The sequence below is a fragment of the Simochromis diagramma genome, unplaced genomic scaffold, assembly GCF_900408965.1.
Source record: "Simochromis diagramma unplaced genomic scaffold, fSimDia1.1 OVJJ01000766.1, whole genome shotgun sequence".
NCBI lineage: Eukaryota > Metazoa > Chordata > Actinopteri > Cichliformes > Cichlidae > Simochromis > Simochromis diagramma.
The window spans coordinates 190530-333305 of record NW_024386828.1 but is presented as its reverse complement, the minus strand read 5'-3'; the positions used below and the strand labels follow the sequence as shown (position 1 = coordinate 333305).

Below are 142776 nucleotides of genomic sequence, written 5' to 3'. Positions count from 1 at the left end.
CCTGATTTCAGCTTTTTTTCTTTACTTCACTGTCTCTCTCTCTCTCTCTCCGCTCTTTCTCTTTCAGACTTGTCGTATTCCTTGTGGTTTATTCCCCTTATCCTGGGTCCACCCGCCTGGTCTGTTCGGTTGTTTTTTCATCCTTTCCTAAGCTGTCTATTCCCCGTCCTTGCCCCTGTTCGATCGCCGGCGACTTTCTCTCCCCCGCTTCCCCTTCGTCTCTTTTTCGGTTTTACTCCCTCTCTCCCTGCTAACAGTCACTCCCAGTCCCCCTTTGCTCCGTATCTCTACCGGAGGCCGTTATCGTTTTGGGGGCGTTGGTGTTCATTCTATTTCCGTTCGTTCGGTTCCCTTTATTTCCGCTGCGTAGGCGCCTTCTCCTTTCGTTGCCTGGTGTGCGTTCTTTCCTTTCGCGGTGTTCCCTTCTTGGTCTTCCACTGTCGTTGACCTCTGGTCTCCTCTCGTCCGCCACTTTTTGTCGTTCCGGGATTTCTGTGTTCGTCCTGTGGTCCATCTCTTTTCCCGTCCCCTTTATTTCGGGTTGTCGCGTTTGGTCTGGTTATTTCCTGACTTCTTATTTTCTCTCTTCTTCGTGTTTTTTGCTCCTCTCCTCCTTTACTCGGTCTAGGGGTTTTCGGTGCCTGTACTCCTCCATACGGTTTTGTCTTCTTTCCCGCTTCTCTTCTTACCGTTCCCTCTGTTTCGTCTTGCTCCCTTTTTCTGTGGTCTTTAAGCGGTCCTTGCCCTCCATTTCCTTTTTCTCTATTGAATGCCGTCCTTTCTATCAACCCACACCCCGGCAGGTTTCGCCCCTCACTACGTGCCACCGTCTAGTACCTCTTTGAGTCAGCCTGGCTCCCTCTGCCCTTGCTGCATCCTTATCTATCCCGTCCCTCTTTTCAGTCCACTTGCCAACCTCTCGTTTCGTGGCCCCCGCCTCTCCCTGCTTTTTCTGTCCCTTCTGTTTTCCTTCTCATTCTGCTCTCACCCCCCGTTCTCTGGATTTTATTTATTCCTCCTTTGAGCTACTTCTACTCCCAGTGTGTCTGGGCTCCTCCGCATCTCTCTGCTTGTGTTCTCCTCGACCCGTTATTAGTTCGTCCTTTTTTCCTCCTCCCACTAAATGCCGCGCGCCCGGGCGTCTCCGCTATCGTGTTCTCTCGGTTCTTGATCTCTCCGTTACTGCTTCGTTTCAGCAGCCCCGGCCCGAGTCCCGCGTCTGGGTGTATCCCCTTTCGATTCTGTGTCGCTGTGATCTACACCCCTCTTCTCTCTGCTTTCAGTTCTTGCCTTTTTTCCCTTGGGTCCCCCCCCCTCTTCTTTCGCGCTCCTTGTACTACTCCCCCTCCCCTCTCACATACCAATTGTCGCCGCCTGGCTCTGGTCCCTTTGCTGTGTTGGTCCCTGTTCATCATCGTCTCATTCCCTTCCTTCTCTCCCCGACCTTTTACCCTTCCTCTTCATACCATTTTTCCCCCCTGGACGACGCCTGTGTTCTATCCCCCCGAATCCTCACCTTCGCCGTGTCTCTGCCCTTTCTTCTCAGTCCCTCGTGCTCTCTGGTTCCCATTTCTCCTCTCGCTGCTCTTTTTATCTCTCCTATGTTTTCAGTCCTCTTGATTCTCCCGGTTATGTCCCCGTCTCTTCCTGCGACCGAGTTCTGCTTGTCTTCCCTTTCTCGCTTCCTCTCCATCTCTCTTTCTTTTCCCGGTCTTTTCTTCTTCGGTTTTTATCTTTATCTTCGATGGCGCTCGCCAGTCCTGCTGTTGTGTGTATGTCCGTTTCGCTCTCTTCCCCGATATGCTCGTGCTTGTGCTCTGGTGGCCTGTCCTCTCCTGCCGCCCCCGGTCTTTATCTCTTTGACACACCTTGCTTCCTTTTTTATAGTCTGGAGCTCCATGCTTGCGGTTCTACGGTACGTCATCTCTCCTGCCTTCTCGTCCATCTACTTCCTTTACCTTCTTTTCTTACGTCCCCGCGTGTCCGTTCTCGATTACTTTCTGATCCAGTATTTTTTGTATGCTGTTCAGTCGCCCTGCGGCGGTTCGTCCTTTTCGCGTCCAAGTCCCATTCGATACCCCTCCGCGTCTCTCGATGCCCTCCGCCTGGTCGTGGGTCACCCGGGCGTCTTCCTCCTGTTCGCCTGCGGTTTTGCCTGTCCTTCACTTATCCTCGGGGCCGTCCTCCATTGCCGTTCCATTACTGCCTCGTCGCACATCCTTTTGTTTTCTCCCGTTGGTCTCAATAAAAGTGTCATATCCTTTCATAGTATTATGTGCTTTTCTCCTCAGGGCGCTTACTGTTACATTTTCCCAATAGTTCCAGTCCTTCGGTACCTTCGGATGTACCTTCTTTCCATCTCAGCCCACCCAAGCGTCAAAAAACGGGTATAAACCGGATAACACATCGAATAAGTACGAGAAGCTCTATTGTTTCACCCACAGTTGTCATTTTCTGATCCCTACGAGGCTATCTTCAGTAATAGCCCAGTTCATGTGGTCATTGAACATGGAAAGCGTATATAGATTCCGAAACAGTTTTACCCATGATCTAATCCAGAGGTGCGTAGACGTTCCGGATGTCTTCTTTAATACACCCTTGGACAAATCCATATTCTCGTTCAAGTCGGATGTGGATAAATGCTACTGGGATGGGTGACCATGCAGAGAATTACTGATTATTGGAGAGGCGAAGGTCGTCCGAACGGTTGCACCTGTTGACAGAATCCCCCCAGATGCCCCTCCGCTTGGATCATATGGTAGGCGACGACAGAATCCGCTAGATGCAGGATACGTCTACAGCAGGAATAGGGGGGGGCTATGTCATCGAAGGATAAAGGGGGTGTCCCAGCGATGAGTTGCACAAATCGCACCACAGGAAGGGGAAAATCTATCCACTCGAAAGACGGCAATCCAGGAAAGGGGTCCCGATCCAGGCCGGCGGGAAGCCATCCTGTTACCCTCCATTAGAGCTCACGTGTCCTGCCTCCGCCGGCAAGTCCGTGCGCTCTTTTCCGCGGCCCCCCTGTGTTCCTCTCCGCTTTAACAGGTCCCCCTTGTTTTCTGTGGTCGTGACTTTGGTGTTGTCTCCTGTCAGGTTCTGTGGGCTCCTTGTGCCTTTTTTTCACTTGTTGTTTTCTTCTCTGCTTGGTTGTCTCGTTCTGGGGCTGATCCTTCGTTGGCTGTCGGTTTCTCGTTTGTTGTTCCGTTCTTTCTCGTTCTGGCGTTTTCTGGTTTTCTGGGTGCCTTCGTGTTTTTCCCCCTTCTTCCTACTTTTCCCCTTCGTGGCGGTTCCTTTTTGCTTGTTGTGTTTTTCATTGAGTCCTTCTTCGTTTTTTCCTTTTCGGATTCCATCTGCCTTGTTGGGTCTTTTGTTTACGGTTCGACGGTTCCGCTGTCGTCTCTACCTCCTCTTACCTCGTGTCGCTTCCCTTCTTCTTATTTTCTTCCTCTTCTCCCCTATGTTTGTTCTTCTGTTTGGTTCGCGTCTCTTTGACTTTTGTTCCTATTGTACTGTCGTTTCTTCGTCCGGACCCGAGCTCTTTTATTTCAGGTGTCTCCGTTCTTACTCTTGCGCCCTTACAGCGACGTTTTCTTCTCTGGTGTCTTGAGTGTTCTTTCTGTCCTTGTTGTCCGTGTTTGGCCTGTGTCACTTTTTTCCCTACTTGTTGGCCTGGGTCGTTAGGCCTTTGCTGGTTTGTTGTCAACCTGTTTTACTTCTATGGTCTGTAACCAGTTTATCCATGTGTACCTCATGTCTTGTCTCTGTCGTTTCATCATCTCTATCCTTATCTTACTGCTTGTCTTTCTCCTGTCTGGGTCTTGTCGTCTTGTTCACATGGAGTTGACCGTTTCACCCCGCTGCGTCATCTCTGTTAATGCATTTTTCTTTTTCTCTGCTGTCCTTCGTCCTGGGTTCTTTCGCGCCCCGTATCTGTTTTTTCTAGACATGGCAAGCTGTTTCACAATTGATAATTCAGTTATTATTATTATTATTATTATTAATTCCATGTTTCAGTATTTTGTCCCACAGCTGGTTCAATAAAAGGATTTTCAAATGCTGAAGCTTCTCTCATCTTTTTGTTTGAGCTCATGTACACTGACCCACACTAAAATGTTTCTAGAGTAGAGATATGAATCTAAGAAATTAGAAGCAGAGAAACACAAATCTTGAGCTATATTTGTTCTCTTTCCCCCAAATCTGTTGCATGCTTCTGAGCCACTCACAAAATGCTCCTAATGAGCCTGCAAGCAGCAACGTACCATTCAGCACCCATTTGATTAAGTTTTGGTTTTTATCAGATGTGAAAAGCACTGAGTGTGTTTCAGGTAAATATGCACTTTTTTCATTTTAATTCAGGTTAGGTTATTGTCCTTCATTGCTCAAAAATTTAAAGTCACACTTTTTGATCAGAGTGTAGCCTCAAGTCATTGAAATGTCTGGGATATTGATGTGGTCGGTGCATTAGCATAGCGGGTTGTTGATGAAATGAACAACAGGAGCAGCAGAGGGACAACAATGGTTATACTTGTGGAGTCCACTCACAATTTCCCCTTGTCATCTTTTCTGACTGTTTTCGCCTAGTTTTAAATTTTGCTAGTGTCAGTGTCACTGCTGGTAACATGAGGGGATACTTAGATTCTACATAGGACACAGCTGCTGCTCATTGGCCTCATTTACTACCTGGGCCCAGTCAGCAATCACCTCTCTGAGGTCATATAAGCTGGGGGTGAACTGGATGTGGGAGGGTGGTTTTCTCTGGTGTCTCAGCTTTGTGTTCTTGGTGTGTGAGTATCCTGCCTGAAGTGTGATGTTGTGGAAGCAGTGTAGCTGCTTTATGTGAGTAGTGTGGGCTTGTGGGCCTCAGCAGCAGTAAAGCTAGCTTTTTCTAGTGATAGGGTGAGCTTGTGGGCCCCTGGAATTTCCTCTTTGTGGTGTGGAGTTTTTTGTTCGGTTGTTGTGTTCTTTATTGTTGCAACTAGTGATGGTGGGATGAAGCCTCGTAATGAACTGGAGCTTTCCATCCAATTGGTCGACTCATGGTTCGAAGCATTGTGATGATTCATTTGCTCTACTGCGCCATCAAGTGGACAATTCAAGTGAAACATGCTCTGTGATTATAATGTGATGTGTAAACCTCTAAACTCAAATTGTTTTTGTGGTTATTTATCCCGAATATTGTCTCAGTATGTGTTGGGAGAAAACCCTGCAAAAACCCAGGAGGAATAAAGACACAATGAGACAAAGTTATGAGACAAAGAATGCTGTTTGTTGATTACAGTTCAGCGTTTAACACAATAGTGCCCTGCAGACTGTTCACAAAGCTGAGGGATCTGGGACTTAACAGCCATCTGTGTGCATGGGTGTTGGACTTCCTCACTGGCAGAACTCAGGTGGTGAGGGTGGGCAGGTGCTTCTCCAACAGCATCACCATCAACACAGGAGCACCTCAGGGATGTGTCCTCTCGCCACTGCTCTACTCCCTCTACACTTCAGACTGTGTGGCCACCCATGGCTCCAACACCATTGTGAAGTTTGCTGACGACACAGTGGTGTTGGGTGCCATCTCCAACAACGATGAGGCGGCCTACATGGATGAAGTGAAGAATCTGGCATCGTGGTGCCAGGACAACCACCTCCAGCTGAACGTCAGCAAGACCAAGGAGCTGGTGGTGGACTTCAGAAGGGGTCAGCACAGAGACTACAAGCCCATCATCATCAATGGAGCTCCAGTGGAGAGGGTGCAGTCCTTCAAGTATCTTGGTGTCCACATCTCCTCAGACCTGACATGGTCTGCCCACATTCAGGTCCAGACCAAAAAGGCTAGGCAGCGCCTGTATCACCTACGACAACTGAGGAAGTTCAGGGTCTCTCCAAAGATCCTCAGGATTTTCTATACAGGCGCTGTGGAGAGCATCCTCACACAGAACATGACATCGTGGTTTGGGAACAGCTGTGTGAAGGACCAAAAAGCTCTCCAGAGAGTGATCCGTACAGCAGAACGCTGCTGCAGGATTGCTCTCCCCCCGCTTCAGCACACCTACACCAGGAGATGCCGGACTAGAGCAGCGCAGATACTGAAGGACCCGTCCCATCCTGGCAACAAACTGTTCCAACTTCTGCAATCTGGTAGAAGGTTCCGCATCTTCCGGGCAAGGACAGAGAGACTCAAGAGGAGCTTCTATCCCCAAGCCATCCGTGCCCTAAACACACACACCCGCCCTCTCACATCATCTATAATTGACTGAGACAGGACTCTCTTCCAGACACTAAACCAAGGCACAATGTACATTTCAAATTCCTTTAATTTTAAATATGTTTATATTGTCTCCTGTAAAATAGTCAGATGTCTATTCATATTAATGTACAGAATTCACCTGCTTGCTGCTACTACTGCACATTCACCCAGTGTATATACTATGTGTATGTATGTATGTGTGTGTGTGTGTATATGTGTATATATATATATATATATATATATATATATATATATATATATATATATATATATATATATATATATATATATATATATATATATATATATATATATATATATATATATATATATACCAGCAGCTGGATAGCGTAGTGGTTAGACTACACGCCTTTGGAACCCAGGATCGCAAGTTCCATTCCTGCCTGGGGCGTCTGTATCCAGTAAGGGTCCTAAGGCTAGACCCCCTATGCTAAGCGAGCCTACCGCAGACATGAGCGAGACAGATAGATATGAAGGCATGCCGGCTCGGACGTCGCCCGGATCAACAAGGTCCGCGTCAGGTGTTGAGGAACCAGGGCACCCTGACGAAAAGTGGGCTACTGGAACAAGAAGGCATCGGTGGGCAAGAGACGAAAACAGGGCGTTGTTGGAATGCTACTACGCAAGTAACCCCGGCGGAAGGGGCTACATGAATAGGATGAGGGACCTATGGATTCTTCGATACCCAACATCCACAATGACGGCGAAACAACTAGTAGCTCAGTGTTCCAACATTCGAAAGAAGGGACTGCTCTCACAGCTAGAGATTGACGAGGTACAACACAAATGCTACGGCAAGGAGGAGTCAGGACGCCAGGTCAGGGGGGAGATATCATCACCCCCACCCGAGATTGGGTACATAGCCCCAAGTACGATAGGAGAAGGATCGTTGAGTGCGAGAGGAACTGACCTGAAAAATAGGATAATGGCCAAGCTTGAAACCTGGATCCCCCGTAGCCGGTTACCAAGATTACGTGAAGTACCCTCAGAAGGTCTGCTAAATGATGTTAATGCAGCACTACGGACGATACCTACAACCACGATTACCGACACTAACAAGCTGATCTACAATACGGCAGCAGTGATCAGTGAGATGCTTGGCTACAAGTTGAATAGCCACAAGGGGCAGTACCCTCCATGGAGAAGGAGGCTAGAGGGCAAGATCAAAGTAGCACGGAGGGAGGTTAGCCAACTAACGGAGTTGCAGAAAGGTGCGACAAAGAAGGTGCATAAGAAATACAGCAAGCTGTCCATACCTGAGGCCTTGGAAACTGCCAAGCAAAGACTCACAGCCTTGGCCAGCCGCTTGAGGAGGTACACCAGAGAGATAGAAGGCAGGAGAATAAACCAGCTGTTCTCCACAGAACCAGCAAAGGTGTACTCTCAGTGGCAAGGGAACAATAATAAGAGAACAGCACCACCAAGGCTGGAGACGGAGCAATACTGGAAGAGCATATGGGAGAAGGACGCAACCCATAACGGCAATGCTCAGTGGCTAGTGGATCTGAGGGCAGACCACAGCGACCTCCCTGAACAGGGTCCAGTAACCATCACAGTGGCAGATATCCAAGAAAGGGTTTCCAGTATGAAGAGTTGGACAGCACCAGGGCCCGACATGGTTCACGCCTACTGGCTAAAGAAGCTGACTGCACTCCATGAGCGTCTGGCAGCACAAATGAACCAGCTGCTAGTTAACGAGAGACACCCGGAATGGCTAACCGAAGGTCGGACGGTCCTGATCCTCAAGGACCCCAAGAAGGGACCGGTCCCCTCCAACTACCGACCAATAACCTGCCTCAGTACCACATGGAAGCTCCTGTCAGGCATCATATCGGCTAAGATGAACAGGCACATGGGTCAATACATGAGTGGGACACAGAAAGGAATTGGCAAGAATACCAGAGGCGCAAAACACCAGCTACTGGTAGACAGAACAGTCAGCCGAGACTGCAAGACCAGACTGACCAACCTGTGCACTGCCTGGATTGATTACAAGAAGGCCTATGACTCAATGCCCCACAGCTGGATACTGGAATGCCTAGAATTGTACAAGATCAATGGGACCCTAAGAGCCTTCATCAGGAACTCAATGGGGATGTGGCGTACAACACTAGAGGCCAACTCCAAGCCCATAGCACAAGTCACCATCAAGTGCGGGATCTACCAAGGAGATGCTCTGTCCCCACTGCTCTTCTGCATAGGCCTGAACCCCCTCAGTGAGATCATTAACAAGACTGGCTACGGATACCGACTACGGAATGGAGCAGTTGTCAGCCACCTCCTGTACATGGATGACATCAAGCTGTATGCCAAGAGTGAACGAGACATCGATTCACTGATCCACACTACCAGGCTATACAGCAATGACATTGGAATGTCGTTCGGACTGGAGAAGTGTAGTCGGATGGTAACAAAGAGAGGGAAGGTAGTCAGAACTGAGGGGATTGAACTACCAGAAGGCAACATTGCAGACATAGAGGACAGTTACAAGTACCTGGGGATCCCGCAGGCAAATGGGAACCATGAAGAGGCCGCTAGAAAGGCTGCAACCACCAAGTACCTGCAGAGGGTCAGGCAAGTCCTGAGGAGTCAGCTGAATGGTAAGAACAAGATCCGGGCCATCAACACCTACGCCCTGCCCGTGATCAGGTTCCCTGCTGGGGTAATAGGCTGGCCAAAGGAGGAGATAGAAGCCACTGACATAAAGACAAGAAAGCTCCTTACCATGCATGGAGGGTTTCACCCCAAGTCCTGCACCCTGAGGCTGTACGCTAAGCGGAAGGAAGGGGGCCGGGGACTGGTGAGTGTCAGCACCACAGTCCAGGATGAGACAACGAACATCCAAGAATACATTGGGAAGATGGCCCCAACTGACCGAGTGCTCAGTGAATACCTCAGGCAGCAGAAACCCAAGAAAGAGGAGGGAGACGAGGAACCATCATGGAAGGACAGGCCCCTGCACGGTATGTACCACCGGCAGATAGAGGAGGTGGCTGATATCCAGAAATCCTACCAGTGGCTGGACAAAGCTGGACTGAAAGACAGCACAGAGGCACTAATCATGGCAGCACAAGAACAAGCTCTGAGTACAAGAGCCATAGAGGCTGGGGTCTATCACACCAGGCAAGACCCCAGGTGCAGGCTGTGTAAAGATGCCCCAGAGACAATCCAGCACATAACAGCAGGGTGCAAGATGCTAGCAGGCAAGGCATACATGGAACGCCATAACCAAGTGGCCGGCATAGTGTACAGGAACATCTGTGCCGAGTATAACCTGGAAGTCCCGAGGTCAAAATGGGAGATGCCCCCAAGGGTGGTGGAGAATGACCGAGCTAAGATCCTGTGGGACTTCCAAATACAGACGGACAAAATGGTGGTGGCTAACCAACCGGACATAGTGGTGGTAGACAAACAGAAGAAGACGGCCGTAGTGATCGATGTAGCGGTTCCAAATGACAGCAATATCAGGAAGAAGGAACACGAGAAGCTGGAGAAATACCAAGGGCTCAGAGAAGAGCTCGAGAGGATGTGGAGGGTGAAGGTAACGGTGGTCCCCGTGGTAATCGGAGCACTAGGTGCGGTGACTCCCAAGCTAGGCGAGTGGCTCCAGCAGATCCCGGGAACAACATCGGAGATCTCTGTCCAGAAGAGCGCAGTCCTGGGAACAGCTAAGATACTGCGCAGGACCCTCAAGCTCCCAGGCCTCTGGTAGAGGACCCGAGCTTGAAGGATAAACCGCCCGCAGGGGCGTGCTGGGTGTTTTTGTTTTATATATGTATATATATATACATATATATGTATATGTGTTCTTCCTCTACACCCCCCCCCCCCCCCCCAATTTTTGCACATGTCGTGGAGCGTGTCAGCCTACATTTCACTGTGTGTTATACTTGTATAACTATGCATGTGACAAATACAGAACCTTGAACCTTGAAGTTACTTTCTGTGCTAAACGTGTACACGGGTGAGCTGCTGAGAACAACCCACGCCATGGACAGTGGCTTGGCATTCTTTATAGGCACAGATCACAGAGACAGTGAGAACAGGTTAAGAAAATAATAAACAGATAAAATAAAACAACTCCATATATGGTGCTAGTCTAGTCAGCAGAGAGCTAGGAAAGATAAAACAATCTGAAACAATATGTCCTTGCTGGGAAAGTGAAAAAGACACTTCTACTAAACTAATCTAAACACAGACAAAGGGCATCTTTGTACATTTAAAAGAAGGTAAAAAAACACAGAATCATTTTTCCTCTAACAGTATGTTTGATCCAAAAGAGAAAGTGGAAACTATCGGGTCAGTTTTGGTATGATTGTGTAACTGTTAGGGCTGTTATCATCACTGATTTGTAGAATCGATTTGAATCGGGGAAATTTTGCCTCAGACAGTCAGAAATATTATAATTATATTATAATTCACATCATGCATCAGTACATTTTTTTTTTTTTTTTATATCTATAAAAAAGCTGAAACTTGCGAGACTTTATCAAAGGTGTAAGCATCACAGCAGATGCCTTTGTGTCAAAGTAACTGAGGATAAAACACAAAAAACATGAAGCTGATTTTCTTGGCCTGGGATTTTATAAAAATATTCTGCAGTGGATCAAAAACGAAAGAAAACCATTAATCAACATATGAACATTACCTGATGCTGCTGAAGTGAAGCAAAGTTACAGATGTTTTATTAGCGACACAGCTGAGCGTTTTGCATAATTTTAAAAAGGTAAAATTTGATCAGTAGCCTATTGAACAGTAGAAAGCGACCGACAGCGCTGTAAACAGCGGCAGACTTGTGCGTAACAAGCAAGCGAATAACCCAGAAAACAGATTTTTAGATGGGGAAACTGTTCTTGAAGTACTGTGTGAGAGAGAGCTGTGCATGAAGTGGGATTTTTATTGTGGTGGAAGCAAAACAGCAAAAGTCAGAGGGAATTCATGATGATGTTTATGTGAAGCGTAGTTTGAACCAGCAGCAAAAGAAGATCCAGTCAGTATTGTTTGGAGAGAGATAAAACCTGCAGCTTCAGAATCGGCGCAAAAAGGGCGTAAACACAAAGCGTGGACCCGCCGAAACACCAGCGTCAGCGAGCTGTCGGCTTTCAGCCCCGACCGTGTCCGTGCCGTCGGGTGAGAAAGGTGACATGTCACTGATTCTGATCCGCGGGTCCGCGCTTTGTGTTTACGTCTTTGTGCAGAATCCGTGTTCCTGCTCTCATTTACTGTTTTAGCTGTTTGGTGGTTGTTGAAATGTAGTGAGGTTTAGCGTGAGATTCTGGCTTTTCGGGCAAAATAAATTTATAATCGATATCACGTTAACCAAGCTACAATCGATTGTAATCGATAATCAAAACCAACCCCTAGTAACTGCGTAATACATCTGGATAATGACACAAACTAATGTGTGTGGTGCTTCACTTTTTAATAAACTAAAAAGACAGAAATCAGATTATAGGATGTTGTTTATTTATATTATGGTGGTTATCATTCGTGATATTTATCCGGTCGTTAAGTGATGACGTGACGAATCCTACTTCCGGGCCTAAACTAGTCTGCGTTTAATATGGCTTTTTTGTGTTGTTAACATGTTTAATATTTTGTATTTTCTTCTATTTAATCTCAAAAAGCTCCTAAAACAGTCAGTGATCACTGTTGACCTCCCTCGGCTTTTATTACCGCTAATCATTTATTTAAGCTCAGTTTTTAAAACCTTAGGATGTAACTACAGCCCAGCCCATGCAGCAGTATATGAATGACTAACCTCATATTGTGGATGGATTATCTCAGTTGTTCTCCTGGCTGAAGTTTGGTCCTTTTACAGCATCCTGCCATGCGATTACATTTGTTCCTGACCACCGAGAACACTCACGGTAACTTTTATCGAGTGGAAAAAAAGTTAGCTTGTTTATATTATGCTAACATAGCTGTGTCGCTAGCGGTCACGTAGCACATCATTATATACCAGCTAGCCCAACTTCAGTAACCCTACAAACGTCACTGCTGTTTAGTTTTCTGTCTTCATTTATGTTGGAAGTGATAGCAGAGCTGTACGTTTGAATTTGTTTCCAAAACCCCACAGTCAGGACATGCTATATTGTATTTAGATAGAAGCTAGCGAGCTAACTTCCTGCTAACTTCTAACTCCATTAAATGTCATAAATTCCATTTTCATGGATGCCTGGATGTTAAACTCAATTGTTACACCTGGTAGAGCAGAACGCTGATCATTTTATTAAAGATGAAAGACTTTAGACAGTTTTTCAACTCTCAGTAATGCCATAGTGATCGTTTGATATATGGACCTGCAGCGGAGTTTAGGTCCAGACACGGCTAGTGACGTCAGACTTAACGATCGGATTACTGTGTGCATACTTTATTAGAAGAGATGAGATTTAAAAAAAAAAAAAAAAAAATCTCTTCCTTGCTGGTTCCATCGAACAAGAAATGCTCATGTAACACGTACGTAATCAAATTCCACAACACAACGTGATGGGGGAAACAGCTGTGTTTTGCTGCCCATTTTATTTCGAATAGTTCAAAGTTTGCTTGGTTTTATGCTGGTGCATATCTGAGTATCAGATGGTGCCACAGGTCAGACTCCAGCAGTTCTTTCAGGAAACAGCAGACAGAGGAAACATGCACCACAGACGCTGATACTGCAATGCTTTAAAAAAGCATATGTTTGAGGTAAGATTTCATTTTCTGTACTGACACAATCCTAGCTCAAAGGGAAGGCAAGGCAAGGCAAGGCAAGTTTATTTGTATAGCACAATTCAACAACAAGGTTATTCAAAGTGCTTTACAGAGACATTAGAAACAAGAACAAATAAAAAGCATGATTTAAAATTGATTAAAACAAGCAAATAAACTAACTAACTAATTAACAAACAAACAAACAAACAACAGTATATAAAATCAAAACAGATAAAATCAGAACAGTAGATAAAATCAGTAGTTAAATGTAAGTTTTGAAATTTAAGCTTAAAGTGTGGATTTGGTGCTTTATTCAAATGCAGCTGAGAACAGGTGAGTCTTCAACCTGGATTTAAATAAACTGAGTGTTTCAGCTGATCTGAGGCTTTCTGGGAGTTTGTTCCAGATATAAGGAGCATAAAAGCTGAATGCAGCTTCTCCGTGTCTGGTTCTGACTCTGGGAACTGATAAAAGACCAGATCCAGATGACCTGAGGGATCTGGATGGTTCATACTGGGTCAGGAGGTCATTGATGTATTTTGGTCCTAAACCATTCAGAGCTTTATAGGCCAGCATCAGAACTTTAAAGTCTATCCTCTGACGGACAGGCAGCCAGTGTAAGGACCTCAGAGCTGGACTGATGTGGTCCACTTTTTTGGTCTTAGTGAGGACTCGAGCAGCAGAGTTCTGAATGAGCTGTAGTTGTCTGACTGATTTTTTTAGGTAGACCTGTAAGGGAGTAAGGGAAGAGCAAAATAAGACCACATGACTGATATGAAACAAAACTGTCTTTAATAATGCAGCAGTTTTATTAGTCAGTCTATTTCAGTGTGATGAAGAATGTGTTCATAGCATTTCTCTCAAGATCACATTCAGGGCTTTTCACTGATGTGTGTAGCTGCTGTCCAATGAGTTTCAGTGAGTTAAACACTCCCCACAAGCATCTGTATGAAGACTGTGGAGGAAGTCAGTGAATGTTCTCCTGAGCAGTGTTGGGCAAGTTGTTCTGCTCTCTCTCTCTCTCGCTTTCTCTCTCCCCACCCCCAGTGTTGCCAACTCCTCAGTAAGGAAAATCGCTATTGGTTGTCCTAGAAGTCGCTAAATGACGTCATAGCCTAATTTGCATAATTGATCATGCTAATCTAATAGCTGGGTTTCATTTGACGTAGACGTGACGTCGACGTAAAGCGCGAAATTTGACTGGAGGGCGGAAGTGAAAAAGATCAGCGCAAAATCACAGACAGACAGTACGCAAAATGCCTTTGTCCTGTTGTGTTTACGGATGCTCCAGTAGGTCGACCCGAGAAACTGATAAACGGTATTTTAGGGTACCAAAAATAGCCCAACGAAGAGGAGAAAAATGGAAAATTCTAACCGAAAAACGTAGGAAAAAATGGATTTTAAATTTACGTTTACAGTCGGGAGGAGCAGAGTCTGCCAATGCCCGTGTCTGCAGCGACCACTTCGTCAGAGGTAATGTTATGTTTGCAAACGAACTTATTAGCATTATGTTGTCGTTAAATTCTCGTTTACTTAGTGCTTTTAAGTTAGTAGTCTAATATTGACTTGATTGGGACTATAGGCTGCCCAAGTGCTTTGGATGACGAAGAGTCGGAGGACTGGGCTCCGACGGTCAATCTCGGCTACGAACGAAAACCCAGATCGGAATCAGTTCTCAAACGAGATAAAAGAATGAAGCTTAATTAAGCTTGCAATTACCCAAGTCTTCAGAGGTGTCTCGTTAGACCTCTGAGAATGGTTTACCTTGAAACAAACAACTGTCACTCTAACGAAGTCCTAAGGATTTGGCATGTTTGTTGACGTTAAAGCCGCTAACGCTAACTGTTAGCGTGTTTAAGATAAAGCAATATAAGAACAAACACTCACCCTTGCAAACACCAAACTGTATCCATCACGGAGACGTTTTGTTCCAAGGTTGTGGACCCACCCGCTGACAAAAAAATTGTACGCCTCCAGACTCTTGAAAGCTTTCATTTGCTGCCTAGTGTAGTAAGAAGTCTGGAGGACCAAGTAGTTGGTGATATCCACAGCGTCGATAGTAGGCAAATCCTTTACTTCTGTGGTGTATTCGGACATTTTCAAAGAATACGGATCACGTCCGATATATTTTTTAACTATCTGTTTATATCTCTCCCGAGAAACGGGGTCTAAAGTTGCACAATAGCTGCTCTCCTGACTCTCCACAGTGTCCTCCATGTTTACTTCCGCCCTCCACTCAAAAATCGCGCTGCCTCCGCACGTCATCAGAACCACGTGACTGCAACCCAAGTATTGTAACCTCTGTTGTTGGAGAGAGAAATACCATCGTGGAAGAGACAAAGTGAGTAAAAGAACGTCCTAAATGCATTTAGAGTTTATTTAGAACTACAAATTAAATTTCTTTTAGCAATTGTTTTTTTTTTGTTTTTTTTTTTTAAATGTCACAATGCTATGGAAGCCCGTTTCCGCCACTAAAAAAAAAAAAAAAAAAAGGATCCATAACTCGAAATTTCGAGATATTTTCTCGAAATTTTGAGAAAAGCAACTCGAAATTTCGAGTTAGCGCTGCCAATCAGTAATCTACGTGAATGACGTCATTTCCATGTTACCCGGAAGCTGAAGCCCTCAACTACAAATGCTACAGCTAAGCTACCGGTATTACATCCAGTCGTGAATGCACAGATTGCTGAGTGTTTTCAGCCTGGCTTCACAAATGATGAAATCCCTGTGTTATTAGCTGAATCACATGGTGTTACTATCAGCAAACATACTTTAATTTGTTGGGATCCGTTTTTGAGTGCGCGGTCCTGCGCCATATGCTTCCGGGTAACAAGAAAGCGACCTCATTCACGTATATTTTTGATTGGCAGAGCTAACTCGAAATTTCGAGTTATATTTCTCGAAATTTCGAGATAATAACTCGAAATTTCGAGTTATGGATACTAGCTTTTTTTTTTTTTTTTGTGGCGGAAACGGGCTTCCATACAATTCCAACCCTGCTCCTTTATCCAGGCTTGGACCGGCAAGTGACCCGAAATAGGCACTCTGGTGGAGTTACTGTGTGTGGGGGTGTGTGGGTGTAAACCTTGTGATCCACAAAACAGCTTAAGAGTAAAAGAAGAACTGACTGCGTTACAGCACCTGCTGCTTGTTGAGAGTAAAAGCAATACGCGCTTTCACGTCCTTTTTTTTTTTTTTTTTTTTTTTTAAAGCGACTTTCTTTAGGAAAAAAAGACGCTAAGGGGTCTGAAAACTGCAACACTGCCCACCCCTCTCTGGTATTTGTGAGCGCCTTCTCTCTCCCCACCCCCCTCTCTCCGGTATTTGCGAGCGCCTTCTCTCTCCCCACCCCCCTCTCTCTGGTATTTGCGAGCGCCTTCTCTCTCCCCACCCCCCTCTCTCTGGTATTTGCGAGCGCCTTCTCTCTCCCCACCCCCCTCGCTCTCCGGTATTTGCGAGCGCCTTCTCTCTCCCCACCCCCCTCTCTCTGGTATGCGAGCGCCTTCTCACTCCCCCACCCCCCTCGCTCTGGTATGTGCGAGCGCCTTCTCTCCCCCACCCCCCCTCTCGGTATTTGCGAGCCTTCTCTCTCGCCCACCGACCCCCTCTCTCCGGTATTTGGCGAGCGCATCTCTCGCCTCCACCCCCCTCTCTCTGGTAATTTGCGAGCGCACTTCCTGCTCTCCCCCCACCGCCTCTCTCTGGTATTTGCGAACGCCTTCTCCCCCCACCCCCCTCTCTCTGGTATTTGCGAGCGCCTTCTCTCTCCCCACCCCTCTCTCTGGTATTTTGTGAGCGCCTTCTCTCTCTCCCCCCCCCCTCAAAACGGTTGCAAATATTCATACCTGGGCGGGATTAAGAAATTCGATGATGCGTAAGGCAACTGGCATGGGACTTCTTAATCCCGCCCAGACCTCAGTTGTGGTGTGTGTGTGTGTGTGTGTGTGGGGTGTGTGTGTGTGTGTGTGTGTGTGTGTGTGTGTGTATAGATAGATAGATAGATAGATAGATAGCTGATGAGCCTCACAGTGCATTTGGACAATTCGCGCGAAGCTGGTAGGGACCGATTGGACTGCAGCTTCGCTTCAGTCAGCAAACGGAACTTTTGATCATCTTTAATGTCCCTGAACAACTTCTATTTTAAGGACTGTTTCCCACTGGAGTTTCTCCTTTGATCAGCTTGGACTTCTGTACAGTGTAAGCGGGTGTTTCCAGCTACCAGCTGCATGTTAGTGTAGATTACACTGAATTTTAATCACATACTGGCGGATGTGAAAAAGCTAATTTTCTTTCGCTATGGGCTTTAATTCTGTGCTCGGGTTTCGTCTTAATCATACCTGTTCAAGGTAAACCGATGTTTTACTTAAACTCTGCTTTCAGCTGAAAGCAAACTTTCGCACGCGTAAAACGTCGTGATTCCCCGACCCTATTCGGTTAAGTTTTGGGACTTTGGCTGTATCCCAATTCAGGGTCTGCAGCCTTAACGGACCTCAAGGGCCGCGTACTCAAAGACCGCTAAGGCCGGAAGTGCGAGGCTTGTGAAATGGGACGGTCTAGCCTCTATAGCGCTGCCCAGGTTGCCTAGCAACCATGATCCTGACAGCTGGAAACGTGTCATACAGCTTTGTTTAACAGAAATGAAAGAGAAAATCTTTTGTTCATTTGTTTGTTTCTTTCTACACGAGCTTTGATCATTCTCTGTAAGATTAAGCTCAGCTATTGAACGGCGTATATTTTAAAGTAAAGGCTTTAAAACCAAGTTAGTACAAACGTCACTAATGTCACATAACTTTGCTGATGTTCTTCGTTATTAAACATTTGCACATAAATAAGTGACATAATATTCAGTACTTAAAGTTTACTCTTTGGCCGCCCCTCATCCGCTGTTTTTGCTTAAAAAAAAAAAAAAAAAAAAAAAATTATCCACACCCACCGCCGCGCTATGCATTCTGGGATATGTTGGGCCACATCCTTAAAATTCAGGGAAATGAATGGGCTGACGTAATCGGCCTTAAAATGCGGCCTGTAAGGCTGCAGACCCTGAATTGGGATACAGCCCTTATATACCTAAAACACAGGTATGATCGTTTGCTCGGACAGGAAAAAGTTAAATATTTCGTGATACTATGACTGTCATGTCTGCAAGTTCATGTTTAAGGAGTGGGTGAAATAATCGCTGGTATGTCACAGCAGGTTGGTCCAGAGTTAAACTATTCTCACCTATGCTGCAAAATATTACCCACACCTTTAACTTTTACTAGCAGCCCATGCACTTTGAGTATAAGAAGTCTGTGTCACGATTTGTCATGTTAATACATATAACATAATACATATAACCATTCAGTGGTCATTTTTAATGAATAAAATTTATGATTTTATGTGATTTATGGTTTTCACTACCCTTAAAAATCATTGTCTGGAAATAAATCTGCAAACATGAAATCTGCACAAATTATTTCTGGACAACAGCTGATGTTTTAAAACTGACATTCTTATTTCCTTCAATCTGAAGATCTTTGTTTTTTGTTCGGAAGTAAGAAAAATGACAGATGTGCCTTGTAGTGTGGATTGTGCGTTGACAAATTTGTGTTCTGGTATCTCAGAATGGTTTACACCTCAGGGCGATTTGTAGTGATCTTATGCACGGAGTCCATAAATCACCTGTGTTTGTAGCTTGTTAGTTTAGCTGAAGAACAAATAATGCAGTCTCTACCTACAAGGTGATCAGACGGAGCGTCTGGTTTGACTCAGTATCATACTGCCTCTGTCTCAGATTTGTTTCCTGCTCAGTTCCAGCAGACTCTCATAATCATGAACAAACTGAACTAAAGTATTATAAATTATTGATGCATGCCTGAGCCTTCACTGCTGTTCTGGTAACACTTCTGTCCTACAGGTAAATCTCTTTACTGACGTCACTGGATTCAACCAAATTTCAGTCATTAATTTATGGTTTTCATGCTAATGTGATGTTTACCAGAGCTCAAGAAGTCAACTCCTCTTGCAAACACAATTGGTAAAATATTCACTGCCAGAAATCCATGATGATGTTTCCATGTAGCAGAGGATCAGTCGGTCTCCTACACCCAATTACATTTAAGGAAAAAGCAGGTTTTAATCCAGCAACATTTGATTTTGCCAGATTTGACAACAGTTTCATGTTCAGAATAAATAAAAACATATATCATGGTATGTGTGGATTTCTAAAGCATGTTCCTGTAAATTATCTCTGTATGCTGCTCACTGACGTTCTTACTGTCTTATATTTTTCTGATTTCAGTTTAGTTTTCAATAAATCAGAGATATTAGCTGTCGCTCAGGTTTCCCCTCGCATTCTTAGATCTAGTAGATTTCTGTTGGTGTAGTTGTTGCTCTCAGCCACCTGCTAACATTAGTAGCTGGTCAGCATCGTAGCTGCTGAACTAAATTTTATTCGTCATGTCGTTTTACAATCAAAGTGTCAATATAAACTGAGCAGCATGTCTGTGTTGAGACGTAACAGTTATCTTTTTGTCTGCAGCCTGAATGTGATGATGATGATGATGATGATGAGGAAGAAGAGCTGGTTCCCCACAGACTGTTAACAAGATGACAACATGGATTTCATGCCTTTCTTCATGGTCCCACTGTGGACTTTAATGCTCCACTTGGGTTCAGTTAGAGGTAAATAATGTGTTTCTATTACCGACTCTACTTTTAGTTTGTCTTTTTTTAACTGATGCTAAAATTGATTGTAGGTATTGAGCCAGTTTTTGTATGTTGACATCTTTCCAATGTGACAGTGTTTTTAATTTTTGATGATTTTAAAAATGGAGATGGCATTTCCAGTTAGAGCAGGTTTGTTGAGACTCTGGATAAGAAAACACTGAATGTGGAGACAAATAGTCCAAAGAAATAAAGGCTAGGGAAATTTTCCTGAAGACTATTTAAAGAAATGACAAAACTGCCTAGGAGTTCAGGCTGTGTTTAAGAACAAAGGTGGTCATAACAAATACTGACTTTCTAGTTCATTAGTAAGTAAGTAAAACTTTATTTATATAGCACCTTTCAAGGTAAAATCACAAAGTGCTTCACAGAAGCTAAAACCTAAAAATAAAAACCAACCAAAAGCAAGTTTAAAAAGATGAGTTTTTAGCTGTTTTTTAAAAGCGACCACAGAGTCCACAGATCTCAGGCTCAAAGGGAGAGAGTTCCACAATCTGGGGGCCACAGTTCCAAAAGCTTTGTCGCCTTTTGTTTTCAGCCTCGTGTGTTGGACAGCAAGCAAGCCCTGGTCACATGACCTCAGGGACCTGCTGGGAATGTATGGATGTAAAAGTTCACTTATATATGTTGGTGCTTGTCCATGGACTTAAACTGGATTCTGAATTTAACGGGGAGCCAGTGCAGCTGAATCAGCAGGGGTGTGACATGGGAATACTTGGTCAGAAGCTTTGCAGCAGCGTTCTGAACAACTTGCAGACGCTCCAAAGAGGCTTTACATAAACAAGTAAACAAAGAATTACAATAGTCCAGACGAGATGAAACAAATGCATGAATGACAATTTCTAATTCGGAGCGCGACTCAGCAATATTTCTCAAGTGATAAAAACAGGAGCGAACCAAAGATTTTACATGGGCATCCAAAGTCAGAGCTGAGTCGATACTAACACAAAGGCTCCTGATAGACGGTTTGGCAAATGTAGCAAGTGGACCCAAGTTTTCCATAACACTAGGTACAAAATTTTTAGGAGCACAAACAAGAACTTCAGTCTTCTCCTCATTTAGCTGAGGTAAGTTTCCAGTTAGTATTGTACAGACTCTGTATTTATCTTATTTACTGTATTTCCATGAATGTTAGCAGACATTTCAATAAATCACTGCATCATTTCACATTTTCCTACAAAGAATGCAATGAAGGACGGCTCAATAGTTCCACGGCTTTATATTCACAGTTTATTTCTCAAACTATTTTTTTTTTTTTTTTTTTTTAACAAGTAAAATAACGTTCTCCATGTGGAGTGCTTTGAGGTAAATCCAGCACTGTTATGGACATTTTATAAATATAAAATGACAGCAGTCTTTTACATTTATATTTCTAGTTGAATTTTGTTTTATACATTAGTTTACACATTTTAAAAGATGGTGGTGAGATGTATGTTTGGAGACGTGTCATTGACAAAAAGACTGGAGGCCGAGCTGAAGCTTGAACACAAAATGTTGGAAATGTTTGGATTAAATCATCTGTAGGTGGAACAAGGATGGCCAGAGTAAAACGTGGAGTTATACTGTTGGCTGTTGTTCTACTAGTATCTCAGAATGGTTACTGTGTTTGGACATTGCTTCATATGGAGTTATTTCTATGTAACAAACACCTTGATTAAAATTTTAAGCTTGGGTTACTTTAGCTGTAAAAATGAAGAAAAGACTTCAGTATAATTCATCACCTTTACAGGTGTCCCACACAACAACTCCTGTGACTGTAATACTGTGATATTTTACATTAGTCCGTACTACTGGCTATGGATTCCTCTCAGGTCATTAGTATTTGGTGTTATTTTGAACAAGTTCTGAATGTTGTGGACCAAATATTTGTTTTCTGCTTTGAACATTGTCAACCGTCTTTAAATTTAAGAATATGACATTTAATTATGGAAAAGTAGATTTGATAATTCTTTTGAGTTGGTTTTATTTATGATCCTCGTTGTTCTTTTTTGCAGAATGTATATTGGATGGTGTGTTTACATTTACACAGTATATCATATACAGAAGTATAATAGAACAATAAGGAGTATATAATAATGTTTGATTTCAGAGATTTTAACTTTACAGAGCGTTGTGAGAGACTTTGAAATTTTGCCTTTTAACTTACTTAAAATGTGGAATCCAGGATAGTTTGTGCTTACTCAAGAAACATAATTTCAGATACTGTAATTCAATGTTATTTATTGTCAGTTTACTATTGGTAGAATATATGTCAGTAATGTACAATATGGACAGAAACATGTCAGGGGGGAAAAAAACAAGTTGTCTAAAGTTGTGAGTGTGTCTGCTCCTCTCTGTCTCCTCAACAGGATCATTTGTAGTGGATGTGACACAGAGCTCCTATCAGGCAGAGGAGAACCACAACATCACACTGGAGTGGACGTTCCCTACCAAACCAGACACGCCCATCTCAGCACTGAACATCCTCTGTAGCCTGAATAATGACTTAACTCTGTATTTTCTTCGTGATGGTGTCGAGTTCTCAGAGGTTCAGGACAAAAGGTTTTCAGGACGAGTCCAGAGTGACAAAGACGCCCTCAGAGAAGGACGAATCAGACTCCAGCTGTCCAGACTCAGGACTGAGGACTCGGGTCTGTACCTGTGTGAGGTGGACACAGGTTATGGCCACGGCTACAACAGCTGCAGACTCACCGTCTCTGGTAAGAGGATTCATTTATACACATGTGATCACTGTGATCTTAAACCAGAAATTGAGATAAGAATGTACTTATTAATCTAACATGAAACAAAAATAATTTTTCTCTTTTCACAGCTGTTACGAGTATTTATTTATTTTTCCTTGTACACACATATTTCCATTTTATATACATGCATAGTTGTGTTCAAATTTTTCATCTTCAATGACTTTAAAACAAGAGTTGGGCACAAGTTTGAGTCATTGTGCAGTTTGTTTACTGAAGATCCAAAAAACTCAAAGATCATCAGTTTGATCTGTGGGGAAAAGAGCAGCGTGCTGTTGTGGGACTGCAAGTTTGTGCCATCACCATGTGAGCTGCTTAAAATGTGACGATAATTTAAAGGAAATTCACGTTGACATATTTTTGGACATTAGCACCAACTTGAACATTTCAATGTTATTCTGTGGTTCAAAACTCAAATGTCAGCATTCTGGTTCTTGCGTCTTTATTCTTGTACCTATTATGACTCAACTGATTTTTGTGGTTTTCTAGATGCAAAATTTGCTAAAACCTCAACAACGACACTGCTGCTTTTCCCAACTCCAGATCCTGAGGACGTGACTCAGAGACATGGTGAGAAGACAGTCCAACTTTTCTCTGCATCATTCTTCTTTGGGTTGTGTATTTGTGGTGAGCTCTTTTTTCTTTTTCTTTTTTTTCTACATCAGCAGGTCGATCCTGGGTCCCTGTGGTGATTGTTGTCATCACCATAACATTAGTTTTGGCTCTCGCTGGTTTTGCTGCATATTTCTCTCCACATCTTGCAGAAACATAAAGTAAGAAACAAACAAACACAAACATGTTGTTGCTTCTTGCACCGTCAGACTGACTCATTACTCTACTTCTTTCAGCAGAAGCATCCAGAGGATGATGAGACACAAAAACAACCACTATCAGTGTAGCTGCTGTACTCAAAGGAGCGTTGGTCTTAATGGAGCTGAGAGAGATTTATCTTTCCTGAATCTTCACATTTATGTTGGATTCAAACCATCAACCACAGGGAGACACTCGGGCCCAGCAGCACTGAGATCATCATAAGGTCACTCCTACAAAAGGATGTGAGATTGACTTGAACTTTGACCCCAGCTGAAGATTCGAGCCTCGTCCAGCTTATTTATCGAGCTCATTTTCAGACAAACAAAGTGACGTACAAGAAAACCCAGAGTGGAAGATCAGAGGATCTAAACAGGAAATATTTCTTACAGACGTCTTCAGTCAGAGTTGCTGCTGTCAGACTCTGGAGGATCTGCTTGGAAACATCAAGCAGTGAAACTGATGGATTTCCTCCTTCAGTACAAAACTGTGACGTTCAGCCTGGAGAAGAAACACTCCTCTGCCTCACTGTCAGCGTGTTTAATGAATTTACTTACTGTTTGTTTGTTTGTTAGTTAAAGGTGAACTTAAACCTTTCAGTGAGACCTCAAAGTGTCTCTGAGGGACTAATTAAAGGGTTACAATCTTCCCTGATCATCACTGTGCTGGGCTGACATAGATCATTCCCAAACAAGCAGTCTTTTCCATTCCATTTGCATTCATTACAGATGGAAGTGGATATTTCCAGCACAGTTCATGTGGAAAGTTCGGGGGGAGTCACCTGAAAATTGTGTTGGTGACACAGAAGACTGGAAAAGCACCAACAAGTTTTAAAGTAATAGAAAGAGAATTTATGGAGCTCATAAGGAGAACTCCTTTGTTTTACTGACCTCACTGTATGAAAGCAGACTTTGTTACCACAGCTGATGAGCTCTGATTGTTTTTTGTTTTCTTTCATCTTTAATGTCTGAGAGAACCTGAGCTATAAGCTGATTACTTTAAACACCCTTCGTTAATCATCTGCTGCACTTTATAAACATCCAAAACAAGGTGCTTTACATTTTACATCTGGATTTTTAAAGCTACAAATAATTCATTAAGTTTAATGTTAAACTTCCTGCTGGTCAGGACTCGATGTTCAGTCTGTAAAGTTTAGTCTGATTTGTGATCGTGTTTTCAGTTTAGTGCTGAGAGTTGCGAGTGTAAAAGTGTCCAACGGTTTTATTTATTAATTTTTGTTAAATCTTTGGTTTATTTTTAAGTATTAAAGTTTTACATTTACAGTGTCTTCACTGTGTTGCTGAACAGACAAACAGGAACTTTAATGCTCCATGTTCATTATGTGTCACTGTAATTAAGTAGAGATGTCTTTTACTACCGAATGTAAGATAGAAGATGTAAGAAATTATAAAATGAAATGAGAGATGATAAAAGCTTCACTTGTTTTACTGGAGATGAAATGCTGATGTTCACCTTAATTTTGACTCATCTTTTCAGTGCAATACCAGAGCTGGACACTAGAGGCCACCGTCTGATTTCTGTTTTAAAGCAGTAAACGTTGTCACTGATTTGTTCCACACATGAGTGTGAGTCTACGCTTCCTACGTACAAACACGTCTCTGCAGCCTCTGTGACTGCTGCAGTCAGTGGGAGTTATTGTTAATGTCCTGCAGGCCTGTAGGGGGCGACAAACAGACTTTAAAAGTAGCTACAGCCCTCGAGGCCTGGAGTTCGACACCCCTGAGCTACAGTGATCAACTTCCTTTTAAAGTGTTTTGAATGAGTGTTTTGTCCACCACCATCAACAGATACAGCAGTCCCCTGTCAATCACAAGTTAAGCCTACCGTAAAGCAGGCCTGTCCTCATGTTCTTTACTCTGATGGGACCATCGTTACCAACTGAAGGTCATGTTGTATCAAATGCTCCTTTTATCTGTTGCTCATGAGGAAAATAAATTACCAGACAAACTAATTCAAAAAAAAAAAAATTACAGAGAAAATGACTCTTCTCTCTTTTTTAGAGTCGAGTCCTCAGGATCTAAAGTTTGGAGAGATCTTGGATGAAGTGATGTCTCTGTCATTGTGGTTTGATATAAACTCAGTGACAGAGATTTAATTTTGACAGTCTTGAATTTTCGTTCACATTCATAAACATTAAAACAAATCTTCTCACTCGGCTCCACAGCTTCAGGATAATACAGGATGGATCTGTATTAGGTTTGTTTACAGGTGGAGCTGCAGAAACCTATTTGCTGCTTTTTTCTAGACTTGGGCATCACAGTTTGATCAGAGTGTAACTCTGACTTGTTGAGATATTAGCATTACTTCTGTTACAGTCTTATTTTATATTCATGTAGCACAATGAGTACTGTATTTCCATATTACATTATTAGCCACTGTTAGTAGCCAATCACATTAGATATCTGAGCATCCCTGACTCACTCACCTGTTGCCGTGCACATCCAGCTCTTCGGTCACCTGACGTCCCAGCTGTCACTGGTAGGACTTGCCTACATGTAGCTGCTGCCTCAGCCTGAATTGGCTACACTTTTGTTGATTGGTGCCACTCATGTTTTGTAAAGATCATTTCCAGATTATTTCCCTGAAGCCTTCCATCGACTGCTGACATATTTTTATTTTGTGCCGTACCTTTATTATTTTACTTGGTGGTAAACAAGTGTGTTTGCAAATTTGGCGACACTGTTTGTTCAGCATTGTTTTTTTACAATCTTACCCTTACATCCATTATTGTATTTTTGCTATAAATGCTAATTGTATGATACATTGCAGGAAGTCGGGGCCGAGCGAGCAGCTGATAACTTTATAGCGAGGCCGCCGCTGCTTCTCTGGGCTACGTTTACAGAATATTCCTCTTTGCCTTGTGTTCATTTTACTTTTGCCTTTTTCTTTGTGCTTCTTGCTTTGTTTGGCCTTCTCACTGGAAGTTGGAAGTTTTAGAATAGCAGTTGAGCCTTACATGCAATATATGGAAGCCTGTTAATGTATTAAATTATTAAGTTAGATTCAGTGAAGCTATCTGCTCTAAACTGAAGGAATATTTTTTTGTCGTTTGTTCATTTGCTTTCTGAATGTTTTGATTTGTAGATTCTCTTTTGTGTGACACCACTGAAGACTGAAGGAGGCCCTTTTTCTAGCTGCAGATCACCAGTGTGTTTCTGCAGTACAGTTAACCACAGAGGGTGCATTTGTTTTGGAGTTTAATTACTTTAACAACTTGTGTTTCTTTTATTCAGAAGCTGAAGGCCAAAAGTGGAGGTGCCTGTGTGCCTTGGTGGTGGGACCATCTGTGCGCAGTGCTTATTTATGCACTCTTGGTTTGAGTGTGTGAAGATGAGCTGCATGTATGAGTTGGTGATCTTTCTGGACCTTCTCATCTGGTAATCCACAGCTCGGAATTGTGCATGTACAATCAATTCATTGGTTCACTTATTTCGTATTTTAAACAGCTGTCAAAATGTTTATTTTACACTGAACCACGTCTGTCTCAAGTATAACTGACCTGTGCACCTTCTTCATAATTAACAACGTCTCAACTCAGTATTCTGTGGTTGAAATTCCCAGGGTGACACTGTCAGGTTTTCATTGAATTGTAAAAGTTTTGAGCTCCTAATTGTCGCACCGCCATTTGAATGTGTGAGTGTGACATCACAGCAAACATAATGATGGCATTTGGAGAGAAATTGTATTAGAAGTAAAACACTCAAGGGAGAAAAAGGTCTGCTTCAATCTTTTTGGGGGGAGTGGGGGTGTTTCTGCAGTGGGCTTAACTACAGAGGGCGTATTTGAGTGTTTTCATGTTTTGGAAATATTAATAACTTTTCTTTTCTTTTTTTCTTTTCTTCTTTTCTTTTTTTTTTTTAGAAGTCTTAGGTGGAGGTGGCTGGGTGTCTTTGATTATGGGACCTTCTTCCACATTCCATTTTTATTACTTTTATCATTAGTAGTGGTATTATTAACCAAATGGTTCAGGTTCAGAAACCCAAGTGAAATGAAATGCTGAGCACAGTTTCTCATGGCTCAGAAGAATTTCTATTCAAGAAAAACATGTTGAAATTTGTAGCAGCAAATATAGAGACAGCCATCCTGAAATGCTACTGGTAGGTTTTTGTGCAGTTTTTTCTTTTATTGTTATTAATTAAATTTTCTTTAATTATAATTTGCACAGGACATAAACGTCCAGCATTTTTCACCAGCAATAAAACACCTTTGAGGAGTTTCCTCCACCAAAGCTTTTGTTTTATGTCAAATACAGCTTTTCTCCAATGCATTTATATTTGCTGTGTCAAAAACAAAAGGGGAATAGATTTAATAATACTAGTGACTCAGTGGTTAGTAAGTGCATCAAAGCAAGAAGGTCCTTCAGAGAGATAAAGAGTGATGACATTTAACTTTAAAATTGTTTCAGCAAATGACACAGAAAGCAGCGGCCTCGATCATCTACATCAACAAGATGAAACATGTGCTGCTGTAACATTTTCATTCCTGATGAACACAAACTCTTTTCCAGTCTCACTGACCCTCACACAGTCATACAGCATGTTTACTACTAACCTGCTGACTGTGCAGAGCTTTTCCTCTCAATCTGTTACTGTCAGTCTGTGTTGTGTTTGTAAACTCTTTATATTGTTATAGTTTTACAGTTTTATGTTCTTTGTCTCGCTGCTGTCAACTTTAATGTTCTTGTCTGTGATTGGTCAGATGCTGCCAGCTACACCTTGTCATGGTTCGAATTTGAGGAGAAGACAAACGGCTGCATGGTCTCAGTAGGTGTCAGAATAGGTGATTTTATTATACATATGTACATATGGGGAAGATGAGCAGCACAAGCCTCTAAGCGCTGATCTCCCACCGAACAACCACGTCCCAAGGTTTTTATTACACTGATAACGTCACACAGTCAGACCTTACTGGCAATGATAACAGTTCCTCGCACTCAAAAAGTTCCCCTTATATGGACATCAACTGCTACTTTAGAGAAAAACAAGTGTGTATTACATTGTGCACTTTGTGATAGTGTAGCTCTCAGAGAGACTGTCCTAAGACGACCTTTCTGTTCTTATTAAGTGTGTGTGTGTTGTTACAGGCCGGCGTACGTGCAGAACTGAACGCAGAACTAAGGCAGGGTCCAACAGGACCCACAGACTTCTGAGTGGTTACAGAACTGTGAAACAGCTTTAAGCAAATAACAAGAATAGTACAGAACAACAGTAGACTAATTAAAGTACTGATAATCTGTGTAGATTTATATTCTAGTCAAAATAACCTAGATGTGATTCAAAGATTATTCTGTCAACTGGTTCAACAATGGTAAATGATTAATGGTTGATACTTCTGCTTATAACTGTGATCATAAGAATACAAAATAAAATATCTCCTGGTCACATTCCTCCTCACACCATGATGTGTCTCCAAACCAAACAAACACGTTATGACACTTATCAACCCCAACACCTCCGTTGTTTTCCAATTGTCCCACAACCCAGCTGTTCTTTTAGCTTCAGACTCGAGTTTCAGCCTGTCACGCTTCAGGCCTCCTTGCCACCTCCTCTTGGAGTGAAGAAACGCCCTCGGATTCTTCTTTCTCCGAGATCACAGGACACAGAACTATTACTTCCGGAGCTTGACACGCTCCCTCCATCCTTCCGGTTTTCATGTTCCAATACTGCTGAAGGTTTTCAGGCAGGCCAGGTTACACCTCTCCATCCCCTGGAAGCTCAGTAGCACAGCTCTCGGTGCCAGTTTCCTTCATGTAAATGTGTTTGCAGCTACACTGACATCAGTGACCAGCTTAATGTCACTTCTCATCAGGAAGTGTAACTCTGACTTGAGTCTCAGTGCTGTTTCTGTTCTCTGTGTTTTTTCAGTGTTTGGGTTTTTGCTTGTATGGTTTAAATAAGTGAATTTTCCTAAAATTCAGACATGATGACAGCCTAACATTGACCATCACTGCAGGCAGGAGGAGATTATTGCTGCAGTCTAACTACAGTTTTTTGAGGATGATGTTTGTCAGAAAATCCACTTCTGCTTCACTGACTCAGACTGACACACTTTTTAAATTGAATCAAATGTGTTCTGGTTTTCAGAGACAATAATAATAAAAAAAACATTATCAAAGATGAATCATTCAAAGTCTAAGATCAATATGTTTTATATTCAGACATTCACACCAAGAATCTGTTTTTATCAACACAAACTAACAAGCAGAACTCTTTAACTGATAACTTAACAAGCAGTGAAAACTAAAATAAAACTATCACATTTCTCAGGACTGAAGAAATGTAGACTCCACTCAGTCTCACATTCAAACCGCTTGAATCCCGGTTGCAGTAATGTGGGTGGAGCAGTTCAACAACAAACTGCAGGTTGGTGCCAGAGTCAAAGCTCCGTCCTACAGTCATTATGTTCTTGTACTGATCTGTGTCGTGTCCTTAAACTCGCTCTTCTGCTTTCAAGGTAAACAGCTTTTATTTAGAATCACTCTCAGTCACATTAGCAGCTGTGTAGATTATAGACTATCACAGCTGAGCAACTAGATTTAATCACATGTTGGTGAATTAATTAAATTCACTGTGAACATTTCTTCTTTGCTGTTTGATGTGTCAGTGACGACAGCTGTCAGCGAATCACTTAAACGGAGCTAAAAGGAGCTGAAAACTGTTGCCTGATGTTTCTCAGGCAAGTTCTGCACTTTTAGGAGCAACTTAATTCTGTTTAACACTGACAGTGAATTTTATTTTCAAAAATATTTCTAGAAATTTGAGGTTTACATCTGTGTGTTGAGATTTCATGGAGTGATTAACTGTCTGCAGGCTGATTGTGAAGAGGAGACGTGTACTGACTTCAGGCTTCAGACTGTGGGCTCGTTCTCGTCCATCATCTGAGCAGTCATCATGGACTGGTTTCACTCTGTTTCTCTGTGGAATTTTATTCTCAGCTTGGATTTTGTTAAAGGTTATTTGTTAAATAACTATAATTAACTGATGAGTAGGTTTTAAGTATTGATTCAGTTTTATGTGTTGAATATTTCCAGTGTGACGTTTTTAATGCTCACATGTAATTTATAAAGCATTTATTTCTTTAGTTAAAAAAAGCATAGCAAGTTTCCCGTGACGACGTGTAGAGACACTTTAACTTCCTTTAACTAAAGACCTCAGCAATCATGCATGTAAGAGGAAACAGTGAACTCCATCAGCATGCACATAAGTGGAAGTGAAAATCCTGATCAAACCATAAACAGTAGTTTCCATTTTCATGTCCACAGTGAAGAGTTCTGCTTTGTTTCTCCAGCAGCACAATCCTGAAACAGTTTCAGAGTCTCTGTGTTTCCAAACTGAGCAGATAAATGTTTACAGTAACATCTGTGTTATTAGTTGATGTTGAGCTCCATCTGCAGGAGGGACACAGTTAAAATGTCATCAGTGTTTAGTTTCTCTCACATTTATCATGGAGCAGATCTCAGTGGGAGTGGATGTTTGCTGTGGATGTTTACAGGCTGAAATAAATAAAATAAAAATAATAAAATAAAATAAAAAAATCTGATTTGTGGTTAGAAACACTTCGAGTGGGCAGTAAGACTGAATTGAAAGCTGAGCTCATAAGATCCACCTGAGCAGCCATTTTTTTTGTGTGTTTTAACTGTTAATGTTTAGTTAATACTGATCATTATGGTAGTTATAAGGATTTGTTATGATACAGCAGTGAGGATAGAGTTTAAAATCTCTCTCTATATAAATTATAACTGAATGTTTTTTTCACATTTTCACATTTGATATAAAAAATATATTTAAATCATCATGAAGCTGTTGTGTTTTCATGTAAAACAGGACATGATGTCATGTGATAGTATGTTTGGTTTTTTGTTTTTCTCGAAAAATGAACCAGAGTATTAGGAGATAAAATAATAAAATAAGGATTAAATAACAACAATAAAATCCAGAAATATTCATACTGTATCAAACACTTGCCTGATTGTTGACTTCAGTATTCCCTACAAAGGTGAGCTGTCCTGCTTCTTTCTACTTGTTAAAGTGCAACTCAACACTGGAGCTGCTGTCTGCAACATCCCGTGGCTATGAAGGCGTCTCTGAAGTCTCTTTGTTGGCAGCTGATCGAGAGGAGCAGAGACACTGTTGTGTAAACACTCAACTCTAATCTTACCATCATTCTGTGCATTGTTCACAAGTTAGAACTGGTCTAAGATGCTGCAGATGCTCTACAGAGCTGAGTTAACATAACAATATATATGTACTAATCCTCAACCTCTGACGGTCTACTGTTGATTACAGTAAATGGACAGTGTGACTGTCCCTGACACAGTTAAATAAAGGTGTTTGTTTTTTATGTTTCTGTGATAGATTCATGTTTAAATTAGCTCATTTATTTGTTGGAAAATGTTAAGATTTATTGGATAAGATAATAAAAAAAGGTATAATTGATTAAAACTTGTCTAAAATATGTGGCAAAATAAGGGTTTTGTTACAGGTGTAAAGTGCTGTAAAGTTTGTCTAAGGTAGAGTTTCTAATGGTCACATGACCATAGTTTAGCTGGGAGGACAACCATGGCAATTTGGGTCTGAACAGAAGTTTTTTCTTCTGTTTCCACAGTCTCTGAAGAAGATGAGAGAGAGAAATAAACTAAATAAACATCAGTATGATGTGTGGCTATTGTTTGAAGGAGCCCTGCATCCCTGTGATTAGATTTGCAGACATGACTAAAGAAGTTATGAGGCTTTTGGTTAAAGCTTCAATAATAAATCATTAAGTTGACCTAATGGTTTCAGATGTAGCCAAAATTTGTTGAACTGTTGACATGACTCCGCTCTACACCCATATAATAATAATGGATTGCATTTATATATTGCTTTTCAATTCGATAGCACTATATAATTTCACTATTCATTCACTCTCACACACTGGTGGAGGCAGCTACAGTTGTAGCCACAGACTGACAGAAGCAAGGCTGCCATGAAAAGCTGAATTGAGTATTATCAGCTGTGCTGTGTTGTCTGTCACTAACAGTGTGGCATCTGTCAGTGAGTTACTTTAGAAACGGAAGAATCTTAAATCGAGAAGATTGTCAGGCAGGTTCTGACTGTGTGAAGCGACTGCTCTCAGTTTAGAGGTTTGTTTATAACGGACACGATGGAGATGATTTATGGCATTATTTTATGCCATTGTTTTTGTCCCTCTATTCTGAGCGCATGAGTGCAAGTGTTGCATTTTGAGGAGACAATTATTTTTGAGTGAACAAAATTCATTTCTGCGTGCAAATAATGTATTTCAATGTTTGTTATTACACACACAGTAACAGCCCCTCTCACTTAGTTGTTGGCATTTGCTCTGCTCTGTGCTGACAGACATTTGTGGACCTGGTCTCAGTGTGTCCTTCCCGCTCTCAACATCTGTGCTCCCTGCACGCTCAACTCTTTCTGTACACGTTATAAATGCTCCACAAACCAACCAATCATAGATTTGGATGCAAAATTTCTGGTTGGCTGTTTTGGTCTCCAATCAGCTGGCTAGCTACTGAAATGATTTCAGGACATTTAACTTTTTGTCTGTTTCCAGGTGAGGTTGTGGTGATTGGTTCAAATCTTCCAATCATCGCTGCTCCGGGTGATGATGTCATCCTGCCGTGTCACCTGGAGCCCACGTTCGATGTCCAGGGTCTGACGGTGGAGTGGTCCAAACCCGACCTGAAGCCCGACCCGTCAGATGAGTACGTTCACCTATACAGACATGGAAAGGAAGTCCCCGACATGAAGATGGCCTCGTACTTCAGGAGGACGGAGCTGTTCATGGACGACATGAAACACGGGAACATTTCACTGAAGATCCTGAACGTGTCGGAGGAAGACAACGGCAGATACAGATGTTTCATCCCCAAGCTGCAGAGCCGAGTGAAAGCTGCTGTTGTTGAACTTGTAGTCGGTGAGAAGATTTGTTTTGGTGATGTTTGGGGTTGAAAAGTCAAAGACTCCGATTTGTATTTAAAATTTTTTTTTGACTGTTTTGTCTTTTAGATCAAAACTTTGCTAAAACCTCAACAACAGAGACGCCGCTGCAAACTCCAGATCCTCAGGACACGACTCCAACAAATGGTGAGAAAACAGTCTGTTATGTTCCCCTAAAAAGATCCAGGGGATGAGGGGGAAAGTAACAAAAGGTGTCAAAGTTGGGGATAAAAAGGAGACAGGGAGGCAAAATGCTCAACGGGTTTTATTAATGTTTCTAATAATAACCGAACTAAAAGAGATGGACAAGCTGCTATCACCTTTTAAAGGAAGAAAACAACAAAACTCAGCTGTTGGTCAATAAACTGAAAAGCAAGTTTAAAAAAAAGGTTAGTTACCAACAGGGGCGGTCCTAGCCTGTTTGGTGCCCTGGGTGAACACACCCTCTGCTTATTCTGATATTTTATTGTGAATCCTGTTGTCAGAACCATACTGAATTTAACCAGATAAATATTTTATATAGTGTGTGTGTGAGAGAGAGAGAGAGAGTATGCAAATGGATAACAAACAGCCAATATAATTCATCATACATTGAGAATAGCAGACAAATCAACGATATACCTCTTCCAATAAATGGCTAATTAATATTGGGCTGAACACAGTCCAAAAGATTCAATAAGCCACATCAGTGTCTACTGTTTACTATCATAGCCAAGTGGCTAACTAAGGTTAACAGAAGTTTTCACTATTCCTACTGATGAATGTTATTTTGTTTCGGGATACATAATACCTGCAGTTATCCAAAGACACATCTTCTTACATTCATCTTTTGCTCGTTTCTGATGTTGTATTGTGAAGTTGGAGTCCCTATTCCTTACAAGTAATGCGTTACTGCCCATCTCTGGTCCCTCTACATTTCTGAATCACACGTCTGAGTCCACAGGTGGCAGCTGTTATTTAAAATAGTTAAAGGACTGAGGAACATTACAGGGAGTCCAGCCAGTGCCCCGTGACTGCACTTACTGCACAGAATCACATTATAACAGGTTCAAATAAAAAAGCAGCTCTTTTATCAGAATCACCCTGATCTGAAAAGCATGTGCACACATACAAAGAAGTGGGCTCATTTTCTTCACCGTGACACGGGCAGATGAAACCAGCTCCCAGTGACCCCTCCAAACACAGCTTGAACATTTTTTATTTCATTTCATAAGATTGAAAACAGAAAAAAAAAAAAAAATCCAAAAAAACCAGCCAAACAGAAAAAAAAGACCTGGCTCACCTGACCTGACATGAGAGTGGGAACCCTGTTTTACTTTGTTCTCATATTTAATGTTTTCATTTCAATGTTTTGGTGTATTTTTGATTCATTTTTGTAAAAAATGTTGTGAGTTCATTAAAAATGTCTTAAATAAATAGTTGATAATTTATAATATAATACATGCCTCCTGGGTAAATAAACAGATCAACACAAATGTTGTGGTTTTTAACTCCTTTAATGGTCGATAATTATAAACCCAAGTTGAAATCTACGAGGCTAATGTTGCAGAAAAACTATCTTTGTGTCTGTATATAAACATGCACACATATTAATCTAAAGTTAAAATGTTAATGTTTGCATTTTCAGTGTTTCGAGAAAAACAAATATGGAGCAGACCATGTGTAACAGGAAACTTTGACTCTGGCCAGATGTTTACAGTTGTTGTCCTGATGTTCAGTGAATATGTGAATATTTGAGCTTCACCTTGTTTAAAAACCCTGAAATGTTTCATGGTTCCTCTCTGTGTGTGAAGCTGAATGAAAAGACCAAAGTTAGAGATGAAAATGTTTTGTTTGTAAATATCACAACAAACAGGGACGTGGCATACGAACCATGATTTGTGCCCTGATTCCAAAAGAGTTGTGATGTTGTAGAAAATATAAATAAAAACTGTGATTGTCAAATCACATAAACTCATATTTTATTCATAACAAAACATAGAAAACATCAAGTGTTTAATCTGAGACGCTTCACTGTTTATTAAAAGCCATCAGTTTGAAGCTAATGGCATCAGTTTGGATGAGAGCAAAAATACTTACTAAAAAACAGCTGGACGGATATTTTGTAACTACCTGGCAGCAGGTTAGTAACATGAAATAAAAAGAGTTTCTTAGAGAGGCAGAGCTTCATCTGTCAGCAAAAACCTGTTTCTACTAATCGTGGAACAACTTCAGAATAAAAGTGCAAAGACTTTGAGTTCTTCACTAATATCTACTGTGTGAGATGTTTTTATCTTTAGGTGGAGGAGGACTGATCACTCCTGCTGCTGCTTTGGGTTTCTTCATCCAGCTGATCCTGGGTAGAGCAGGTGGATACTGACTTGGACAGAGGTCAGTCTCTATCAGAACACTTTCATCAGATCTTACAGTTTCTGTAGTTCCATCTCTACTTTAATGTTATTAAACTTGTGATATTCAGTTATGTTTTGTTTTCAACAGAGTGACTCGTGCTCACACACCAGAGGAGAGGCATTGATGAAGAGAGCCTCAGCATTTGGAAACCAACAGCTGGACACAGAGTCAGAAGGAGAGATCCTGGAAGCTGCTGAAGAGAAGACCTGAACATTTCTTCTTCAGTAGAAGTTTGGATTTTAGCTTGTATCTCGACACCAGTCACTCATTAGAAGCTGTGAGCTGATGTCAGAGTCAGGAATGAAAGGAAGGAAACACAGAGCCTGATCTGATCACAAAGCCCTCTGTTGTTTGTTGTTTAAGGTCAAAAACTCTGCAGCTGACCTGGAGCTACAGGCTGGTTCACCTGAAGACTTCAGAGGCTGAACACGCAGAGCTCCACACACAGAGCTCCAGCTGTGCTGTGTCCTTTTGGTGCAATACCAGAGCAAGACGCTAGAGGTCACTGTTTGATTTCTATGTCAAAACATTAAACACACTGACACTGACTTCCACACATTCCACACATGAGTGTGAGTCTCTGCTTCCAGCATACAAACATGTCTCTGTGTGACTGCTGCAGTCAGAGTGGGAGTTCTTACTGTGGGTGAAGGTGTTTCAGGCCTGTATAAAAGGATCCAATGATGCCACACACTCGCTTCTAAAGTGTTTTAAAACTAATCTTATGAATGAAATGAAATACATTTTATGAAAGTTTGATAAAGAAGAAGACATCAGAGTTCCAAAGTAACCTGATATGTACAATCCCCATACATCGTTCCCTACATGCTGTCAGTACCAACAATGATATAGTTGTAAATAAACGGCTCTGTATAGCATTATTTTGACTTTCAGGTTTATCTGTTGAATTTAGGAAGAGATCAGAGGACAGTTGTGATATGATATTTAAATCTCTATATTTGACTATGTTGACATTACACAGTGCGCTCATCTGCCCTCGTTTATCACCAATTACCCTCCAGAGGCGATATAAGCTGGAGGAGAGCAGTGTGGGTGTGGGGCAGGCTTCTGGTGGATTTCCACTGTGCTGGTCAGTGTGTGCTTCTGGTCTAGGTGTGGGAAAGGCCTGCTGCGTGTGTGTGACCAGCCCCACCATGCGTGGCTTGTTGTGAATAACTCAACTGAGCAGTGGTTTTGCTTAGGTGACGGCGGCCTCCATTACTTGGCTTGACCTGCCTGGTTATTGCTTTACCTTTAGAGTTGTTGTGTTTACAGACAGAATGAAATGCAAATGCTACCAAAAACATTTTCAGCTCCTCCTTGGTTTACACGTGATCTGTACTGATCTGATGCAATATGCAATCAAGGTCAGCTGTCTCTGTGTTCGTCATGCTCAGGGTTTATCTGATGAATAGACCAATGAATGTGCAGCAATAAACATTAGAAACTGATCTGACTGGAGTGTCTGGTTTGCAGTAACTTGTTAATCGTTGTCTCAGTTTTTGTTTCCTGCTCGGCTCCAGCAACTCGTTTCACTTTGACAGCGACAGTTTGGATCACTGTGTCGGAGTCTTTATCTGTGGTAAGTCTTCTTTTTATTTGTTTGCTTTTTCTGGGTTTTTTTTTTGTTTGTTGTTGTTTTGTTTTGTTGTTTTTTTCAGTCAGGTGACAAACAAACAAGAACCTTATAACAAAACATTAAAATTTGTGATGAAAGACTGGGATTTTTTTTTACATGTTACTGAATGAATTCTGAATAAAGTCAAACTGTGAGCACATACTGACAGGTTCTTTATTGTTTTGTGATTTCTACTTCTTGGGTAAGTTATGTCTCATGACGCAGTTTGTTACTCCCGTCCTGTGTTCCCTCTGTTCAGTGTCAAGTCTGTGCCTGTCATGTGTTTCCTGTTTTATTTTGATAGTCCCTGTCCTGTGTGCAGTAAGTGTTTCATGGGCCACCATTAAACACTTTTCTTTAATGTATTTGCCAAATAAAGATAAAACACAGAGCTGACTGCAGCGGCATGTTTCTTTCTGTCATGGCAGCTACATACACACAGACTACTGCTGTTTACAGAGTGGGTGGAGTCAAATCACATGGATTGTTTCGGTTTCTCCTTTGAAAATGACTCTTTAGCACAAACTCAGGAGCCAAGCTGTCTGAAAGTACTAAAGATGAAGGATGTTTACTAAAGTTACTAAACTTATTCTAAAATTAAATTGAGCATTCACCTGTCTGTGTTGAACTGTGACAATCATCAGTTAACACGACTTTTCAGCTGTTTGGGGGCAGAGTCAGTTTGGTCCTCAGAAATAATCCTTAAAGTTTTGAGGTTTGGTTAAATTCATCATTGAGTCATCTGGTTTGTTCTGCTCTCTGTCAATCAAAGCTAGAGAGCTCGCTTTTTCTACGTTCAAAAGAAAATATAATATTGGCTCAAGGGGAGGGAGCACTATGCCAAAGACTTGTGGTTCATGCTGACATTTATGCTCAATGTTATATCACTTATTCCAGTAATGTTGTGTTGGTGTCTCATGGTTATTGTTCCAGCTTCCAGTTTGGATTCAGGAGACAGGATTGAATTGGATTGAATTCAGGAGTTTTAAGCCTAATCTTTCAAGATTAGGCTTAAAACTTTCCCTTTTGCTAAAGCTTATAGTTAGGGCTGGACCAGGTGACCCTGAATTGCCCCTTAGTTATGCTGCAATAGACGTAGGCTGCCGGGATTCCCATGATGCACTGAGTATTTCTTCTTCAGTCACCTTTCTCACTCACTATGTGTTAATAAACCCTGTGCACGAGAAAATGCTAACTTCCTGTTTTAAGACCAAATGTAGAGTTTTACATTTCCGGTAGCTTTATTTTGCGGTCAATCGCTACTGCAAAGGTGGACTCCAAAATCATGTCCAAAATACAAAAACGGAAAGATCGCATTAAGTTACAAAGAGCAGAAGGTGGGAACACTCACCACTGCTGTGTCATAAAAAAAAAAAAAATCAAATGATTGATTTTGATATTTGAAGAGTGTAGATTGATTGGTTGTTTACATCACTCAACAGAAGCAGAACTGCATCACAAAATCAGAGGCACATCTCTGTATAGTGACAGTTCTTATGATTTAAACAGGCAAATGTTCAGCATTCAAACTACAGGTGAACATTAGTGAAAGCCAGATGTTTCCCCTGTAAAGTCGATATCAGCTAGAAATTTCAAGTACACACCTACACAGCATCAACAAACCGCGAATAAAAAGCCACAGGATATAAAAAATAAATAAATAAATGATTGCTGGTAAGTGTCTCTATATATTAGTATTCATGAAGGGTATGTTGTGATTTACCTTCAAGATTATACAAATACTGAGAAATGTAAAATTTGAATCCTTTCTCTCTTTTGCTCTGAGGCGCAGGACAAAAAATATTGACAAATCGATGAACATAATGTACAGATATATCCGGTAAATGCCCAAGACATCATGAGAAATGTAAATCGCCGTTTGATTCATCCATTTGGTTGACTTGTTTTCGAAAACCCGACTGTAAACAAGGCGTGAATATCACACTAGAAACGAAGCGCCCTACAGGAGTTTCCCCACCGGAAGTAGCATATGCTAAGGCACACAGACCTCTCTACACTGAATCATACTTGTTATTAATCTCTCTTCCACAGCATGTCTGTTGTTCCTTCTCCCACCCCAACCGGTCGCAGCAGATGGCCCCGCCCCTCCCTGAGCCTGTCCTGCAGAGGTTTCTTCCTGTTAAAAGGGAGTTTTTCCTTCCCACTGTCGCCAAAGTGCTTGCTCACAGGGGGTCATATGATTGTTGGGTTTTCTCTGTATCTACCTTACAATATAAAGCCTTGAGGCGACTGTTGTTGTGATTTGCCGCTATATAAATAAAATGAATTCTATTGTTTTGAATTGAATTGAATTAAATTCAATTGAACTGAATTGAATCTGTATGCAACACAGACATAAATGAAAAAAGAAAAAAGGTGGAGTCGAAAATAAATAAATGCAATAAAATATGTTAAATAACTGACATGTCAGCAGACAAAAAGCGCCAAGAAACACTGTAAACAAACATACACTATCTCACAGCATCTGTGGGTGTGGGGACTTTTTGTGTCACAGGAATAAAAAAGAAACTGAAAAAATCCATTTGTCATGTAAATTTAAAAAAAAAAGTTTCTTGCAAATAATGGATGTGCTTTATAGCTTTTCTTTTTACAGTATGTTAGAAATGGATTATAGTGAGAATGACGTTGCTTCTCATTGAAAGCAGATGTAGTTTTTAATTAGATATTAATAATTAGATATATTAGTTTGTTTGTTTGTTTGTTTTTTCGGGGGGTTGACAATGATGATGATCTGCCTGGACAAAAACTTCCAGGCTGATTTTTTTGTCTCAGTACAAGCCTGACCAGAACACATTTAAAATCATTGCCCTCTGTTATGTAATCAGTGATGATCTAAATGTCTCTTTACATATAAACTATTTTGAAATCGCTTAAACACTGAAACAGCTTCTTGAATGTGACTTCACTGGGACTGAACCTGTTTTCCTGTTATTGTTACAGAGTGGAGGGACTCATTGATCAACAGTACAGGATCTGCAGTCTGGAGATGATGTTCAGAGTAGACAGATGAAGAAACACATCACAGAGAAGCTCTGAACTTAAAATCCTCAAATAAATGTTCTCTTTTTCTTGTAATTGAAAGTTTTCAGAAAGCAGCACTCGTTTCCAGTGGTCACTAAAATATTTATTTGAGGTAAGATTTCTTTAATGTTGTTAAAGGATCAGAAAAATTTACATTTAGAATAAAACACATGATGTTATATTAGTCTGCTGGGCTGCTTGCTGTGAGATGCAGAGAGTAACAGGAAGCTTGTTTTGCTTATTGATTTTCAGAGTAATGAGTGATGGCTCTTCAGGAGATCAGTGTGATCTTCACACACAGACCCTCGGCCTTCTCTGCTGCTGTGCTGCTTCTAACACTCGTCCTCTGCAGAGGTGAGCAAAAACTGCTGAGCATTTAAACTCATCTATGATCAGAGCAGACACAGATCAGGTTATATGAATTATGATTATTTATTAATTTTGTACTGTTTGTTTTTTGCTTTCTGTAAACAAATAAGGAAAGATTGTTAAAAAAATTAATGTGATTCTAGGCATCATGATTGTTGGAAACAAAATGTTGGAAACTTAAAGCATCTTTAGCAGGAGCCAAAACAACAAGGAGCAGATTATGGCGTTCTGAATAAATGGACAAATATGACAGGCTGTGGTGGGGGCCTTGAAGTTCTTTGGATTTATAACAGAAATGATGCTTTGTTTATTCCTGTGTTTCACAGTTCTGATCTTGTACTAAGTTGTGAGTGTGTCTGCTCCTCTCTGTCTCCTCAACAGGATCATTTGTAGTGGATGTGACACAGAGCTCCTATCAGGCAGAGGAGAACCACAACATCACACTGGAGTGGACGTTCACCACCAAACCAGACACGTCCATCTCAGCACTGGAGATCCTCTGTTACATGAATAATGATCATAAACACATAACTCTGTATTATCTTCGTGGTGGTGTTGAGTTCTCAGAGGATGAAGAGTTTTCAGGACGAGTCCAGAGTGACAAAGACGCCCTCAGAGAAGGACGAATCAGACTCCAGCTGTCCAGACTCAGGACTGAGGACTCGGGTCTGTACCTGTGTGAGGTGGACACAGGTTATGGCCGTGGCTACAACAGCTGCAGACTCACCGTCTCTGGTAAGACGATTCCTTTATACAAGTGATCACTGGGAGCTGTTAACGTTAATCATGGTTCAAACCTGAGATAAAATTGGTGTGTATAATTGTTACAGGGTTTCAAAGTGATGAACACAAATCTTTAGTTTCCACTTTCATAACAACAGTGTCTTTATAAATATCCTGTTTGATTGATGGAGTTTCAGACACCAGCAGCTGTAGCCCCACTTTCACTGATTTGAGTCCATGAACTGGATCTTCTTCACTGTTCTAGAGCTGATGTTTCCTTTTGGAGCATTTTAATAGAATTACCAGAAAAACTGTGTAGTTAGAAAATTACATCTATAAACTGCATCACACAGACACACAGCTGCTAATTAGTGCTGAGTACAGTAACAGACATATAGGAAGTCTACACAGAGATGATATGAAACTATCCATGGAGACCAACACTGGTTGATGTAGAAGACTGTAAACATGGTCATTTCTGCTTTAAGTTGGACTTATTAACACAAGAGTCTTTGTGGCTTACACACACGTGAGGCTAATTCTTCATGGAGCTGCTGGTCCAGGTAACATCCCTGAAGGAGGCCTCAGAGTCTGAGTCGACCACAGAAATCCACAGTGTCCAACCTCAGTGACACTGTTACTGAGCAGCTTCATCAGGACATGTGAGGAAACCAACAGTGAAGAGCTACAAACTGTTTCTCTCATCACAACAGTTTGTTTGTTTTTTGGTTCTTCATTGTTGGTTTCTTGTTTCAGTTTTGTAAGTTTCCACTTGGTAGCAATAAAACTGTGTGAGCAACTTAATTCACTGTCATAATATTAGATCATTTTCCAATTTATTACAAAGTATTTTTATTTTATTTTATTTTATTTCAGAATCAAGGCCTGGGAAGACAGAAACAACTCAGCAACCTGGAAGTCTCCAACCACCAGAGCTGAAGGACGAGACCAAAGGTAAAAACAAAATAACTTTACAGTTTACAAAATCATTCATTCATTATATTGTTTATACACAGTTCAGTCAGGAGATATGGGCCAAATCTGAGAACTGTATTAATTTACCAGAAGAGAAAACATTCCCATCCAGTTTTTTAGAAATGGATTTAGTTCAGTCTTAAAATAAAGAGAGTCTAAGACTAGGCCTTCATAAGTGAAACTGAGTCTATATGAACAACAAAGTAAAATCCTCCCATAAACCTGCAGCTCTTTCAGGTAAACATACTGAGGTTCTGCTTCAAAATGTCAAATATCAGTTTTATCCAGTTCTGGGTTTTGGGGCCTCGAGTCTTTCCTGGCTGTCATTGGGCAAAAGGCCCGATGTAAGATGGAGGTCACCAGACTGTAAGTGGAGATAAATTAAATTCTCTGTGCATCAGAAACATGTAAATAAAGTCTGGTGTTCACCTCCCAGAGTAATATTGGTTATTTAATGGTTAATTCCACTTCCTGGGCCCTATTTCAGGAAGCCGGTTTAGTGCAAACTCTGAGTAAGTACACCCTGAGTTAACGAAAACTCTGGGTTTTCGGTTTCACAAAGCGAGTTTAGATTAATTCTGAGTGAGTTACTATGACGACACACTCCGTGAAGCTAACCTGCCCCCTAGCAGGTTTACTTCAACTAACCCTGACGTTCTCTGCCTCTTTGTCAGAAACCTGACTGTAGGAAGTGTCAGACATGGCGTGCCCCTCCCTTGAAGAGCCAGTAGATGTTGAAGCCCAAATTCTCCACAGAGCTCTCCGCCGGGAGAGAGTGATTAGAGCGCGTTTGGACATTTTATCATTTCCTGATGATTTTCTGTGTGAACGTTACCGTTTTTCAGCACAATCTATAATTTATTTGAATAACATCCTCAGGCCTAATATTGCTCATGTGACACATCGCGGACATTCTCTCAGTTCTGTACATATTATTTGTATTGCACTTCGGTTTTTTGCAAACGGGAGCTTTCTGTATAATATTGGTGACGCTGAGCACATTTCCAAGGCTACCGTCTGTCGGGCAATCAGGATTGTTACAGTTGCACTGAAACGTCTCCTGTACTCGTCTGTGGTGTTCCCATTATCACAAATGTGGAAGCCAACTGCTCAGCCTCTGTGAGTGGTGGTGGTGGAGGACCCTCACCTGTTTTTCGGGCCTCCGCTTTTTTTCTAGTGGCTATAACGGGTCACATTTGAGCATACAGAGTAAGCAAATATGTACTTGTAATGTGCTCAGATAATTTCAATAAGTGCTTACAGAGGGGAAATTAATGTAGCCTCTAACTGCAATTGATTTACATCGGACAAACAGACCAAGCACTATGGCTCATAATACAATTACACCTTACCTGTTTGGACTATATTTTTATATTTCATTTTTACTTGCTGCCAGGAACGTTTGGGGCCTGTTGGGTTGCACCTGCGCTCAAATCACATCACAAAATCAAATGTATAAAATAAAAAATAAAATAAAATATAATAAAATAACGTGTTAAATGGGTGGAAATCCCTCGATCAATGTTTAAATTAACACTCACGCATTGACTCTGTCGGCTATGTTTTGCCATGCATGCTCCCTTTCTTTTGCAGCTGAGGCTGTGTTACTTTTTTTCCGCAAAATTTGCATGTTATCGGCATATGCTGCCATCAGAATTTCGGCCTCAAGCGCTGTAAAATACATTGCCCGCCCCTTCTTTCCCTCCGTCTCCATGGTGACTCGCTTAATCTGTGCTCCACTAATCAGGGCTTTATGTATCCTCGTGCGCACGTTTAACTTGGGGTTAAAGCAACTCCGCGTTGATTGAACTAATTGTTATCAGCCTTTCTGGAACCGAATATTCTGAGTTGGACAGTTCGGGGTTACTCAACCCTGAGTATCATTTTTCACTCTGAGTTTTCTAAACCGGCTTCCTGCAATAGGGCCCTGTTTTTAAAATGTGCTCGTTTACATCATTAACTGAATTATGTGTTTACTGTTTTTTGCACCTTAGGAATTTCTTTGTCAGGCCGGCTAGCAATCGTCGGGGCTGTATACATCTGTATCTCTCTGATCTCATGGGGATTTATGTTTTATCAGAATTGCAAAGAACACGTAAGTCTGTCAGAAAAAAAAGTATTGTCTTTTAAAAACAAATGTTTACAGTTTGTGTCAGAATCATTTGCTCTGTGACATTTTAAAGTCTCTTAAACTTTTCATATTCAGTATAACTCAGTGAGTCTTTGGATTTTCTTTCAATTTCAAACAGAGTTCTTGATGAAGACGTTGTCAGCATATGGACCTTCTAGTTCATTTTCATGACAACAGCTGGAAACTGCAGATCTCAGACTTTGAACAGAAACTCTTCATAACATCATGATTATAAACCAGATTTGAAGTTTCCAATTCGATACTGTCCAGTTGGTGCTGAGAACCAAGGAGGGAAAAACAACACAAACAACAGAGAAAAGATTTAAATTCAGGACTTCAGTCCAATATTGAAATCCTTTAACTCATCTGAACTCCTGTAGCTACAGGAGCCTCCGGACTAAGACCACCAGGTACCGGAACAGCTTCTTCCCCACAGCTGTCAGACTCCTGAACTCTGCCTCCTGACATCTGACCCACGTTAAACTCATGGACTGAACATACACACACCCACAATGGACAACTGTACCCTCAAACACACAATAATAACATGGACTGAACCACCACTCACAACCACTAGCACTTTATATAGCCTCTGTAGAAACTATCTACACCCTCACTTATCTTAACTGCACTACTGTATAGCTCTGTGTAAATAATCATTCTGTACATTCGATAATTTTTAACGCTACAACTGTTTACAACTTGCATAGTTCCCATTTCTGTATAGCTGTATATCTCAGATTCTGTAAAGTTATTTATTTCATATTCTGTATAGTTTTTCATATTTATATCCTGTTCATATCCTGTACATAGCTTGTACTCACTACAGCCTGTACATACCTATAGTTATAGAATATTCACAACATACTTCATACCGTGTACATTATAACATACCATAATAGACCCATTTCTGTAATATACTCACATATCTATATTATTGCTAATATATATTGTAATATATCTATATCACTAAAGCACTTCTGGATGGATGCAAACTGCATTTCGTTGCCCTGTACCTGTGCATGTGCAATGACAATAAAGTTGAATTCTATTCTAATTCTATTCTATAAATATCCTGAGGTGTTAAAATAAAAACAGGATGCATTGAATTTGAGGTAAAACACAAAACAGCATTAACAGGATGGAGCTTCATGTTTTGTGTTAACATTGTTTAATACACTCTTGTTGGCCCTTTTGTTGACAGTAAAACGGTTTCTCTACTTTTTATTTGTTCATGTGTGCTAAAAAAGTAAAGTAAGAAAAGTAGTTGGACTGATATTTACACTCGTGTCTCGTTTTAATGCAACATCAAAACAGCAGAAACCTCAGTGAGAAGACCTCTGACTCACATAAAGATTCATCAGTTTGTGACGTTCAGAATACAACTAATCAGCACAGCTGCAGATCCTGTGTTATTAATGTGTGTTTTATGGGAGAAGCTGGATTTTCTTCTTAGATTTTTCAGTGTCAGCTCATCAGTGAACTCTTCCTCTCACAAAGACTCCAAGACCTCGGTCAGGTTTATGTTCCCAATCCAAAGTTTTTCCCAGGATAGAGCTGCTCTCAGCTGCAGCTGATCCATCTCCTGTGTCTAACCCTCGATCAGAGTCCAGTGTAGAAATACTCCAGTTCTTGTCGTTGTATATAAATCTTTGTTCTATTTTTTTCTCTTTTTAAAAAATGTTTACTTTGCTCTGTTACCTGAATTTGTCATCACTCGGATATGTCCGTGTGTTTATTTCTGAGTAACTCTGTAAGTTTGTCTTTCACTGTTCAGCTCTGCCTCGTGTGTGCTGTATCTCTGCACTGCACACAGCTGTGACAACAACTCAGTGTGAAACACCTGGTTAAACGATGGACATGGAAATATTATCATTTATGCAAAACTATATATAATATATTTTGAATATGTAAACAAAATTAATATAAAAGAATTTAAATTCAATTCAACTGAATTCTGTGTCAAGAAGTTTTTACATCACATGAACATTTAAATATCACAACTCTGACTTCCTGTAACTCGTCCTCCAGTCTGGAATAAATACGACCAATGACAGACTTAAATCAGATTTACACTATGAAGGCTGATGGGGTGATGTCATAACTCCAGTGGGTCGGCTGAATGGACACCCAACACAGTGAACATGCTAACTTGAGAACGAGGAGATGTAGCATTCTCTGACTGATACCACAGGTGTATCTGTGAGGCTGAAGTGTAGCACTGACAGCTGTCAGTAATGTTTGTAAAACACTGCTGTCCTCCTACACATGGGAGCAGCACAGACACAGGCTGTATCCCAATTCAGGGTCTGCAGCCTTAAAGGCCGCATTTTAAGGCCGATTACGTCACAGCGACACAACGAAGGCTGTCCCAATTCGAAGGCTGCTCGAAATGCGGCCCTCAAATGCGTCCTTCATTCCCCTGAATTTTAAGGATGTGGTGGTGCACACTTCGTGGTCCAACATATCCCAGAATGCATAGCGCGGCGGTGGGTGTGGATAATTTTGCCGAAAAAAAACGGCGGATGAGGGGCGCCTGAAGAGTAAACTTTAAGTAAGTACTAAATATTATGTCACTTATTTATGTGCAAATGTTTAATAACGAAGAACATTAAAACATTACTGTTGGCCACATGTCGGCAAAGTTATGTGACATTAGTGACGTTTGTACTAACTTGGTTTTAAAGCCTTTACTTTAAAATATACGCCGTTCAATAGCTGACCTTAATCTTACAGAGAATGATCAAAGCTCATGTAGAAGCAAACAAACAAATGAACAAAATATGTTCTCCTTCATTTCTGTCAAACAAAGCTGTATGAAACGTTTCTGTTAGTATCATGGCAACCTGGGCAGCGCAACCGAGGCTAGACCGTCCCATTTCACAAGCCTCGCACTTCCGGCCTTAGCGGTCTTTAAGTACGCGGCCCTTGAGGATCGTTGAGACTGCTTACTTTAAGGCTGCAGACCCTGAATTGGGATACAGCCACAGTCACAGGATAAAAGATGGATGTGGGATGATATATATATGTTTATATGAGAGTTTGAAGCTGACTTGGATTTAAAGAGGTTGGATGTGAGGAATTAGAAGCAGACCTGACTTTATTGACTTATTTTGATTCTAGAGCCCATAATTTGCAAAATAAACAATTATAAATGTCAAAAATTTTATATAGCAGCACCTGGAGATCATGAAGTCACCTGGAAAGTTTATAATGAGGTCATAGTGAGATCGAGGGTCATTCTGTCATAGACTTCAATATAATCTGGTCTGTTTTTCAAGATAAAGGAGTCTCCCCCTGCTGGTCATTAAAACAAATCCAGGTTTAACCTTTCAGAGCTGAGTGTCAGTCTTTAACAGTGTAACAATGAAACAGACTGAAGAAATAAATCAAAACTCCAATTTCCTTCTATACAGGGAGTGCAGAATTATTAGGCAAGTTGTATTTTTGAGGAATTTTATTATTGAACAACAACCATGTTCTCAATGAACCCAAAAAACTCATTGATATCAAAGCTGAATGTTTTTGGAAGTAGTTTTTAGTTTGTTTTTAGTTTTAGCTATTTTAGGGGGATATCTGTGTGTGCAGGTGACTATTACTGTGCATAATTATTAGGCAACTTATCAAAAAACAAATATATACCCATTTCAATTATTTATTTTTACCAGTGACACCAATATAACATCTCCACATTCACAAATATACATTTCTGACATTCAAAAACAAAACAAAAACAAATCAGCGACCAATATAGCCACCTTTCTTTGCAAGGACACTCAAAAGCCTGCCATCCATGGATTCTGTCAGTGTTTTGATCTGTTCACCATCAACATTGCGTGCAGCAGCAACCACAGCCTCCCAGACACTGTTCAGAGAGGTGTACTGTTTTCCCTCCTTGTAAATCTCACATTTGATGATGGACTACAGGTTCTCAATGGGGTTCAGATCAGGTGAACAAGGTGGCCATGTCATTAGTTTTTCTTCTTTTATACCCTTTCTTGCCAGCCACGCTGTGGAGTACTTGGACGCGTGTGATGGAGCATTGTCCTGCATGAAAATCATGTTTTTCTTGAAGGATGCAGACTTCTTCCTGTACCACTGCTTGAAGAAGGTGTCTTCCAGAAACTGGTAGTAGGACTGGGAGTTGAGCTTGACTCCATCAACCCGAAAAGGCCCCACAAGCTCATCTTTGATGATACCAGCCCAAACCAGTACTCCACCTCCACCTTGCTGGCGTCTGAGTCGGACTGGAGCTCTCTGCCCTTTACCAATCCAGCCACGGGCCCATCCATCTGGCCCATCAAGACTCACTCTCATTTCATCAGTCCATAAAACCTTAGAAAAACCAGTCTTGAGATATTTCTTGGCCCAGTCTTGACGTTTCAGCTTGTGTGTCTTGTTCAGTGGTGGTCGTCTTTCAGCCTTTCTTACCTTGGCCATGTCTCTGAGTATTGCACACCTTGTGCTTTTGGGCACTCCAGTGATGTTGCAGCTCTGAAATATGGCCAAACTGGTGGCAAGTGGCATCTTGGCAGCTGCATGCTTGACTTTTCTCAGTTCATGGGCAGTTATTTTGCGCCTTGGTTTTTCCACACGCTTCTTGCGACCCTGTTGACTATTTTGAATGAAACGCTTGATTGTTCGATGATCACGCTTCAGAAGCTTTGCAATTTTGAGACTGCTGCATCCCTCTGCAAGATATCTCACTATTTTTGACTTTTCTGAGCCTGTCAAGTCCTTCTTTTGACCCATTTTGCCAAAGGAAAGGACGTTGCCTAATAATTATGCACACCTGATATAGGGTGTTGATGTCATTAGACCACACCCCTTCTCATTACAGAGATGCACATCACCTAATATGCTTAATTGGTAGTAGGCTTTCGAGCCTATACAGCTTGGAGTAAGACAACATGCATGAAGAGGATGATGTGGACAAAATACTCATTTGCCTAACAATTCTGCACTCCCTGTAGAAGTCACTAAAAAACACCTGAGGAATTGAAATGTGTCCATGGTGGGAACTGAACACATTTCAGAGTTCCCACCATAAAGGCATATGCTAAAAAAATATTACTGTTAGTATTTTTTTTCCAATACACAAAGGTGAAATTCATGTGAATCCCGGACGAACTGCAAACAAGCAGATACAGAAAAAGATTATTTATGTGAATATGAATTTAATCAGATTTCTGAGGAAAGTTTACACAACATGACACTGAAAAAGGTTTTACCAGAAAACTAACTAACTTTTATTAATGAGGCTCAGATTCACGCATGCGCAGATAACCAAGTCCTCCACAAGAAGTTCTGTTTGTTTATAAACACTCCCCCACGTGGCTGGGAAAACACAGTCGTTACATCAGTTCCCATGGATACGTTCACTCACTTTTAATACACAGAACCTGACATTACAGGTAACATTCTCAGATTTTCATTAATGTGTTTCATTTATTCTGTGCAACAGTGTCATTGTTTTCTCTGTGGAGTGGAAAGTTTAGATCATTATGAATATCAGAATGTAGTACGAAGGGAAATAAGCGTGCAGTGCTGAGCTTGAAACTTTAGAGTTTTCTGTTTGGTGACAGAGGCTGTTTTGACCTGTTTATTAAACACATAAACTTGAACACATGACCTGCCAGGACCAGGTTATGTCCCGAGCTCCGTTTTAAAAATGACTGGATAAATCCACATTGTTAGGTCTGTACTCGCAGACCTCGCTAACTCAGAGACTTATCCCCGTGAACAAAGCAAGACACTCAGTCCATTTTAACTTGAAAAGGAAGCCAGTCCAGTCAGGATCCCAGAGCTTTAAGCTCCTCACCTGATCCCAGCCAACTTCAACTCCAGCCTTCCCTCGCAGCCTGTTATTCAGTAAAAACAGTTAGAGAAACACCCCATTGTAAAACCCTTATGGTGTGTCGTAAAAGCTAAGGCACTGTGTTTGTGTGTATGTATGCATATGTGAGAATGTGAGTGCGTGTATGTGTGTTTGTATACGTGACTTCCTGGTTACACGCGTTTTAAAAACATCTAACACCAAAGGGTTATCTCCCTTCACCCGGTATATGGTTTAACCCCTTTAACGGTCTATACAAGGCACAGTTGAGCCCATAAATGACAGGAAGTGAACATGCCTTACCTACGGTGGCCCTGAGAGGCCAAACGGGCTGCAACTTCAGAAAACACTTGCAAAAAGAAAAATGCTGAGTGATACCAGTTGCAAAGAATTTTGGATCCACCTCCACCATCCAGAAAATCAACAACTGCAAATCATAGCATGCTGGGGGGAAAGCAAAAAGAAGTCAACTAGTATGTGTGTGTTTAGACAGATTTGAAACAAAGTAAGTTCCAAGGCACGTTGAGTCCAGCGGGAAGCTGAATTACAGTTTTCAAAGACCTGACACGGTGCAACAACTTGGCAATCCTGTGAAATGTTTGTCACAATAAGAATTCCCCCCCTACATTACACAAATCAAGACTTAGATATAGATAAAAGTATAAAGTGTCTATACATTTGGCTTGGTACATTATTAAGTAAAACAACAGGACCTGTTTGAAACAAAAATTGTCTTAATTCAGTTGCTTTCTACATGCTAATTACAAGGAGAGACCTTGGGTCTTGAAAATATTGCCTGAAAGAAAGCATGAATGCTGAAATCACAGGTAGAATTTGCATAGACTGTCTGCATGTTCAGGGACCTTTTACCCAAAGATTAATAAGGTTACGCATGACCCTCAGACACACAAGGTGCATATAGTCCAGCACAAAACCTGAGACTAACTCCCAGCTCATTCAGAGGTGACACCCCAGCGTGGTGCTCCTTGTATGCTATAGCACGAAAAGTCAAACTGTACTTTGATTACTCCAGGCAGTAACAAACAATAAAACCACACAACCCTTGCTGCTACACACTAAACTGTCTGACAGCAAAATTAAATCAATATACAGATATTAATAACATATTAATGTAATAATCTGACTTTTATAAGCAGCCATAGTCAGCAAATTCATAATGAAAGCAACAAACAACTCATGTTTTGATGAAACTGCAAACCCTCCTGGCCATTAATCACATAAGCTGTACATGCAAGAAAAAAAGGCTGATAAAGGAGCACAAAATTAAGACAAATCCAAGACATAAATCTAACTACAATAACAGATTGTATGCACAAATAAGGCATCAGTGAACACTTAGAAATCTTTAGAATTACAGCTAAATAAAAAAAATGTTTTCTTCAAATAAATGTGTAGATTCTAGCTAAATATATATCACAGAAGGAATTCTGATAAACATTAACACAGCTTAAAAACAGAGGGCCACAGCATGAATGAACCTTAAAATGAAACTGAAAGATAATATTGAAACTGAAATAAATGTACTGAAAAGGTTTGTATTGAAAGTGAAAAAAATTGATACTGAAAAAAGATTAAATGAAAATGTAAATATAGAAATTTAAAAAAAAAATGTTTTACAACCAGGTTTTCACACTTACATCTTTTTTATTCACTTACAATTCTTTTAAATCCATCACAGTGTGATATTAAACTGAACCATCACCTGATGGAAATGTTTATTATTAAACTCTTCGCCTTCATCTGTTTGAAGTTTAACAGGTACACGTCTCTCACTCAGAACAGAAAAGCAGATGCAACAGATGCTCCTGCCTTGGTTTGAAGACACCTGCATTCATACTTAGAAAATCAATCTATACATGTCAGTAAGTGTCTCACATTATCATTATCTTCATTGTCTTCATAAACTAAGCAGAACAGCAGGAGACGCAGACCCGTGTTCGCGCCTGGTTCTGGTCTCCCGCATTGGTGTATCTGAACCTCTTGATGTAGCAGAAGATGAGCCAGACGATGGAGATGATCATCAGCACAATGAAGAAGATCGATACGAACACCACCGATGTCCTGCTCACGTACTTCTGCAGGTTCCTCGTCCCGATGGTGATCGTCATGGTGACCGTCACATTTCGTTCCAACAGCGATACGATCTCGCGGCCTTTTGGCTCCGGGATCATGATGGCGACGACCTCGCTCGCACCTGAAGATGAGGACAGGTGAGAAGCACTTTGATGGACACTGTACTTTTTACATGAGCTATAGAAATAAATATTGATTGATTGATTGATTGATTGATGTCATCATTTTGGCCTAAAATATTTGTCAATTAAAAAAAAGGAGTAGAACTCCATGAGCAACAACCACCAATTACTAGGAACAGGAATAGGTTTCAAATATCAAGATGAATAAAAAATAAATCTACATTATTGAAGCAAGGATATTTAGTGGGCTTATATTTAAAAATCCAAAACACTTCCCTTTGGTTAAGTCTCCTTTCTCTGTCACTAGTATGGCTTTGTAATGTAGTTCATGTGGCTCTAATCCAGCGGTCCCCAAACGACTCATGGACAGTACCGGTCCGTGAGTTGTTTGGTAGCGGGCCGTGAAAGTTGAGGCTGGATTTAAAGCAAACCAACCACTCAGGGCTTTTTCCCCCCTTCCTGAATTTATGGCATCTAAATGTGGGTGCCACAAACGATTATTTTGATAATCGACTAGTCACCGATTATTTTTGCGATTAGTCGACTAATCAGATCATGCATCCATTGGACGTAAAACGTTCAGCTTATTGCACCAGCAGCATCTGCTCTTATATAACTATCATTAGCTTACAGCTTTAAGTGTTTAAGGTATGTGCTAACTAAAAATAAAGACAAGATGATAGTTTATTAAATTTTAATGAAATTTGCAGATTGTTTCGGTGAAGTTTAATAAACTCCTTGCTATCTAAAATATAACAGGACACCGGAGTATTTTCTCGAGCATCTCACACTTCTGATAATCAGCTGTCTGCTTGACATTTATTCAGCTGTGTAAAAACTATAACTTTAATCTCAGCCAAACCGATTTACTCAGGAACAAATAAAATACTAAAAAAAGGCAAACAATAACATTTTAAGTTATCTAAGTGACTTATATATCATGTTTAACCTGAGCAGCAAAAGACAGCGGTGTGTTTGAAAACGATCTGCCGGGAGTCCGGTGTTCTCACGGCTCTAGTGAGCCTTGCCCCCGGCTAGCTATCGAGCTAGTGGGTAGCAGACGTCTCCGAAAACATCGGAGCGCTTTTGAAAGTATGTGGTGTCTTGATAAACTGAGCAGATATTTGAGGTTTACACAGCTACATTCTCACCTGAAAATATTTTAAACGTTTATTTTGTGACCCAGAAAGAATAATAAGAGTAATATTAAAACTAACTAGCTGCCGCCATTGTTGGAAGCTGCGCTATGAATTCTGGGACACAGCTTCTTCTTCTTCTTCTTCTTCTTCGGGGTTTAACGGCAGCTGGCATCCTTGTATATGCAGTGCTGCCATCTTCTGTTTCAGTCCGTTATTACACTCTTAAATCCTACTACTTATTCCTGCGTCTTTTGTGATCTTACAAAGCTTCAAACGACGCCTCGACTATTAAATTAGTCGTCGACGATTTTGATAGTCGACGTAATCGTGACTAGTCGACTAATCGTGGCAGCCCTAGTGTACGCCTGCCAGGGATCCCTGAAGGAGTTTCCAGCTGTCAGAGAAACAGCTGTTACTTCACTCAGCAGCAGAGTAACTCAAAAGAACACCACTTACGGTGCTACAGAGCAGTCAGCCCTGTTATGTAACTCAGCGCTAAGTCGTGACCAACATCAAACGTCACATGGAGTTTCTCTGGACATAATCGAGTGACAGGAGCCGGTTTTCCATAATCAGTCACTGTGGATGCAGCGGGGCTGGGAATCCCTGATCCACACGACTGTTTCTGTCAGAGAGGCACTGTGTGGATGACGGCCACTGACAGCATCGTTTAACAAATGGAGATTAATTGATAAAGAAGCATCACAGACCTTCAGTCAGCAACTCTGAGAATATCTCTGATTTCTATCTCTTCCAATTCTATTTCTGGGAAAAAGTCTTCTTGCTGGTTATGAAGAGTGTATCCTCCCCCTTTAAACAATGTTTCACCTCCGGTTTGGCAGCGTTACACCTGCTGATTCCCCTGCAGGAATGTGAAGCTTATTCACACTGCCCAAACCCACCGAGTGAGCATGGTCATGATATCATTTATGTCATATGTTTTCCACGATCGCTATGAGACACAAATGGTCAGACTGTAAGTGTTAACACATCTTCGTATTTCATTCCCATCACACAAAAACACTAAGCAGTGCATGCCTGTTAAATTTGATGCTTCCCACCCCAATGTGCAACACACTCGCTGTGATCTAGCGAATTGTGCATCACATCATCAGTTGTGTTACACTTTATTCTGCTTCAGCTGGAAGCTGATGAAGGTCATTCAGGGAATGTGTTGTTAACTCAAACTGGAAACGTAAGGCTGGAAACCCGTTTCAGAAATCCTCTGGATCGTACCATGTACCATGTGTTTTTACACTTCCCACAATGCTCACTCTTGTGCTGCTTGTCCAGCTGCTTCACCCTCAGCTCACTTCTCTCCTCCTCCAGCCCCAGCAGCTACTAAAATAGGGAAGGTATGCTGAGATGATGCTTGCTGGCTGTGACAACCAGCCTCCCTTGAACACACTGCTGCACCCCTCCCCTGCAGCCGAGCCACAAACTACACTCCCCCAGAGACACCAGAGACAGAATTAACCAGCATTGATAAAAGAACAATTATCAAGGAAACACATTTCCTGGGTGTCTTCGCTTGTTATCAGCTCCCAACACACACTATTGATACATTTCCACACATGAGTGTTGTGAACACAGACCTCTCTACATTACCTGGGAACACTGGGTTATGTTTTAAATCACAAAACACAAACAAGGTTTATTTGACAGTTTCAACAATTTACTGGGCAAATTTACATCCAGGACAGAGAAATCCCTGCCTCTGTCACACAAAAAGAGGACAGTATATTTAATCATAACATTGAATCATAATACCAAAGAAAATAAACTGTTGGTAGATCCACTTTTTACACTTGAATCCTCCATCAGTGAAAATCGAACTCAATTCCAAAACAACAAATTCAACATTCATATAAAAAATCCAACCCTGCAGGGATCAAACATCTGATCAAACACCAGGGTTGGACACAGACTTTCTAATCTGACATCACAAAGTTATTCTGAAACTGTAAATCTAATTAAAAACTCCCCAAAACTACTAAGAGAAAACCCTTAAAAGGTTCAGTGATACAAGGAAAATCCTTTGCATATAAAATCAACAGAGGTTCCTGATAAACAGACTAATAAATGAAGAATAACTGAACAGTTTCTGTGTCATGAGTGAAATTTCAGTGAGTATGAATCATCTCCAGGAGGTAAAAAGGGTTGGAGCTCAGCATCAGTCAGAAGAGGAAGATGAGGTGATGAAGAAGAGAGTGTTGACTTGTTAAGTCTAAATGAGACAATTTCTTGCCCCAACACACCAACAGGTGAGACCAAAACTGAGTCAAACCAATGTCTGGTGTCAGTGTGTCTATGTTCTACATTTAATTTATACCCGACACCAACTTAACCTGTACACACATCTACATTTTCCACTCAACTATTTCTCAGTGTCCATAGTAAAGCAGTCCCCAGTGTGGTGCTTCACCCTGCCCAGTCAGTGTGGCAGCAAAACAGTGCCTCCACAGATGGGAGAATTGTGAAAGTGGGGAAACACAACTTTAAAATTATATAAAAATACACTGCTCAGCAAAAAGTGGTTCCTCTAGTCTAAACTACACAATTTCCAAATAAGGAGAATCTGGGGACAGTTTGCATATAACACCTCCTTGGACATAAAACTAGATGACTCAACACATCCCTTATAACAGAAATACCTCGTCAGTTGGACTTTTTCCATGACGTTTGTATTAAGAAATTAAGATAAACATTGTCCACGTCACCTTTAATCCCCATGACCTTCTACCAGTCGTCCATTGAGAGCCTGCTAACCTACTGCATGACAGTATGGTACGGCAGCTGCACTAAGGCGGATAGAGCGAGGCTTCAGAGAGTAGTCAAGACAGCACAAAAGATCATCGGCTGCCCTCTCCCCTCCCTGATGGACAGTTATTCCTCCCGCTGCCTCAGCAGAGCAGGAGACATCATCAAGGACAGCTCCCACCCTGGTTTCAACATGTTCAGCCTGCTACAGGTGCATCAGCACAAAAACCCACAGACTCAAAAACACTTTCTTCCCTAAAGCCATAACCGCCCTGAACTCACACATGCACCGATAACACAGCCCCCCCATTTTTTTTCTTCCCATTTCCTCTAAGAACCACCACTGTGCAATACCAATCCTATGTATATATATTTTCCCTCTGTTAATGCTTTCCATATGTATATAGTGCTGCAGAACTTTGCCTCCCCCCAGCATGTTTGCACTGAGTAGGAGATGCTCTGTATGTCATTATTGTGACTATACGGTTGTATAAAGGCATTCTATTCTATTCACCCCAGCAGCAAACTACCCAACTTAGAAAAGCTCTACAAAGCCTCCTTCACAGAGGGAGGAAATCGAGTTAAATGCGCATTTATTGGGGTGAATAAAGCAGAGCATCATCTACCTGGGTGAGGCATGGTGATGGTGTCGTTCGTGTTGGTGGAGCCCACATTAAAGATGACCACCGCAGAGGCGTTGTGGGCTGCAGCGTGGCGGATCTTGTCCTTGTAGGTGCAGTTGCCCCGGGCTATGAGCGCCACCCAGGCCCCGGCCTGAGCGGGCACCGCGAAGCGGGTGTTGGGGTCGCAGGCCTGGCGGTCGAGCGGTGCTGCGGGCAGGACCAACACCCCCTTGGCGTCCCGCTTCGGAGAGTGCTCGCCATATCGCCCGCACTCCGTCTTCTCGGTGCGCAGCTCCGAGGTGGCCGGGTCCACGTAGGTGATGTTGACGAAGGCGGTGTACCACTCCTCCCGCTCGGCCACGATGAAGTCTAGGCACAGCAGGTGGACGAAGCAGAAGGAGAGCAGCCACGTAGAGAGGGCCAGGCTGCGGCAGGCCGCCACCAGCGAGCCCGGGGCCATGACGAGCCTCCCAGAGGTGAGAGCGAGCTGTGTGTCGGTAGGTTGGAGGAGCCCGGTAGCTTCAACGCTGGAGCCTCCTACTCCACCATGCTACAAGGCAAAACCACCAGGAGCGTGTTTAACTCGCTTATACTCCCCCTTTTCACAAGAAAGAAAAAAAAGGCTGTTTTTAGCCGCTCCCCTCCACTACTCTCAGGCTACCTAGCAGCAGACGCCTGTTAGCAGTCTCCATTTCCAGCCTCCACCGTTAACTCGATGAGAAACACCCACGAAAAAACTCCTAAATGCGCACAACTGAAAGGAGAAATCACCACAGGAGTGACGCGACGTGAGCCCACCGAAGCGAAGCACCAGGCGGTTGGCTGTTGTGCCAAAATTGAAAATTTTCTGTGTTACAAGTTAAGACCTAAGATTTGTCATTCCACCCAAATCCACATTCATCAGAGCTCCCTGCTCTCCTGATATTCTTGTATGCAACTGCGACATAAACTTCTCCCCCTCTCCACTCCACCTCCCAGTAACAAGGTCCAGTCAGACTCTCTCTACTCAGGACCTGACAATAATCAGTGAATCTGTCTGGATGATCAGAATAAGACTGTTGCTGATTCATAAATGTTACTTTCCTGTTCCCTTCAGATAATAACAGATATCTGTTTGCTGTGTTTGGATCCAGTGTGATTTCATGTGAATATTTTAAGAATCCAGCTCTGGTCTTTGGCTCTGCTGGTGACAGTAAAACATCCACTTCAGTGACTGTCAGTGAGATGTTTGTCCATTCCTCTCTCAGAATGTCCTGTAGTTTATCTCTGGTCTCTGACACAGCTGCTGTCACATCCTCAAAGTAGCTCAGAGGACGAATATTGATGCTGGATGAGTGTGTAGACTCACTGAGTGCTGACAGTGAGGGGTAGTTGTGTAGAAACTGGTTGTGATCCTCTGTGTGTGAGAGCTGCTCCAGCTCGCCGTCTTTCCTCTTCAGCTCAGCGATCTCCTGCTCCAGCTTCTCCTGAAGCTCTTTGACTCGACTCACTTCAGTTTCCTGCTGGGATCTGACCTGCTGCTTCACATCAGAGCTTCTTTTCTGGAGGAGACGGATCAGCTCAGTGAACATCTTCTCAATGTCCTCCACTGCTTTATCAGCAGAGCCATTGATGGCCTCCACCTCCTGTTGAAGCAGCTTCACATCTTTCTCTCGCTCCTGGATTCTCTGCTGGATGTTTAGTCGTCTCACCTCGAGCTCCTTCTGCTTCTCAGTCCTTTCTGCTGCAGCTGGGACTGTTTCATGGCCTTTATGTTCATCCATCAAGCAGAGATAACAGATACTCTGCTGATCAGTACGACAGAAAATCTTCATCACCTCATCATGACGAGAGCAGATGTTCTCCTGGAGCTTCTTGGAGGGGGCCACCAGCTTGTGTTTCTTTAATGGAGCTGCATCATAGTGAGGTCTGAGGTGTTTCTCACAGTAAGAGGCTGGACAAGATAAACAGGACTTGATGGCTTTCAGTTTCAACCCAGTGCAGACATCACAGGCCACATCTTCAGGTCCAGCATAGCAGTGATCAGCTGGAGCAGCTTGGAGTCCAGTCTTCTTCAGCTGCTCCACTAAAGCTGCTAACATGGTGTTTTTCTCCAGGACAGGCCTCGGTGTGAAAGTCTTCCTGCACTGAGGGCAGCTGTGGATTCCCTTCCTGTCCTCTTCATCCCAGAAACTTTTAATACAGTTCCTGCAGTAGCTGTGTCCACAGGCTGTAGTCACCGGATCCTTCAGTAGATCCAAACAGATGGAACAAGAGAAGGTTTCTCGGTCCAGCTGAACTCCTTTCTGCGCCATTTCTCCTCTCAGTGTCAGTGACTGTGTGAGTTTCTCTTCCTTATAACTGAAACTAGTCTGAGCTCTGATCTCAACAACATGTTTCTGCAGTGAATGGAGCCTGTCAGCTCTTACATGTCACCACATGTTGGTTACCCATCGGCAAACTGCAGATCTGAAGGGGAGGGAACGAGGAAACACGTGGACAGAGAGGAGGTGCTGTGTTTAAGAGCAGGAGGAAGAGGGAGGGTTATCAGGCTGTGCTTCACTCCAGGAAGAGGAGCAGTTTGAGAGCGATACTGTGTGTTTAACCCTTTTATTTACTGCTCACTTCAACTTAAGCTTGTTAACACTTTCTTCTATATAAATAAATAAATCACACTTTGTGTGTTTTTCTTTCTGTGATTTGAGATCATCACATTTTTATTTTATAATTTTTATATGTTATACGCACAAAAGAGCACTTTTTAAATGTTCAATGTTCAGCTGGAAATGAATGTGAAATTTTGATGATGATCTCAAATCACAGAAAGACACAAAGTTCTGCTCTCTAGGTGAACCAATCCTTGTCCACCTTCCTCTTGCGCAAAAAAAAGTACTGCCTGGAGTACCCAGTGTTGATTGTCCCAAAAGAAATAAACCAACAAAACTTGAAGATCATGTATCACACCAGGAGGGGGTTCTATACAAGCTAATCGATGCCATAAAACAGAAGTGGCCAAGTTATTTATAATCAACACTCTCCCGCTATATGACATTTGGGGCAACAGCCACCTCCACTTTTCCAATTTTCCCCCAACTTTCTCCACCACCCCTTCCCAGTTCTTACATTCTGTAGCCTCATCTCCCACGTACACACCCAGATACTTCAACCCTCCCCTTTGCCACTTCAGCTCACCTGGAAGTAGCCCAATTCACCTGTGCAGCTAAAAATCTGCAAAAGTTCCCAACAATTATTCCCAACTTATTCACATCTTGGTGACTCCTAACAAATACAATAATATCATCAGCATACGCAGACAAACTAAAAGACATATTGACATCAGATAAAACCAACCCAGTAATGGATGACCTCACATTGTGCAACACTGGTTTGATAGACAGAGCACATAACATAGCCGACAGTGGACAGCCCAGCCTAATGCCTCTAGTTATTTTAAAAGGTTTACACAAACGACCATTTCTTTTCAGTACACTTTCAATTTCCTCGTACAAAACCATAATCTTAGCGATTAAACCAGAGCCGAGACCAAACCTTTCTAGCACACTCCAGAGGTAACGATGCTCAACTCAGCCAAAAGCTTTTTCTTGGTCCAGAGAAATCAGACCAGTATCATAACCCAGTGAACTGGAGACTTCCAAAACACTTCTAACTAGGAGTGGAAAGGACACATTGTCGACCCGGCACACAGTAAGTTTGCCCTGGATGTAAAATTTGATCCATCACCATCTTCAGCCTGTTTGCCAGCACCTTTGATAGCAACTTACAAATATTTACAAATATTTTAACAAGACTTCTGATGTTTGCTTATAAACACTCCCCCACATGTCGTTACATCAGGTCCTATGGATACGGTCACTCACTTTTAATACACAGAAGACTTTACAGGTGAGATTAAAGGTAACATCCTTATTTCGTTTTATTAATCTTTTTCATTTATTCTGTGCTACAGCGTCGTTGTTTTCTCCGTGGAGTGGAAAGTTCGCGTACGTCATGATGAGCAGCGCGATGTGTTACGAAGCGAGAAAAACGCGCAGTGTGTTGACCTTGAAACTGTAGAGTTTTCTGTTTGGTGACAGAGGCTCTTTTGACCCGTTTATTAAATTCATAAATCTTTTGGCTGCTCCTTGGCCACTCTGAATCACTGATGTTTACTAGCAAACTTAAGACATGTGCCTTGTTGAGCAGGGGGACCTTGTGGACACGGCAAAATTTCAGTCCATTTCAGCCTAGTGTGTTAAAATTCTGTTCTTGGCGACTGTGGTCCTTCAGATTATAAACAAGCTCCTCCCGTCTAGTTTTGGGCTGATCTACATGAATGTACTATTGCTGTGTGATTTATTACTATTACTGAAGGTTATTCACCATACCAATACCAACTAGATTTTTAAATCTTAATATAAATGAGTAACAGTAGGTTGGACATTAGATAAGGCTGCACTTTTTGAAGCAATCTCGTATAGAACACTATTCCGCGCGTATATAAAACAGGTCCGTGGCTCCAAACCGTAGTAAAGGAACCTTTGGCTAATATGTCGGGTTTATGTCGGGCTCGTAGACGAAAAGTAGCTTTAGCCGTGAGATTGAGACACAGACATTAGAGCCTCTTAATGCGTGTTTTGTTTGGGTTTCCACCGACGTGGAATTACCAATAATAGAGAGGGCATAGCCTTACATATGAAACAAGAAAAGACAGCCATGTAATCCATTTATTTCAACAAAGTAACTGTATTCTGAATTTGGTTGATCTTCTGTCTCTCCATTAAAATGAAATTAGCATAAAATGAGAGCCTGTTCATTTCATTATAAGTGAGCAAACCTACAAATTCATCAGAGGATGACGTAATTATTTCCTCCTGTATGTAATTAGTCTTAGGTCATATTTTGTATTCTCAGTAATTATTTGTCTGAAGAGTACATTCAGTTTTACATAATTAGCCTTCAGTGCTGCTGCTCTGAATTGTAAATCTAAATGTAAATTTAGTTTTGTTATCATGATCACATTTTTACATAACTACAAACTGCTGCTCTTTTTTCCCCCCCTTTAATGATCAGCCTTTAATAAAAAGATAATAAATTCCACAGCACATAAGCAACTGGGCGCCATCTGTGCGCAAGTCAGCTGGCAAACACATTGTTGATCAGTTGCCATGACAGCCCAGTGATGTTGGACAGCGCGGCGCACAACGGCACTCAGCACTTTTACACCAAATGACAAAGTGATAGCTGTGCACTTGCATCCTCTGCATTTGTCTACAAGTGTAATGCACATAAAGGTGAAAACACACTATTTTCATTAAGAGTGTCTTCACAGACAAGTACGCACATAAATCGTCCAGTTCTGAAAGCCTCTGCATTTCTTTTCTTTTTTTTTGAAACTTCTATTTAAATTTCTTTTTTTTCACAAATCATGGTCACAATACATAATGAAAATGTTGCCATTATACACAAAAAAGAGAAAAAAGAAAAAAAAAAAACATTATTATGCCAAATTTGGAATGCTTTATCTGAAATGGATGGCAAAAAAAGGGGTTAAAAGCAACAGGGAAAAAATTACTAACCTGTTGCAGAAGTGCCTTCTGAATTGAAGCCATATTTTAAACTGCTGCTCTTAACCTGATTTTTCAGTTTGTGATTGCTCTGTTTAATATTTCTTTTATTTTCACAACAAACATATAAAAGTTAATCAAAGATCTTTATCAGTGTGTTGCTGATTGTAACCAGGATATGTGTGATGAAGGTTACATTTAGTTTGCTTGGAAGAAAGTGGAAGTGGTTAATTTATCTTCTTGTTAATGTCGTCGCTGTCAATGGGAGCAGCAAAGAGGTTAATACTCACAAACGTTAACATCAGATCAGCTCAAAAATCTCTCAACTCTTATTGATCCAAGTGAGACAATCAGACAGAACGAGAAGAACAAGGAAGCAGAACGACAAATGGAAAGCAAATGTTGCTTCAGGTAGGCACTCATGATGCCTTCATAATTATTTATTTTGAACAGATATTCTTTGCCAGCTTGTTTTCATTAAGTGCCTGAAATCAAGGATTAAACACAAAGATCCAAACAGGTTACAAATCTGTTCACTGACAAAACCTGAAAGTAGTTCATGATGATGAGACTCAGAAGATAAAATATTGACTTTCCCAGGATGAGACAGTGTAAGTTATGTGAATGTGATGATCCCATTGTTCTGGTCGTCACTTTAATTTCTCTACATTTAAAAACAAAAACAGTCCATTAAGAACGACTTCAGATCAAACCTGAAACCATCGATCAGGAAATAAGTTACAGGTTCAGCTCAGCCATAGAAACTATTGTGCTGCCCTGAACACATGACATGTGTTTAACATGTTAAACTTCAAGCATTTAATTATGTTACAGTGAATCAAATATTTATTGTTGTCATTTTATTCTCAAACACTAAAATAGTGTTTATATCTCCGTGTTGACAAACAGCATGCGTATATGTATTTTAAATGGTGGGATATGATGTAATAATATTACATGTATGTAACATGTTTTTGTATTTTTGGAAATACATGTATTTTTTTAAATGTACTTTTTTCTTGTGTGAGTTCACAGTTCATGCCTACATTAGAAATGTGTGCAGTGTCAGACATGTAGGCACTGGGGGTTCCTGTTTGTGTGCACACATACTCTGTTACTCATCCATGCATATCGTACTTTACTTACTTGATAATAAAAACATGTTCTTGTAAATTATGTAAATCATAAATAAACTGTTTTCTAAGTTATGACCTCATCTTGTCTCCCGTTGCTTCTCACTGCGTATGAGCCAGTCTATCACAGTATGTGTATCTATGTAAAAGCATGTTGGACATTGTGTGCCGATATCCAGTTGGTGCAGCACTGCTGTACAAGCATTCGAATCACTTGAAATATTAATATAGTTTAACTACCAGCAGGTTAATGTAGAATATAGTTTTACCTGCTGACTGCACTCAGAGATGTAAATCAGCAGGTAAAACTGAAACACCAAAATATGCAGTCTGCTCTTTGTGTGGAGAAGATGGAACAAATGTATATCTTCATTATCATTGGGACATCACAAGGCTTTGTGTATCATCAGTCATCAGTACAAGGACTGAACACTGCTGTCGTATATATTCATCTTCTAACTATTCAGGCATGTTAGAAATGCATTGTTGGTATAATCACAGCCTTTAAAATAAAATAGGCAACAAATAAACAGTTAACTGCAGCTGCATACCTTTTATACTATATCTCTTACAGTCAAAGATATGGTTGCTTTACAATCTGTGGGATCAACACAGCCTTTCGAAATATTTCTAATGTAGTCTGCAATCTTTTTCCCAATGACAAATGCTTCAGTGCTGATACAGAAAAACAATAAGTAGAATATAGTGCAGAATATATTTTATATTCTATATAGAATATTCTGTTCTATATATTGTCTTTCATGCCAAAACTTGCTAGCCCATCATTGATATAGAAGTTAGTTTATATGAATTTGATGGTTTCTTCATCATAACCTCATTCTCCTTCAGCTTGCTTGAGGCTACTTGGGCAACTTGGAGAAGTAGCTGCTCCAAATAGGTGTACCTTCATCCAGTAGATAGCGAAGTGAGTTTTGAGAAGAACTCTGACTGACATAAAGATTCATCAGTTTGTGCCATTCAGAATACAATTAATCACCACAGCTACAGATTCGGTGTTATTAATTGTGTTTTATGAGAGAAACCAGATTTTTTTTTTTAGATTTTTCAATGCCAACTCATCAGAGAACTGTCCTCTCACAAAGACTCCAACATCTTGGTCAGGTTTGTGTTCCCAATCCAAAGTTTTTCCCAGGATCTGCTCTCACCTGCAGTTGTTTGTATTTTTGTGTATAATTCTGCTATGTTCTCTTTTATTCTCTTTATAAAATACTTCTGCTCTGTTGCCTGGATTTGTGCACTCCACAAAGCTGTGACAACAACTCAGTATGAAAGCTCTGGGTTAAGTGATTCAACATGGAGATATGGTGCCAATTAAAGAATTAGCATTTTACTGTATCTTTAAATAAACTGTTTTCTAAGAAACTGAACTTGGGGGAAAAAAAGAAAGGGTTAGAAGACAAATTTCTGCTGCTAAGAGAAGATGTGCAGCTTTATAATCTTATCATAACTACAGCACAATATACAGCCCAAAATATTATAAAAAGCTGTCATCCTCTCAGTCTACACTCACATTTATGACCTGTCAGAGGTAAGAATCACGCTGATCACAACTGATGATCCAACATTTAACTAAATGTTAGTTTGTAAAAATAAATTGTATCAGCATAAAGTTAACAAGCAGGTCTGATGAACTATTACAGAGCAAACAAATTAGCACTTTCACCACCAACTAACACCTGCAGTCACATTTGCTGCCCCCTACTGTCACTCAGTAATAACTGCAGGAAGAAGAAGGTCTAAATGTTAATGAAACCAGCACAGAGTCACGAGCAGAGAGGTCCTTGAAGCTCCAGATCAGACTGTAAAGATGAATTGTTGAGGAGGAAGAAGAAGATGTGAAGTTTACCTGAAACCTTCAGACTGAACACACAGAACTCCAGCTGTGAGCTGCTCATCAAACTCAACACGTTTGACTAAATACTGATCCAGGGTTAGTGCATGAACATTGAAGATGTGCACACAGTCAATAACAACAACAACTCTAAGACGGCGCTGGCCGTCGTTATCTTCACTCCTGTTTCGCTTTTTTCTTTTTTGAACTTTGTTTGTTATTTTTTATTATTCTATCTATATGTTCTCCAGATGCCATTGCACTAATTACCTATGATCGGCAAACTTTGTTAAACCTCCGACCATCTCACCATTTTGAGCCGGATCCGCGTTGGAATATCGGAGATGCCACCTCACCGTGAATGGACTTTCCCCCCTGTACATATTGCCTCCCTTTTTCTTTTCCATATAGGAAACAACAGAGGAAACAAGGAAAATGGAGCGGTATTCATGTCCACTTCAGGGCCTATCTTAAAGTGCAGAATGCAGTTAACCCTTATTCCATTATGGATGTTCTGTGATCTCCATCTATTTCCCGTGACCAACTCACCTTCAGATTGATTAATCATCGATGGATTCACTAGGTTGGACAACCATCCCACTCGACCCTACCAGTGGCTGTCCGATGCTGGATAAGATCCTCTGGAGGCGGTGTCAGACACAGTAACCTGAGCCGTCTGAGACGCGCTGTTGGCAGTACTGCGGCGTCCATCTCGCAGATGGCTCTACTGAATACTATGTCACTGATGAACAAGACCTTCATTGTAAATGATCTTTTTATAATAATAATAATAATAATAATAATAATAATAATAATAATAATAATACATTTTATTTATAGGCGCCTTTCAGACCCTCAAGGTCACCTTACAGTAACACGTAAACAATACCATAAAAGACATAAGAAAAATGTATATATAGCAAACATGGTAGATAAAATTTAGACATAAATAGTCATAAAAGTATAAAAGCAAATATAAAAACTGAGCAAGTTAAAAATGGATCAGGTGTATGCAATTCTAAACAGATGGGTTTTGAGTAGTGATTTAAAAGTGGTGAGACAGTGTGTGGTCCGGAGAGCAAGTGGAAGTGCATTCCAAAGTCTCGGGGCAGAACAACTAAAGGCTCTGAGTCCCATGGTAGTCAGGCGAGCAAGTGGAACTGACAGAAGGGAAGCTGAAGAAGAGCAGAGTGTAGGAAGGGGTGAGTATGTATGGAGAAGATCGGATAGATATGGAGGAGCAAGGTTCTTACTTCAAGACTGGATGCCCTGTTTTTGACGGAAACCTGGATTCGCCCCGGTTAGTCTTTTTCCTTCTCGGAGCTTATCCCCCCGGACTGTGTATTTTGTAGCTCCCCCAGATCTTCGGGCAGGGGTGGAGGGCAAGCCTCAATTTTTAGAAGTAAAATTCGAGTGCAGCAATTGTCTTCACCCATGTGCTCTAGCTTTGAGGTTATTGGAAATATCTGGCTCTCCTCGGACTCTCTGTGTTCTCACCTATCAACCACCAAAATATAATAAGGCTTTTATCTACGAATTTGCTGATCTTTTAGGATCACTTTTTTAAAATTATGATTGTGTTCTTATTACTGGTGAGGGAGACCCGCTGGCTAAGGATTTCCTTGCCTTAATTGACTCTTTTAATTTCACCCAGTGGGTAAATGAACCTACTCACGTTCAATATCATACTCTTGACTTGGTCTTTTCATATGCCCTGGACATTAGGGACATCAGCAATGCTGGGATTTCTGACCATTTGCCGGTCAAGTTTGATGCCGATCTAAGCAACGCAGAACTGAAATTTGAGGGCCCTCAGCGCCTTGTGCGCATTATTGACTCTGGGACTGTGGCTAATTTTTCTGCGGCTTTCATAAATTCCGCCCTCCTTGATGCCGATTGAATACATTTTATTCGGTTGATGAATTTGCTAATACCATGCTTTGTACATGTTCTATTTTGGACACTGTGGCCCCGGTTAAGGTGAAATGATCCAGAACTCCCTATCAACCTTGGTTAAATGCTCGTGACATACACGAGCTCTACGACGTGCCTGTCGTCGAGCGGAGAGGGCATGGAAGAAAGATTGGCTCCATCTGTCCTTTGACGTCCTATGTAGAAGTCGCACAGCATATCAAAAATCTGTTAAGATGGCTAAAGCAGCCTTCTTATCTGACATCATTATGGCCAATCGCCACAATCCTCGAGTGTTATTTAAAATCTTTAATTCAGTGGTCAACCCTCACTCTGATGTGCTGAGGGAGGCCTCCACAGCTCTTTCTGAGCGATTTTTGAATTATTTCACAGATAAAATTGCATCATTAAAGGCCCTACACTTACCAGTGGTTAACCAAGTTCCAACTTTAGGATGCTCTTCGGCTTTTTACCAGTTTGAACCTATCTCACTCTTAACACTTAAGGGAATAATAGATCAGCTGAGAAGCTCAAACTCTTTACATGACATTCTTCCATCTCGTATTATTAAGAATGGCTTTGATGTAATTGGGCCTTGCATTCTATCTCTAATAAACTCATCATTGCTATCGGGTTGCATTCCGACTGCTTTTAAACATGCGGTTGTGCAACCTGTCATTAAGAAAAGAGACCTTAACCACAAAGACTTTGCAAATTATAGGCCGATCTCTAAATTACATTTTATAGCAACAATTTTAGAAAAAGTAGTTCTTCAGCAATTACAGGCCTATCTAGATGCTAATCACATTAGCAACAGATTTCAGTCTGGGAGTAAACCACATCATAGTACAGAAACTGCTCTGCTGAGAGTTTTTAATGACCTTTTAATTGTGGATTCAGGGCGCGCTGTGGTCTTGGTTCTACTGGATTTGTCTTCAGCCTTTGATGTAGTGGACCACAGCGTTCTTCTAACAAGACTAGAATACTTAGTAGGCATTAAAGGGAACGCCTATGAATGGTTTAAATCGTATCTTTTGGAAAGGTTCTTTTCTGTTACAATGGGGAACTACTCTTCCTCTGTTACCCCTTTTCGTTGTGGTGTGCCCCAGGGGTCTGTTCTTGGCCCTATGTTCTCATTGTACATGCTACCCTTTTATGTATAAATGAGAAAAAAGAACAAAGAAAATGCCACTACTTGAAATTTTATTTGCTTCATTCCAAAAAAAGGCAGTTTTCTTTGTGAAATCGTTTTTAGTGTGTTCTCAGTAGACATTTGATGTGAATATGTACTTTTTTGATACTATATTTGACTATATTTGACAAATATAACATTTCTTTTCATCTTTATGCTGATGTCTTCTCTTTGGCTCTCGGCGAAGGCAGTCGCACTTTTTTCCTCTCCTCCTTCCCCTTATCTTCCCTGCTTAGCCTCTTGTGTCCTTGTCCTGTCTCGTGTGCATTACTTTCCCTGGAACAGTCTCTCAGAGTCGTTCTCTAAAACCTAAAAGAGAATTATGGATTTGATCAACTGGTCTCTGAATGCTATTGACACCCTTTTCTCAACGAGAAGTCTGGGCTCGGGAGAGCCTGAGTGCCCTGGAGGGACTTTCCTTGCCGGATACACGATGGACGGGTGACAGAAAGGGAACCATTTGGAACCATGATAACAGGGTTCTTGCTGATCGGAGCTGGCTTGGCCCTGGCTTATCGGAGAATTAAGACAGCGGAACCAGCTGTTCCATCCCCCCCAAGGCTGCCAGGGGGATTGAAACAATGGGACGAGGCGCGACTTCTCAGAACGGGCTCAAAAGCAGCATGGTTAAGACCTTGGAGACACTTACAGCTGCCATGAAGACTCAAAATAACACCTCCGAGCGTATACTGGGTTACATCAAGGAGAGGCCTGCTCAAAATGACACCTTTGAGCGAAAGTTGGATCACATCAGAGAACAGCTCACTGCAGTTGTGAGTTCTCAGAATCGGCTCTCTGTGCAAAAGAATGACAACACCACGGAACGGAAGTTTGATACCATCATGGGGAGGCTCGCGTTTCTCCAACGGGAGATTGAGAGACCAGTGTCGGAGTGTTAAAGAACAGCTTTGAAATTCTCCTGAGCTGCTCGCATAAAAGAAAAATCAACAACATCAACATCATAATGCGGATACCTCCTCGGCGCCAGCTGTGGGGTCAAGGCTGAGCCGAACAAAAACACCCTGATAACGACTGTTCTTCCCATTCCATGCATGGCCACTTGGGTTGGCAGACTGTTTACTTAGGCTGATATAGGCTGATCACTACGCTGCTTTCTCGATTGTATGAGGGAGGTTAAAGGCTGGTTATCGAGTAACTCCCTTTTTCTAAATGAAAAGAAAACAGAAATTATTGTCTTTGAGACACATCCCTTGGGGACAATTAGCCAATATATTTGGGCCCTTTGCTACCTCCCTCTCTGATACGGTACGTAACTTGGGTGTTCTTTTGGACCTCCTTTGGACCCCCTAGCTTTTACCTTTATATTATAAAGTTATCAAATTTGTTGATTCTGTGTCAGGAAGACTTTACATCATGTGATCAAGAACAAATGAAAAGTTTCTCTGAGTCTGAAGGAGACCAATGTTGATACGACTGATGGATGAAACACTTCCTGTGTGTGGTGCAGCAGAAACTGACAGCACATAAAAAAAGGTCTCATCAAACAGCATTACTGCAGATCAGCCAGTAGATGGCAGCAATCTCCTAAACCAAGATCTGCTTCACACATCAGCACTTTGATTATTTATATTTTTGCTGTAGATTGTTTTATGGTAACCATGTGTTCATAATATACTGAAGAGATGTTCATGATGTCTGTATCATTTCAGAATTATGATTTTATTTTTCACATGTTTAAAAACAGCTGCTGATTATGTTCAGCTGTTCTGACACATCTGTTTACTGAATGAACGTCAGCTGCTGATGTTGATGAGGACCGACTCACCACCAGATATCTTAAGTGTGAGAGCTGATGTTTGTCTTTCAGCTGAATCAGACGGCTGACTAATTCATAAACAGATGTTTCTGTTTCTGTAAATAAATTGTTGTTTTCTGAGTTTGAGCCTCTTCCCGTCTCTCATTTCTCTTCAGGTTGAGCCTGGCTGTGACAGTATGTCAGTACATCCATCATGTTGGACAACATGTGTATCATAATCAGTGATTGTCTTTTCTTCTATCATTATTCTGTAATGAATGCATAGCGACATGAGACTTATCATCACATTGACTTACAGGTTGAACTATTGACCTTAGGGCAAAGTCAGAGGTCTAATGTGACATGATATTTTAAATCTTGTTACCGTACTTTCTAAATGACTATTAACTCTTTCTAAATGTTGACCTTACACAGCACACTCATTTTTAAGTTTTAATGTTTTTCTGTTGAAACCATTTTGAGCTCCTCTTTGGTTTACACATGATCTGTCCTGACCTGATGCAATAAGGTGAAGCTGTCCCTGTGTTTGTAGTGCTCAGTGTTTACTGATAAACCAATAAATGTGCAGCAATGACCTTTAGAAACTCATCAGACCAGAATTTCTCTTTTGCAGTGACACATTAATCCTTGTCTCAGTTTGTTACCTGCTCAGCTCCAGCGTCTAACTTCACTTTGACAGTGACAGTTTGGATCACTGTGTCAGAGTCTGGGATCTTCATCTGTGGTGAGTCTTCTTTTATTTGTTTGTATTTTTGTTTTTGTGTCAGAGAACCCAACAGACACGAACCTTCTAACAAAGCACTAAAAAATGTGGTGAAACAAATGTCTCTGTTAGTCGTCACAAAGTTCCCAGAAAGCACCAAATTTAGAAGCAAAGCGTGAGAAAAGCTGCATCTATTTTTGTAAAGAACTGTTTTTGGAGCAAGACTTGACTTGAAACTCTGAACTTTCAGTATTAAGTTAACTTCAAAATGAAAGATCATAACTTAACCTTACTGACCAATCAAATCTTAGTTAAAGATGATAATTTAATTTACTGAACATTGTATTTGCTGATTCTTTAGGGAAAAAAAGTATAAACTACTTTTGGAGGTGTTTGGTTGATTTTAAGCTTCAGAGTCATCGGGTTTGTTCTGCACTTTGTCAATCAGAGCCAGAGAGCTAGCTTTTTCTAGTCAAAGGAAAATCTTGTAGTGCTGAAGGGCAGAGGGCACTAGACTCATGGTTCACTCTGACCTTCATGTGTAGAGTTACAGTGTTATAACACTTATTGTTCATTTGTAATATGATTTGTGTGGTACTGAGTGTGGCCACCATGACTGAGACTGCTGTGCCAGTTGATGAGCTCTGGTTAGAAGTATTGAGTCACTGAGATTCAAGTAGTGTTGCATAATGAACATGTGCTACTGAGTATGTGTCTGTGAGCTGACAGCAATGATAATAATGTCACCTATGCAAACACTAGTGCATTCCTAATGCAGTGATGTGATGTTAATGATGACTTTTAGTCAGTATAGTGCATCTGGCTTCGGTCACTTTACAGTATAAATTAAATCTAAGCTCATTAATCTGGCAAAACCGTGACCACAGCATAATGGTAAGAAATACTAAAATATACTGTATTTTAAAAAAGGCATCAGAAAAGCGCACTAAAGGGTTTGCCACTTTGCAGAAAAGCAGGACTCAATTGCAGGACTTCTTTAGCAGAGACAGTGAATTATTTACTGTGAAAACGGTGCAAAAACAATCGTTCCAAAAACATGACGTCCACAGAAGTGTAATCCCAGCTCTCAGTGCGATGCTCCACACACAAAAGCACTCGCTCCACAGCTTCTCCGAAAGAGCTTCTGAGCTCCCTCCAGCTCTGCTGCATAGGAGAACACAGGTAGGTAATCGTCACATAGAGTACATCATAGGGACATCACAACAATCCAGCACTGACTGCAACTTAGATACTCTCCTACATAGTGGCTCTTGACAAGATCATCAAAGGCAGGAACATGCAGACCAGAAACTGAACTCAAAGTCCTGACATTGCACAAAGACGAGAACATCAGAATGTGCACACACACAGATGGCGGAGGGAGAGCTTGAGGAGGACAGAAAGACAGAAATGGCAAGTCAGACCTGGAGAATGACAAAAATAGATAACAATATATATATATATATATATATATATATATATATATATATCATAACAAAAAATCATGATACATTAAAGTGATGTTAGTGTGCTTGAGAAAGTGAGAACACATTAATGTGTTTGTTGTGGTGCAATCAAGGTCAGCTGTCGCTGTGTCCTTCAAGGTCAGTGTTTATCTGATAAATAGATGAAGGAATGTCAGAAACCTGCAGTGACTCGTTAATTCTTGTTTCAGTTCGTTTCCTGCTCGGCTCCAGCATCTCATTTCACTTTGACAGCGACAGTTTGGATCACTGTGTCAGAGTCTGTGGTCTTTATCTGTGGTAAGTCTTGTTTTATTTTCTTGTTTTTTTCTTTTTATCTGGAATTTCTTTCTACATCTTACTGAATAAACTGAATAAAATCAGTCTTTTTTTTTCTTTGTCAAACCATGAGCACATACAAGATGACAAATGTCTTTAACAGTTGTTAAAAGCTCAGAAACAAAGTGTGAGAAAACCTGTATTTATGTTTATAAAGAACTGTTCTTGGAATCATGCAGAGACCTGCACTTAAAGCAGGACTTTGTCTCATCAAGGTGACTTAAAAGAAACTCTGAGCTTTCAGTTTTAGTCATGTGCTTAAGTTACACTGATATGAATCAGCTTAATTTCAAAATAAAAGATCATAACGTAATCTCAGTTAAAGATGATCATTTAAACAAGTGAACACTGTATCCGATGCTTCTTTAGAAAAATAAGTGTAACCTAATTATTTGGATATTAGTGTTTAGTTTGGGATGAGCTGATCGATGTTCCTGGTGAGTGTTTAATGATCCACCATTAAACACCTTTCTTTATTGTATTTGCCAAATAAAGATAAAACACTTTCTTTCTGTCATGACACCTACATCCCCACAGACTGCTGCTGATAAGTCTGCTATTTACAGAGTGGGTGGAGTCAACTCATATGAATTGTTTCAGTTTCTCCTTTGAAAATGACTCATTGGCACAAACTCAAGAGCCCAGCTGTCTGAAATGACAGAAGATGAAGCACGTTTACTGAATTTGCAAAACATAATTCTAAGATTAAACTGAGTATTAACCTGTCTGTGTTGAACTGTAAAAATCTTCAATTAACACGATTTTTTAGTTTTTTTAGTTAACACTATTCAGAAAAAAAAATCCTGAAAGTTTAGAGGTGTTTGGTTAAATTCATCATTAAGACATCAGGTTTGTTCTGCACAGGAGCGGATGTAGAAAGAATGGAATGATCATGTGTGGAAAAATGATCTCTTGCAACCCCTATTTCTGTAACCAATACGTCTACTCACCAAAGAATGAGTGAAGCAATATGGATAACAGCAGAGGACAATTTATTTAGGGTCTGATGGCACCATCTGTGTCCAGCACTTTAAAGGATTGATGGACTGGATCACATACGTCCTTAACCTACCCTCTTAAACATTAGCTTGACACTGATACATCAAAGGAAACTTAACCGACTCTAGTGTTTCAACCTGAACAACTTAAAACTTCCCTGGGATACAATGTAAACAAAGACAAAAGGAAGAAGAAAAAAAATATATTTTCATCAATGGCCACTTCTAACCAGGCGACAAGTGAATATATTATGTAAAGAGTCTTTTTTCTCAGTCCTGGGGTTGTAACACCACAACCTCCTCAGTCCATAATCAGAGAGTGTCTATTTGACAATAACCAAAATGTCTTTGGATAGTCTTTGTGAATGCAACCCCCCCCCCCCCCCCCCCCCCAAAAAAAAAAAAACCCAATGGTGTTAGCTGGCCAGCAAAATAAAGAGAGTGTATGGCACTGAGTGCGGGCGTGTTTGTGAGTACTTCGGTCCAAATAATTGAGGTCCGGATGGATGAATGAATGGCAGCCGCCAGTCCTTTAATGGCAACAGCGAGACAGCACATCAATGAGACAGCACAGCAGTAAGGCAGCACAGCAGCGAGGTGTCTGGCAGGAGAACGAACAATAGTCTTTTTTTAAGGCTACTGCAGAAGGAGATGTTCCCCACTAGCTCACCCAAGCTTGCTCTCTGGCACAGCTACAAGCCATGTGAGCTCATAGCCCCTCCCGCTAGGATGTACTACCACAGTCGAGTGTTGCAAAGCAGCCGCAAACCAATAGCAATAAAAAAAACCTCAAAATCATTGAAGAACATTTTATAACTGAACACCCAATATAGATATATACATACATAGTGAAAATCACACAATATCAGATAACCAAATTAACACTGTGTTACATTTCCATCCTATTTTTGCATATGACAGTGTTGTTTATTAAAATAAGATATTTAAACGTTGAGCCTAGTTACAGTTAACACTGAATATAAATTCTAAAACTTAAATTTCTTCCTTTTAAAAGGGAGTTTTTTTAAAATTATTGAAATAGGTTGCTTGAAATTAATGGATGTGTTTTACAACTTTTGTTTTTACAATATGTATGTGATGGGTGAGGATGATGTCACTACTCATTGAAAGAAGAGGCCGTTTTTAATTATCCATCCATCTTCTTCTGCTTATCCGGGGTCGCGGGGCAGCAGCCCAACCACCTAAGTAAAAGCCATTTGGGTTAAATTACCCAAGAGTGTTTTACAAACCACAAACCTTTGAGACTAAAAAACTAAACAAAGCAGAATTGGAATAAAAACTCATCAAGTCATGACTTCCTCTGCTAAACTAAATAGTTTGTCATGACATTGCACATCAACTGATGCAATAAAAGAGGAAATGCAGACACCACCCAGTCTCACATTTACTCAAATCCCAGTAGCAGTCACATGGGGGGAGCAGTTCAACAACAAACTGCAGGTTGGTACCAGAGTCAAAGCTCCGTCCTACAGTCATTATGTTCTTGTACTGATCTGTGCCGTGTCTTTAAACTCGCTCTTCCGCTTTCAAGGTAAACAGCTTTTATTTAGTGTAATGTTCCCACGATGAAGGTCTAGGGGTGTGTGTGGGGACTGGTAACAAATGGGTCCAGAACGGAATGGAAGGAAAACAGTCAGAGGTTTTTAGTAAATAAAATATTTTTTATTATAGATAATCTTAACATAAAAAGCCGGCAACGCCGTTTTTCCAACACCACAAGAAGAAGAAAAAGGTTGCAACAACAAAGAACACAACAACCAAACTGTTACGGCCCTAGCTGGGCCTCCTGATACTGCCCTTGTGTGGGCGTGGTGTTTTACTCCGCCTCCTCCTCTTTTGCTCCACCCCTCTGTCTCTCTCTTGCTCTCTCTCTCCCCAGGACACAGCTGCTGTTCATTGGGCTCGCTTACCACCTGGGCCCAGTCAGCAATCACCTCTCTGAGGTCATATAAGCTGGGGATGAGCTGTGAGCAGGGTGGTGTGTAGGTGGCCTGCCTGAAGTGTGGAAGCAGTATAGCTGCTTTATGTGAGTAGTGTGGGCTTGTGGGCCTTGGCAGCAGTGAAGCCAGCTGCTGTTAGTGACAGGGTGAGCTTGCGGGCCCCTGGAAGTGCCTCCTCGTGGTGTGGAGTTTTTGTTTGGTTGTTGTGTTCTTTGTTGTTGCAACCTTTTTTCCCTTTTTTCGGCATGTTATTGGTAATACGGCGTTGCCGGCTCCTTATGTTATGATGATCTATAATAAAGACTATTTTATTTATTAAAAACACTGGTCTGTTTTCCTTTCATTCTGTTCTGGACTCATTTGTTACTGGTCCCCTCACTCGCATGCCTAGACCCCTTCGGGGGGGGGACGTAACACAAACAAAAAACGAGCGAGCTTCAAAAGCAAAAGGGCAGCTGACTCCTGCTGGGGAATCAAAAAGAAACACTCATTGCATTATTGGGTATTGCCATGATGCATTGAGTGTCACCTTTTACACCCACCATGTGCATATACGCCTCTCTGCATCTGATTATTATGTATTATTAATCCCTGGCTCTCTTCCATAGTGTGTCTTTGTCCAGTCTTCCTCCCCTCACCCAAACCGGTTATTGTAGGCTCTTTACCCTAAAATATAAAGAGCCTTGAGGCGACTATTGCTGTGCATATTCTGATAAAGGACAGAGTATCATAAAACATATTTTGTAAAAATGAAGATGTCACTCCCAAGTGTCACTCTCAGCCTCAAGTGACACTTGGAAATGTTTGAAATACTGAGTAGAACGCTTCCTTAATCCTTTGAATGCCGTTGCTTATTGTTTCTGCTGATTGACAAGTTTTATTGACAAAAACCACCTGAAGCATGCACATTGTCATGCAGAGCTTTTTAGTGTTTCTCTCACACCCTTTTCTGCTTGTTCTCATTCCATCACTGTCATGAGTACGTCTGAACAATGGGACACACACCACGAGGAGGCACTTCCAGGGGCCCACAGGCCCACCCTGTTACTAGCAGCAGGTAGCGTTACTGCTGCTCAGGCCCACAAGCCCACACTACTCACATTAAGCAGCAACACTCCCCCATGCTTCTACAACTCCACATGATAGGATCTCTTCCGACACCTAGGACACAATCTGGAGACACCAGAGAAAACCATCCTCCCACATCCAGTTCATCCCCAGCTTATATGACCTCAGAGAGGTGATTGCTGACTGGGCCCAGGTAGTAAATGAGGCCAATGAACAGCAGCTGTGTCCTGGGGAGAGAGAAGAGTGACAGGGAGGGTGGAGCAAGAGAGGAGGAGGCGGAGAGAGACCACACCCCCACAAGGGCAATTTCAAGAAGAGGCCCTGCTAGGGCCATAACATTTAGAATCACTTTTAGTCACATTAGCAGCTGTGTAGATTATAGACTATTGAGGTTTATTTTAAGTAGAAATCAAGTATGATTGTTTAATCAAAGAAAAAGTGGTCTTATCAAAAAATTAACATTTCAGTCTGTATGTTGAGATTTAATGGAGTTACTAATTCTTTGCAGCTGAGTGTGAAGAGGACACAGAAACCAACCAAATCAAGATGTTTCACTGTTCAGACCGTGACTTTGTTCTCATCCATCCTCCGTGTGCATCGTGGGCTTCTTACTCTGTTTCCTTGTGGATTCTTATCCTCTGTTTCGTTTTAGTCAAAGGTAAATAAATCTGTTTCTACCAAACTCTTCTTGAGTCTTACATAATTCTCTTTAACTGATGATTATATTTTAGGCATTGATTCACTTTGACGTGTTAAAAATGTTTCCAATGTGACTTTTTACAATGCTCACATATAGTTTATAAACCATCTGTTTGTCTTCAATAAGGAGGAGACAGTGTGTCAGGTTACAGCAAGTTTCCTGTAACCACGAGTACAGACAAATTAACTTCCCCTTGACTCTGTCCTTGTGATATATTCAAGACTTAAACACGTGTTGTGAGATAATAATTAAATGCACAGATTGGTGACAGTGTTTGGAACCATAAGGCAACAAAATAGAAAAATAAACTAGGCTCTGCCTGCCTTCCATCTCTTCATCTCATCTAGCACTCTCCACTTGCTGTCCATCTGAGAACAAGGTGCAATTTGCTATTGCATTAAACTATTATTTAACTATCCACACTTAACAACTCTTGCACCTAATCCATAATAAATTAATGATAGAAATATATATTATATAACCAAAACATTGCGTTTATTATTGTTTTTATACTTGAATACCTCTGCAATACAACAACTGGTATGCTCCTTTTGTCACGGTTTCCTCCTCATCTCCTTAGATAGCATATCTAGACAATGCATATACACGCATATTTAGTTTTTATGTTTATGAGTTTTTAGTGAAATATAAGCCCTCCAGAAAAAAAGGGAAAGTCCTGTAACTAACTTTAAATCCAAATATGTTCCCTAAAACGGTGGACAGAGCTACAGACCCATGACAGCCTTACACAGGTAGCCAGCAGCTATGACCAGCACTACTTGTGCAGTTAATAAAAAGACAGGTAATGTTTGTCGCGCTGTTGCACACACAGCACGCTCGTTTGTTTCAGTTTGTCAGTTGTCACAAGACAGCTTACCAACCTGTACATAATAAGCTAATACTCCTGTATGCTGTACACCTACTTACTGGTTTTTGTTGCATGAGTCGGCATCCCCCAATTTTATTGTGTTTCTCATACAGGCCCGCACCACATTTTCTTGTTAGTAACGGTAAGTGCGTTGAAATGATAGAAATATTAATTAGTTAGATTACTAGTTACTGAAAAAACAATGCTGTTATTCTCATCATCCCAGCATACTTAATAAAATGTTTGTTGCTGTATGGAAATGTCATATGATTTCCACTGCAATCGAAATGAACATGTAATCTATCATTTTGTCCACATGATCCCAGACAGGAAACAAGACTTTAACAAACAGCCGAGGGAATCTCCTTTTTTGTGTTGTTGTTGTTGTTGTTGTTGTTTTTTTTTTTTTTTTTATTTACACAAAAATATCATCTACTTCTACTGTTTTCTTATGTTACCTTGCAGGAAAATCTCATCTGGTGTGTCCATCTCAGGTTGTAGCCATGCTGGGTGATGATGTTGTACTTCCATGTCAGCTTAAATTTGCTGTTGATACTAACGCTGAGACTGTGAACTGGATCAAACCTGGTCTGGACCCAGATGTCGTCCATCTTCATAAAGATGGACGGCTGGTGTTTGAGAACCAAAACCCATCTTATCACTTTCGTACACGAGTCTTTGTGGATGAACTGATCAAAGGAAACTTCTCGCTTAAAATATTCAATGTCAAACTCTCTGATGAAGGAACGTACAGATGCTCCATTCCCTGGATACGTGAAGAAGCTTCCATTGTTCTCACTGTTGGTGAGTCAAAACATTTAAACAAACCGGATTTAAAGTATAAAGAAGCTGTATGATAGGTGGAAAAGAGTTAGCAATGCCTTCTTTGCTCTTATCAGGGTCAGCATCTACACCCGTCATAAAGGTGATGTCAAATATCAGCAGCAGGATGGTGTTACAGTGTGAGTCTGCAGGCTGGTATCCAAAGCCTGAGCTGCTGTGGTTGGATGGTGAGGGAAACCTCCTCTCTGCTGGACCTACAGAGACCCTCAGAGGTCCTGATGACCTCTATACTGTCAGCAGCAGAGTGACTGTGGAGAAGAGACACAGCAACAACATCACCTGCAGAGTCCAGCAGAAGGAAATAAGCCAGAGCAGAGAGACACATAAACATGTTCCAGGTAATAATGACTCACATTCAGAAACAATCTATTCCATTATTTTGACTTTAAAATGTTTGTCACTTTCATTTTTCCCTCCAGTGGTAAAATCACACACACTTCTTCTAATCCAGTGTATGATGGTTTGTTTTGTCCTTTGAGGTGAACACATCAGTGACTCTACATTAATTAGCTGTATCGGCGTTGGAGCAGCTTTCTTGATGTGTATTATAGTGATGTTTGTTACATGGAAACTGAAGGAGAAGCAAAGTGGTGAGTCAGAAATTCTTTTTTTTTATTGTCAATGTTATCTGCAATAAAAAATCAATACACTGTAGGAGTAAATTTATATGTCATTTGATACAGAGGAACAGAGGAACACCAAACAGAGCACAGAGACACACATAGATGTTCCAGGTAATAATGACTCACATGTAAGGGAAAAAAATCTCTGTATTGCTTGATTTTTGATCTACTCATGACCAGTTTTAGATTTTGTTTTTACTTTTTATCTTGTCTGACAATATAACCATGCATATTATATCCACTGTTCACTGTATCATTCATGCTGTAGTGGTTATGTATATTTGCTGGACAATTTTGTTTTTATGTAAGATTAGATTTTCCTTTTACTCACTTTATCAAACTCACTTTATCAAACTCACTTTATCAAACTTTATATGAGAACATCCAGTTTCTGTGACACTACACTGTCAGTATCCTCATGTGTCAGCTCATACTTAGAACCTTAATGTTTCATGGGGATTTATTCTGTACTGAAAATACTGGGATAACCTTTCAACCCTTTAAACTTTGAAGGTAAAATTTAAGTATCGATGATTCATTTTTGTGATTTAAACTAATACTACTCTGTGTTTTCAAATTTAAAAATCATCTAGTCAACATATTTTATAATACTAGGAAAACCTCATATAAGGAATTAAAAACAAAAGGAAAAATGACTGAAGAGGAGCCCCTGGCATCAAGGACCCATCAAGGACTATATTTAAAACTGACTCAGAACTTCATTATAGTTTCAGACATGTGTTTGTTATTTCAGTAAAAATGAAATAATACTGTTTTACTTTTCTCTTATTCATATTTTTTTCTCTTAATCATATTTATGATTATTATTAAAAAGCTATTTACACTTAATTTCCAGATTACAGCAAACAAAATCCAAGTGTAGTAAATATTTAAATGAATGGTAACTGTGTCATTTATCTGTATTTGTAGACCACATGAATGATGGAAGTGAACAGACAGAAGAAGAAAATAATGACATAACTCTCTTTGATAACAACCAGACGGTAACATCAACACAGGGACTGCTGGAAAGTGAGAAAAGGTGGTACGAGTCGTTTCAAAGATTTGACTGAATGACCAGGAATGACTTTTTCAGTTATGGCTCCTGACCATGTTAAGATGACCCCTCACTGCCTGTTTTATAAAATAGTTAAAAAATCATTTTTTATTCCTTTGCTTTTAACTTTGAATGAGTGATGTCTTCTCACCTTGTATTTATTGTTGTTTATATTGTTTTGCATTTCAGTGTTTTGTATATCACTTTGTTGATTTCTGATGTTTTAAAATCAGTGCTCTATTCTCTAATTTGACTGAATTTATTTTCTTAGTGTTTATATAATCGTACCACTTCTCCCTGTGTGATATGCTGGTCATTTTTTGTGCGCATCAAAACAAGTTGCTCTTTGCACTTGAAACCTTTTTTTTCTACAACCAGTTGTGATTGTTGCTGCTTGTAGATCTGTCCAAGAATCAGGTGTAATTCATAAACAATTAACAAGTAGAAATACCAAGCAGCAGAGAATCAAATATCATTTAGGATCTTAAACAGTCGGTAAGAGTGAAGGAGAGAGGAGCGAGCAGCAGCAGGACATAACTGTTAACAAACATAACTCACATGAACCTGTAGGGAACAATACTGCAGTAACACAGTAATACACGTATTTATCACATATTAAACTAAAGTAGAGGAATCCTCAATGTAAACTATCAATCAGGAGTCACAAGTTGATCTTCAGCTTTGGAAACTTTTTTTTTTTTTTATCTCTGAACTTAAAACTCATCATGTTTGATGATTTTGCACACAGAATACAAAAAACAAAAGTACAACAAATTTATCATGTGGAATTTCAAGTACTGAGGTGTGTTAAACAGAATTCAGTATTTACTGTTAAACTACTGTAACTGCATTGATTTTTAACCCAGAATAGTCGTTATATCCACCTGCAGACTGATGAAAGGAGTGAAATGTGTTTAAAAATTGTTCTCTAGATATCATAATCTTATGTGATGTTAAATGACATGTTGTTCCTTTTTGTTCACCCTGAAGATTCAGTAAGCTTCTTTGTGTAATTCATATTTTGTTTTTGCCTTCATCACCTCCAGATGACCATGAGATTTAAAAAGGTGCTCACTGTACGCAGGGTTTTTACCCATTTAGAGTCACTCAAAGTCTTTACTGCAGGGGTTTATTCATCCTGACAAACTAGAGCTTACCACTAGAGGGAGCTACATACTTTTCTGCTGCCTGCTGCTCAGCATAAAGGAAACACAATCTAAAGACGATGTGACTGCTGTCAGTAGTGTTTGTGATTGGTCAGATGCTGCCAACTCCATTGCTTCACATGAATGTGCTATTACCTGGTTGGGAAACCCTCGGTTGACTTATTGAGTCCTTGTGTCCTGATCATTTAACGCAATTATATACACAACTTAATCAAAAATAAAGATATCTGTAGCTTTAATTTGAATAATAATAAATGCGGCTTTGAGTTTTTATATGTAGCATTTTAAAACTGAACCCAAGTTTTGTCATTTTAAAAAAGGAAATTGATCTGTCACATTTACATTTTATGGAAGAAAGTGTTAAATATTTTGGAATTCTGTTCATATGTCAATAAATTTATTTAAAAAAAAATTCCTGTTATGCGTTTTTAAAAACTTTTAAAAACACAAATTCTGTATGACATTTGTAAAATATACATAAAATCAAAACACAAATCTTTCTATCTGTCCATCTATCGATATATATATATATATGTGTGTGTGTGTGTGTGTGTGTTTTACAAATGCTTCTTCGTGAGATACACTGAAATGGAAAAACCCTTTAAGTAACATAAAACTGGGCTATGGAGGAGTGTTTGAGTCAGATGAAACTGATGCTTCCTCCTCTGTATGTGACTTTGTGCAGACTGTCCCAGCGGTGGACTCAGCTGGTGGAGCAGAGAGAGATCTCTCCAGAATATCCAATCAGAGCTATTTTATACAAAATTAAGGTGTCATTTATCCCTCAGGTGTCTCTGGGTTTAAGGCTCTTTTTTCATGTACACACTACAACAATAATTTTCTTACCATACTCTCACACGTTGAAAATAAGGACACCTATTTTCAAATGCTGTATATAGACTACTGTTCAGCACTCAACACTGTCATCCCAAACAGACTGGTGGGAAAGCTTTCCACTCTTGGACTTACACCTCCCTCTGTCACTGGGTCCTGCACTTCCTCACAGGCAGACCTTAGGCAGTCAGAGTTGGTACAAGGACATCAGGTACAAAGATAATGAGCACAGGGACTGTCCAAGGCTGTGTGCTCAGTCCACTCCTGTACACCCTCTTCACCTATGACTGCGTCCAGCAAACACCACAGGAGTGTGAAAGCAACGTCAACCACACTAAAAAACAGCTTCTATCCACAGGCCGTCAGGCTACTGAATCACTGACTTATTATCAAACTGTGATTATCTTTAACCTGTAAATCTGCAATTTTGTTTATTTATATACAACATAATACAACATAAACTATTATATTATATTATGTTTTATTATATTACCACTGTGACACTGTTGCAACTACTTGCACTTTAAACTCTGACTACACCCACACATAAGCTACAAACATAAACACCTTTTTTACTTTATTTATTATTTTCTGTGCTCAAAATTAAGTTTACTCTTTATTTTAGTTAGTTGTTTTTTTGTTGTATGAAGGGAAAGTAATTCTTACTTGTAAAGTAAGAACTTCATTGCCATGTGTAACCACTTGTGTTTTGCAGTGTATATGACAATAAACTTGTTGAATCTTGAATCAACATCTTCATGGGAAAAACTCATCACCTTGCTCCTTCTTCTTTATTAACATGGGAACTTCTCAGATTTCTTGGATTTTTCCTCACAGCTACTATGAAGTAGCTCCTCACTGAGATAATGAACACATTGAACATTCTCACAGTTATGTGCCAAAAGAACTTCTAAAGACAACAAAGATATAAGATTTACAATAAGTAGTCCATCTCTTACTGTGTTTTGTCTGTTGCAGACAATAATCAGTCGTCAATCAGGCTTTTTTTAAACAACCCCTTCTGAACATTTTTTAAAAACAGAGTATTGACTGAACCAATGTGACAAGGTTAATAAAAAGAAACTTCTTGGTCTCTAACACCTACACAACAAAGCGACGATAAAAAAAAATGTATTGTGGATAAAAACTGTGGTTAATCTCTTGAGTACAGTTTTTATGGTTGAGTCAGTTAGAGGTCATTGTTTCAGTGGTTTAACAAACAACATTCCTCTGATAATGGTCAGGTACAAGAACAGAAAACTGAGTGAAAAAGCAGCCAACATGTCCAACAAAGCTTTAAAGACCTTTAGAAAGTTTGTAGAACTATTGAACATTAAAAAAATAAGTAAAATATAGTCTTGTCATTTGAAGCAAAATATAAAGAACTAAAATGTTCCATAACTCAGAAAACTAAAAATAAAATGTATTTTTAATGTGTTTTTTCGTGTGTTTTGATTTTATTTACTCATTGAATTTAGGTGACACTATAAAAATTAACAAATGATGGGTGGACCTTTTTCTAATCAGCTCAAAACAAACATGGCTGCAGCATAACACTTAAACAAATAAGAGAAGTGAAGCAATGGTTCAATGGCAATGACAAAAAGTAATAAACAATAAACTCTTAATATCTATCAGACTGCTAGCAGCATGTTTAGGTTTGCGTTCACATCTACCCCTTTTTTATTTCTTTGTCGCACACACAGATCATGACCATATCAGAATGCACAACTGTACGCACATTCACTTCTCTTTTCCTAACCACATTTTTTCCCAACTGCTTCAGACTCTTGCTTCACAGCTCTGAGGTCTGCACATACTTCTGTTAACAGCCATCAGATCTGATGATATCTGGGTCATTTCTCTGTTCCCGGATTTAGCTGTGGTGTGGTAGAGTGGGGCAAAAAAGTATTTAGTCAGCCACCGATTGTGCAAGTTCCCCCACCTAAAATGATGACAGAGGTCAGTAATTTGCACCAGAGGTACACTTCAACTGTGAGAGACAGAATGTGAAAAAAAAAAAAAAAAAATCCATGAATCCACATGGTAGGATTTGTAAGGAATTTATTCGTAAATCAGGGTGGAAAATAAGTATTTGGTCAATAACAAAAATACAACTCAGTACTTTGTAACATAACCTTTGTTGGCAATAACAGAGGTCAAACGTTTACTATGGGTCTTTACCAGGTTTGCACACACAGTAGCTGGTATTTTGGCCCATTCCTCCATGCAGATCTTCTCGAGAGCAGTGATGTTTTGGGGCCGTCGCTGAGCAACACGGACTTTCAACTCCCGCCACAGATTTTCTATGGGGTTGAGGTCTGGAGACTGGCTAGGCCACTCCAGGACTTTCAAATGCTTCTTACGGAGCCACTCCTTTGTTGCCCGGGCGGTGTGTTTTGGATCATTGTCATGTTGGAAGACCCAGCCTCGTTTCATCTTCAAAGTTCTCACTGATGGAAGGAGGTTTTGGCTCAAAATCTCACGATACATGGCCCCATTCATTCTGTCCTTAACACGGATCAGTCGTCCTGTCCCCTTGGCAGAAAAACAGCCCCATAGCATGATGTTTCCACCCCCATGCTTCACAGTAGGTATGGTGTTCTTGGGATGCAACTCAGTATTCTTCTTCCTCCAAACACGACGAGTTGAGTTTATACCAAAAAGTTCTACTTTGGTTTCATCTGACCACATGACATTCTCCCAATCCTCTGCTGTATCATCCATGTGCTCTCTGGCAAACTTCAGACGGGCCTGGACATGCACTGGCTTCAGCAGCGGAACACGTCTGGCACTGCGGGATTTGATTCCCTGCCGTTGTAGTGTGTTACTGATGGTGACCTTTGTTACTTTGGTCCCAGCTCTCTGCAGGTCATTCACCAGGTCCCCCCGTGTGGTTCTGGGATCTTTGCTCACCGTTCTCATGATCATTTTGACCCCACGGGATGAGATCTTGCGTGGAGCCCCAGATCGAGGGAGATTATCAGTGGTCTTGTATGTCTTCCATTTTCTGATGATTGCTCCCACAGTTGATTTTTTCACACCAAGCTGCTTGCCTATTGTAGATTCACTCTTCCCAGTCTGGTGCAGGTCTACAATACTTTTCCTGGTGTCCTTCGAAAGCTCTTTGGTCTTGGCCATGGCAGAGTTTGGAGTCTGACTGTTTGAGGCTGTGGACAGGTGTCTTTTATACAGATGATGAGTTCAAACAGGTGCCATTCATACAGGTAACGAGTGGGGGACAGAAAAGCTTCTTACAGAAGACATTACAGGTCTGTGAGAGCCAGAGATTTTCCTTGTTTGAGGTGACCAAATACTTATTTTCCACCCTAATTTACGAATAAATTCTTTACAAATCCTACCATGTGGATTCATGGATTTTTTTTTCACATTCTGTCTCTCATAGTTGAAGTGTACCTCTGGTGCAAATTACTGACCTCTGTCATCATTTTAAGTGGGGGAACTTGCACAATCGGTGGCTGACTAAATACTTTTTTGCCCCACTGTAAATCTGCCATTCTGATATTAAAGTGAACACAAACACATCTGCTTTTATTATGGAGAGAAATATGTCTCAAAGGGTTGCAAATGCGTACGATATGATCCACAACTGTGATTAATTCATCAAATGATTTGCACACATTTCTTTCACACTGAGCATTTGAGCATCTGTGCAAAGCTATCAGCATGTTGTGAGTGAGCGAGAGAGATGTTACATGTAGTTGACGACATTTGTGTGCACAGAAAGGTTTTTGAATGTCCCAAAGTTCAGAGTCCAGTCCATCCTTGGATCCAAATACCTATGTGAGCTGTTTTATCAGACATGAACTGCATGAAGTCCAAGCAGCACTATTTCCTGAGTGATCACACTCTGCAGTCCTGCATGAATGTTAAAGTGACTTCTACAGCTTTGATATGGAGAAGCTCTGCATGTTCAGAAACAGAGGTCACACTAAAAAGTGAGAACAGTATCATATGCTGTTATTTTGCAATAAATATCTATATACTGGCCAGGCTGCCTGCAGTTTGATGACAAAACAGAAGATGAAACACACTGAAAGTCACAAGAAAAAAACATACAAATAGTTTTCATGATTATTTTTTTATTTTAACAGGTAGGCGGTACCATTCGTCTCTTACATTGTTTCATTCGGACTGTCTCTCGTGTTCAGCTTTCATGGTCTGGATGCTTCAAGGTAAACAGGTTTATGTTGCGATGCCCTCATATTGATGACAGCTGTCAGTAACTTTGACAATGAAAAACTTAAACGCGTTTTTTCTCAGACAAGTTCTACATTCAAAAGGAGCAACTGTTCTTTGTCATCGTTTAATGCCTTCATTGAGGTTTATTTGTTAATACTTATCAAGTGAAATGGAAGTTCAGTCTGATCTAAAAATAAGAGTTTCATGTCTGTGTGTTAACAAGCAGATGTAACTTAATTCACAGTGCAAATACTATTAAAACCTGAAATATGCTTGTTTCTAATATAAACAGAGCTAGTACTTATATTTGAATACCTCCCCGATTGTGATATCGGGGTATAGAGCTAGCATCACACCGGCAGTAAAACATCCTTAGCTTAGAACATATACCGCACTTATACCACACTGTAAAGAACAACAACACACTACATTATCATAGCTCCAGATTGACCTTTTTCCAGAGGTTTCTGCGCTTATTCGGATAGTAAAATGCATTATCTAAACTTAACAGGTAGCTAACGAAAGCATGTGACTCACTCGGATTTTTCAAAACAAATAACTTGACAGATGTTTTTCCCTTTGTGGTCAGAGTTTGGGGCCTAATAAAAGAGTAGCTTATTAGCATTTATATTTAAAACAATTTAGTCTCATTAACTGGTTTGTAGTACTGAGGTATTTTCCTGTTGCACTCCGAAACACTTGACCGTCATTAGAGGGAAGATCTCATGGGAAGAGACAGGTAACACTTGCACGAGACGCAAGGTCGTCGCAAAACAAAACTGCATCAAAGTGCGCCCTTGTGACAATAATATGCTATAGTTTTAGATGATGAAAAAGGATTTTGTAACCCTGTATTTTACATCGGCATTAATTTTGGGATTTTAATGATTTCTTTACTATTATTATTATTATTATTATTATTATTATTATTATTATTTACTTTGAACTCTACAGCATTCATCTTTAATGACTTAAAAATAGGAGCTGGCCCCAAGTTTGAATTTATTTGGATCTTCAGTAAACAAACTGCACAAAGACTCAAAGAATGTGTCCATCACTCTGTGAGCTGCTTAAAATGTGATGAGAATTTAAAAGGCAGAAGCATATTTGTCTAACTTTATCAGAAAGTAAACGTAGGAAACAAACAAACACATGTTGTTGCTTCCTTCCTGTTAGATTGAGTCATTATTATATATCTGTATATACAGTGGTTATACAGATATATGTGTATACTACTATAATAGGGATATTAAAATGAACTACAGGGTTATTACACCGTGTCTTTAAATACAATAAGTGAGCTGATGTTACGGTCGTTCCTTTTCGCCCAAAGGTTATGTACTAGACAGTAAAATCAGAAAATAGTCACCATGATGGTCCATATGTTGATTTAGTGGTTAGCTTGGTGCCTCACAGCAAAAAATTTGCTGGTTAAAATCTCAGCTGGAATCTTTCTATGTGGAGTTTGGTTCAGTTTTTAATAAAATCAGGAGCATCAGGAGATAAAAAATAAAACAAAATCTAGAAATATTCATACTGTATCAAACACTTGCCTGATTGTTGACTTCTGTATTCCCTACAAAGGTGAGCTGTCCTGCTTCTTTCTACTTCACTGGAGCTGCTGTCTGCAATATCCTGCAGCTATGAAAGCATCTCTGAAGTCTCTTTGTTTTCTTTACAGCTGATCGAGAGGAGCAGACACACTCCTGTGTAAAAACTCAACCCTAACCTGACCACCATTCTCTGCATCGTTTACAAGTTAGAACCTGTTGTCTAAGATGCTGCAGATGCTCTACAGAGCCCAGTTATTCTTTTCAACATATTCACTATTTCTCAGCCTCGAACAGTCTGCTGCTGATCTCAGTAAATGAACATGTTCCCTCTGTCCCTGAGCTCAGATTTGCAGGTGTGATTAAAGAGGGATGAAGTTATAAGGCTTTTTGTCAAACTTCCACCAATATGTCATTAAGTTGACCTAATGGTTTCAGATTTGTTGGATTGTTGACATTACTCCACTCTACACCCATATAAATCATGTTCTTCTCTATCAGCAGATTTTAAAATGAAGCTGCACTGTGAGTGCCGAGGATCTTGTGGAAATGGTGTCACTTGCATTCTCAGATTGATTCTTCCAGTTTCAACCACAGCAATGTTTACTGCTTCCTCTTTTAAATCACCTCTCTTGGTTTAATATGTTCCTGTTAGAAAAAGCTACTGAACTGAGGAGAGTCAGTGCACATGCCCTTATTTGAGATGCAAACCAGCCTAATTTTGGCATATTATGAAGTGAAACCAAATGCTGAAGTGCAGACTGTAAACAGCAGCAGAAACAGGATGTTTGTATTATTTGAGCTTCTGTTGAGCAAATTGATGTTGTCATTGGGAATTCATTCATTTAATTAATGGCACAGACACTCAGAGGTACGAGTCCTGATTTTCTTTTTGATATCTTAAAAATAATGGTGCACTTTTTATTAATGCCACACTATTAAACATAAATAAGGTTTTAAAATGTGTTAATTCATCATTTATGTAACATTACTCCTCTTTAGTGTGTCATTTATAAATACAAATAGTTATTATTAGCAGTGATGTAAAAACAGTGATGTAAAAACAGTGATAGATGTACATTGTGCATACAAATACAAATATCTGCATTTAGTAATGGCGTACAATGGAGTACAGTGCTACCAAAATAATTGTAATCATCAGAGCTTCCATTGTTCCCTGAAGACTATACTGAAATGTACAAGCCTTTATACTGGGAGGTAGAGGAGATGACTGGTTAAATATCTCACTTTGATTCATATTTTAGGATCTGAATGAGTTCCACTGGTGTCTGTTAACCAGTGAATCCATCATTACAACGTTTTAAACAGCACTGAAACTTTCCTGCTGCTTTGTTGCAGACACACCAGAGTCAGAATTAGATGACTTTATTCATCCCAGAGGGGCAATTAACAAACAACCGAGCAGCATAACATTGAAGATGAGGACAATAAGAACAGGCAATGGGAGTGAGATAATAAATACACAGAATATGCAGTGTATACAGTTTTAAAATTACACAGTTTTAAAAATTAAAGTGACTGAAAGGTGAATAAATAACTGTAAGTGATTAAAAGTGAATAAAGTGTCGGCAGTGTAAAAAGAGTGTAGAGTAGTTTATGTTTATGGGTGGAGTTAAAAAGCAGATTGTCTTTGGGGACAAAGGTGGCTCTCCTCCTCTCAGTCCTGCAGGAAATGCAGCGGAGGCGTCGCCCAGAGGGGAGGCATTGAAATGCAGGGTGAAGAATGTGAGAGGGGTCGTTGATGATTTAGGCTGCCTGTCTAAGGGCCTGTTGGCTGAAAACCTGTGAGTTCTGACAGGCAGTCCAATGATTTTAGAGCACATTGCAGTGTGCTGTAGTCTGTTCCTGTTAACATGTTTGAGTCTTCAGTACTGAATGGAAAATCCGTTTCTTCCTTTTTTTGTGGTTTTGTTTTTCAAGTATGAAACGTCCATGACGTCAAAGGGGTGAATAGTACCGCCCCCTCGATGGAGCCTCCCAACCATTGAGCGATAGTCTCCAAGCGCTCAGTTTTTGGCCAATAGAAAAAAGGAATCCAATCGGCTCGAGATCTCGATAAAGGGTCGGGACGAGAAAGAAAGGGAGCTAAAAAAAACCATTTTGACATTTGTTTCGGTTACATCGAGGTGGCGGTACTATACATGTGGGTGCGGGAACTAAGCCGTTGTGGTTTCCAGTCACAGTTTGCACAGGTTTTCATGGTCTGGACGCTTCAAGGTAAACAGGTTTATGTTGAGATACCTTCATGTTGTAGATGATGAAAGCTGTCAGTGACTTTGACACTGAAAAACTTAAACGTGGTGTTTCTCAGAAAAGTTTGGCACTCATTAGAAGCGACTGTTCTTTGTCAACAATTATTGGCTTTATTGAGGTTTATTTGTAATACTTATGAAGTAAAACGGAACTAAAAGTTCAGTCTGATCTAAAAATATGACTCTAATGTCTGAGTGTTGAGATTTAACAGAGTTATTAACTGTTTTCCACCTTCTGCAGCACACCCTCTTCTCCAGTTTGTCTCCTGCTTTACGTCTGCAGACTGACACAGATCCACATTTATACCTGTGTACTGTGGCTGTGGACATTTGCGTGGCGTGTTTTTATTATTTCTTTCTTCTTTAGAGTACCAGAGTGCCTGAATGCCTCCCTGTCAAAGCTGGTTGCTGCTGACACTCCATGGAGGGGGTTCCACTTTGGATTTTAATCCTGTGCTTCAGATTCATTAAAGGTAAATAAAGCTGTTTCTATCAGACTGTACTTTGACTTAATTTTGTATCTAACTGGTAAGTAATGCTGAGAGATATTTTTCCAATATTAATTTTTAATGTTCACATGGCATTTATTAACCATCCACTTTTCAAAACAACCAAGCTGACACTGTCAGGTTAACAGCTAAGATAAGGCGCAGTCAGGCTGCAGCATAACACACAAGAGAAAATGTCACTTCCCAGTCGTTCAACAAGAAAAAAGTCCGTCCCCCCCCCCCCCCCCCCCCCCCGCGCGTGCGCACACACACGCACGCACAAACACATCCTCCAAACACACACACCCATATTTTGCTCCATTGTGGTTTATTTCACACCTCAAACATTTAGTAAATACAAGTAATCTGCAATACATTACAGGTAGTAAGAAAATAAACTACTAACTCTTTTAGGCTACGTCCGCACCTACACGGGTATTTTTTAAAACGCAGCTGTTTCGTCCACACGTAAACGGCGTTTTGAATCAGCGAAAACTGAGATTTTTTAAAACTCTTTTTTTGCGTTTACGTGTGGACGAGGAATACAGAGTTCATCACGCAACGTCAAAGGTATGTGCCTTTTTTCACGTCACGCTGTGCGCCACGTTATTGCTTACATGAGATGAATTGCAGATAGGCAGATAGAGACAAAATACCGTTAATCTGACTATCTGCAGGTTTTACACGCTTACATATAGGGACGCAGTTACTGTCCCTCTATTTAGAAAGGCAGAGGCGTCACGGTGTAATTATTTTACGTGTAGTTGTTTTTTTCCTGTGTAATTATATTCAACATTGTTATCAATACATTTTTCAAAAATGCCCCTCTGTGCAAAATGGGTTTAAAAACATAAACAACTGTAGGATACTGTTTGTCCGGGATTTGAACAGCCCAGCGGTGTTCCCGAAGAAGGAAAAACCAATTCTGCAGGGGAGACCTACCTCAGCACTTGTGCAGGTGAAACCAAAGAGAAGATATGCTTCACCATATTTTCTTTGGCTTACAATAAAGTTGGTTTGGAAACATATTCAGTGATGCTTCATCTCCTGCTTTGTGTTTGTCTGGGCGCCCCGTGCTAGCAGTGTCCAAGCATTGTTTGTTTTGTTTTTTTCCCCTTTTCAACCCGCGCCCCCCCCCTGCAATGGCTCTGTGCCCCCCCTAGGGGGCGGGCCCCACACTTTGGGAAGGTCTGCACTAAAGAGTTCACAATAAGACCATTAGATGTCAACAAACACCTCATGACTATGTTAAACACAGCAGTAGTTTTTGTTTCTCCTGCAGCACAATCCTGAAACTGTTTCAGAGTCTGTGTTTCCAAACTGAGCTGATAAGTGTTTAAAGTGACATCTGTGTTATTATATGATGGAAATAATGGGTTTACATTAAACTTTAAGTAACTTCTCAGTTTGTTTAATCAGATTTTCTTGAACTTTAATTTGAATTCAAAGAACAAAATCAAAATAAATGAAGTCAGTTGAAGCTGCCACAGTCTGTCAGGGACTGAATCTGGACTTTTATAGAAGCTGAAATACAGAAACTGATCCAAGAACAATGAAACACAATAATTGTTTTATTTAGTTGATCTTGTTTTAATAAGTAACTAATAATGAACTCCATTAATGGCACGGCCTTGATAAAGGCGTCCTGCAGCACAGCTCTCTGATGGTTTCATTATTTCCTTCATGCTGAGGAAAAATCATTGTTTCCATGTTTGTCACAGCAGAACTTCATCAGATTATTGTTGTTGATTTTGTAGTTTGTAGATGTGTGTTTGATCTTTTTGAACAAATCAACCAACACAGCAGTGATTTTTGACAGCGTTGTCTCTGACTCACTGTGAAAGGAGTTCTGATGTTGTATAAAGTTGCGAGTGTGTCTGCTCCTCTCTGTCTCCTCAACAGGATCATTTGTAGTGGATGTGACACAGAGCTCCTATCAGGCAGAGGAGAACCACAACATCACACTGGAGTGGACGTTCACCACCAAACCAGACACGTCCATCTCAGCACTGAAGATCCGCTGTAGACTGATAACTGATCAACAACTCTTGACTCTTTATTTTCTTTATGATGGTGTTGAGGTGTCAGAGTTTCAGGATGAAAGGTTTTCAGGACGAGTCCAGAGTGACAAAGACGCCCTCAGAGAAGGACGAATCAGACTCCAGCTGTTCAGACTCAGGACTGAGGACTCGGGTCTGTACATGTGTGACGTGGACACAGGTTATGGCCGCGGCTACAACAGCTGCAGACTCACCGTCTCTGGTAAGACAATTCATTTATACACATGTGATCACTGTGAGCTGTTAAAATAGATCAAGGTTGGATCCTGAGATTTTTGTTTGTAAATCTTACATTTAGTTTTTGAATTTGCAATAACATATCTAACTAACTAAATAAATAAATAACAATAATACAAGCTGTTATCTCTTTAAATAGTTTCAGCCCTCATTACTGTTTACTGGACCTCAATATATTGACAGCCATCAACGCTTTCTAAAGCATTTCATTGAATTATCAGACTAGAACTGTGGTTAATAACATCCATAAACTCTAAGCAGAGTTGGCAAAAGTACAGACGTTCTTTACTTAAGTACAAATACCTAGGTTAAAAAATACATCCCGAAGGACATTTCTACCAGCTATTTTTGTACAAAGGTATTTGATAACTGTGCTGTATTAATATAATAATAAACTAATATAAATACAGAATAATACAAATATTTGAATCTAAATTCTGATACTAATAAATGTTCTCAGTTTGACTCTGTTATGTAGTACAGCTGCAGTTAAAGGAAAACGCTGTGGAGGGCGGAGTACCTAGTTTGTAATGACTCCATTGTAGAGGGTCAATACAAATAGTAAAATGAGTACAGTCAGGGTGTTTTGAAGGAAGGAAGGTTCAGGGCTGAAGCAATCAGCATCATGGGCTCATCCGGTTAGAATAAGAAAAAGCAGCCATCTGATTCAGAATTATTCTCAGGGTTCTCCTTTTATTCTCAAATAAATAAGGCAAAGAAGGAAGGAAACAAAGACACACATGGACTGCCACAGCTGAAAGAAAACAGGAAAACAGATTTAAGTTACTCATTCCCTTAAACAATACATAAAATAAAACCCAAATAGAACCTCACCTCAGCTGCCGCCCCGTGTGGAAGTGAAGAAAGAGTGAGCCAAAAGTGAATGCAGTCCTTATATAATGTGTGACATATAATGTGTGACAGGTGAGTGCAATCGAGGACAAGCACCACACCCAATCAAAGGTGAGAGAACTAAACAAGGTGCATCTGGTGAAGTGAGTGGGTGTGCTGGGATGTGCTAAAAGGTGGGTCTCTACAACACAGGGGTTACAATGGGATTCAGCAGGTGGGGAAACCCTAAGATCTGATGTCCATGTCTTTATACCAGACAGTATACAGTTGGTATAAAGGTGGAATTCAGTGAATTAATCTAACCATCATCATCTTAAATTTACATTTCTACACTTGATATAAACCAGCACCACAGCTTCTGCGCACCAGTCCAACACTGTACTGTACAATAAATTTAGGGCAGTACCACAAGCTTATAAACGTATTTATCCCATAGAAAGCACCAAGTATTTTCATGTGATATTTGCATGACAAAATCTAGTTAGCTTAGTTTTTTTTTGGTAGGAATATCCAATATGATTGAAATTATTACTTAAATGTAAGTTTTAAATGTCTAGTTTATCAAACACCACTGAGCAGTCCTTACTACCAAGTCTAACCCTCTTTCTTCCTCTCTTGTCTTGCTTTCTTATCTTTCTCCATCTCTGAGTGAGGTTAGCTCTCTTTCTTTTCTCTTCATGTGAAATACGGCAGCTGGATCTTTAGCTACAACACACGGTGCCACAAACTGCAAACAGAGTTTTTTTGTTTGTTTGTTTGCTGTTTTTTTTTTTTTTTTTACCTGCTACTTAAATAAAAACAATAACTCCCTTTGTGTTTCCTGGCTAGTGCTAAGTAGGTTTTTGAAGCACCACAAAAACAACTTATGGAAACCTGCACTCCTTCTGACCCACTTTCAACCTCAAGCAATGAGTCTCTTTTTGAAAATTTAAGGAGTAGATAGTGCAAATATTTGTGCTTAAATGTACTGAGTAAAAATAAAAAGTTAGCCGAAAAATAATACTCAAGTAAGCTACAGATACCTGAAAATAATAGTTTAAGGGAAAAGGACCCAAACGCAGGCACTGACATAGATGCGATGAGTGAGCTTTATTTACATGAGGTGATGATACAGACAGAGAAGAGATGGGACGGAAACTAAGAACAAACTTAAACTGGGAAAATCTAATAACTCCATAATAAATCCATAACTCACAGGAAAACATGCAGGGATGACACGCAGACAGACCAGTGATGAGCACAAGAGAACACACCCCACACAGCAGACAGGTCTGGCCCATATCTGGCATCAAGCCGGCACTGCTGGCTGACTTCTGGCATGGTGGTGGTATGTTATCCAGATACCCGATTGTGGTTTGGTGTATATGGCCCAGGCCCATAGAAAACAGGTCTGGCCGGGATCCGGTAACCTGGCACTTTTGACTGACTGGTGTCATGGCAGAGTGTATGTCAACCAGATGTGGGCCAGGTCTGGCAATGATGACACTATTTATGTTCCTTTTTTCCTATTTTAGTTAGAAGACCAAAATGCCATGTTGCAATACTATACTGCTATGGTAGCCAACGTTTCAAATGCAGGTTTGACAGGTTTGTGAGTGTACACTTTATCCAAAACCTAGTGAGGGTTTACTCATCTTTGCAAGTGGGTGGCTGTAGCTCAGGCGGTAGCGCAGGTCACCTGTTGATCGGAAGGTTAGTAATTCGATCCCTGGCTCCTCCAGTCTGCATGCCGCGAGTGTAAATGTGTATGAATGTAGTTAAGGAGCGCTCAGTTAAGAGAAAGTGTGTGGTTGGGTGAATGTGGCATGTTGTAAAGAGCACTTTCAGTAATCTGGGAGAGTTGAAAAATGCCATATAAGAATCAGTCCATTCACTGTCTAAACTGAGTTTCGTCATGTTCCCACATAGCAAGTAGGTCTGGCCCAGATCTGGTATCAAGCCGGCACTTCTGGCATGATAAGACATATGTCATCCAGATATGGGCCAGGTCTGGCAATGACACCACTGTTTATGCGATGGCATGCCATATCTGGCCCGATTATGGTTTGGTTTATGTGGCCCAGGCTTATAGAAAACAGGCCTGGCCAGGATATTTATATATCCTGCTATGGTAGCAAACGTTTCAAATGCAGGTTTGACATGTTTGCGAGTAGAGATGGACCAATCCGATATTATGTATCGGTATTGGTCCGATACTGACCTAAATTACTGGTTCGGATATCGGAAAGAAATAAAAAATGTAATCCGATCCATTAAATATCACGAAAGGACCTCACAAAACTTGCGACATGGCGTAACTCAGCTCATAACGTTAGCACGTCGGAGCAGTATGCATCACGTGATAGAGCACGATAGATGGGCCAGCAGAGGACCAGCAGTATGTCTGCAACTGGCCTTGTGCTGGCCCATGTGTGGGCCACATCTGGCAAACCAGATCTGGGCCACCAACGGGCCGTCATTCTTTGCGGTATGTGGGCCTTGTGAAAATGACGAAAAACATTTTTTTCTAGCAGACTGTAAAAATGTTTATTTTTATAGTTTCAAAAGAGTTTGTGAGGCCTGAGTCACTTCTAGTGCATCATGTGGACATTAGATGAACTGCAGTTTGTCCTTCCTCAGTCCAGGCTTCATTTTTCAGTCCTGAAGGTAGCAAAATAATCTCTGCTAACTACAGGGTGGAATTATATTGTGATATTGATTTGTATTTGTATTCTGAGAAGTACATGCATACGAGACATGATCCTCAGAGAAAATCAAATACAAGATTAGAGCAGCTTAATTCACTTCCATATTTTTCATACTGGCATACTTTTTTCCATTTCAGAACCAAAACCTGGGAAGACAAAAACAACACAGCAGCCCAGAAAACTCCAACCACCTCCTGTGAATAAAGGGACCGAAGACACAGGTGAAAAATACTCAAGTGTAACATTTAAGCAGTTGGTTTGTAGCAGCTGTCCATGAGGACCACTACAATTTTTAATCTACTCAGAAATGCAGGCCTACAACTAAAAAAAATTTTTTTTTAAAGTATATTCAATATAATTTAAAAAATCTAAGCTGAATTAAAGGTCTGAGCAGTGTGTCACATGGTTACTGTTAGTATGAGGTTTAAATGTGAATGAAACAAATAAAGGTGGTGTCACAGAGAGGTGACAGGTGGCAGAAACAGATTTTAGATAATGTAACATCAAACTGTGACAATATGAAAACTGTTCTCTCATCTTAGATTGCTTATGAAAATATATTGTGATGTAAACAACAGGCAATAATATATCCTTGTAACTACAGCCTTAGTTTACAGCACACACAGTTGGGGTTTGATTAAAAATCAGCACAATGTCAAATATAAATAAAGCCCTGTGCCCCCCTTTCTGAATAAAACTGGTTATTTCCTATTTCCACCTCCTGTCTGTGAAATATTATATATATATTAAGCTCTTTTTCAACACTGACACTGAATCACATTCATGCCATTGTGCATTCATGTTGCAATCAATGTTTTATTGTATTTGACAGGTAGACGAGAACTGATCGCTGCTGTGGTTTTCTTTGTCCCGCTGATCCTGGTGTGAGGACGTGGATGTTTGCTTGAAGAGCGTGAAGAGTGAGTAACTCATCAGAGACAGAAAATTTATGTTCTTGAAAGTTTTATTAATAATGTAAATGTAAATAATCAGAGCACTTTTAACAGATTTTAGTTTACCTTTGTTTTTAGTCACATTTTTCAAGTTTGTTAAACTTGTAAAATTCAGAATAACTCTGTGAATCTTTAAATTGTCTTTCTGTGTTTAAGCAGAGTGACTAATGAAGAAGGTCTCAACGTGTGAAAACCAACAAAAAAATCAAAAACAGAAAGGTCCTTCACTGACGACATACATCAAGCTTTTATTATTTATTCATTTCTTTCTTGAACATTTTTATGTGCATTGTTTCACTTTCCATAAATGACCGCTTGAGATTCACTAACTGAAATCAAAGTTTTATTGTTGAATGTATTTTTTGTACTGCAGTGTTTAGTTTAAAACAACTATTATAGTTAATATGTTACAATTAAAGTCTGACATCATGGATGGATAAAAATACACCTGAGGGTGTCGCAGGAGATACTGGAGAGCACAACAAAGAGTCTGTTTGGCAGATTAATAACATCAGGTGTACCATCAAACAGCAATGTTTGTAAGTTATCTCAGGGCAACAGTTCGTAATAAGCTAAAACTAAGACATTTAATAAATAAAGCACACATTTCCTATATCATCTGCATTGTTTAAGTGTCAAAAAGAAGGTTTCTGCATATCTACATACTCGGCCAGTAAAAACAAATCCAGGTGTTTGTAAATATGTTCACCTGATAATGTTATATTTTCCATGTTACACTAAATTAAACCAATTAACTGTGTATTTAAAATGGTTTTAATCACTGTTGAATGTATTTAGTTTTACTCAGTTCTTTTGCTTGGATTTGTAAGTCTCCTTTTTTTTTTTCTTGTTTTAAGACCCAGACACTGTGAAAAATGACAATAAAAACAGATTTTTTTTTTTTAATGAAGCTGAAATCATTACTCAATGTTGTTTATGTTCAGGCCCTCAGGCAGCACTGTGTTAAACACACACAATCCTGTGGTGGAAATCCAATCAGACCTTTGGATCTGGTGAATCAGCTCCTTTTGAATTCTGCAGTACTTACAGTCAGGTGTACAGTAGCTATGCTGGACTTCCACTTATTTTAACAAACACACGAGATACAGTACAAACAACAATTCAACGCACAGCACAGTCCTGTGCGTCATCACCGGTCTAGTTGATGCTAATATCTCCACACCATTCACAGTCAGTGTGGCAAATGTGATGGCATTTCTACGTATCAGTCTGTGTTTTCAGTGCTCACTGTTCACCTCACAGTGTGCATCAATGAATGCGATCTTACCTGAGAGCCTGTTTTTTGGTTCACTGAGAAATGAAGAGAGAAAAATCATTTAGTTTTGATTTTTATTTTTTTAAAAGTCAGGGATGTCTCTTCAGGAGATCATGCTGCTTGTTACACATCGGCTCTCAGCCTTCACTGCTGTTTTGATGCTTTAGCACTTCTCCTCTGCAGAGGTAAATATATACAGTTACAGGTTGGGCACATACGGATCTTCCCAACCAGAATTCAACCAAATCTAAGCCATTATTTTTGTTTATCCCACTGAGCCATGTGCTGCTGATCAGAGGTAAATAAGTCGCAGTGGTGCCCAGCTCTTCCAGCCTCAATTGCCTTTAAGTTGCTTCTGGTGTGGTCAACCCGAGTTTCTAACAAAGATTATCGATACACCATTAGCCTTGTACAGTGCTAAGCACTCCAAGATCCATGCGTGGAGCAATGAGCGGTAGTCTTTCTTGTAGTCAATCCAGGCAGTGCTCAGGTCAGGTTCCTCTGCCTGATCTAAGAGTCCTGTTGTACTGCTCTCTCAACCAGGAGCTGGTGCTTTGACCTGCTGGTGTGCTCATGTATTGATTCATGTGGGTATTCAGCTTGGTAGCTATGATACCTGAAAGGAGCTTCCATATTGTAGAGAGACAGGTAATCATCAATTTGATGATATCCCACCCTTATGGGGATCATTCATCAGCAGCATTGCTCTGCCATTTATATATAAACATATATAAATAAAACCACTTTTTTTTGCATTAGTAATTCCTTTTGTGCATAATTTTATATTATCGTTAATAATAAATTAATTAAAGCAACAAAACAACCCGAAGAGCCGGTTCGGAGTCGAAAGAGCCGGTTCTCTAAAAAGAGCCGGAAATCCCATCACTACTGAAGACTGTTATCCGCTTCGCTGTCACCGGCCGTGAGAAAGTCTTTTTTCCCTTAGAAAGTTCAAGACCCGCAGCTCGCGCAATCTGTCTGTCATGCGCATCCCAACGATTTGGCTGGAAACACATATTAACAAATTGATAAGTGATAAACTATGGAATGCCAGGACTGCCATAATGAATTAATTAAATACACCATTAAATAATTAATTAAATGTGGCAATAATTAATTAAAATGTGAAATAAATAGACAATTAGTTAAATGTGTCAAAAACATTTTTTAATTAATTATTTAGATTTAGTGCTCACATGTAAATTATGCGGTGTGAACGTCATAACTTTAGATCAAGGTGACGTAGGATTTTCAGAATAGTGCCTCAGGTCCGTCTGCTAAAAATCTCTGATCTAGAAATGTGTCCCACACTTCAGAAATGTAGAAGTTTGTATGTGATGAGCCTGTTAACATCCACCAGGACACCAGTGAAATACTGAAGGTACAGCTGTGTTTTAGCCACATGTTAAACCAGCAGATGCCTCTGAGCCAGATGTGTGTGTCTGTAATTAAAAGTGTGTATTCTATTTTATGTGTGTGTGTGTGTGTGTGTGTATATGTACAGTATGTTAATAATTTACATTTGCAACAGTAGGCACTGTGTGCTGTATCACATTTTTTTTTTTTTAATTTTGTTTTATTGTAAACACGTTTATTGTATTTTTATTCTAATATGCTGGTTTGGTGCTTCCATGGTGTGGTGGATGACGCAATGCTCTGACACTTTTAGAGTTTGGTGAATTTGGCCAAAACCGAGTTGTCACTTTAAGAATAATCAATTTCATGTAATAAAATTACAAGAAGTGTTATTTCCTTGTTTTACGTTTACGTCCTCGTTTGTTGTTTTAGAATAGCTACATTCATCCGTGCTTTTTTAAAAGGCATATTTTTGATTCATAATTAAAAATTGGTCATTCATTCATGTAATCCCACCAATTAATTCCACGTTGTGTTTTTGAGTTATGTAGTTAACGCTGAAGTCTGCTGTCTAAATTTTGCATTCTTATTTGACTCATATTTACTTTAACACCTTCTGCTATGTTTTGAAATGAACGACATCCTTAAAAAGAAATATTCAAACTACTTTGGGTGAGTATGATTGTGTAAAAACTAGAATGTTGTTAACACGTAGGGATCACCCCCAAGACCCTTAATGTCTAACCTGCTGATAAAATTGAGGGGCAGGTAGCAGTAATGGGGTGAATGAGGCTACTGCAGCAGCCACACCCCCCAGCCTCTAACTAAGGCACCTCCCAAAGCGTTCAGGGCCCTGCTTGTGTGGTGATATGTTGTGAACCTAATGACTAGAGTGTAATTTAAAAAAGAGGAAGCGTGTGAGACATGTTGACATCCTTGTCTCTACAAACAGTCCTATATGTAAATCTCAGAAGTGGAAAATGACACAAAATACGTGGACTGGACACCATTTAAGAACTTTAAAACATGAGAATCAGAATCAGAAAGACTTTATTTATCCCCAAGGGGCAATTAACATACAACAGGGCAGATAACCTTGAAGATAAGAACAATAAGATCAGAATACACAGAATATACAGTTTTAAAATTACAGTTTAAAATTAAAGTGACTGAAAGGTGAATACATAACTGTAAGTGACTAAGAGTGAATAAATTGTCGGTAGTATAAGAAGAGTGTAGAGTAGTTTTTGTTTCTGGTGTGGGAAATGGTCTTATCTGGGCTTATCTTAAAAAGCAGGGTGGCCTTGGGGACAAAGGTGGCTCTCCTCCTCTCAGTCCTGCAGGAAATGCAGCGGAGGCGTCGCCCAGAGGGCAGCCATTGAAATGCAGGGTGAAGAACGTGAGAGGGGTCGTTGATGATTTTGGCTGCCAGTCTAAGGGCTTGTTGGCTAAAAACCTGTGCCAGAGTTCTGACAGGCAGGCCAATGATATTAGAGCACACTGATGCAGTGTGCTGCAGTCTGTTCCTGTTCTGAAGGCTAAGGGAGTGGAACCAGCAGGTGATGGAGAAGGTCATGATGAAGGCATAGTAAAAAGTCATCATGATGGGTGTGCTGACTCCAAAGGAGTTGAGTTTCCTAAGGAGGTATAGCTGTTGGTGGCACCTCCTGAGAATCTCCTCTGTGTTGGCAGAGAATTTCAGGAGGTTGTCAAAGATGGTTCCCAGGTATTTGTACTCCTCAACTACCTCCACTGGCTTCCCGTGGACGGTGGTGGTGACTGAAGCAGCCAGATCCCTCTGCCTACTGGAGAAGGTCACCACCATCTCTTACCACCATCTCAAACCTGGTGTAGAAAGCGTTGAGGTCGTCAGGGAGGGAGGAGGGGTTCCTGCTCTCCACCTGGATGGTTCTGGGGGTGATGACCACAGTATTCACAGAGGCCATGGTTTTGAGGAACTGCCAGGCTGAGTGGAGGTCCCCTGTGGTGAATTTTTTTTTTCAACTGTGTTTTTCTACTCCAGTTTAGCAGTTTTTATGGCTCTCTTGAGCTCCTGGTTGACCTCCTTTTTGTCCAGAGCAGAGCCGGTAACATGAGAAAAGCACAAGAAAAAAGCTGAAGTCAGAAAAGGTTAAAAGGTGAAATACTCGACCACTTGTAGTCTTAATCATGTTGAAGTGGTCTCTGTAGTGCAATACATAACTATACTACTGCACACTGTGCAACCTAAACTTTACACCTGTTATATTAAAGTTTTCCACACTTCCTAAAAGACACTTCTTGAAGTCTTCTGCCCTTTTGCCTAAACTTTAAACAAAAATACTCTACAAAAAAACAAACAAACAACAACCACACAAACACATTCAAAACTGGTTAAACTCAGAATCACACAGTATCACTCTGACTCTGTTACTTCTGACGTTTAATAACCTGTTTATGCCACTGTTACAGGGCGTAAACTCACTTGTCAGTAGTGCACAGATCTTATCTGCAGTCTGGAATTCTGCTCTTATCAGAGCAGCAATAAAGAGTCCATAACATTTCTGAAATTTGCAATATGTGGTTTTGAATTGGTTTGTGTGTGTGTGTGTGTGTGTGTGTGTGTGTGTGTGTGTGTGTGTGTGTGTGTGTGTGTGTGTGTGTGTGTGTGTGTGTGTGTGTGTGTGTGTGTGTGTAAATACTCGAAATGCGGTTTTAGTGTCAGGGTTATGGTTATAGTAAGCAGCTAGGGAAAGCATTATGTCAATTAGATGTCCCCACAAAAATATGAAAACACAACTTTCTGTGTGTGTGGCTATGCGTGTGTGTTAAATACAATGATATAAAAAGAGAACAAATCTCTGAGTTCATAACTTTGTAATGATTAATGATTCAGGAACCTTTGTACAAATGTATGAGTCAATCCAGGCTTGAGCAGCAAAACCTATAATTGTTCAAAGTCCAACAACAATACTTAGAAGAAGCAGGAGACACAGAGGCTGCTATTCCAGTGCTTTGAAAAACATTTGTTCGAGGTAGGATTTCTTATTTTCTGTATCGTCACATCCCTGCCACAGACCAACAATAATAATAATAATAATAATCGGCTGTTCCTTCTTGTTTTATCAGAGAATCAGTTTCAGTGTGACAGAAAGTGGTTTGAGCATTTCGCTCAAGATCACATTCATGAATTTCCACTGTTGTCTAATGCCACTTAGCTTGAGTGAGTAAACACCCACCACTAGAGTCTGTATGAAGTCAGTGAGTGTTGGGAAAGAGACTCCAGTTTTTACCAGGTTTTGAATTTCGCACCATTTTGTAGAATTGGATTAGTCTGTACCATTTTGTGTGTGTCCACATTGTTAGACTTTGTTGAAGAGTTGTCGACTCTCCTTCTGAGGAGTTACTAGAAAACTGCAGTGAGAGACAGTTGTTGCTCAGTATTGCTCTGTTAGACCCAAACAGACAAAAGAAAATCTGAAAAGCATCAAAACTTACAAAAATCTGAACGATCTCATTTAACCAAATGAGTGTAAATAAGCCAATCCTCAAATCCAAGCAGCCATGAAAACCCAGAAGTACACGTAGAGGCGTAGGAGCTGTCACCTGTACTTTCTGATATTTTAAAGGGTTTAGAAAAAGCTACGTTACAAAACACATTGTTGTCTTGGTTTCTTTGACAGAGAAAATAGTAACAGGAAGCTTGCTTTTCTTTTTAATTTTCACAGTAATGAGCAATGCTCTTCAGGAGCTCAGTCTGATCTTCACACACACCCTCAGCTTTCTCTGCTGCTGTGGGAACAGGAAGCAGGTGAAGAAGAGCACCAGAGAGGAAATCTGTACAGAAAGTCTTTGAACAAAGAAGAAATTATTTCCAGTGTCTCTAAAAGTGTTTCTTTGAGGTATTTTTTCTTGTTTCAGAAGATTGTGCTGTTGCTTCCTGTAAGACAGAGATAAAGAGCATTTGTTTTTGTTAATTTTCAGAGGTGAATCATGGCTCTTTATCAGATTTCTGGACTTTTTACACTTCGACTCTCATCCTTCATTAATGCTGCCCTGTCTCTAACTCTTCTCTTCTGCAGAGGTAAGTTTAGAGGCATAAAACACCACTACAGGCTGAAAAAACATGTTCATCTTCAGATTATGAAAGAGTCGAGCCCTGGTCATGTACACAGAGAGACTCTTTACACAATAAAAAACACAGAAAAATGGGACCAAATTACTAACATAATGGTACAAATGTAATTTATTTGCATTGTTGTTGCTCTTTGTGTCATTTACTCTCTGAGTTTAAATAAAGAACAGACTCTTTTAGACTTCATCATTGCAGAGATCCATCCATGTCTGAGGTGTTGCTTCAATCAGCCTTTCATCTGAATACCACAGCAGTAAATCAAATCTGATGTGTTTCTTTGCAGGTTATTCTCAGGAAGCTCCAACAAAGCAAATAGTGGCTCTGCTGGGTGATGATGTTGTTTTACCCTGCTTCCTGAAAACTCCTGTGGATTTATCACACCTGCAGCTCGAGTGGACAAGAACTGACCTGACACCAGGATTTATATATGTGTGGGACAAAAATAAAGAAAATGTGGAGTTTAAACAGCCATCATATCTGGGAAGAACCTCACTGTCCTTTGATAAACTGAAGCACGGAGACGTCTCACTGACTCTCTCCAAAGTAGAGCTGTCTGATGCAGGACCGTACAGATGTTTTATTCCACAACTGGGTCAAATGTCATATGTTCATCTTATTGTTGGTAAGATTATTTTATTTAACTTTATTATGACTAATTCCTACTGTCAAAGTTTATTAGCACAAAAGAATCTTTTAAAATTTTTCTGGAATATGTGACATTATTTGTCTTTTCCAGTGTAAATAAATAATTCAAAGTAACGATATTGATAATCTCACACACAGTTAGTAGATATCCAAATGTTCTCTTGTAACATGTGTGCAGCAGATTACTGTGATTTCTCTCGTCTCCCTTCATCAGGGTCAGCATCTACACCCGTCATGAAGGTGATGTCAAATGTCAGCAGCAGGTTGGTGTTACAGTGTGAGTCCGCAGGCTGGTATCCAGAGCCTGAGCTGCTGTGGTTGGACGGTGAGGGAAACCTCCTCTCTGCTGGACCTACAGAGACCCTCACAGGTCCTGATGACCTCTATACTGTCAGCAGCAGAGTGACTGTGGAGAAGAGACACAGCAACAACATCACCTGCAGAGTCCAACAGAGGAACACCAACCAGAGCAGAGAGACACACATACATGTTCCAGGTAATAATGACTCACATTCACAAACTATTTCATGATTTCACCCTCATCATGTGCAGTTTGAACCAAATCAGAGCTAGTTTTACAAAAATAACTTGTATTTCTTTATCTTTTAAGGCTCTGCTGTCAGGAAGGAACCATCGGCCACTTTCATCATCGTGATAGTTGGCCTGCTGTGGATTTGTACCGTTGTCACTGTCGTGTGGAATTTCATACCATCAAAAAAACCTGGTGCGTCACACGTTTGTTTCCCCTCTCATTAATAATCAGACAATGTTTTTTGACACTGCGGATTTATGATACTCAGCTGAAATAACTAAGCAGAGCGTCACCTTTGGTCCACTCTATAAAAGTCTTTGATAACAACCAAACACATTCAATTCAATTTTATTTATACAGCACCAAATCACAACAACAGTCACCTCAAGGTGCTTTATATTGTAAAGTAGACCCTACAATAATACATACAGAGAAAAACACAACAGTCATATGACCCCTATGAGCAAATGCTTTGGTGACAGTGGGGAGGAAAAACTCCCTTTTAATAGGAAGAATCCTCCTTATTTTGTCATTTCTGTGTGCAGACCCCAAAGAGATTGAAACTGAGAAGAAAACAACAAAACAAAAATGCACCAGAGCTCCTGCTGACAACACTGAGATCATAGCAATAAAAGCAGTGCCGCCATCAGAACAGCTGGAAGACGACACATCTGCTGCTGAGGAGATCAAAGAAGCCGAGAAGGAAAAGAAACAGAAGAAACAGAAGTACAGAATAAGTGGTTCAAAGAAAAAAGCTCAAATTTGACGACCGTTTGTCTTAAAAACAGAACTTTAGCTCTCATGCTGCATCCAATGTTTCGAGGAGCTGACGCCATAACGTGCATGACGTGAGACACAGAAGACTCCAAACATGTTTGACACTCTGTTTCTGTGCTCACCGTCACTTCATCATCACATCACGGAAAACATCAAACTTGTGATGTGTTCAGGAGTTTTCATCTATGAGGGAACTGCAGTGACGTCACAGAAAAAACTAAAAACCCTGCAGTTTGTTTCGCAGCACTTCCAGACTCACACACTGCATCGTGTGGTAAAGGCTTTACCCACTGGAGGGAACCACAGATCTGACTGTTGTGATAAAGCAGAGTGCACGTCAGCCTGTGGGTCATTTTTAAAGAGGAAGTTCAGAAATGTAAAATGAGTCATGTGACCTTCCTTATGCGTTTGCTTCTTTGAGTCTGTCAGCTACCTCCGCATTATCTGGAGGATGTTAGGAAGTTAATGATTGTTGCGACTCAACAGACGGACGTGCTTTCAGCTTTTCTAGTGTGTTATTTTCCTCATGTGTGTCATTGCCTTCAGTTTACATCCATGTTTATCGACCATCCAGTTTCATGTTGTGCTTTGTGCTGCACAACTGATGAAGTTCAGAATCACATTTATTTAAGTTTGTGCACAAACCAGTGTCACAGCTTATAACTGAGGTGTGAGGGGTCGGCAGCAAGCTTCCACTTTCCACTGCAGAAAGACTTCAGATTGTTTGGAAGTGACCTTACAACCTTTCTCAGAGTGAAGAGCAACAGCCTGGATTTGATTAGATTCATGTAGTGTCTTTGAAAAGTGTACAACATAATGAAATGAAGTTTAGCATCTAATCCAAAGTGTAAACTATGTGTGTAGATGTATTTGTATATACAATACACACACACACACACACACCAATTACAAGATGTACAGTATTTGCATGCAATATTAAAATACGCGGTGTGTATGATGTCCATGTGTACAGGGCTTCAGTTTTGCAGTTTTACTTTCAGTTCAGCAGAATGTTCAGCTGGAGCTGAAACTCTGGTGTGATTACAGCGAGGGCGATCAGAGTGTGACGCTCGCTGGGTCACTCTCACAGGTAACAGACTCACAGTGTAAGACAGAGACGGCGATCACTGGATTTAATGGTTTTATTATCAGACACAAAACACACTGATCAGTAAGTGTGTCATCTGTGAGATTTGTGACCTGCAGCAGTCTCTGTTAATAACGCTTCACAGTTTGTGTAATCTGAAGCCAGACAAGTAAAAACTTGTTTCATTCAGAATCTGATGCCAACTTACCAGAGCATCCAGTTTGACCACAGCAGAGCCCAAAGACGATGACGTGCTGCCTTTCTGCTGGTTTTTTATCTCTGCTGAGCTCCAGCAAACTCTCATAACGACTTTATAACGACCGATTTACTGTAAAACTCAGGACAACAGGAGTTACAGTCTGCACCACTGCGGTAAGCCTTTTTTAATATATAATAATGTATCTGTGTGTCTGTGTAAGCGTGTGTCTCTGTTTCGCTGTAGAGTTCCTGGTGAGTGTGATGGTGCACGTCCAGCTTTAGCAGACCGATGAACAGGTGAACACAGCGGACATGTTTCAGCATTAGCAGCATCATAAACAAACATGTTCTAAAAACGATATTTAAAGATGAATTATGGTCTTAACAACAAATTTTCTCTTATAAAGTCAGACTTTCTGTCCACATTACTTTGATTTTTACTAGAAGTAATTTGTCAAAAAGACACAAAACACAGAACTGTTTCTTTTTCCAGATATTTTTCTTTTATTAGCGCCCTGAATAACACACAAACCCACCCTATAAAACCAGCCTGTTGCTTTACAGAGCGTCCTGGGGTGGAGTCAGATTCCCACGCTTACGTTGTTATTTTTGCTCGTCTTGGTTCAAATTCAGCAACTCAACTCTTTCCACTGATTGAAGGTGGATCAGGTTTGTTTATTTGACCTAAAATCATGCAAAGAAATCACATTATACAGAGTACACACTTGCCTGTGTCGGACTGTGACATCATTGTTAACACGAGCCACGAGCCACGATCCATGATCCAAGCTCATGAGGCCGTCATTAAATTAAAAGTAACTCTAACTATGCACATCTTACATTTACATTTGTTAAAGTTACACTTACACTCTGTGGTCTCGCTTCATGTTGTGTCAGTGTGATATTGTGGTAACACCTAAGTGGACATTAAATGTTTCCATATGTAGGCTTACTGATACAAGATGCAAACCGGTGTCCCTCTGTGCTCATGTGCAATATGAGCACAGACTGTTTTACATTTGTTTGTTTTTTATTATCATTATTAATATGAGATTAATCAGCTCTGTCTGTTTGATAGTCCACCGTTCACAGGTTTCAAGATGCATCGTCTTCAAACTTTGCAACAATAAACTAGGCCTTCAGGGTCATGAGTAGCTAGGCTGCCTAAACATTTAAACCTTGACCTTTATTGTTCTTGCACCCAAAGTCAAAGTTAACCTTGGAAAATTATTTCAAGAAACCATCTTGAGTAATATATCATATGAAAAGGCATGGAGAGAGCCATACGACACACTTTTTATTTTTTCAATTTGATGCCCTACAACGTCCCAGTGACACCATAACAGGCTGATGTCTGCCTTTCAGGGGGGTTTGCACTCTCTGGGTGGAGGTCTGTGATGAAAACAGAAGTATTAGGGCAAGTGGTGAAAGACAGATGCTAATGTGTTCTATGGCAAAGAATAAAAGCATGAAAGATGTGTGTCTAATTTAATTTGATTCATTTATTAATTAATTTAAGCAGTCGCCTCAACGCACTTTATATTGTGAGGTAAAGACTCTACAATAATACAGAGAAACCCCAGCGATCCACTATGAGCAAGCACTTGGTGACAGGGAGAAGAAGAAAACCTGTTGTAGAAGCAGACTCAGGGAGGGACGACCAAACATATATGACATATTTTAGTCATATTTCGATGACTAAAGAAAGACATAAAATATGTTCTCATCAGTCCATGTTGAACTTCATTTTGAACTTATATTCATATGAAGTTAAGTTCATATTGAATCAAAAATAAAACAGGGTTTGTGCATCATTGTGCATCAGAAACAGACAGTTTCTGCACACAGCCGAGCTTTTTCATTTCTGTGGCTGATGTGTTTTTGTTGGCTTTTCAAGTGAAGATCTTCAGCCTCCGTTCTGCGGCAGATTGCAGTTCAGTGTTGAGAGAGAGGAATGAAAATTAACACCTAAGTGGACAAGTTCAAGTATCTCAACGTTCTATTTATAGCACTGCAGTGAGGGTGGATTGACAGACTGGTGCAGCGTCTGCAGAGATGTGGCCTGAGAGAAAACTGTAAGCTGTTGGTTTACTGGTCGGTCAACATTCCTAACCTCACCGAGGAGTGACATTTCAGAAACAAACAACTTTAAAATGTGTTTGAGCGCTCACTTAGAGAAAGTTCAGACATGTGTTGTTGTGTCTACTTCAATCATTTTGTTTGAACTGACAAAAAAATTTCCCAAATCTCTGATGAATAATTTTGATCATATCTTTTCATTAAATGCAGTAATGATGATCTTTTGAATGACCTTTATTTTGTTTTGTTTTTTATAAAGACTGAACATCACTCATTAAAAAATAGAAAACAAATTTAGAATGGACGTTAAAGGGAAGTTTTTTTTCTAGAAATAACTATATTACCGAATCAGTTTCACAATATCAGACTGTTAGCATTCTTCACTGAGAGCTGAAGAGAGTAAAAGCCTTTTGTTTTGACTTTCAGATAAGAAGTGAAGGATGTCTCTTCAGGAGATCTTCTGGAGACCGTCAGCTGTCACTGCTGTTTTGGTGCTTCTAACACTTCTCTTCTGCAGAGGTAAACCTCTGATGTTCCTGTACACTATCTCAGACACTTGGTTGTGCTTGCATTGTGCCCATTCCCAGCTTGTACCTTACCTCATGTTGCTATGTGTCAGATAGTCTCTGGGACACTTTGGGGCAGCCTGTAGCTCTGGTCCTGTTGGCTGTGGTAGAGTCTTAGCTCTATGGATCTGATCTTAGGGCCTCTTCTTGTGCTGCCATGATCAGAACCTCTGTACAGTCCTGTAAGGTGGTCTTTTCCAACCACTGGTAGGATTTCTTGATACCAGCCATTTCCTCAATCGGTCGATGGTACATCCCATGCAGGTGTTTGGTCGTCCATGACAGTTTCTGTCCTGTTCCTCCTCATTGTCCTCTTCAGCTAGCTGATGGAGTCTTGAAGCAGCTGATCTCAGGGGGGCTTTTTCCTGATGTATTCATGGATTGTTCGTGTTTAATCCTGGATTGTGGTTCTGCCACATGAATTCTCACCATTTCTCTGTTGCTCATAGAGCATCAGGATGCTGGACTTTGGGTGGAATCCTGCACGCATAATGATCTGTATCTGTCTTTACATCAGTCACATCTTCTCATGTGATGATTTTGTTACTGCAGCTGAGTATCTTATGACTGTTATGAAATAGTATGTATAAAACATGTCAGGTCCTGATGCTGTCCAGCTCTTCATTCTGGAGACTCATTGTTAGTTGTCTGCATTTCTGATGTTGACTGACTCTCTGTGGTCTACTCTTAGGTCCACCACCCACTTGCTGTTAGTGTTGTGTGATGTGCCCTTCTCCCAGATGTTCTTGCAGGCCTTGTTCTAGTCTTCTCTTGAAGCTGAGAGTACACCTTGGACTAATATTTGGAGAGCAGCCTATTTACTCTCCAGGCCTCTGCTTCTCTGGCATATCTCTTCAGCCTCAAACGAGTGAACAGACCTGTGAGCAGTTGTTTGGCACTTTTTAGAATCTCAGTCATGAACATCTTGCTCTTCATCATATTCATCCAGGACCCGTCTTATAAAGTTCTACGGAGTGGAGAAGTTTCAATGTGTGAGACAAAAACTGGCTTTTTTTGCATATGAACCCTAAAAGACCAATTCTGCTGGAGGCGTAACACAAGGTAACAGTGGTAATATTTTTATTTTAAAAAATGTATTTTAGTAATTATAGAAGCATCTAGAGACATCAAACTCTTTTTTTACTGTGAAGAAATAGGTGAAATTAAAGAAAAAGCTTTGAAAAAGGTCTATCCAATTACCCTGCATGCAATGGCTCAGTGGTTTCTCTCGTCTCCCTTCCTCAGGGTCAGTCTCTACACCCGTCATAAAGGTGATGTCAAATGTCAGCAGCAGGGTGGTGTTACAGTGTGAGTCTGCAGGCTGGTATCCAGAGCCTGAGCTGCTGTGGTTGGACGGTGAGGGAAACCTCCTCTCTGCTGGACCTACAGAGACCCTCACAGGTCCTGATGACCTCTATACTGTCAGCAGCAGAGTGACTGTGGAGAAGAGACACAGCAACAACATCACCTGCAGAGTCCAACAGAGGAACACCAACCAGAGCAGAGAGACACACATACATGTTCCAGGTATGACTCACATTCAGAAACAAACTATTTCATTATTTCACCCTCATCATGTGCAGTTTGAACCAAATCAGAGCTAGTTTTACAGGAATATTCTTCTATTTCTTTATCTTTTAAGGCTCTGCTGTCAGGAAGGAACCATCGGCCACTTTCATCATCGTGATCGTTGGCCTGCTATATGTTGGTGCTGTTATCGCTTTCGTTTGGAATTTCATGCTATCAAAAAAACCTGGTGCGTCACACGTTTGTTTCCCTTCTCTATGTTTTCTGGAGTATGAAAGGCTGAATTTCTGAGACTAAACTGAGCACAGTGTCAGCTTTGTTTCCCTTTATAGGAGTCTGAATATGTTCGTTCATGGACAGTAATGCTGCTCTGGACTTTGGAAATTAACAAGTGATCATTTCAGCATTATCTTACCTGAATGAATATTTTATTCTCACACTGCTCAGTTTCCAGTTGATGATTGCTCAGTATTTTTACACTGTGGTGCAGGGATGAATGTAACATTACAGGATCTTAACCAGCAGGAGGGACCAGAGGGAGTGTCAGTGGGGTTGAACAGGAATATAAATCAACAAACGCATGATAATTGCTCTGACTAATGCGTACTATTATTTTAATGTTCCCACACAGTTACAGGTATTTTATGGTCACATAAAAATTTCAATAGGAAAGCTGTATTCAAACACACAAACACATGTATATGTATGACGCTTTTCCTTTCTGTGTTTAGACACCAAGGTGAATGAAACTGAGCTGAAAACAATGAAACAAAAAGGCAGCAGAGCTCCTGCTGACGACACCGAGACCAAAGAAATAAAAGAAGAGCCGCCATCAGAACAGCTGGAAGACGACACATCTGCTGTTGACATGAGTGAGGTGATCAAAGAGGGCGAGGAAAACCAGGAAACAGAGACTCAGAGTACGGCACAGTCAGCCTTAACCAGCAGTGAAAACTAAAGAACAAGAAGCTCTCTGAGAGCACAAACCACAGGCAGCTCATTGACTGTGCAGTGCTTACTTTTAAGCAAGAATAGTGTATTTTTATATAACATTAAACTGGAGTAGGATAATAAGTATGTGTAAATAAATGGACATTAATGACTTGAACTTATTATGTAATATTGTACTGCATTATATTTATAACTAACATTTATTTATAACTAACTCATTCATTCCCCTGACAATACTTTAAAGATTTAACACATTTTGGGGTCAACGTGAAAGAAAGACAGATGTGAAATGTAAAAGTGAGGTCAGAGGTCAAATGTGACATCATATGTGACATTAACGATACACACCACACTTGTAAGAATCATAAAGTTTAACTCTTTTTTGTTAGTTTTCCATCAGTAAACCATCAAACATGACCCCACTCTGAATCCCTGAAAAGTTTTATCAGAAGTCATTCAAACTTTTCCAGCTCTGGTGTTTACAGATGCAATGACCCACAGAGACGATCAGATGATAGAAAAGTCCAAACTCATGATGTTTTTAATTGCGTTTCACTTTCAGTTACTTTTTTGTTTTTGATTATCTGCTGACAATTCATTTCACTTTTCTTTATGCAGCATCAAATCACATCAGCAGTTAACTTCCAGTTAGGTTAACACATTACATTGTGTGTTCCCACTAGAGGGAGCTACATAGCAATCTGCTGCTATGACTCCAGGATAAAGCAGGTTGTGTTTACAGCACAGCAAAGAGCCAGAGGACATACAAAGATGTTCAGAAATATAAAATGTGGAGCTTCCTGTTGATGTGACCTTCCTCTTGTGCATTTGGTTTTGTGGTTCTTCTTTGAGCGTCGACTGTATCTCTGTCAAAGCTGATGGATGGTTAGAGGGTCGTGATTGTTGATTTGTTGATGCCAACACAATCAGATGATCCCAAAGACACCAGTGTGTATTTTTAAATGAGTCAGTGTGGAGTAAAGTTCCTTTACTGTTTAATGGTACAGTGTGCCACACATGTTTTCATCTGTTTTCTCTAATGTGTGTCATTGCCTCCTGTTTAAAGCCACATTTATGGCCATCCAGGCACTATGTGTTTGTTTTTGTGTTGTTTCTCTTGGTTTTGTAAATGATTTCTGTTTTTGTAAATAAAGTTTCTAAGTTACTCCCTCATCCTGCCTCCACAGTCGAGCTGTGACAGTATTTATGTCTGACTAAATACACCCACTGAACAAAGAGTACACACGCTGTCCATTCTGAGGGTTACATAACAGGACATACAAAAAATTAAAAAGCTCTTAAATTTTTTTTTATATAAAACCTCAAATAAACAAAAGCACATATTATGCCTTGTTGTTGTTTATTTAATAGAAAATAAGTCAAACTACAGAAGCAGTCCTGCAAAAAACTGAGCAGACTCTTATTCAGTACCACACATAGTAGGATTAACTTGATGTAATAGTTTTGGTATGATTTTATGGGTCATCTTTACATCCTGACATGCAAGTATTTGTTCATGCACAGCTCTCTGAAGGTCCCACAACAGTATTTGAGTCAGGCTGAGGCTTGGACTGACCGGCTCATTGCTGCACTTTGGTTCTTTTCACTTTCAGTGGTGTAGATTTGCTGCTGTGCTTGGGATCACTTTCCCTGATGATCCAGTTTCAGCCAAGCTTTAATATAATACTTTGGTGTACAGAGAAGTTGATGTTGAACTCAATAGCTGTGAGGTGGATGAATCATCACGCCTCCAACACCGGGCTGTCAGCTGTAACGAAGCATGAAGTGAGCTTTGTAAATGTTGTCCTGGTAAGTTTATGGGCTCAATCTCTCATTTAAGGTCAAACTAAATGAAACATGGAGTCAGTTTTTAAAGCTCTAAAGAACAGGGTCAGAGATTAAATTTGATCCACTGTGACAGAAAGTTTTGTATTTATAGCAACCCATGAAAACATCACAGGCTGTGTCTCACACTAAACACAGTCTTTACTGAATACACATTGCAGAATCAGGTTGTATGGGAAAAGCACCACTCTCTGGGTAATGATAGTTTATAGCAGATATAAGCTGTAATTCTTAGTAATCATACAAGGTTTTTCTACAGAGGCCTGTGGGAAGAGACATTTGCTGCAAGCAAGGAAGCAGAATCGACTCCACATGGAAGCAGTTGCTACAGTACTGTTCAAAAGTTCTGAGTCACCCTTCATTTTTTTATATTTTGGAGGAAAGTAAGAAATTTGGGCCACTTTTATTTCCTTTAAGTAGTTTCACGAATTGTTCTCCGGGCTTTTTGAAGGATATTTTCCTTGGGGGAGGCCAATCCATGACTAATAGTCAATTGTCAGCACCAGTCAGATGATTTCCAGGTGGTCTAACATTGTGGATACAAATCTGATGGTAATTCTCTGTCTCCAACACCACCGGCTGAAATGCAGTTTCAAACCATGGTAGAGCCTCCACCGTGTTTCACAGATAACTGCAGACACTCCTCCATGCATATTGACAATGATTTAAACCAAACATTTCAAGTTTGGTGTCATCACTCCACAAGATGTATTGAATCTGTTTTTGTCCAGTTGTCCAGTAGTTTGTCATGCTTCAGCCTGTTTCCCTACCTAATGGCTTCTTGACAGCCACCTTTCCACTGAGACCATATCTGATGAGGGCTTCAGGAAACAGTAGCTGGATCAACAGACAGTTGCATCTCAGGTCCTATTTCAGCTCAGTCTGCTGTAGATATTTTTTTTAGGCCTGCCACTACTTCTTTCATCCTCCACTTAGCCAGTTTCTTCCAACTCGGCTGGGTGTGGAGTGTTTCCTTTTTAGGCATAAACTGCACAACCCACCTACACATGCCAAGTTTTAGGCTAATAGTCCCTTTGAGACTCACCCTGTTTGTACAAAAATATTATTTTATGTCTGTCAAACTGACTAATCAAGGTTTTGTAATGAAAGAAAACATTAGTTTAGAACAGAAACAACACAGACATGTTGTCTCTTGACTCTGGGGAGGACCTGGGAGGAGTGGAGGCTGCTGGTCCTTTCAGACTTTCTGACTTGGCTCTGTCATGCTCTTTTTTTTTTTTCTCTCCTTATTTTCCCTTCCCCTCCCTTAGCCTTGATCTCCTCCTTGCTTTGTGCAGACCTGTGTGGTACAGTCCTGGGGTCCTGCCTGAGGCCCTGAGATGTCCTCACAGCACAGTTTATCACTCTGAGTGCTCTTGTCTATGCTGGATAAATGTTTGGTTCCTCAGTCTCATCATGCTGCATTTTTCTAGCCTTTTAGGGTTGTGGGCATTATCAATGTCATGTATGAAAGATACACAACAGAACAGAAATACAAAGAACACAAACAACTTTAATTTGGAACAACAGCAGAAAGAGTCAGCTCTGAGATTAAACAGGAACATTCTTTGAAATAAATTAAACAGCACAAACGTGGCAATAATTAAATAATAATATAATACTTTTTTTTTTGCCTAAGTTTCACAGAAGGCAGCAGAAATAAACAGCACAAACAACAAACAGCATAAATATGGAGCTGCACTGTCTACATGTTGGCGGATCCAGAACATCAAATGAATATCTGCAGTTTCAAGTTTCAGTTCATGGCCGTTCACACCCTAAAGGGTGGGTCTGAGGGTAACCATGAATAAAAGGAGTAGTGAGACCAAGTTTGATTTAGATCCATGGTCACTGAGCTATTTTTAATTAAAATTTTAATTCCAATGTATAATCTATTAATAGAGTCTCCATAAATTATGTTTTTGGTACTTCAGAGGTCTTTGGTGTCCTTCCAGTCTTCAATGTCTCCAACATGTTTTTCGACTCAGTTTCTACTTCAGTCCTTCCACATGATGTGTGACTGAACTGTTCCCACTGAAAATGTCTTTCCAAGGCTGTGGGTTGGAAATATCCAGTAAACTGTGACCAATAAACCAGCATGTTCATTTCAGTTCAACACAGTGAAAAGCATGAAGGACTTTCCCACTTAACCTCCTAAGACCCGAACTCTTCCACAGCATGCATTTTTAATTTCTCTTTGATATTTGGGCTGATTGGGACCCGATGAATGTAAAAACAAAGAATTACCAGATTTTTTCTTTACCTGATTTTTGTTTCTAAGAAAAATGAGAGCCACATACGAGCATATTTATTTAAAATTTCAATAGAACAGTAGCAGTATAATGTCCTCGTAAGTGAATATCAGGCCCTTGTAAAGCAAAATTGAGTATTTTGTTCAAAATAACCCAAAATGTGATGTTCACATATGTGGACGCCAGGTCCTAGATTAAATTTGTCCACTGGAGGTCATTCAGAAGCCTCACTGAAAGATTCAAGGTGACCTTGACCAGCAAGATGTACAATTTAAATAAATGAGAACATTAAACCTGACAGTAATAAATAATGCTCTTTATCCTGCTAAGTGTTGATCTCCAGACTGAACTTCAGGTCTCTAATGAAGTCCAAGCAGTCCTCCAGTGTTTGACAGAGAGCTACAAGTGAAAAAAGAAAGTACAAAGAGGGTGAAAGAGATGGACCAAAGAACAAAACTGCAACGACATGATAGAATAACATTCAAACTAGCCTCTAGTCTCTCATCCAGATCACCACACCCTGAACCCACTGCTCCACCCCTCCCCTGCAGCTGAGCCACAAACCACACCACAACTACAAAGAGGTGAAGCTTGGACATCTCTGCTGGCACATCCTCCTTTGAGCCTTTGAACTCAAAAGTTAAAAGTTGCAATAAATATTCAACTAGTGTACAATTATAGAGGATGAACACATCCATAGAAATTGAAACTGTTTTTGTAGCTGGCTATGAAGACGTGGATTTCTGCTGGCTTTTAACATGACAGTCTGTGAGGGCTGACTTGAGTAGATGAACTGCAGTTTGGGGCATTTTCACCCCTGCTTGGCATTAGCTCAGTGTACATGTTGGTTTTTAAACAATCATTAGGGTTAGATCGAAATAATGTTGCTGACAAGGAATGGAAAAGAATTTAACCATTGGTTTTTGACTGGCTACTTCACTGGATCTGAATCCAATTTAAAGAATAACTACATGTGGCTTGTTTCATATATTTACTGTTTAGATATCCAGATTTCCCATGCTGTGTTTTTTCTGATACAACACTTGAGTCTTCACCTGAGGTCGAAGTTTAAATCAGACTCCGTTTATAGAAGTGACCTTATGATGGGTCTCAGTGCTGCTGGGCCAAGTGTCTTCCTGTGGCTGCTGGTTTGAACCTCCAACCTGACTATCAGGATCCAGCAGAGCCAGAAAAGGTAAATCTCCAATGCTCTCAGGTCCATTAACACCAACCCTCCTTTGAACTCCTGGAATTGTTATGGTTGGTTTGGGTCACTTCGTCGCCTTGATGCTTCTGTTGAAAGAAGTTGAATAATAAGTCAGTCTAATGGCAGAAGAAGCAACAACATGTTTGTGTTTGTTTGTTTCTGATATACATTTTATTTGACGGCGAGAGAAATACGCAGTCACAGCCACAACCGACACAAAGGCAGCAACTACGACAACCAGAAAGACCCTGGACCGACCTGCTGATATATAAAAAAGAAAAAAAATGAACAAGGTCACCACACAAAACATCTCACCCAAACAAAAACAATGCAGAGAAAATGTGGGTTGTTATCTCACTATTTCTTGGAGACATCTCACGAGGATCTGGAGTTTGGAAGTTTCTAGGATACACGGGACTCTCTGTCGTAGAGGTCTTAGCGTACTTTGGATCTAAAATATAGTCATGATCTGTTCACATGAAGGTTTGGAAATGAGTTGAAAACAAAAACGTACCAAAACAAATCTTCTCACCGACTACAAGTTCAACAACAGCAGCTTTCACTCTGCTCCGCAGCTTGGGGATGAAACATCTGTATCTGCCGTTGTCTTCCTCTGACACGTTCAGGATCTTCAGTGAAATGTTCCCGTGTTTCATGTCGTCCATGAACAGCTCCGTCCTCCTGAAGTACGAGGCCATCTTCATGTCGGGGACCTCCTGCCTGTCCCTGTACAGGTGAATGTACTCCACTCGGCTCAGCCGGTCCGACGGGTCGGGCTTCAGGTCGGGTTTGGACCACTCCACCGTCATACCCTGGACATCAAACATGGGCTCCAGGTGACACGGCAGGATGACATCATCACCTGGCGCGGCGATGATTGGAAGATTTGACCCAATCACCAGAACCTCACCTGGAAATATGGAAAATTAAACGTCTTGAACTCCACAGACCCCTGTAGAGTTACACACTGATGATATAAACGCTAACAACAGTTGGCTCTGCCACTTTATAGTGTAAAGTGAAAACTCTACAGTGATCCGGAGAAATCAAAAGAACCTCGAGGAAAAAGCACTTGGTAATAAAAAAAAAGAACTTTATTTTAACAGGAAGATTTCTCTGACAGAACCAGGCTCAGGGAGGTGCAGCCTCATAAAGAGCATAAAGATTTCTACTGAATTATGTTTAACTGTGTCATGGTCACCTTTTTGTTTTTAACCACTGAACAGCTCATGTCAGCATCCTGACATTAGCGAGACTGGACTGGACTGGACTGCCTTCGTTAACGTGTGATTTTAACCTCAGCAAATAACCTGTTATTATAGGAGTCTGTGCAGTAAATACAGACACTCTGTGATGTTACTCATTCATTTAACTCTTTTAAATAACAGCTGTCAACTGTGACTGAAGACACAGTGTCAGCTGTTAAATGACTGTGTAGAAAAGTAGTTTGCGGTTCCAGCCTCGTCAACTTTTATTTTAAACTGAAGACAGCTGCTGCCTCTGGGAGAAATATAAACTTCACGCTTAAACTGTTGAGTCATGTGGAGCCTAAATGATGTGACACTGAAATATTGAAGAAAATAAGTCACACATATCTCTGAGACCAGCCAACAAACTGAACGAGTATCTCTGAGCAGCTACAGATTCACCTGAGATGAGACACGTGCACATTCATCTTAGTCAGTACTTTTTTAAGCTTTTAGCTCTGCTTGAATGTGTGAGGGGGGTTTTCTTGGTTTCTTCAGATTCAATACTTGGAGTCCTTTATAATACATAAATGCACATGTTCTAAAGCTAAACTTTCTTTCTAAAAAGACAATTACTTACTTTTGTGCTTTTATGACTTTTGTATGTTTTAAATGTTGCTATTAAGTTGGAAAAAAGGTCTCTATCACAGATAGCTGTAAATTCCTTAGATATCAGGGCACAAAGACACGACACATTTTCAGATAATCATCGGTTTTCAATCTTTGATTGTTTGAAGTTTATTGACATTAAACCTCCATAAAAGTACCAAACTTGACAGAAAAACTTTGCTCATCATGAATGCAGAAGTTACCTGTCATCACCTTCAGTGACGCACAGTAAGAAGTAGTGGCTCTACTGAATCTGGCAATCTGGCCCAAACAGCTATTATGTTATGACATCTTTCTTAAAGTTATTTGTTGTGCAACGTTTAATTAAGATCATTATTTACCTTGAACAGGAGTCCTGACGATGAAAGCCGAGCACAGGATTAAAGTCCAGAGTGGAAAAGGGAAAAAAGAGTCCTCAAAGTGCGATTTGTAGACACACATGATGAGAGCAAGCTCAGACAGTCTGTGGCTGAGAGAAGCAAATCTTCTTCTTCTTCTTCCTCTGTGCAGCTGCAGTCAGGTCTGCCTCCTACTTGCTGAATAAACGATGCAGCCCCTCCTTACCGCTCATGTGAACATCCAGGCTGTGAATGGGGAGGTTTCAATCACAGTGTTCATGCCGTAAATCTTTTAGCTGTCACAGTCTGACTCTTCCTCATTTTATAACTTGAGTGGCTTTTAATTAGTCTCGTGTTTCTAAAATCGTGTGTTTAGTTGGGTTTGATTTTTATTTGGGATTAAAAGAATCTTCAGCTTCTTACTGATTGAATAATTAGAAACCTTCAGATATATCAGTATAAAGGAATGTTCAGGGCCAGCTGTAGACACGATAACTGGCGCCTGATATCCGTCATGGCCACCTCGTAGCTCAGGGCCTGCAAAACAAGCTTCGCCCCACAAGATTTAACTGGATAGAAAGATGAACATTCTCATATAAAACTCTGTGAAGTGCCAGGAGGCTTACTCTCTTTTGGGAAGCCGACCACAGCTCCAGGCTAGATCCAAGCTAAATTTGAGCTTGAATTTATGAAATTAAATTCTTACTGTTCCATTTGAACTAATATATGAGTCACATTATGACTGAGGGAGATTTATTTTATTTTATTTATTTATTTAGGACAGTGCATGTTAATGAACATAAATGTAAAAAAAAAAAATTACATGAATGTAAACATGCCAGATTATAGCCAAGGGCTAATTTCCATCTGTTGTCCTTAAGCATAAAAAAATAGACATAATAATTCATAAAAATTCATCATTCATTCATAATAAAAACTCCATCACCAAACTTACACATACACACCATTCTGTTCCCAAATAAAACATTAAAACTATACAACTCATACATGATCACACACTTGATTTGTCCATAACCAGTTTTAACCTTTGCCTTAAACAAATTGAAGTGTCGAGCATTCTCTAATGGGTTGAGGAAGACTGTTCCACAGATGGCCACCCTGGACAGAAAGGACGTTCTGCCCAAATGCTGTCCGTCTGTGGGGTATAAACAAGTCTCCTCGGATTGTAGCTCGAGTGGTCCTGTCTGAGCTTTCTTTATGCCTAATGAACTGCTTTAGTGGTGGTGGAGCAAGGGAGTGTAAGACTTTATATATTAAACTCACTCTTTTAAGTTTCACTAAGTTATTGAAGTTGAGTGTAAAACACTGAGTTCATTATTTTCTCAGTTCAGTTCAGTTCAATGTTTTTTATATAGCACCAAATCACAACAACAGTCGCCTGAAGGTGCTAAACATTATCAGCTAAAGATCTTAAAATAATGAGTCATGTGGAATAAAAACCCACGTGAAACAAGAAACTATTCTTCCCAGACTGTCTCGCCCAAGCATTAATCCTCCCTTGCACATTTTCTCATCCAAGTTTAGTAAAATTATAATGCATGGGAAAAAACAGGAGTTGTGTCACTCTTATGAGCAATCATATTTTACTGTAAGCCTTATTAGTAATATGAGTGTTTTCACCATAGAGGCTGTGAGGGAAGCAGGGAGGGTCACAGATTGTCTTTAAACTGCATGCAAAGCGAGGAAAAGTAGCTCGCCACAGAGCGAGAAACTGTACAGGACATGTAAATACCAAAAAACAAGGCTTCAGATGATGGTTCTGCTTCAAATGGTGTAAAAAAAGCACGTGTGAGACCAATGATTTTAAAATAGATATTCACAGAGAATTGAATATGAGTACACACACACACAGTCACTGTATTCATATAAAAAATAACTTTATTTAAATCCATCTGAGAATGAACTTTATATAAAATCTTCAAAACTGTGAACAGTCCCAGTATCCATCTGTACACAACAGAACAGATGCACAAAGAACACAAAGACACACAAGTTTAATTCAGTGCAGCAGCAGTGGCTCTTTCAGTCTGTGAAACACATAAGACAACAGTGGTAATGAAATATGACCAGTTTGATGAGGCGTGCAACACTTTTAATTAGAACTGGAACATTTGTACAAAGTTTCTACACAAAAGCAAAAAAAAATGAAAGTCAAGCCTTAACGACAAATGAGCTGAAATAAATGTAAGGTGCAGTTAATAAAGTGCTAAAGCAGGGAACGAAAAACACAAATTAAAGTAAGCAAAAATAATAAAAGGCAGATAAAGGCCTTTTTTTGTAAATATTCACCTACCCAGCAAACATTTTGATGTTGAATAACTTGTTTTTTGTTTGTTTGTTTTTTTATCCTGGTTAAAAAAAATGTTCCAAACTTAAATTTGAACTAAGTTGTAGACAATACAGACATCATTTTGATCTACTCTTTAACATCGCCTAGATCAAGGGAGTGAAACATAAGGCCCAGGGTCCAGAATCGGCCCAACAAAGACTCCATTCTGACCTGTTCCAGTCTGTTCCTTAAGATCAAAGTTGGCTGTATGTGGCCCTCGATCTAAAATGCACATCCGTGGCCTGGATGTTGTTGCTTTCTACGATAAGAAATTTTGTGTCCTAAAATTGTGTTCTACTCTTTCTTAATCAATTATAACAAAACAAAATATACAAAAAAAAATAAAATTGGTCCAATGAAGCCTAAACCATGAATTGAACACACAAACTTCTGAGCCTGTTTCTGATGCTACTCGGTTGACTGACTGATTGACAATACTTGTGACAGGCTGACATGTTTTTAAAAAAAAAAAACCAGAATTCGTTGACTGAAACAATCGTACTATGGTCAGTTTTGACCTGAGAGAGGCTCTCAGGATGTTTGCTTGGTATGTTTGAGCTTATAATGCAGAGCGCAGGTATATGGAGCTACATTGTGACTCTTAATACAAAATAACCGCTATAAATTATAAAAGCAGCAATAAACAACAACCAGCACAAACAACATCTTGGTGCCCTGCCTGCAGGCATTTGGTGTTCAGGGAGTGGTTATAAGATTAGTCAGTGAAGGATCTGTCTGAGGTCATCAGTTAAAGAGGAATGAAATAACAGCTAGGCATTAGTCTCTCAGTCATCGTTAATTTTGAAAGTAAATTTTGATGTAGTTTTAGTCATTTCCAGTAAGCAGCTAAATCTTTGAGTCTAAAGTTGACTGTCTAACATATAAAATGCTGCTTGTGTGAGAGTTGCCCCACACGGTTCACAAAGCGTCTGCTTTTCCTTGGCATCAACGTGTCCACATGTCTGCTCTACTCTTCTATAAGCGCTGATATTTTGTTGCATTTCCATGAGAAACAAGGAGAATGGGAGCTAGCCGTGTCTTTTACCAGAGGTAGTTCAAATGTACATGACGAAAATTATTGGTTAACGAAATCATCACTGATAACGGCAACAAAATTTTTGTGTCAGCTTAGGAAATGCATTGACTCTGTCATAGAGATCTGCCCACCAGCTAATTTCAAGCTAAATTAGATAAATTAGTTTAAAAACATAAAGTCTCATGTGAAAATCAGTTACATGATGTCATCCAGGACAGCCTTTGTAAGTAAACACTTTCTCTACATCAGTGTCACGATAACCAACCTGTTTTGATTCAGACTTGCATTAAACTGATTTGGTAAACATGAAGAAACAAAAAGTCCTGAATGTGGTTTCCAAACTTTATGGTTACATCAAATCCTGTTGATGTTTTACAATCTTCTGCATCTCCAAGATCTACACCGATAGAAAAATCTTTTTCCAACACACTGAGCTGGAAATGTCCAATAAAACTTTCTAAATAAAGCAGCAAATCGATTTCAGGGAGGACTTCCTCTTTTAATTTGTCCATCACTAGTAGCTTTTAGGAAGAATTACTTTGTCCTTAACCAGTAAGGTGTAAAACTTTAATAAGTTAGAATTTTAAATCTTCAAGTTAATACAAATCCATAAAAATAAATATGATCTTCATCCTTCTATATCTTGAGCAAAGGAGGTTTTCTTCAGTCTTGCATTAAAGGAACTAGGAAGTCCTTAAATCCTTAAATGTTCTTTTTCTTTGAAAATGAGCTCGATAAATAAAATCCACTGCCTTTATGATGACCTCAGTGCTGCTTGGCCCGAGTGTCTCCCAGTGGCTGCTGGTTTAAATTTTCCACTTGACTGTGAAGATCCAGAAAAGATAAATCTCAAATGGTCTCAGCTCCATTAACACCAACGTTAGCAAGGCACCTGGAATAGTTATACTTGGCTTTGGGTCGTTTTGCCTTCTGAAAGCTTCTGTTGAAAGAAATTGAATAATGAGTCAGTCTAACAGGAAGCAACAACATGTTTGTGTTTTATTTGTTTCTTACTTACATTTAATTTCTGATGAAGGCAGCGAGAGAAACATGCAGAAAAAGCGACGACAACCAGAACCGACATGAAGGTGATGACAATGGCGACCACAGAGACCCTGGATCGACCTGCTGACGTAGACGAGAAATAAACAAGGTTACCACAAATGGACAAAAAAAATGTCACCCAAACACAAGTGACACAGAGAAAATTTGACTTCTCACCGTTTGCTGGAGTCGCGTCCTGAGGATCTGGAGTTTGGAAGTGCAATGGCGTCTCCGTCGTGGAGGTTTTAGTAAAATTTGGATCTAAAAAGACCATAAACACTAGAGTTATAATAAGCTGATAAAAATGAGACTGAAAGTTTGGAAATGAGTTAAAATAATACACAAAGCATGATTCCAAGTCTGAAAGTTCAGTTTGGATTGAACAAATGTTCTGACCGACTATAAGTTCAACGATTGCAGACTTGACTCGGCTCTGCAGCTTGGGGATGAAACATCTGTATCTGCCGTTGTCTTCCTCCGACACGTTCAGGATCTTCAGTGAAATGTTCCCGTGTTTCATGTCGTCCATGAACAGCTCCGTCCTCCTGAAGTACGAGGCCATCTTCATGTCGGGGACCTCCTGCCTGTCCCTGTACAGGTGAACGTACTTCACTCGGCTCAGCCGGTCCGACGGGTCGGGCTTCAGGTCGGGTTTGGACCACTCCACCGTCATACCCTGGACATTGAATGTGGGCTCCAGGTGACACGGCAGGATGACATCATCACCCGGAGCAGCAATGATTGGAAGATTTGACCCAATCACCAGAACCTCACCTGGAAATATGGAAAATTAAACCTCCCGAATTCCCACAGACCCCTGTAGAGTTACACCGTGAAGACCTGAAGATCATTAACAGCCCCGTGAGTCTTTGTGCTGTTACCGCAGAAGTGTTTCTGGGACCAAATTAAACGAAACAACTACTCCTCAGTATATTTGGTAAAAAGAACTGTTTAATCCTTCAGTTTAAATGAAGTAGTGACATATCTGTGAAGGTTTTCAGCCATCCAGATTATCGTAGTCTCAAGCCCTTGCGTTAAAGGCTGCCAGAATTATTTTTCCCGTTTTATGTTCATGCGGATGCTTTAACTCTTATTTGAAACACCTGGAACATCCTACTCACACTGTGGCACTTTGGCTCTTAATAAACCATGTTGGTAGGGTGGCTCAGCGACTCACAGGACCACCTCGAAGCTGAAATACCTGCGACTTCCTGTCAGTATTTAGACCTGGAAAAGACCTCTTCGAAGAACCAAAACCATTCCTACTGTCTTCAACTCAAGCGTTTATGTAAGGAACGTTTGGATTCGGGGGAATAAACAAAGTCATGTCCTTTTTGTTATGTAATATGCAATTTGTTTTTTTTTTAAATATGTGATTTTTTTTTTTTATAAAGAGAGAATGCTGATTTCTGTTGGACTGAAATATCTCATTGTCTTGGTTGGATTACCATCTAATATTTATGTCCCACCCCCAAGGATGAACTGTTGCCTGTAACTTTGTAATGAGATTAAATGTGTCAGGCTCAGCTTTGCGTCTTTAATAAAGAGAAACGCTTTGCTGCCTTTTAAACAGTAAATATTTTTATTTGTCAGATTTCATTAATGTATCACTTTCATTGGATTATACTTGGATTGAGCTTTATTTAAATGTTCATTATGTCTGTGTAAATTGTCAGTCATCCATGTTCACACACTGGACATAGAAGACAAATGGTTTGAAAGAGGAGTGAAAGAAGCCATCTATGTCCACTGTGAGCGACCATCTTTGAACAGAGGCGGTGGTTTACGACACCAACTGTCTGCCATCTATAATCCAGTTTTGAGATCCCTCCCCAGACACCTTAACGCCCACTCACATCTTGCACCAGTCGATTTCAATGGATCACATGATAGGATGAGGCAAGGTCTCACAGCGGTTTCACCCGAAACATGTGGTGATAATGACCCACACTCTTTTTCACATCTTGGCTCATGTGATGAGGCACATGATAAATAGTGGGTCAACAACCCTCTTAAGGGAAAACTCCCACTATGGCTTAAAAAACCTGGGACTCCTGAGACAGCTTCATGAAACTTAAAGAAATCCAGTCTCTTTTCTTTCTAAGCGTAGGCTTTTTACTTTTTTTTACATTTCTTTGTTGTTTTCTGAGCTTATTTTTCATTTATTTATTCCCCTTTTGAGCTCTTTTGGTATAAAATATAAGGTAAGATTTACATTATGTATCTTAGCAATAAATGCTCAAAAACGTAAAAGATTTGAAGACTTTTGAGATTAGAATGAATTTTTATCCTTAGTAAAACTATTTTGTTTTTATAAATATATGAAATCCCTCCGTTTAATTCTACAGGGAGGAATAAACAACATATTCATTATACATTGCTTAGTTTTAAATCTGCTTTTTGCCTTTAGAGAAGGCTCTTCACGAGAATTCAAATTCTGATCAATAAAACAATATTTTCCTTTTTTAAGGTTACCTGCTTACATTAAGCAATCTCTAATTACTTAATGTAAGTTCCCTTTTCACGGTGAGTATAAAAACTGTACAGATATACACTTCTGTAATAGCAGGCACAAACATTCATGGGACTGTGTCTAGATTTATAATTATGTATGATGTAGTTTCTGGTGTTTGTGTGGCAAAAACAATGCAACTATTAAGCTAAAGTGAAGCTATTAAGTGCTGAGGTTTAACCACTGGGTCCTGAAACTGTGCAGTGTATGAAACACAGGACCAAACGTTGTCTCTTCACTGATAATATAAATACTGTCTTATTTTAAGTCTTATATTTTTAAGTTGGATTCATTATAAAAATTGCTAAAGTAAGGGTGTATTGTCCATATATAAAACATTCAAAATAAACAGTGTGGTTTAGCTCGCCCTCCTTTCTTGATAGCATTTTTTGCAGGCACTGATCTTAACTTTTTAAATTCAGTGTAACAAATTTCAAAGTGTGGACATGTTACCGCGATGGCTGCTGAAGGTGACTCCTACACTTCTAGAAGACACTGTGTTCTATCAAGGGACATCAGATTAACTGGAAAAAGAAATCCACAACTTACTAAACTGTCCAATCAAACTGGAAAAGGTTTGAACAGAGTTTATAATGCAATCATAGACAAAAACATGAATCATGAAAAGAAAAATATGAAAAAAATTAGAATATTAATATTGTTTTTAAAAAATTAAGAATAATAGTTCAAACTCATTGAATTAGTTTTTTCAGGTAATATTTAATTTATCATATCAGGTTGTGAGTGCTGTTATCATGTAGAGTGACCAATATTACCTACAACAGTGATTCATTAGTTGTAACTCTGATAAAGTCAAAATAATAATAGACAAGACAAAGTCATCAACCCATTGTTTAGAAACTTAGAGCAAGGACGCTTGAATGCTAAATTTCCATTGGGAATATCAAAATCATAATTGCCATAAAATTAAATATGATTACAACATATACAACTTAATATCAATCAAATATGAAAAAAGAAACCACAATACAAATCAAACATTCCTTCTCTGCCAAGATGAACTACCTGATTATGTAAAACAAAGGAGGGCTCCATAAGAGGCTACAGGTTAATCGTTTTAAAACAACTAACTATTAATGTGAATCTTCTGCAACCCAGCCAAGCATTTGATCATCATACTGGATAATTATTCGTTCATTCATTATTTTTTAATTTATTCATTTTAATCCTGTCATTATTTACTCGTTTAGCTTCATTCTCCACCTGATATCCACTGTGATGAGATTAAGCTGAGCTCAGGGCTATACAAGAATAATAAGTATCTAGACTTTGCTTCATTCGTTCGGTTTAAAGTGTAAATATTTATTGGTTGTTGTTTGCGAATACAAGTTTTTTAAATTAAAAAAATTTATTATTAATGTATATATTCCAGTCCACTTAAATTTTTTTTGTAAATTGATCATTCGATTTCATTTAACGTTAAAAATAGAAATCTATACACACACAGAGAGAGAGACTAGGTCACAGCACATTACAGCCGCCCTGATTGGACGAAAATCACGTGATTCAGGTTTAAGCCTGAAATAAGATGGCGGCTCATTCCAAACTCTGTAAATTTCACAACAACGACTGAGCGAAAGGAGTCTCTGAAAACATTTCATGCGACAAACCGGATGTTTAGTTAGTGTATACGTCATTATTTCAGATAACCAGATGCTGGTTTTCCCCGAATCGCCACAGTTATCGCGTCACCGGAAGTGTTGCTAAGCACGTGTGTAAACAGAACAAACATGGTTACTGTTTACATTGTGATAAACTCAGGGTTCTGCTTCGTGTGGCTTCAGTATCGGCCTTAAACCTTCACACACAGACATGACACGCACAGTTTTAGACTGTTCGGTGGATCAAAATAAAATCACGAAAATAAACCGCTCGTTAGAGGAGAAGTTACCCGAGAATCATCACATTTAATACATTATTATGTTAATGTAATTTAACGTCAAAGTAATTCGCTGAAAGCTGTCATCGCTTATAATACCACACGGCAAAGGAAAATTGATAATAGTTAACTTGGCTGATTTGATTCATAAAATGTTATTAAACTGCAGCTCAGAGTAACGTTTAAAATATCCGCTTACCCTGAACCAGAGTCCACACGCTGAAAGCCGAGCACAGGACAGAAGTCCACAGGAGCGAAGAGTCCTTAAAGAACGAGTTGTACACAGACATGGTGGATAAAGTACACAGTCTGAATGAATGAATGAATGAATGAATGAATGAAGGCTCCTCTCGACTGTGTTTCTGCCTCCTGCTCCCGAATATTCTCTCTGACACATTTTCTCTCCGCCGGCTGCTCAAATACTCTCAGTGTGTTTTGGAAATATGGGCGGATCTAAACTCCACCCCTCTCTGTGTTGATTGGCTTAAAATGACATAACCAATACGCTTTTCCGGGTTAACTGTATGCTTGGTGTTTCCTTGGCAATATTTGTTTACAGTTCTAGATTTATTTATTTTTTTTTTTAAATTGCGGTCAGCGATTTGTCATGTGATTTTTGTTTTCAGAAAAAACATCTTTGTCATGACATATTGAATTGTTGATAAATGTCACCTGACAACGAATGATTTTGTATATATTAAAACAGTAAAAAAATAAATAAAGTACATGTATATATAAGTATATATCAAAAGGAGGGATGTCACAACAATGAATCACCGGTTTACAAAGAGATTACAAATGTCTTGTTGCATTTCTTGTTTGGTTTGCGTAACTAATACTAATACTATGTGGAGGTAGAAAATGCAAAGTGTTTCTACAGACAAAAGCAAAACAGTGAATTCAAACAAAATAAGAAATTGGGGAAAATTAACAAATAATTAAAACAACAGATATTTTGTAGTAAATACCAAGTAAAGGCTTGAAAAAACGTTTTATCACACCATCCCTTTTTTTGAGGGAAAGAAAACAAACAAACAAACAAAAGTATCTGCTGGCTGTAAATTGCTAATGCTACCCAGTCATATAAGTGTTAAGGCCAATATGTGACCCGCCTCCCACTGTGACACAAACTTCAATACAAGAGCAGTGAATTTAGGCCAAATGTGTATTTTTATTACAAACCAACCAAAGCCTGTCCAGCTTGATTCAGCTTTTATATAAATAAATACGTTTAAATAAATATGTAACTGTTTTATGCACCGTACAAACAGTATAAATAGTTCCTGTTATTACTGTGCCCAACCTGCAGTATGTTCCTCAACCACCAGGGGGAGCTGGTGGAGCAGAGCTGAAAGGTGCTGCCGGCTCAGTTCTCTGTGCAAGAGTCGTACTGCCCTTATTTTCACTGATGAGATGAGCCTGCAGCAGGCCTTGAGTTGATTTATCTTTGACCTGTAAACAGGTCAAAGATAAATCAACTCACAGGAGCTACAGTATCCAGAGTCGTACGTAGTGAGGAGGTAAAACTATTAACAAGATAATCGACCTCTGTTGGGGTAGTGTTCAGATAGCTGCTCTGCTCTGTGTTGGTACAGGCCATTGAAGATGATAACAGTGGGTGGATTATATTCTTAAACTTAGTTACAGCGCTTTGAGAAAGACATCTACTGTGATAAAGTCTACTCTCCACTGCTGTGTAATCAATTATTGTAAAAGTAAATGTTATCAGGAAATGATCAGACAGGAGAGGGTTTTCAGGAAACACTGTTAAATGTTCAGTTTCTCTGCCATATGTTAAAACAAGATCTAGAGTGTGATTAAAGTGGTGGGTGGGTTCTTTTACATTTTGAGAGAAGCCAATTGAGTCTAATAACAGATTAAATGCCATGTTGAGGCTGTCATTTTTAGCATCTACATGGATGTTAAAATCACCCACAATAATTATTTTATCTGAGCTCAGAACTAAATTAGATAAAAAGTCTGAGAAATCAGACAGAAACTCTGTAAGGCCCAGGTGGACGATAGATGATAACAAGTAAGACTGGTTTCTGAGTTTCAACATCAGCAGCAGTACTCTTGGCAAAGTGTGTAGTTCTTGGGACCAAACCTGTTGCTGCTGGGATGTTGTTCAACGTCACATTCTTTGTGGGGTACCAAAATATGGAGATGGAGAAGTCCATCCCACTGCTGCTTCATCTATCTCCACTCCAGTCTCATCTTCAGTTTCTTTTCTACCTACCAAAGTTTCCCCACTGATTAAAATGTTATCCAAGTGTGAGTGTGCGAGTTGGAAAAAGACAAGGACAAAAGACAAAGGGGGCGCACACAAGTCCAAAACATAAATGAAGAGTTCACAGAGTTGGCCAGAAATGGGACAAGATCTAGGGCCAGTGACAGAGGCCTCTGCCCCGAGATGTGAGGGCTGGCTGGGAGGCTAGCATCAGAGACCCTCAAATGGCTCTGCTGGACACCAGCACACCTCAGGCATTATGAACGATGGCGGGACAACTCTCAGCGTGGCTTAGGAGTGTGGTGGCAGGGAGAAGGCGGGTGACTGGGGGGCACGGCGACAAACCAGAGCTTCAAGCAAAGAAGGGCGACTGTCAAGCCAACAGGCTTGAGTATAAAGCTGGGGTGGTGAGGATGATGAGCTGGAAGGGACAGGAGAGTCTGCTGTGAAGATCCTGTAAAGATAAATTTTAATGCTTCATGAAATATTATCATCAGCCTCTTTTAAGCAATACAGCAAGACTGTCATAGCTGGCTTTGGGTCGCTTCATCCTCTCGATGTTTCTGTTAAAAGAAGTTAAATAATGAGTCAGTCTGAGGGCACAAGAAACAACAACATGTTTGTGTTTGTTTCTTACTTTTTGTTTCTGAACAAGGTGAAGGGAAAAATATGCTGCAAAAGCAGCAACTGATATTAAGGCCATGAAAGCAACGCCCACAAAGACCCTGGACCGACCTACTGATGTAGAAATGAACAAGGTCAAAACAAACATACAGTTTAGAAAAAAACTACAAAAATAGAAACGATGCAGAGAACAGTTGGAGTGTTTTCTCACCATTTCTCTGAGTCACATCTTGAGGATCAGGAGTTTGGAGGTTTCTAGGAAGCAGCAGCATGTCCATCGTCGAGGTTTCAGAGACATTTGGATCTAAAAGAGACACATAGTCAGCGTCTGTTTGTAAAATGAGGCTGGAAATTTGAAAATGGCTAAAAAAACAAAACAAATCTTCTCACCGACTACAAGTTCAACAACAGCAGCTTTCACTCTGCTCTGCAGCTTGGGGATGAAACATCTGTATCTGCCGTTGTCTTCCTCCGACACGTTCAGGATCTTCAGTGAAATGTTCCCGTGTTTCATGTCGTCCATGAACAGCTCCGTCCTCCTGAAGTACGAGGCCATCTTCATGTCGGGGACCTCCTGCCTGTCCCTGTACAGGTGAACGTACTCCACTCGGCTCAGACGGTCCGACGGGTCGGGCTTCAGGTCGGGTTTGGACCACTCCACCGTCAGACCCTGGACATCGAACGTGGGCTACAGGTGACACGGCAGGATGACATCATCACCCGGCGCGGCGATGATTGGAAGATTTGAACCAATCACCAGAACATCACCTGGAAACAGACGGAAAATTAAGCCTCCTGGTCTCCCACAGACCCCTGTAGAGTTACAGACTAAAGACCTGAAGATCATTAACATCTCTTTCTTTTTATTGTAATGTTGTTCTGCACTTAAAAAAAAAAAAAAAATCAAGTCAAATTTTCAAATGACTGTACATTTATTCTCCACAGCGTGTTGGTAAAAAGTAAAGAGAAAAGAACTTAAAGTGGAATAACTCAAAGTAACATAGCTGAAAATATTTCAACTCTGGACCAACCAACTATGAACAATTCACATCATAAATCATGATATAGTCCCCTCCCATTGAGTACATAAGGTGCTAATGGAAGTTAAATGTATCTATAATACTGCATTTGCTTGGTATCATGTCAGAGTTTGCAGCCTTGCTGAGAATAGTTTAACTCCACTGTCTTCCTTAAATATAAACATACACACATCACAGTCAGAGCTTCCGATAACATTTGAGTTTTACTATCCGAAAATCAACACTTCATATATGTGAAGATTACAGCTCTATACAGTCACTGAACTGAACAGAAAAAGGTAATTATCAGTCCGCAGTCTGCCTATGGATCGTCACACATTCACTGACAGCTGCCATCAGTGCCACATATAAAAGACAAAGTTCTAACAGTGAATTCGGCTTAATCAAAATTTTAAAAAAATGTAAGTAAAAGTGAAGTTTTAACTTTAAGCTGAGAGTAGCTAAAAGTAAGATGTTGGTTTGCCTTGAACAGGTGTGATTAAGACAAAACCCGAGCACAGAATTAGAGTTTAAAAGTGTAAGAAGACAAGCTGTACCATCGCATAGTAACAAGTCCAGAGACTGACCAAGCGACTCTCAGTTCGTCTGTTCTTCAACACGACTGCTGAGTGCCTGTCAAGGAGACATTCTTATGAAGACGTCATGTCGTCATCTTTCCCATATTAAAGCGTGTCATTGGTCGCCCAAACAACATTCCTGAATAACTTGTTGCCACCAAATCAGCTGCTCTCTCCTTAAGATTAAACAGTTTTAAACACTCAGTTTCACTTCAGGTTTTTCTCCTCGACAAAGATGAGTTAAAGAGTAAAATGTTCAAATATATTTAGACTCTGCTTTACTTTATTTATTTATATAGCACTCTTCACTGGTTTTCCTAAATTGAGTCTCTGACATTTGCCTCATATCTCTCATTTGACCTCTGACCTCTCCTTCAAGGTCAAAGACTGATCTGAAGGTCCCTTCAGTATTTAATGTTGAATAATCTTTTGACAGCACTTTATCAAAAATACTGTTATTAAAAAAGTGCAGTCCATCGCTCCTCTTTGATCATATGTGACAATCTGAGCTCAGGCAAACTGTTTATTTACTGAGATCAGCAGCAGACTGTCAGTGCTGGGGATTAGTAAATATGTGAAATAATAACTAGACTCTGTAGAGCATCTGCAGTATTTTAGAACACAGGCTCTAACTTGTGAACGATGCAAAGAATGGTGGTCAGATTATTAATTATGAATATTTATAATTTTATATTATGAATCTCCTGATACTCTGGTTCATGTTTTGAGGAAAACAAACAAGTGTAATTTTTGTAAATTGATCATTCGATTTCATTTAACGTTAAAAATAGAAATCTATATTTATACACACACACACACACACACACACACACACACACACACACACACAAGGTCACAGCACATTACAGCCGCCCTGATTAGACAAAAATCACATGATTCAGATTTAAGCCTGAACCAAGATGGCGGCTCATTCCACAGAGGGGTGTGACAGACTTCATAACAACTTTGTCCTTGAAAGTTGTATCTGTGACAGCTCATTCGTTAAACAGTTCTGAATGAATTTCAATCAATGATATAACTTTTTATTGGAAGTTGGTTTTCCCCGAATTGCCACAGTTATCGCGTCACCGGAAGTGTTGCTAAGCACGTGTGTAAACAGAACAAACATGGTTACTGTTTACATTGTGATAAACTCAGGGTTCTGCTTCGTGTCGCTTCAGTATCGGCCTTAAACCTTCACACACAGACATGACACGCACAGTTTTAGACTGTTCGGTGGATCAAAATAAAATCACGAAAATAAACCGCTCGTTAGAGGAGAAGTTACCCGAGAATCATCACATTTAATACATTATTATGTTAATGTAATTTAACGTCAAAGTAATTCGCTGAAAGCTGTCATCGCTTATAATACCACATGGCAAAGGAAAATTGATAATAGTTAATTTGGCTGATTTGATTCATAAAATGTTATTAAACTGCAGCTCAGAGTAACAGAGTAGCAGTTCAGGGTATCCGCTTACCCTGAACCAGAGTCCACACGCTGAAAGCCGAGCACAGGATAGAAGTCCACAGGAACGAAGAGTCCTTAAAGAGCGAGTTGTACACAGACATGGTGGATAAAGTACACAGTCTGAATGAATGAAGGCTCCTCTCGACTGTGTTTCTGCCTCCTGCTCCCGAATATTCTCTCTGACACTACATTCTTCTTCTTCTTTCTTACAGTTATATTGGCGGTTGGCAAACAATTGAAAGGTGCATTACCTCCACCAACTGGTATGGAGTATGGTCTGGAACGACGCTCAAAAAAGAAAAAAAATTCCTCAAATCCCGCCAAACACGTCCCCCTCTTTTAAAAAACTGAAATAAGGCCTGATAACTTTTACTTCCCGATTCCTTTCGCAACAAATCAACCAGATCCAGTTTGATTTTTAGGTTACTAAGATTTTGAATCAAATGTCTCCTCTCAACCTGATACCTCTGACACTGCAACGTGACATGTTCTACAGTTTCCTCTACCCCACAGTAATCACATTTTCCGGTACTATGTTTCCCTATCATGAATAACGTATTATTCAAGCCAGTATGTCCAAATCTCAGTCTGGATATGATCCTGACACCACGTTCTCTCCGCCGGTTGCTCAAATACTCTGGGTGTGTTTTGGAAATATGGGCGGGTCTAAACTCCACCCCTCTCCGTGTTGATTGGCTTAAAATGACACAACCAATACGCTCTTCCGGGTTAACTGTATGCTTGGTGTTTCCTTGGCAATATTTGTTTACAGTTCTAGATTTTTCTTTTTTTTTAATTGCGTTCAGCGATTTGTCATGTGATTTTTGTTTTCAGAAAAACATCTTTGTCATGACAGATTGAATTGTTGATAAATGTCACCTGACAACGGATGATTTACATGTTAATGTATACATGTTAGTACATGTATATATAAGTATATATCAAAAGTATATATCAAAATCACAACAATGAATCACCGGTTTACAAAGAGATTACAAATGTCTTGTTGCATTTCTTGTTTGGTTTGTGTAACTAATACTAATACTATGTGGAGGTAGAAAACGCAAAGTGTTTCTACAGACAAAAGCAAAACAGTGAATTCAAACAAAATAAGAAATTGGGGAAAATTAAGAAACAATTAAAACAACACATATTTTGTAGTAAATACCAAGTAAAGGCTTGAAAAAACGTTTTGTCACACCATCCCTTTTTTTGAGGGAAAGAAAACAAACAAACAAACAAACAAAAGTATCTGCTGGCTGTAAATTGCTAATGCTACCCAGTCATATAAGTGTTAAGGCCAATATGTGACCCGCCTCCCACTGTGACACAAACTTCAATACAAGAGCAGTGAATTTAGGCCAAATGTGTATTTTTATTACAAACCAACCAAAGCCTGTCCAGCTTGATTCAGCTTTTATATAAATAAATACGTTTACATAAATATGTAACCGTTTTATGCACCGTACAAACAGTATAAATAGTTCCTGTTATTACTGTGCCCAACCTGCAGTATGTTCCCCAACCACCAGGGGGAGCTGGTGGAGCAGAGCTGAAAATGAACACTGTGGTCTTTGCATGTGAACTTCCCTCATGTGCAGCAGGTGCTGCCGGCTCAGTTCTCTGTGCAAGAGTCGTACTGCCCTTATTTTCACTGATGAGATGAGCCTGCAGCAGGCCTTGAGTTGATTTATCTTTGACCTGTAAACAGGTCAAAGATAAATCAACTCACAGGAGCTACAGTATCCAGAGTCGTACGTAGTGAGGAGGTAAAACTATTAACAAGATAATCGACCTCTGTTGGGGTAGTGTTCAGATAGCTGCTCTGCTCTGTGTTGGTACAGGCCATTGAAGATGATAACAGTGGGTGGATTATATTCTTAAACTTAGTTACAGCGCTTTGAGAAAGACATCTACTTTGATAAAGTCTACTCTTCACCGCTGTGTAATCAATTATTGTAAAAGTAAATGTTATCAGGAAATGATCAGACAGGAGAGGGTTTTCAGGAAACACTGTTAAATGTTCAGTTTCTCTGCCATATGTTAAAACAAGATCTAGAGTGTGATTAAAGTGGTGGGTGGGTTCTTTTACATTTTGAGAGAAGCCAATTGAGTCTAATAACAGATTAAATGCCATGTTGAGGCTGTCATTTTTAGCATCTACATGGATGTTAAAATCACCCACAATAATTATTTTATCTGAGCTGAGAACTAAATTAGATAAAAAGTCTGAGAAATCAGACAGAAACTCTGTAAGGCCCAGGTGGACGATAGATGATAACAAGTAAGACTGGTTTCTGAGTTTCAACATCAGCAGCAGTACTCTTGGCAAAGTGTGTAGTTCTTGGGACCAAACCTGTTGCTGCTGGGATGTTGTTCAACGTCACATTCTTTGTGGGGTACCAAAATATGGAGATGGAGAAGTCCATCCCACTGCTGCTTTATCTATATCCACTCCAGTCTCATCTTCAGTTTCTTTTCTACCTACCAAAAGTTAACCCACTGATTAAAATGTTATCCAAGTGTGAGTGTGCGAGTTGGAAAAAGACAAGGACAAAAGACAAAGGGGGCGCACACAAGTCCAAAACATAAATGAAGAGTTCACAGAGTTGGCCAGAAATGGGACAAGATCTAGGGCCAGTGACAGAGGCCTCTGCCCCGAGATGTGAGGGCTGGCTGGGAGGCTAGCATCAGAGACCCTCAAATGGCTCTGCTGGACACCAGCACACCTCAGGCATTATGAACGATGGCGGGACAACTCTCAGCGTGGCTTAGGAGTGTGGTGGCAGGGAGAAGGCGGGTGACTGGGGGGCACGGCGACAAACCAGAGCTTCAAGCGAAGGAGGGCGACTGTCAAGCCAAGAGGCTTGAGTATAAGGCTGGGGTGGTGAGGATGATGAGCTGGAAGGGACAGGAGAGTCTGCTGTGAAGATCCTGTAAAGATAAATTTTAATGCTTCATGAAATATTATCATCAGCCTCTTTTAAGCAATACAGCAAGACTGTCATAGCTGGCTTTGGGTCGCTTCATCCTCTCGATGTTTCTGTTAAAAGAAGTTAAATAATGAGTCAGTCTGAGGGCACAAGAAGCAACAACATGTTTGTGTTTGGTTCTCACTTTTTGTTTCTGAACCAGGCGATGGGAAAAATATGCTGCAAAAGCAGCAACTGATATTAAGGCCATGAAAGCGACGCCCACAAAGACCCTGGACCGACCTACTGATGTAGAAATGAACAAGGTCAAAACAAACATACAGTTTAGAAAAAAACTACAAAAATAGAAACGATGCAGAGAACAGTTGGAGTGTTTTCTCACCATTTCTCTGAGTCACATCTTGAGGATCAGGAGTTTGGAGGTTTCTAGGAAGCAGCAGCATGTCCATCGTCGAGGTTTCAGAGACATTTGGATCTAAAAGAGACACATAGTCAGCGTCTGTTTGTAAAATGAGGCTGAAACTTTGAAAATGGCTAAAAAAACCAAACAAATCTTCTCACCGACTACAAGTTCAACAACAGCAGCTTTCATTCTGCTCTGCAGCTTGGGGATGAAACATCTGTATCTGCCGTTGTCTTCCTCCGACACGTTCAGGATCTTCAGTGAAATGTTCCCGTGTTTCATGTCGTCCATGAACAGCTCCGTCCTCCTGAAGTACGAGGCCATCTTCATGTCGGGGACCTCCTGCCTGTCCCTGTACAGGTGAACGTACTCCACTCGGCTCAGCCGGTCCGACGGGTCGGGCTTCAGGTCGGGTTTGGACCACTCCACCGTCAGACCCTGGACATCGAACATGGGCTCCAGGTGACACGGCAGGATGACATCATCACCTGGCGCGGCGATGATTGGAAGATTTGAACCAATCACCACAACCTCACCTGGAAACAGATGGAAAATTAAAAAGTTAAACCCTTTGAACTCCCACAGACCCTCATGACTAGAAATGTGTTTCTATAAAACATTTCTAGTCACACTGAACATTTTAGGTACAAGTCAGATTTTTGAGGCGCACACACACACACACAAACCTGATAATCTGTTTAAAGGAAATGCAGACGAGGCTCAGTTTAATAATGTTCACAACTCAGAGACGTTCAGCTGATTATCAGATGAGACAAAGAAAGCAAAAGGCACTGAAAGCAACGACATGGAGTATTTTGTGCTAATTAATCAGATTCAGATTTCTGATTGAGTCATCATGACTTCTTTTCATTGCTTCGTGTCACAGTGACAGTCTTTGAACTACCCAGAGTTTAAGAAGATCATGAGATGAAGCTGCAGCATGTTGATAACTGGATCAGCAGGACGTGGTCTTACAGCAAACCAACAAAACAGCAGAAGATCTGCCTTCTGTCAGTTTTTCACAATGACTCATAATGTGGAGGATGTGTTTCTGTAACTATATAACGAACCCTACATTCACATGCTGCTCAGCAATAATTGCCTGTGATCTGCAGACACATGAAGTCTAGAAACTAGACTCAGCTGCTTATTTCCAAGATGGATCCACATATTTGGTCTGACTCAGATTTTGACACCGGACGCCTTTCCTGCAGACACATCAGTTAAAACTGGATGGATGGATGAGATTAGAGAGCAGACGTTCCTGTGAGTCACTCACACATGGCATTCCTAGCTGCTGAATCATGACCAGAGTATCTGATTAGTTTGGTTAGTCTTATAAGATGAGTTATTAAAGTCAAAGCTCCTCGTTTGATTTATTATCAAATCAGCTTGTTCAGCTTGAACCAGACTGTAGAGCATGTTTCACTTACAGTCAGAGCTCTCTTACTTTAGTACACTAAAGCTGTGTTGTTCTACTTCATGCTAGGCTCAGTGACTCTGCCTCAGATAACCTGTAACAGAGCAGTGATTAAAAAAAAAAACAATAACTGAGTGTTAATAAAAGCTTCAGTGCTCCACACAAACCTTTAAACCCAACTCTAATCATCTAACTGTTTTTACTCCACCCTTCACATCCTCCTCATACACCCTCTAAATGAAGTCGTTTCCACTCAGTGATGATAGAACACCAGCTCAGTACAATACAGACTTCATCCTGTATGTTAGTCAGAAACAAAAACGCTCTATTATATTTTTTAAACATAATTTTGTTTTTTGTTTAAATTCTGCTGCATTAACAGAAGCAGCAGTCTGACAAGTTCACACTCACACAGTCAACCTGCTATATTAACGGGGGGAAGCCGCAAATCACAGGGGCGAACCTGAATCATCTCGTTTAAACTTCTTTCCGTGTCAGTAAGTCACCGATAACTGTCATCGCTCACAGAGAAGAACACACAGCTGTGAGCTGACAGTAACGTTTACCTCGAACTGGAGTCCACACGCTGAAAGCCGAGCACAGGATAAAAGTCCACAGCGAGGCAGAGAGCGGGCTGTACACAGACATCGCAGAGAGAGCACAGACCGAGTCAGTCAGGTCTGTGTTTCTGCCTCCTGCTCGGTCAAAGCGAGACTGGCTTTAAATTCCCGCCCCGCATCACTCGTCTGTGATTGGTTGAATACAGCAACAGCTGACTTGCTCCGCTGACGGTGAACATATTTCTGTCCTTCACAGTGTTTGCGCGATTTAACAGGTGGTCAGGCTAACTGGTGATATTCGTTTATATATGAATGAATAAATAAATAAATCTTACAATTCATCGTGTCTATCAGTAAACTCACTGCGCTCATGATCGCAGATAAACATGTTTTTGACTCTAGCAATTTAATGCCAGAATTTTTAAATCAGGAACTCCAAACGTGAAACATCCAGAAACATCTGGAAACACCTGGAGCCTTGACCCGTTAACGGTCATTATCAAACAACATGATCACCAGATCAGTTGTTCTTTGTTGTTAACAATAATTACTCATTGCTATAGAAAAGCTCGGACCACGGAAATGTTAGGAAAAACATGATCTATAACAAACAATAATATTTAACTGTAACTCGATGAAGGGGAAAAAATAAAGTTTCCAGTCTTCAAAAACTCCCATAAATCCCCGCGGTTAACCCCGTGATTACATTTAGATTCAGCTGGCAGATAAAACAGGTGTTTGTCACAAGCTTCATAACTTTGATGACTCAGAACATTGATGCTAACTCATGCTGCAGGAGAAGACAAAACGAACAAAATAAAACTATAAAACTAAAATACTGCTGTGCCTCTTATGATACTGAAAGACAAAATACTGCTGTATTTGCTTTGGTCATCTGTTTGTCTGCCATGATTGTTCTCTCAGCGCTCTGACCCCTCTGAAAATACTGTGTTGATTATATTTTATTTTATTTTTTTTTACTATGATTTAACCTTTAATCTCACTGTCTTTGGATTCATTTTGAATCAGCTGAAAGCCCCTCTGAACGTCTCCGCTGATGTGTTGGCCCTTCTTCTGTGAAATGATTGAAATCATCTGAATATGCGATGTGTTTCACTGCGCTATGGTTAGCTAAAAAAAAACTTTAACAGATCCTGATATGAAGTCAGAACTCAGCATTTCTTTTTATCGGTGTAACGTTGTGAGTGTGCAGACAGGCTCTGGATTTACCCACACCTACGTGTCTAGACACAAGCAAATTTGAAGGGATGTTATTTGTAAGTCACTGATTTTTAAAGTAAAAGTTACTTTTTTACTTCTATTTTTTTTTTTTTACTTTAAGACTGTTTTGGTGGAGGAATTAACCACAACTCCCATGATGCATTGCATCAACGTATCCATCTGAGACCCTGTGTGGGTCTACTATGTGAACACTTAACACGGGTTCACGAACAAATCAGCTAAGTTCAAGATGTCACTGCGGATCGTCTGTAGCCTGAATAACGATCATTAACTCTCAACTCTTCATGATGGTGACGATGAAGAGTTCTGAGCAACGCTGTGTGATCCTCGAACTTTTGGTATCGACTCAATACTGATTAACTACAGAGCCAGTATTGCCAACACCAGTACCAATACTTTCAAATTATAAAGTCAGCTCATGTAGGGGTGTAACTTCCTCAAAGTTGAAAAACGGACTCAAGGCATTCTTGACTTTTACTGCATTTAATGGACACAAGTGGCACCAA

General features: G+C 40.3%; 8 protein-coding genes and 1 long non-coding RNA gene across 29 annotated transcripts; 5 read left to right on the top strand and 4 right to left on the bottom strand.

Moving 5' to 3' along the window:
- Positions 1-4720: 4720 nt before the first annotated feature.
- LOC120730818 lies at positions 4721-33391 on the top strand. Of its 7 annotated transcripts, none has more exons than XM_040027347.1 (6): positions 4721-4787; positions 19473-19615; positions 22006-22356; positions 22888-22968; positions 23064-23171; positions 23247-24786. In XM_040027347.1, the coding sequence occupies exons 2-5, from the start codon at positions 19549-19551 to the stop codon at positions 23168-23170; spliced, it is 606 nt and encodes a 201-aa protein (XP_039883281.1). In that variant the 5' UTR covers positions 4721-4787; positions 19473-19548; the 3' UTR covers position 23171; positions 23247-24786. The 7 variants fall into 7 exon arrangements, with proteins under 7 accessions (XP_039883281.1, XP_039883282.1, XP_039883285.1 ...); XM_040027348.1 differs by having other exon boundaries at positions 4784-4839; XM_040027350.1 differs by lacking the exon at positions 4721-4787 and adding an exon at positions 16929-17149 and having other exon boundaries at positions 23067-23171.
- LOC120730820 lies at positions 29540-31874 on the top strand. The gene is made up of 2 exons (XR_005695209.1): positions 29540-29682; positions 30039-31874. It is a non-coding gene; the product is annotated as an uncharacterized LOC120730820 (long non-coding RNA).
- A 3620-nt stretch (positions 33392-37011) lies between the features above and the next one.
- Positions 37012-44913, top strand: LOC120730816. Its single transcript, XM_040027343.1, has 7 exons — positions 37012-37155; positions 40153-40345; positions 40486-40587; positions 40984-41337; positions 42202-42279; positions 44295-44395; positions 44550-44913. The coding sequence occupies exons 3-7, from the start codon at positions 40497-40499 to the stop codon at positions 44556-44558; spliced, it is 633 nt and encodes a 210-aa protein (XP_039883277.1). The 5' UTR covers positions 37012-37155; positions 40153-40345; positions 40486-40496; the 3' UTR covers positions 44559-44913.
- Positions 44914-49591: 4678 nt separating this feature from the next.
- On the bottom strand, positions 49592-57496 carry LOC120730812 (RING finger protein 150-like). Its single transcript, XM_040027332.1, has 2 exons — positions 57009-57496; positions 49592-52482 (listed from the first exon to the last, which is right to left on the bottom strand). Exons 1-2 carry the CDS (start codon positions 57463-57465, stop codon positions 52193-52195), a joined length of 747 nt encoding a protein of 248 aa, XP_039883266.1. The 5' UTR covers positions 57466-57496; the 3' UTR covers positions 49592-52192.
- Positions 57497-57637: 141 nt separating this feature from the next.
- Positions 57638-59642, bottom strand: LOC120730804 (tripartite motif-containing protein 16-like). The gene has a single exon (XM_040027297.1). It carries the CDS (start codon positions 59297-59299, stop codon positions 57872-57874), a length of 1428 nt encoding a protein of 475 aa, XP_039883231.1. The 5' UTR covers positions 59300-59642; the 3' UTR covers positions 57638-57871.
- An 11467-nt stretch (positions 59643-71109) lies between these two features.
- Positions 71110-107998, top strand: LOC120730817 (butyrophilin-like protein 10). The gene is made up of 7 exons (XM_040027344.1): positions 71110-71137; positions 72792-72879; positions 77454-77603; positions 78979-79317; positions 105945-106226; positions 106341-106454; positions 106808-107998. The coding sequence occupies exons 3-7, from the start codon at positions 77492-77494 to the stop codon at positions 107026-107028; spliced, it is 1068 nt and encodes a 355-aa protein (XP_039883278.1). The 5' UTR covers positions 71110-71137; positions 72792-72879; positions 77454-77491; the 3' UTR covers positions 107029-107998.
- Positions 107999-108287: 289 nt separating this feature from the next.
- Positions 108288-114620, top strand: LOC120730814 (butyrophilin subfamily 1 member A1-like). Of its 4 annotated transcripts, XM_040027339.1 has the most exons (6): positions 108288-108498; positions 110830-110922; positions 111919-112031; positions 112215-112496; positions 112612-112725; positions 113228-114620. In XM_040027339.1, exons 4-6 carry the CDS (start codon positions 112244-112246, stop codon positions 113452-113454), a joined length of 594 nt encoding a protein of 197 aa, XP_039883273.1. In that variant the 5' UTR covers positions 108288-108498; positions 110830-110922; positions 111919-112031; positions 112215-112243; the 3' UTR covers positions 113455-114620. The 4 variants fall into 4 exon arrangements, with proteins under 4 accessions (XP_039883273.1, XP_039883272.1, XP_039883269.1 ...); XM_040027338.1 differs by having other exon boundaries at positions 110830-112031; XM_040027335.1 differs by lacking the exon at positions 111919-112031 and having other exon boundaries at positions 108290-108498.
- Positions 114621-117635: 3015 nt separating this feature from the next.
- Positions 117636-136545, bottom strand: LOC120730808 (myelin-oligodendrocyte glycoprotein-like). 12 transcript variants are annotated; one of them, XR_005695206.1, is made up of 6 exons: positions 120949-121692; positions 119284-119661; positions 119110-119202; positions 118920-119012; positions 118600-118837; positions 117636-117943 (listed from the first exon to the last, which is right to left on the bottom strand). XR_005695206.1 is itself a non-coding variant. In XM_040027317.1 (5 exons), coding segments are annotated over exons 1-5 (657 nt in total). In that variant the 5' UTR covers positions 135814-136312; the 3' UTR covers positions 117636-118835. The 12 variants fall into 12 exon arrangements, 11 of the variants coding, with proteins under 11 accessions (XP_039883251.1, XP_039883249.1, XP_039883250.1 ...); XM_040027317.1 differs by lacking the exon at positions 120949-121692 and adding an exon at positions 135723-136312 and having other exon boundaries at positions 117636-118837; XM_040027315.1 differs by having other exon boundaries at positions 117636-118837.
- Positions 136546-138532: 1987 nt separating this feature from the next.
- On the bottom strand, positions 138533-141142 carry LOC120730810 (myelin-oligodendrocyte glycoprotein-like). The gene is made up of 4 exons (XM_040027325.1): positions 141035-141142; positions 139207-139584; positions 139028-139120; positions 138533-138930 (listed from the first exon to the last, which is right to left on the bottom strand). The coding sequence occupies exons 1-4, from the start codon at positions 141114-141116 to the stop codon at positions 138686-138688; spliced, it is 798 nt and encodes a 265-aa protein (XP_039883259.1). The 5' UTR covers positions 141117-141142; the 3' UTR covers positions 138533-138685.
- Between the last annotated feature and the right edge of the window lie 1634 nt (positions 141143-142776).

What these genes read in the sequence shown, in the direction of transcription:
- LOC120730816 (XM_040027343.1), top strand. Translation starts at nt 40,497, where the DNA reads ATGGCTCTTCAGGAGATCAGTGTGATCTTCACACACAGACCCTCGGCC. An exon ending in AACACTCGTCCTCTGCAGAG is followed by an intron (nt 40,588 to 40,983) that starts GTGAGCAAAAAC and finishes TCTCCTCAACAG; the next exon opens with GATCATTTGTAGTGGATGTG. An exon ending in CTGCAGACTCACCGTCTCTG is followed by an intron (nt 41,338 to 42,201) that starts GTAAGACGATTC and finishes ATTTTATTTCAG; the next exon opens with AATCAAGGCCTGGGAAGACA.
- LOC120730804 (XM_040027297.1), bottom strand. Translation starts at nt 59,299, where the DNA reads ATGGCGCAGAAAGGAGTTCAGCTGGACCGAGAAACCTTCTCTTGTTCC.
- LOC120730812 (XM_040027332.1), bottom strand. Translation starts at nt 57,465, where the DNA reads ATGGCCCCGGGCTCGCTGGTGGCGGCCTGCCGCAGCCTGGCCCTCTCT. An exon ending in CATCACCATGCCTCACCCAG is followed by an intron (nt 52,483 to 57,008) that starts GTAGATGATGCT and finishes CCTCATCTTCAG; the next exon opens with GTGCGAGCGAGGTCGTCGCC.
- LOC120730818 (XM_040027347.1), top strand. Translation starts at nt 19,549, where the DNA reads ATGGATTTCATGCCTTTCTTCATGGTCCCACTGTGGACTTTAATGCTC. An exon ending in CCACTTGGGTTCAGTTAGAG is followed by an intron (nt 19,616 to 22,005) that starts GTAAATAATGTG and finishes TCTCCTCAACAG; the next exon opens with GATCATTTGTAGTGGATGTG. An exon ending in CTGCAGACTCACCGTCTCTG is followed by an intron (nt 22,357 to 22,887) that starts GTAAGAGGATTC and finishes GTGGTTTTCTAG; the next exon opens with ATGCAAAATTTGCTAAAACC.
- LOC120730810 (XM_040027325.1), bottom strand. Translation starts at nt 141,116, where the DNA reads ATGTCTGTGTACAGCCCGCTCTCTGCCTCGCTGTGGACTTTTATCCTG. An exon ending in CGTGTGGACTCCAGTTCGAG is followed by an intron (nt 139,585 to 141,034) that starts GTAAACGTTACT and finishes ATCTGTTTCCAG; the next exon opens with GTGAGGTTGTGGTGATTGGT. An exon ending in AGATGTGACTCAGAGAAATG is followed by an intron (nt 138,931 to 139,027) that starts GTGAGAAAACAC and finishes TTTCTACATCAG; the next exon opens with TAGGTCGGTCCAGGGTCTTT.
- LOC120730808 (XM_040027311.1), bottom strand. Translation starts at nt 135,813, where the DNA reads ATGTCTGTGTACAACTCGCTCTTTAAGGACTCTTCGTTCCTGTGGACT. An exon ending in CGTGTGGACTCTGGTTCAGG is followed by an intron (nt 126,150 to 135,722) that starts GTAAGCGGATAC and finishes CCATATTTCCAG; the next exon opens with GTGAGGTTCTGGTGATTGGG. An exon ending in GCCTTCATCAGAAATTAAAT is followed by an intron (nt 125,272 to 125,349) that starts GTAAGTAAGAAA and finishes TTCTTTCAACAG; the next exon opens with AAGCTTTCAGAAGGCAAAAC.
- LOC120730814 (XM_040027335.1), top strand. Translation starts at nt 110,844, where the DNA reads ATGTCTCTTCAGGAGATCTTCTGGAGACCGTCAGCTGTCACTGCTGTT. An exon ending in GACACACATACATGTTCCAG is followed by an intron (nt 112,497 to 112,611) that starts GTATGACTCACA and finishes TTATCTTTTAAG; the next exon opens with GCTCTGCTGTCAGGAAGGAA. An exon ending in CATGCTATCAAAAAAACCTG is followed by an intron (nt 112,726 to 113,227) that starts GTGCGTCACACG and finishes TTCTGTGTTTAG; the next exon opens with ACACCAAGGTGAATGAAACT.
- LOC120730817 (XM_040027344.1), top strand. Translation starts at nt 77,492, where the DNA reads ATGTTTCACTGTTCAGACCGTGACTTTGTTCTCATCCATCCTCCGTGT. An exon ending in GACACACATACATGTTCCAG is followed by an intron (nt 106,227 to 106,340) that starts GTAATAATGACT and finishes TTATCTTTTAAG; the next exon opens with GCTCTGCTGTCAGGAAGGAA. An exon ending in CATACCATCAAAAAAACCTG is followed by an intron (nt 106,455 to 106,807) that starts GTGCGTCACACG and finishes TTCTGTGTGCAG; the next exon opens with ACCCCAAAGAGATTGAAACT.